This window comes from Cygnus olor, chromosome 2, assembly GCF_009769625.2.
Source record: "Cygnus olor isolate bCygOlo1 chromosome 2, bCygOlo1.pri.v2, whole genome shotgun sequence".
Lineage (NCBI taxonomy): Eukaryota > Metazoa > Chordata > Aves > Anseriformes > Anatidae > Cygnus > Cygnus olor.
Genome location: NC_049170.1, coordinates 39,216,533 through 39,359,305, shown reverse-complemented (window position 1 = coordinate 39,359,305; position 142,773 = coordinate 39,216,533). Strand labels below are relative to the sequence as shown.

The 142,773-nt window shown below is 38.0% G+C and overlaps 5 protein-coding genes across 11 annotated transcripts; 3 read left to right on the top strand and 2 right to left on the bottom strand.

The window, feature by feature from the left end:
* The first annotated feature begins 36,233 nt into the window (after window positions 1-36,233).
* SGO1 (shugoshin 1) lies at window positions 36,234-41,206 on the top strand. 2 transcript variants are annotated; one of them, XM_040548988.1, is made up of 9 exons: window positions 36,234-36,362; window positions 36,821-36,963; window positions 37,044-37,240; window positions 37,496-37,600; window positions 38,048-38,112; window positions 38,271-38,422; window positions 38,970-39,806; window positions 40,233-40,404; window positions 40,632-41,206. In XM_040548988.1, the coding sequence occupies exons 2-9, from the start codon at window positions 36,828-36,830 to the stop codon at window positions 40,768-40,770; spliced, it is 1,803 nt and encodes a 600-aa protein (XP_040404922.1). In that variant the 5' UTR covers window positions 36,234-36,362; window positions 36,821-36,827; the 3' UTR covers window positions 40,771-41,206. The 2 variants fall into 2 exon arrangements, with proteins under 2 accessions (XP_040404922.1, XP_040404923.1); XM_040548989.1 differs by lacking the exon at window positions 36,234-36,362 and adding an exon at window positions 36,549-36,695.
* Window positions 41,207-42,883: 1,677 nt separating this feature from the next.
* On the bottom strand, window positions 42,884-87,311 carry KAT2B (lysine acetyltransferase 2B; the record flags this gene model as incomplete). Its single annotated transcript, XM_040550431.1, is given in 21 exon segments — window positions 42,884-44,929; window positions 47,436-47,520; window positions 47,614-47,677; window positions 47,941-47,980; window positions 48,752-48,866; window positions 51,021-51,024; window positions 51,905-51,947; window positions 51,950-52,009; window positions 52,012-52,045; window positions 53,714-53,824; window positions 56,966-57,092; window positions 60,174-60,382; window positions 61,803-61,939; window positions 64,534-64,659; window positions 66,428-66,534; window positions 69,211-69,402; window positions 71,673-71,854; window positions 73,508-73,597; window positions 74,133-74,278; window positions 78,849-78,975; window positions 87,051-87,311. Coding segments are annotated over 21 exon segments (2,454 nt in total), but the record flags the coding sequence as incomplete, so codon positions are not given.
* Window positions 87,312-95,100: 7,789 nt separating this feature from the next.
* Window positions 95,101-100,968, top strand: PP2D1 (protein phosphatase 2C like domain containing 1). Its single transcript, XM_040546112.1, is given in 11 exon segments — window positions 95,101-95,343; window positions 95,345-95,503; window positions 95,505-95,704; window positions 95,706-96,095; window positions 96,097-96,176; window positions 98,944-99,050; window positions 99,052-99,138; window positions 99,140-99,606; window positions 99,608-99,735; window positions 99,791-99,980; window positions 99,982-100,968. Coding segments are annotated over 11 exon segments (2,163 nt in total). The 5' UTR covers window positions 95,101-95,187; the 3' UTR covers window positions 100,181-100,968.
* Window positions 100,969-100,970: 2 nt separating this feature from the next.
* On the bottom strand, window positions 100,971-120,262 carry RAB5A (RAB5A, member RAS oncogene family). Of its 6 annotated transcripts, none has more exons than XM_040546110.1 (7): window positions 120,220-120,262; window positions 119,920-120,131; window positions 109,956-110,205; window positions 106,600-106,751; window positions 105,626-105,748; window positions 103,333-103,426; window positions 100,971-101,835 (listed from the first exon to the last, which is right to left on the bottom strand). In XM_040546110.1, exons 3-7 carry the CDS (start codon window positions 110,116-110,118, stop codon window positions 101,720-101,722), a joined length of 648 nt encoding a protein of 215 aa, XP_040402044.1. In that variant the 5' UTR covers window positions 110,119-110,205; window positions 119,920-120,131; window positions 120,220-120,262; the 3' UTR covers window positions 100,971-101,719. The 6 variants fall into 6 exon arrangements, with proteins under 6 accessions (XP_040402044.1, XP_040402041.1, XP_040402043.1 ...); XM_040546107.1 differs by lacking the exons at window positions 119,920-120,131; window positions 120,220-120,262 and adding exons at window positions 111,635-111,709; window positions 116,045-116,066; XM_040546109.1 differs by lacking the exons at window positions 119,920-120,131; window positions 120,220-120,262 and adding exons at window positions 111,635-111,709; window positions 115,828-116,058.
* Window positions 120,263-120,559: 297 nt separating this feature from the next.
* EFHB (EF-hand domain family member B) lies at window positions 120,560-135,671 on the top strand. The gene is given in 14 exon segments (XM_040546104.1): window positions 120,560-120,649; window positions 120,930-120,992; window positions 121,896-122,039; window positions 123,102-123,282; window positions 123,772-123,882; window positions 125,903-126,032; window positions 126,413-126,496; window positions 128,235-128,302; window positions 129,659-129,810; window positions 130,178-130,385; window positions 130,765-130,965; window positions 132,501-132,655; window positions 132,657-132,683; window positions 134,839-135,671. Coding segments are annotated over 14 exon segments (1,746 nt in total). The 5' UTR covers window positions 120,560-120,583; the 3' UTR covers window positions 134,995-135,671.
* Window positions 135,672-142,773: the final 7,102 nt, after the last annotated feature.

Genomic DNA, 142,773 nt, shown 5'->3' with positions numbered 1-142,773 from the left:
TGAACAGTTATAGTTAGGTGATGAATCTGATTGCATGAGCGCTTTTTAATTTCTTGAACTGCTCTAGCTGACAAACAGCTGTTTGTAATGTAGGATTTAGAGACAAGCTTATTCTACAACAGAATGTAAATTATTCACTTTTTCCTCCCCTTTCCCTAAATAATCTTTTCACTGCCACCCCTTTCACCATCCCACAATCTCTTCTTGCAAAAGGCATTCATGTAAAATGAAGATCTTGCAGCCCAGAATGCTGGCTCTTTTTGCTCCAGCACTGAGCAGATTTATAATCTCTCTATAAAGTTATTAGCAACAGCATCCATTCACATGTTAAGAGAAAAATAATTTATTTTTCCTCCCTAAATACCGTATCTTACAAGTTACTCCATACATCAAGTTGTGTGAATGTTATGCTGTTTCCCTTAAAAGATTTATGTGTTTGTGGCAAGAAGTAAAAATTATGTATTTCTTCATTTTATTACTCTTGCCATGTAATCCTTGCTGAAACATGCTGGCTATTACCATGGTCTGTAATGTTATATATGACTGATACTCCCCAGCTTGGTAAAGATTGATTGCAGATATTCAACTAGATGACCTAAGCACTTGCCTTACATGTTTTATTTAGGCTATGTAACACATGGAGCCACAGCTGGGTTTGCTGAAGCACCACAATACATTATGTTGTTTGACCTACAAAAAAAAATCCCTGCTCAGAGGAAGTGGGGAAGAGCAAAAAAGGCAAGTGAAAGCTTACTGAAAATGATATCCAGGAGGTAAGAGGCACAAAAAAAAGAAGCTGCAAAGAAGAGAACCAAGCTTTGAAGTATAGTAGCATGAAATATTTAAGGATGTCCACATCAGTCAACATCTGCCAGCCCAAATGGAGAAGGTAGTGGTGTTTGCATTGCAAAAACCTCCTCCCTCCCCCAAGATTTGTTTTTATTTTGAGCCAGAAATAAACATTCCTTTTATAATGCACAACTTAAATTTCACCACTGAAACAGTTCTGCCTAATTTCAATCATAGTTGGCCAGATCCTCTCCCATTTTGTCCATTTTGCCTTTGAGTATGATAAGCCTGCCTATGCTGTACTAGTAATAAGCTATTAGATGACAGCCTGATTAATACATGCCCTTATTTACTGATTTTGAGAAAATCTGGCTTCCCATTATTTCCTGAGAAGTGTCTTAAGCAGGGAAGCATTAGAGGGAGAGTCAAGATCTGTAAGTCTTCTCTGTGGTTGACTGGTTATCAGCAGTACACCAGAACCATTCAAGTGCCACATAAAAGCCCTAGTATAACAGATCACCTTTCTTCCTCGTAAATTTTTGATATGATTCTATATAGCCATATCACAGCGCATAAAGACCTTATTATCTGGAAAGCATTCCAGAAACTATATTTAATTTTAAAGAAATATTTCTTTTCTATCAATTAGCTATAAAATTTCTCATTGCTTGTCTCTTTAAAAAACAAAAATAAAAAATAAAATAAAATAAAATAAAATAAAATAAAATAGCAATTCAACCCAATTCAACAAATCTGATTGTATCTGTGTTCATAAGCACTGGGGGAAAGCAGACATCTTTGTTGATTTTTTTTTTTTAACTAATCTAGCAAAGATATTCAAGGTTTATTTTTTATTTAATGCAGTATAAAAATTATTCACAAATTAAAATGGTAAAATGTACTTTTGTGTGAAGAGGAGTGCATGTGACCTAATATGTGGTAACCATTTCTGCTGCTGCTTTGGAACTCAACCATTGTGTCCATGAATCCATCAAAATGCAGGGTTTTGAAAGAAGAAGTATGTCTGGACTTGATCCCTAAGAGCAAAGTAGGACAGAACCACAGGATGCACTGAAGAATGCATCTTCGATGCAGAGCAGGAGCAGTCATGGAGAGCTCTTTTCCAGAGTATCTAAACAGAAAGTTCCCTATAGACGTACGTTGTGCCATGTTCCATCTTCCCCAAAGTCAACAATAAAACTCTGTTAAGGGATGTTGTTTAGCTAATACATATTTTCAAGATATTAAAACTTACTTGTTAATCACTTTAAATCTATTCTGCTATTAGTGTTTTGTAACTATAATTTTAACTTATTTTTGTCATCTATTTGTTATATATAAGAAGAAGTTATATATAAGAAGTCTAGGACACAGTTCTTCTACGGGGATAAAAACGTACCTCACAAGCGCACTTTCAGGGAAGAGGAATGGGATTTCAGGGCTACACAGAGCAAAAGTAAGTGAAGGTCCCCTTTCTAATTGCCATTCTGGGAAGACCACTTCTCATGACCACTAGAAAAACTTGTCAGTGTATGTTTTCAGAAATACCTTTTCAGAAAACCTTACCATTTAGAATTAAATATTCACATCCTACCTTTAAGAAAAAAAAAAAAAAAAAAGGCGGGGGGAGGGAGAGAAGGGCAGATGACACTTAAAGCCCAAGCCACCTGGTTTGTTTTTAAGCCACGGTTTCTTTTACTACATTTAAACAGAAAAAGTACCATTTTTGACAAGTGTCTTATTTGACATTTTATATCATTCATGTCAGTCACGCTGTATTTCCTAATGCAAAGTGACATGGGCAGCACTAAGCCAGAGTCACCTGTCATGCTGTTGTGTCTGCAAGAATAATCTCTATGAACTAGAATTTTTCTTAAATTCAGAGATAGAAGCAAGTGTTACTTACAATGAACTTTTCCTTTTCTCTCTGGAAAGCAGATGCTGCAGTGGAGCACATCTTTCTGCTTGCTTGAAGTTTTACTCCCTACCACAGGAAATTAATTATTCCCATATATAGTGAGGGGTCACTAACCCTCCCCTCTATTTAATAGTTTTGTTTTAGTGAACAACGCAATCTTTAATAATCTGCTGTATTTAGATTAAATTTTGTTAGATGTTTAAACATCATGTTAAAAAGCCAACAGCTGAAATGGGACTTGAGCAGTACCAGTATGAACTAGCTTTCCTCTACCTAAAAGGTAGTTATAGAGGAGACAGAGGTACTCTCTCTAGAAGGAAGCACAGTGATAGAGCAAGAAGCAACAGATGCAACCTGGGAAATTCCATAAAATTTCTTTACTATGAGATCAGTTAATCATACGAATAGGTTTCCCAGAGAAAAGGTGGAATCTCCCTTGCTGAAAACATTCAAGATTTGCCTTGACAGGGCCCTGGATAACCAAGTCCAATGCCCTACTTTTAACAGGAACTTGTACAGGTGATCTCCAGAAGGCCCTTCCAACCTAGACTTTTCCATCATTCCAAGATTCTTAATTGTGGAAAAAAATATATGAAAAAGTTACTGTATGTTACCATTATTTCTAATTTCTTTTTTACATATAGCATAGCAATGTACACTGGCATATTTCAGGCACAATTAAATATAAAGCTGGAACCTAAAAATGTAAATGTCACACTTCCATTATGACTTAAGACAAAGATTATCGCTCACTAAAGGTCTGTACAGAACCTCACACAACGCTGTTCAAATCTGCATAGCTATGGGCACAGTCAACAAATGTTTCATAAATCATCCATCATTTCACTCTGTTTTTGCACAAATGTCTTGCACACTATCCCAAAAGACTATTTTTTAAAATATAGAAAACAGCAAGAGATCAAAGCCTCTGGTTATGAGACTTTCGTTAAGAATTATGACCTTTCCTAATTCTTTCTGATCTGCTTACTGACACTTAACTAAAAGCCATAATATTTGATGTTTAGTTGTGGAGCCTTATCATGAGGTGCTTAAAAATACTTTCCTATAATAATGATAACCACACACATAAGATATAAAACAGGGAGATCAGTTGAGAGTGTGGGTATAAACTTGCTTAAGATTTTCTGAAAAGGCAACTTTATACATAGAACAAGACCAGTCTGGTTATAGTGCTGTCATCTAACTTGAAGTCTGTTTTGTGCACTGGAGCAACTTTTTTTTTTTTAGTAATTTTTTCCCAAAAGTGTTTATTCAGTTGATCTGACATTATTCATAGACCTGCATAGGTGATAGCAAATGCTTTCAGATAAGTTATATATTTACATGGTGAATATATTTATACATTTTCCTCCCCTTCCTCTTGCCCCTGTCCTCCCCACAAGATCCTATAACTTAGTTATTAAAATAGTTATTTGCTCAGAGATTAATTTAAATTCTCATATCTCCTCTGCCCAAATCACAGCAAGTATCTGATTCAAGACACCCATACGTACAAGTGGAGTGGCCTAATTACCAAACCATGAGAACAGTCTGACCCAGGGTGTCCATTCTCTCCTGTTGAAGGTGTTATACTTAACATTAGCTAATATCAAATGTCAATAGAACAGCAATATTCATATCTCCACTGAAAGAATATGCTACCCATCACCCTTACTGTTCCTGACACAGTGAGTGCTCAATAATTCATGCAGAGCAGAACAGCATTACATGGACATGGAGAAATCAAATTCAGGTGAACAATTGTCATACTTGGTTCAAATACTTAAACATGAAATTAGGAAAAGGGGAGAGCTGAAGCCAAAGCTCCTGAAAACGTGTCTTCATACCCAGCCCCAAAGAATGTTAACAATCTCCAGTGTCATATGTAAACAGTTCATTCTCTGTTTGGGGATTTATTTTTGTATGTCTTTCTAAAGTAAGACCATCCAAGTGCAAAGCAAAACAGAGTAAAAGATTTAGAAAAGTGGTCAGAGAGAGTATTAACCATAAACTGGGCAATTCAAAGTCCGCATATTTTTGTATTGATCAGACTTGTATCAAATGATCTGCTGTGATTTTAGCCCTGTTTCTGGTGGAAACTGACATTTGCTATCTCCTAACTTGTAAGGAAGTCCACCAGCCAAACGTGCATACGTGCCTAATTATATCTGCTCTAGACCAAAGTCCCACTTGGCTGTTTAGAAGTTTGAGGACCTTTCTTAAGGAAACACCAAATCAGACAACAATGTTTATTTGGTTTCTGGCTATGTTAGGAAAACGAAACTCTGGGTTTGCTAAAACAGCAGGCAAAGTTCAGCAAAGCCAAGGGGATTCCTTGCCAGAATGGCATATGCCTGCCTCAAACTAACAAGAAAGCCAGTATTATCTCAGGTATAAAGGAAGAGTTTTCTTGGAGGAAACAGTAGTTATAAGTATTTAGAGTAGTATATAGTATATATATAATAGTTATAAGTATCAGTATAAGGCATTAATCAGCCAACTTCTGTTTCATCAAGTTTCTCTCAAGAGATTTCTTTTGAGATGTCTCACTTCAAAGATACTGAAGATGCTATGAACATAAGATCCAGACCCACTAATGAAATCTAGCACGTTTTCCATAGATCCTCTGGGACATTTCACCACATCTGCCTTCCCAAGCAGTTGTTTGCCTAACTTTGAGGAGAAAAGAGAATATGTCCTTCATGCATGTTATAACTTTTTATAGATAAGAGGTATGTATCTTTCATTCCCTTAACATCCTTTTATGCCCTCCTCCCCAACTCATACCAATCTCTGCTCATCAGATCCTCATTACTCAGTCATTTCCCCTCTTTTTTGTGGTGCTTTGTCAAATATTTCTTGGTGATGTTAATATTCTGAGGACAGTTCTCAGAAAGCCTGAAAAAATAGCAAGATTTCTGTAAGCAAATATTACCAACCATTATTGGGGGAGGGGTGTCAGCCACAATTGTCAAGAAAAAACTGAGAATCCCATCCATGATACTGGATTAGTCCTTGGCTATTTCTCTGGCTATAACTCTTTCTTTGGATAACTGCACTACCAAATTAACAGGTTGAATAACCATGCTGTTGAATTAACATGTTTAAGTTATTAAACGTATTGTTATAAATATGTATAAATAGAACAGTTTAAGTGTTCAAGAAGGATTTAAAGGAAAGGAAATTGCAACTAGGTCTTGAAATTACAGGAGGAAAATTTGAGCAATTTAAGTATCAGAGTCACATTACCCTTTTCAATAAGATGAACAGCCGCATAACATACTTATTTTAAAGAACAGATAAGATTTAGGAAAGGCACAGTAAATGTCTTCAGTAGTCTTGCACTGAAGATCTTATTAACACTTCTGGCATTGGAATGCATGGGTAAAGTGTATACAGCTATATTTAGAGACACAAAAATTTTGGATAAGAAAGCAAGCACAGGACCGAATTACATGTCCAAATTAGAATAAGGCCAAGGCAATGTTTTATAGAATGGTGGAAAAGAGGGTTTACACAGAAGTCTTCTGTTCAGGGAGATTGACTGTACTGACACAGAAACCCAAAGATAATCCTGAGCCTGCAAACCAATCTGAAACCTCTATTTTGAAACAAAAAGTTCCTAAACTGTACCAGATGATATTCAGTCCTGACATTAACAATATTTTTATAGACTTTTCTTAAGGATTGTTTTGTAATGATAGATCAGGAAATCCATGAAAGTTGTAAACCAGTCTCACATGACTGCATCAAAAATTCCTCACCACAAAAACACTGTGGCTTCCTTTAACCATGTGCAATACAAACACCCTAACAGGTCTTCCCCCAGAGATTACTGCACGTGGTTGGCAAGTATAATGACCTTTAAGTTTTCCTCGGATGTGGTAAATGAGAATAGTGACTGGGCTCTCCAAAACTTTACAGCCCTCACTGGAATTACAGTCATACCTCCCTCAACAAAGGCATTTGTATCACTCAGTCCTAGGCACCGTACTTGATCAATGGATACCATATGCACTCTACAAGCCAAGGGGAAGGACAAGATCCTGTAAAAAGAGAAATCCACAACATCCAAGATGATCTCATAATTTGAATTACCATTTGGTGCAATCCTGCAGTAACTCTGTTTCTCAAAACCAGAGACTGCAGCAGAAGAGCAGCGATGTTCCTGACCTGCCCATCATCCTCCAAGCACTGGGCTCTAGAAACACAGCTTCCTGCCCCAGGCCCCTCATGAATCACCGGTCCAACAGATCTAGACATCCTTCCATTTATCGTACTGTCATTTAAAATTCTGCTGCACACCCTTAACTTCTTATCATCAACAGAAAGATGTAAAGAACTCTCTACAGCCCAAAAAGATATAAGAATGTCATTAAAGTGAACATAGCATTAGATGCTTTACTGGAATAGCAGAGGGAAAAATGAGTTCTTACTGCTTAATCACCCAACTTAATTGTTTGGATTTGTTTTATTATCCTAATTGTAATATTCTAACTTTATGGACATTTTCTCTAACCTTCAGTATGTTCAGATTCCTCCTCAAGTTCTAATTCATAACTGTTTGCCTAATACTTGAGGAATTAAGCCAACAAGACAAACAATTTACTGCAGCCCCTTAAAAGGTTACTTTTTAGTTTTACTAGGGCCTTACTCACTTGACACATTAGGAAGCACTTGCCTCGGCAACTTGCCCCAGGTCCTGATACATTACTGCAGCAGTCAAGTTAATTTATCCAAAAGAGGTCTTACTGAACTCAAATCACATACTGCAGCATTTGCAAGATCAAGGTTTAAGGTCCATTACAATTTCAGTGCAGTGACAGGTTTTCAAATATCTTCTGTCATAGAGGAGGAAAGTTGAACAGTTGGTCTGAAAGACACAAGAATGAGACTGTAAATTGAGGCTATGTAAACGGAAGACAAGTTCAGATATCCTTCTTTAGATATCTAAAGTTCCCCTGAGCCGGTGGGGAGTTTAAGCTGGAAAAAAAAGAGAGACTGAGTACTGTGTACAAGGCTGTGGCACAGAGCATGACACTTGGGCCCTGTTCTGTATTCAAGTCTCTAAAGCCATTAATACCCATGAGAGAAGAGTGTCAAATTATACTGATATGATGTAGCGTCTTCATGCACTCTATGTTTTGATATAGGTAGCAATGTGAGATACAACTTAGTCGAGAATCACAGCTTCTGCTTTTTTGTCTGCCTCCATGATCACGTATGATTCATTAACCAGAACTCAGGTAACTGAAAGAAATGAGAGTAAATCAGATCAACTCCTAGCCTGCATTCTCCTAACCTGCCAGTCATATAGATAGGCATAAATGCAAACTTGTTAAAATGACTTAAACTGAGATTAAAAAAATGTCAGAGATGACACGAATATTTTGAGCAAAACCTCAGGCTTGCATTTGTTCTGTTTTCTAATTTTCCTGCATTGAAAATTTATGTTTTGCTTCATGTATGGGAAATGTAATAAAAGCAGTTAACAACATGATGTTAAGCTTCATTTGAACTGTTTGAGAAAAATCAGAATCTGTCCAGGCCATTAGTAAAATGAAAATTGTACAGGCAGAATTCCAGCACTTTTGAATAATTGAATCTAGATTTGTTCATTACAGTAACCTTCAGGGAACTATAATGCAGATCCATGACACCAGCAGCTCTAATAGGGACAAGAATGTGAATTTGACAGATATTCTCAGAATTTTTCAACACTAAATTGCATTTTGCTTACAGACACTAAGTATATGCTCTTTTTATCTCTTTACACAGAAAGTTATTATCTTTTTGTCATGCTGGAGACTGTGACAAATATATATGTGTGTATATATATATATATATATATTAGCAGGCTGGGGTGGAAGACTCTTCTGTGCCCATCTCCAGGGACAGGATTCTGAAGAGGTGACTGTGACAACAGAAAAAATAATTCAGATGCTGACCTACACCTGGTAGTATAAATCACACTTTGCTACTGCAGGATAAATTTTTTCTCTTCCTGAGGCTACCTGCACCTCATGCCCAGTCTTATGGCCCATCTTCTCTACTAATAATGTTTGTGTCAAGAAAAAATGAGTATCTGTTTACTAGACTTGTATGCTTGCAACAGACTTTTAACATCTTGAAGTAAGAGTTGGAACTTGACAACATTTAAGCTGCTTCTAAAAATTTGGCATGAAATTGGATGGAAAAGGAGTTTCTACATGTAGAAATATTTGGATCTCATGCTGAATTATGCCTGAACCGAAGGACTACTTATCTTAATCCCTCTCTATCTTGACTCCTTTCATACTTTCCTTCCAGTATAGAAAGAGACCTCTTTGAAATGGATAGTGCCATTTCCTTTGATGTGGGAGGAGGGTGACAGGGGAAGAACACCACTGATATCACATCTCTTGCATCCTCTCTTACTTTTCCAGTTCATTATTAGTATAGAATGAGATCTGAGAAATGGCTGTGCCTATGCATTCAGTGGAAAAACTACAAAAACTGCAGAATACCATCCCACGTTTGTAAGCAAGTGACTTTACAGTTATGGATAAATTCTGTCTATTGATAGACTATACAATATTCCCCAATCAGAAAACTGCCTGAGTTCCAGCACTTTGAAACTATTACATAATAGAAATGACAGAGCAATCAAAATGCAAACAGTTTTTACTGGTTACAGCTTTCCATTATTTATAGCTTCATCTCCCGTTTGGGAAATGCCATCCCCAAATTAAACTTAATTTTAGTCTCCAAAATTAGGCAAGTCCTATGACTCAGTAGAGGAGAGAATGTTACACATGCAAACTTCTAAATGGGGCGGGCAGTTTAGTCTATTAGAATTCATTAGAGTCTGAGTCATGGTTGTGAAACTGAATTTACTTAGGACAATAACCTTCAAGTAAAAATAAGTATGACAGTGAGCCAGTTCTCATCTCAGTACAAAGTCAGGCAGCCTCCAAGCTTTAATAACTGTGGTAATTCCTTAAAGTTTCTGCCTGGCAGGATTTAGGCTGCCTCTTCTACTTTCATATATAAGAACTTTAGCACACATGATACCTGCAGAAATGTAATGTGAAATTGGTATTTGGCTGCCTGGCATGTTTAGTCTGTGTGATATCGGTACCAAGACACTAAGAATTAATTCCCAATCTAGTTAAGGAGTAAAATTAGAAAGAGACCACATGCAAAAACAACATGAATAAGTAGAAACAGCTGAAGTAATTCCCTTTGCACACAGCAAATAAAGTCTAATAATAATTTATTAAAACAAAATGTTAAATGTCAGTTGAAGATCTAAGGCTAAAGTACATCATGCTTGATCACAAGATTATTGACTGTTGCTGAAATAAATAATTCTGAAAGAATTAATGCTCTCTGTCAACAGCTTCTCAGTTTGGCAGGAGATAGCTATGCCCCACTATGCAAGGGTGTGATTTGAGTACTTGCTTCTCATGGGCTGAGCATGAGAGAGGCTGATTTTCTCAGTTCTGACTTTGGAAAGTACTGCAAGAAAAGAATAACTTTAATGGTAGAGGATTTTCTTCAATTTGTATTCTGTTATGGGGTCATAGAAGTAATAATGCTGGAGACAGTTTAGTGCAGTTTCAGACCTTGATACTGATTGGAGAATGGCAAGTTCTTGGTTTTATTCTTTCCTGGTTGAGCGGTGTGCAGTATTCATGTACACTCAAGTGGTTCCGAATTTAATTTTTTCCCTAATGTACATAATTAACAATTAATACTGATGCTTCACAATTCATTTAAGCATACAGCAGTCCTCTGTTTTTCACAGTGGCAGTTGTGTTCCAACTCAATCGGGACCCCCCCTAAATCTATCCTTTAATAGCTTGCTTAATTTTATTTTTGTATTCCACAGTCCTTGATAACAGCAAACTAATTTCTATAACTCTGTTTGATGAAAATGTGCTGATGGAACTCATATTTCACTTCATTGACTGTAATGAGCTATTTCATCAAACTGTCCATGTGACACTATTATAGAGAAAATGATAAATTTACTAATTTATTCACTAGAAATTCCATTGGAAGTTTAAAAAGAAAAAGAAAAGAGCCATGAAGTGAGTTACATTAGACTTCTACCAAATGATATGTCAGGGTCTACATGAAACGAAAGCACTGACTACTGCTACACTTAATGGAGTGTAAACATTAAGTATGTGTTGATTAATTACTAGGCTTGCTGAAAGTCGACAGAACAAAAACATGCTCCGTGATTCAGGTTTTCCCTTGTAAATATTTTCCCCACTCATCACATGTGGCACTGGTACCATAAGAAATCAGTTTCATTCATATACTTCCTCCCTGCCTGTGAGACCTCTTATCCACATTAAGGCAAATGGATTTGGATAAAATCAGCAGCTGGCAAACAAGCTTTGTGATGGTACTGAGTCTTCCTAATCAAGCTTTGCAGCATGCTAAGTGGCAAGGCAATGATTCCTCCAGAGATCATTTTTTCCAAAGATTATTTGTATTTACTCCTTTTAAAAAGGAGTTATCTGCAACTACACTCTTGTGTAGGATGGCACAGTATTTTTGGAGGACAGTAGGGAGCATGTAATTAGACTATTCATCTAGTGTTAATAGTAGCCCTGAAAAAAGAGACTATCACATGGCCTGCCTGGCTTATTTTAATTAGATGTCCTCCACCTGCTATTACAGTTATGATCCGTATATTTGATTGTTCTGCCAGAGACTATACTGAAACCCAGACATCAGCTTGGAGAGCATACCAAGTGGAAAACCACAAAACCAAGCAGGGACAATAGCTTACGTTCTTCTTTGCTTCCCATTTCATGCCTACTCAAACCTGTAAATGCACACCCCCTACAAACTTCCTGCACTTGTTTATTGTGGAAAGAGATTTTGCAAGAGGTTTACAAAACAAACAAAAACAAACAAACAAACAAAAAAAAAACACCAAATTTAATTACTTTCAAATAAGTCTAAAAGCAGCAAAGATGGAAATAACATAATATTTTCTGTCATAGAAGACAAATTTGAACTTTCTGTTCCGCAAGGTTTAGAGGAAGCCATATTACATAGGGAGTTTCTGTTTTGTTTTAAATCTACTTTGCTATGATTATTGCTTTCAAAAGCTACTTTATTTGCTCGTCTAGTCTCCTTGAAGGAGAAGATGATCTGGAAGACTAAAATCCCAAACAAGACAATTGTATAAAGAGCCCAAACAACAATTCGTATGGAATATCTTGTATTCTGCTCACATGTAAATAGAAAACTGCTTACAAGGAGACAGCAAAAGGGCTTGTCTTTTTTTTCAGAACATGAACATATTAAGATACTCCACTCCATGCTCTAAGCTGGCAACAGCCTGCTGAAGGCATTGAGTAAGGAGCACCTTTTTCCCAGCTGCACAGTAGATTTCTTCTTAGGGTGTGTTACATGGAGAAACTGATCAATTTGCATGGTTTAAATCAAACCAGGAAGAAAGCAGTCCGTTGATTTATTAATGACTTAACATCAGTCAACTAAACAGTCAAGATCAGCAATACAGCACGTAAACCACAATATTAGACACTTCCAGAATGTTAACAAATACGTACAATTTTCTAACCACATGTATTTATTAGTAATCTCAGATTTCCACCCCCCAACAACACCCTCACACACGCACACTCACAGTTGCATACACCATCCTCTTTCAGGGCGTGAGGGTTACAAGCCCTCACCACTCTCATCTGGGAGTACAGATTCTCCTCCTTGCACCCACATCTTGCTGGAAATGCAGGTGCTCTAGCTTTTTGTGAACCCAGGCTGCCATCTACAAATGTCCTTGTGGTTGAGAAACAATCCCAAGTGTTGACATTTACATGTCTTTAGTTTTGTACCCTGTCCTGTGAGTCCGATGCACAGACCACAGGCTGTTCATGGCCTCTGACAGAGAGGATGCTCTGTTAGGCCTGGACAATGGTCATGATGCCAATGAGTGACTTATGGCAGTATCAAACTAGGTTTTGTCTGCTGCTCTGCTGTCAGTTCACTCCTCTCACCCCTCTCATGCTTTCTTTTTTCATGCTTCTTTTACACTTCTTTTCAAGCTGATTCCTCCATTTATTTCAAGTTTCCCGGTTAGAGATGGGTCTGTGTGGGTACCCCCACAAGGGTATACCAATTGGTCCAGGTGGAGAAGGATGCTGAAGGCAGTGATGAAGCTCTTCTTGAGAAAGGATTTGACATGTTTCTACCTCATGCATTTAACAGCATCTAGTCAGAGAGGGCTCAAACTCCATCAGTGCAAAGTATGCAGCAAGCTCACCACTGATGGTACCTGCCTGAGGAGATGGTGGCTTGTATTGCTACCAAACTGTGCCTAATGGATTCCATTCTCCCTGCTTGGACTGGATGTCTGGGGAAGTGCCATTTATCCTTCTGCTCTGGCTCTAGCTTTAATTACTCCTCAAATTGCCTTAATATTTAGACATTCAAATTACAAGGATCTTGTTGTGCTAAGGCAGCTAGCCCTTAGGAATATAACCTCCATATATCCTCTAGAAGTACAAACTTTGCTTTAGAAGTAGGTAAACACTGAGGAATTGAAGCTGCTCTCTTTTTGTGAGAGCAAGTATGCCACTCTCTAATTAAGATATAATTATATAAGTCCTGAACACATCAAGTGCCATCAGAGCCCTCCTAAGAGATTTCTGTGTAATAGGCCAATTAGTAGTCCCTAGATCCTTATCCTAGAATTTGAAAAAAAAAGTGAGAGGATCCAAGAAAGATCGATTCTGATGCTATTAGTAAAACAGACCACATACTCATCTTCATGCATGATCATCAGTAACCACTATGCTGATGATACTTGTACAATATCTGTCTGAGAAATGCAATTTCAGCAGGCTTTTCATAAAGCATAATTAGATGAATTAAACTGTTCCTGGTAAGTCTGCAGGCTTCAGAATGCCACTGTATGGTTAATTTAAATGTCTTAGTTCTAGTCCCATTTTCATCTTTTTTCTATTTTCTAATTCAATCTGTATAATTGTCTATAAACATGAATATAGTCCTGGCATAATTGGGGGGGGAGGGGGGGGGGGGAAGCATCAAAAAAAGAGTTTCTTCTATCATATCAAGGAACACCTTCATCTCAGTACGATGTCTGACAGCGATTTGTCTGCAGAGTATGGAAACAGCTAGGAGAACCATGCAGCCTTAAGTGTTGCTTTTGTACTCCACACTATGGCCAGGGAGCAGAAGAGGCAAATTAACACTTCGGTCCTCTCCATCAAATATTTAAATCTGGAGACTGTTACTATGAAGTGCTACTGCAGGTTTTTTTATTTGGTTGGTTGTCCACCCACCCATCAGAGCCATGGTCCTCATAACAGTGAGACTGAGTGGGAACACAACAAAGATCATAAGCCTCACAGCTCAGTATAATTAATATTAAATATTTCATCAAGTCAATTAAAATGGATATTGTTGCAAGTTGTCAGGCATAAGAAGAGGAAAGATCATTTAACAGAAGAGAATTGTAAAATAATTTTCAGAATCTGATTTTGTAAGCAGAGTAACCAAGCATCAGAGACTAGCCAACCTTTTGTTTACCACCCCCACCCACCCCCGCCCCATTCCCTTTAGGTATGTTTCTACTCACATTCAAGATTAGCACAAACCCATCCATACCAATACAAAATCACCTATTTGTCACCTTCTCGGACAACATTCTGCCCACAATCCCTAGCAGGCATTAACACACTACCTCTAATTTACGTTCTGTTTCTTACAATAGCAAGGAGTGTGATCCCAGAATCACTTTGTGAAGTAATGGACTATACTAATACTGGTAAAAACTAATTGAAGAAAAGCTTGCATTAAAAAATAAACTACCTAGCTAGTCAATCAGCTATCTAAAACAAGTATTTACCATAACTAAAAGAGCATAAGAAGCTTGAAATTGAAGGACTATAAGTAGAAGCTTACAGAAGTGCAGAATTACTAACAAATCTCATGAAAAAAACTACATGCAGATTCTGAAATGCCAAGTTGTTGTCAGTGGAGCTTAAAGAGCCATTTCATGACCAAAGGCCCTAATAAAAAAGAAATAAATATACAGTGTACTTAAGAAAGAAGTGACCAGACAGAACAGACACAGCGCAGAAATTATTTTAAGTTACAAGTCATCATAAAACCCGTTCTTTCTGTGGGGTGATGAATTCTACAAACACTAAAATCTGCCTAGTTCTTCAAGCATGTGATTCAGCTGGAATTTCAAACTTAAGCTCCAGTTTCTAACATGTTGCCAAAAACTCCTGGCCAGCAACCTTGAAAATAAAACATGCTATGCACTGATCCAATTGCTCTCTTACTGTGAGTTGGCACAAACCACTCGTTGGTAGTTCAGGCAGAGTTTGTGAGCCTAACCCAACAGGCTATTTCATTGGCTCAGAAGAAAGTGTTGTTAACATAGCAGTCCATGTGGCAGCATAACTTGTTTTGATCCTGTTTGCATAGACAAGATCAAAACACTCAGCTTGTCGTGGTGTTTGGAAGCCAGCCAAAACTTGCATGTCTGGTTACTGTGTGCAAAACATGAACAAATCATGTTTTAAGAATGTTTCTGAAAATGCCAGATTTTCTTTCAGAGTAGACAGGGAAAATACGTAAACAATCTAATCTGAGTTATATTAACCACATAAGCAATTTATAGGGCTCAGAAGAATAAAAATTAATAGCATTTAATAAAAGCACAATTTCTATCTTACCAATATAATCTTAACAACATGTGAGTTTCTAACTGCATTCAGGTGACGCTTACTGAAAGAGAAGGCACTTTCTTGCACTCTGTCATTATTTAGTGATGGACACTTAACAACCTAGCTAATCTGAACTGCATTAATGAGGCACTAAAATGTTTTAAGGAATAAAGTAGATTTTAAGATTTTTTTGTTACATTGTATTCATTTAAAGGTAATTCATTTAAAGTTTGCTGGTCCTCTTGATAGGCATATAAAAAGGTTTGTTATACAGAGATATTACTCATTATTCATTTTCAGAGTTCATTTACCTTTGATTCATTTATTAATTCAAGGAGGCTTCACTGTTCTCAGAAAAGGAAAAAAAGGGTGTTTCATATAGCTTTGCACATTTATGGTGGATTAGCAAAGAAAAAGACAGGATATAGAAGAACAATTCATAACTCCAGAAGAACAATGTACTTTATATATATTGCTCATTTTTCAGTTTCCTCTAATTTTTCTATCCCATAACAATGATATATCTAAGGGCTGAATCCAGAATTCTTCAGAAAAGAGAGCTTCCACTCCATTCAGTGTCCAAGGTGATATCTTAAAACTGGCCATATCTTTAACAGTGATAATTTTGTTTCAGTGAATGGTGAACAGTTTTCAATGAATCAGTTCATTAATTGAAATTCAGGGAGATTTGCACAAAATAGCAAGAGGGTTGCTTTATTTCCTAAACAAACAAGCAGAAGTTATGAAATTGAATTAACTGCTCTTAAAGAAGATAAGAAAGGATTAAGCAAAACTCTGAACACTTATCAGCTGGAGAAAGAAAAAAAGCATTAAGAGTTGGCAAGCAACAACAACAAAGTCTGAGTTGCAACTGCTTGCTTTACCTGTATTTAGAGAAATATTACAAAGGGAGGTACAAAGTTAGGGAGGTTTTCTGGAAGGGATCCTTAAAGTCCAGATGCTTAGACTCATAGACAGTATCATACAGTTTCTTTTTGAGACCTCAAGAGTTCCACTTCAAGGCCCCTACAGAGTTGTGCTTGCCCCGCTGTCATAGGCATTCTGTTTTAAAACCCACTTGTAGCAAGTTAGAAGTCTTTATAAGCTTCATCCCTACTTTTCTTTCTGGGCAGATTTTATTCATTTGCCTTTATATTAATGTTAGAACTTATCATTCTTTTTCCTTTTATATATATATATATATTTATTTATTTATTTATTTCTCTATGATGTATCTAAACTCACAAGTTTTATCTCCACTCATTTTTTATTTATTGAGATGCAGAAATCACTATCTTGGCAACAGCTGACCACAAACAATATAACTGCATCAAGACTGTATTGCAGCTAAGGCAATTAGCCCTGCTGAGAAACACTGCTCGTTAGCCCAGGAATTCAGCTAACATACCCGTGCTGCCTCAAGACAAATTCTGATCCTTGGCAAAGTAGGCAGTTACTGAGAGTTACAGAACAGACCTAATACTATGCCTACTTTTTTTTTTTTTATGTCAGGCATCTGGAAAACCAAGCTAATAAATTTTTCTGAGGGAAATATTGGAATATGTAGACTACTGGTTGGGCTAGTAAGTTAGATGAGCCTGGCTGTTCCTCTGCCTTTCCCTCCCCTGGCTGGCCTTTCTGTAGTGACAGCAACGTAATCATTTCCTCTCAGCCTTCAGGTGACAGAATTAAATTTAACCTACAATGATGAGAACCCTTGAGCTAGCACTAACACTGCCTTTAAGATCAGTACTGTTCTGTCTACACACCGCTGTGATGGACCGTTGCGTTCTGGCTGTTTCTGGGATCTGCTGACATATCCCTAGTTTCTTTTTGTATAACAAACTTTCCACAGAACATGCCAAAATCTGACTTGGCTAACTTATCCAACAGGAAAACCATCACACCTCTGTCAGACTATATAAAGGACAGAACAAGAGCAGACATTAAACCTAGATAGGCCAAGAATATTTCTTTTCTTTAAATATGAGTTATTGATGTATTGGGTTGTGTACTGTTTCAGGGTAGAGTTGCCATAACTGTTTCAGGGTAGAGTTGCATGACTGAATTCTGTCCAGAAATGAATCTCCTAATGTCTTACTTGCTTGACTTTTATTGGTTGCAATTTTCTATTTGTAGCTTACTACACTGGAACAAAAAGCAGAAGAGGGCATAGGCAGTGGTTAGTTTTTCATCGTTGTTACCTTTATTTGGTAGGGATTGTCAGAGGCTTTTTTTCAAATAATAATTGTTGCTTTGAGAAGATAGTCAAATAATAATCCCCTGGTCATGTCATAAATCTTTTTTGTTAGGCTAAGTTCTACCATTAGCGTTTGGCCTTCTTATGCAATTACAGTTCATCAGGCATAAAAAAAAGTATTTGTCAGTCTATTAATTTTCCACTGGAATTCTCCATTATTGCTCACTTGAGTGTGGAGTGCGAGCTTCCTTGGGATCCAGCTGGTAGTGACCACTATCAGTAAAGAGGAATTCCAACCTCTGGTCAACCCTCCCCTACTTCAGTGGCTCCTAACTTTCTCAGAAAAATCTATCAAGCCAAAAATGTCTGTGATTGTTTCCAGCCCAGTGCTGAATTATTTTGGAAAGCATGAGTAATATCAATTCAGTCACTTGAGTTAAACTAGCATGAAAAATAAACTGCACTTTCACCATATGTCCTGATTGAAATTTTCAAGCATGGAAATCTTAAAAATGGCTAATTCTCCACACATTGGTCCAGGTTGTTTTATAAATCCTCTTAGAGGAAGGAAAAATTATTCATGGCTAATGAAAAATGGTTCAGTAATTGTAAACTTATGAGCATTTAAAGTTACACATTTGTTTAAATTTTCCCTGAAATAAGGAGTGAGTTAACACTGCTTGAGTTTAGAACTAATCAATTACCAGTAATGCTTCCTTGGTGAAGTCTGTTTCAGCATACAATTAAAGTGTGGTTGCATCACATTTTAAAAATATTTTTCGTTAAAAAAAAACACAATAAAAAACACCGACACAACATTAATGAGGCAAGGTTTCCCTCAAAATATGGCTCTTCCTCCAGTATCAACTCTGTTATTCAAAACATACAGTACTTACACTCATTTTCCTGCTTTTTCTACTTCCTCAAAGTACTACTTTTTTCTGTTGTTTAAATTGTTAACTTGCATACAATATACAGAAAAAATACAGTGACTGAAACAGCAAAATGATGTTACTTATCACATATCAGGGTTAGTTATAGCCTCCATCTTCACAGGGAGAGAGGAAGAAGAGCTGGACGTTCACACAAAAGGACTGTCTTACCTACAAGTCAGGGTACACCGAGCTCAAGAGTCACTGATTAGGGAGGAAGGAGGAAGAAGCTTTGGACACCCCTTCCCCTCACAGTAAGTTGACATTTGCTTATACAATGCTAGAGCCAAAGATTTCCTAGGACTCCATAGAAACAAATGGAAGAAGACAAATCTTGCTTTGAAACCTTTAATCTTTGAAGATAACTGCAAGCAAGGGAAAATGACTTATCACAAAAGTGGATCGTTAAATGCGTGACAGTGCCCATCCTGTCCTCCTGGATCTATTTTGTTTAAAGGCTGGGGAGGTAAAGTCAAGAGTTACAGCAGGTATTGTGTTAAAGCAGACAAAGAAGTATAAAAAGAAAACTATGTTAAAAAATAATTAGAGGAAACAAATGAAAATAGGTATGGTGGAGTATATAATAGGAGGTTAGAAGATCAACACTCTTTCAAGGAAATACAGCTACATAAAATACAAATCAGTGGAGAGTATTGAGCTAAAGGTCATTTTTCTCTCCCAATTTTCTAACCAATCTCTCTGTTGAAAGCTTGATCCATCTAGGATTAAGGAGCACAAGGAATCTAGAATCAAAAGGAGCAAAAAATTTATAAAAATTAAATATATATCTCTGGATTTGGCCTCTAGCATTTTCATTTGACCTATTTTTCATATTATTACCAGCAAGCTACAGCTTGATGTTAGAAAGGTAAAGCATCTGGGTAGTAGTAGTCAATAGTGTTCTCATTAAGTCTAATTAACGTTCTTAGAATTGCTTGAAACACTTTATTTGCCATACCAGCAAGGTCAAATACTTGCAGAAGTAAATTAATTGTAGCAGTGTTTGTCCTACTTGAAAACACCTGCAGCTACCCTTGAGACCAGGTGGTCAACGCCACTAACCTAATCCAGAAAGCAATGATATGAAAGTTAATGATCTTGATAGAGAAATGATCTTGTTGCTTTTAAAGTTGAAGATTAAGATATAAAAATAAAAGACTCACAACCTCTAGAAGAATATTTTAGCGTAAGTAATAACACAGATAAGTCTCTGTAGAATGACCATCATGGGATCTGTACGTCCAATGGTGCATTATCACCTACATTTATTCTTTTATGTTTCCTTTGTTTATTTGAGTTGCGTGTGCTCAACTGCATTAAATATTCAGGTGTTCGACAGCTCTATATTTACAGTACAGGCAACATTAGCTGTGCTTTCCATATAGGTCTGCTCACAGATCTATTGAATCTGACCACAGCATAGATTGTCTCCCCATAACAGCGTCCAAATGCTTTTGTAACCATTCACATTATAGCTGAACTTGGTCGTGATCTCAGTCTGTATGATATAGAGCTAATACCTTATTGTTAGTCAATCACGAAATGTTTCTCAGTATGTATATATACTTGCTTCCTCAGGCTATGTTTCAGACAATTTAAAATCAGATACAATATTAGTTTTTTTTATGACATTATAATACATTTTTTTTCCCTCGAATGTTCTTATAGCCAATAAAAATAAATGAGATTCATATTTTTAACATTTTTTATATTTTTGCCTAATTTTAAAGTCATCCTGACAAGTAACTACTTCCTGTGAAAGTCAACACACACACACACAAAATCATCTTGTTAATAGTGTGAACAGATACTAATAGTGGTGAATGCTTCTATCTTTAGCAGAGCAAACATTGCTGAGCAGATCAGTCTGTTACGTGAGAAACATGGGGTAGGAAACTTGGCATATACCTTCCCTGTGTGACCTGATTTAGCAGGGATTCACTGAGAGGTCTTACTGCACAGGATGTTGCATCAACACACAGCAGCTGCCTCTTTTCAGTTTAAGTGGTTTTGTTATGGCCCTATTCTTCTTTCAGTTGCTTAGAGGCTTGTACACTTAAACAGGGAGGAGGAGAGTGGGATGCAGTTTTCTTTTACCTCAGGGGATTAAGACTTGCATTGCTAGGAAATGTAGTCACTTGCCTACAGGTTACTTAAGGGGAAAGGAGATATTCTGCACTCTTGGTGTGGTTGTGCCACTGTGCAGCAGAGAACAAAGATTCCTTGTGGCAATGTTTCAGCAAAACTCTTTCTAAGGGTTAAAGTTTCTCACTTAGGGATTGCTTTGTCCATTTAATTAGCTAGATTGCCAGTTCTCCTACTGAGAATAGATTCACTTTTTTTAACTTACCTCATACTTTCCCAGTATGAGCTTTACAGGACGGCAACCAAAAAGCTTCCAGAACAGGCTGCACTCCGCTGTAGTGGTGCATCACCCAGCAGCATATGGCTCCCAACAGTGGTTTCTGAGATTCTTAAGGACATATTCATCATATGTCCAAGTAGCACCCATGCCTGATAAACCTATGGATCAAATTTCCTGTAACGTGACATGACTGGTTTAGCTGAAACGCAATTACTGAATCTAAATCTGGCTTTTAATTTGTGGAGCTATAAATATTGTGTGAATATCTAGATCCTCTGTATTGAGGACTTGGGAGTCTCACTCAACACAAGGATAGGGCATTCAAAATATCCTTGCTGAGGTGTCTTTTCACAACTGTAAAGATGAAAACAGAGGAACACACAGGGATACGAATACTTTCAATTACTCATACGTATTTACTTAAACGTAAACATTCATTCTGTCATCCTTTCTGTTAATTCAACCCTTCAACTCCAACACTGCAACTCAGTATCAGATCTAGAAATTATAAAGCACTGCTGCCATCTTACAAATACACGTGGATATCCTGAGAACAGACTATACACTGTGCAATCAGATACCTTATATTTAGTAAATAACTTGTATTTAACATTAAACCTACTTGTGCTTCTGATGTAGTTGCCTAGTAGCAAATGCAATGTCAGGTATTTTTATCTTGTGTAAGCTATGCTTCCATGAGCAATTATAATCTAATTAAAGTCATTAATGTTTATGCCCTAGAGAAACATTCAGTTATTTGTAGGCATCTGAGTTTTTCCTGTCTTCCAATCCTTGTTGTAATTTATGCTCTGTTGAGCACTTCTAAATATCCACAAGTTATTTCACTGCCACCCCAAAGCAATGCCACCCTGTAGCCTGTGGCATTGTTTTCAGTGCTTCTATTTAGAGTTAAATTTAATAAACATGAGTAATATAACTATTAAAGTTTCAGAACTGGAGCTATGGCTTTGGAAGGCAGATTTTATAAAGTTTTCCTGTACACCAAAGGATGCTCAAGCTTTTCAGATCATAAATCATGCCTTAATCAGTGTTAAGAACTCTCTCTTTCAAATGCAAGCAGATATCCAAGAGTGCCCAAAAGAATACACTGGTGATTTCAAAACCTAGAGCAAATATATGAGATGCTACAAGGCAATATAGGCATTATTTTGGAGCTAGGAGGAGCACATAGCAAAGTATCAGTAAGGTAAAGATTTTAAGATAATATTGGAAATTTTCCTGTAATTTACCAATTATATGCCCAATCTTTTCATCACCAAATGAATAATGTTTTATAAAGCAATAAGGTTTTCTTTCCAAAGTTCTACAAGGACTTGGTCTATAGACATTAAAGACAATATAAAGAATCCCACTGATAGAAGTAAGATGTGGAGCAAATTTCTGTGTCTATTAAAGCCAGTACACTCAGATTATGAGACAGAAGAAGGAAAGGTGCCACCACTACCAAATGGTAATGATAGCTTCCCAGGTTTGAACCTTTCCTACTTGGAACTGAGAATTTTTGGGTGCTAGGTGAAACAGCTGGCAAAACAGCACATGATTTCATTTCAAGCAATCTAATTCAATTACTGCAAAGGGTGAGGGAAGTGGTCTGTCCATATCATTGCTGTCAGCCAGAGGAAGGATTATTGCTGATAGCCTGTGACAAGCAGAACATTTTCTCGACTGTCTGTACTAGTCTACCATCAAAATGTTCCCCATCACTGCAAACAATCCATTTCAACTACAGCAATGAAAAAGTATTTTCTCATCCAGTGTAATTCTAGTTTTCAAACATTTTTCACTCCTTGTTGGTGTGAAGTCCCTTGAAGGTTTTCACAAAGAGAAAGCATGCTTTCCCTGGCATTCCCTGATCAGGTTCAGCATGTTCTACAACCTGGTCTAAACAAGGGATGTAAGGCTAGGCCTTTTTCTAATGTATCATGATCCATGTTAGCATGGATTTTATTCTTCAACACTAAAGCTGTTACACATGTATGCTATCTACAAACACTCAAGCATTTCACTCCAGGTAGGATTTCATACCAGTAGAGTTTATGAACTATAATTGTTCTGGTTTGGGACTAGAACTATTTGTCCATCTTTATGGTTCTTCTGTGTGGGGCCAAGATAATTGTTCCAAACTAAGCTCAATGTACTTCAGTTTGAAAACTAGTGATTACCAAACATTTTATGACTAAAGCAGTTTCAGTAATTCCCAATCAGTGGCAAAAATGCTTCTTTTGGAACAGTTTCTACACAGAATTCAGCATGGCCAATTTGACCTTGTTTGAAATCTGCTAGGAACAATTTTAATTAACACAATATTAGAAAGCCAGAAAACTACGAAATGTTCTCCCTCTTTTGACCAACTTTTGGCTAGCTCGACTTTATTCTAAATCTCAGATTTGAAAAAAATAAATGGGTATAATTTGCTATAAAAGTTCTATTTTTTCCCTTTCCCTACCTGCTTCCAGATTAACTTCATTTAGAATTACTCATTAAGAACAAAACAAAACAAAACAAAACAAAACAAAAAACACACAGATGTATGTAGTAAGAATTTAAACTATTCTGTGACAGGGTCAGTGGATGAAATACCTCTTGCCCCAGACTCTTTACCACTCCCATTGAGTTTGCTAGAATAAACTTCTTACATAATTTCAGTTACCTGTGCATAATCCAAAGTCATTCTGGAATCGCACACACACTCTGCTTTATTCAAATAGAGGAATTTTCAAGTCCCACACTTACAGACTGACATGGCCACAGAAATTTTTTTTAATCTGAAGTGCTTTATGTAGTATATGCTTTATGTAGTAGCTGAAGTGCTTTATGTAGTAGCTACATGTAGTAGCCCCATAATCAAGGCAGCACTTAATTGTGTCTTTAACAAGAAATGGGTGGAACTTAAGCACATATTGTTACATACCAGTTGTTCTAAGTACGGATAAAGACCTCAGTGTTCCTTGGGAGTTACTTTTAATATGTGTAGAACTAAGAAATGCAAATAGATGTTCCATGGGGCTTTAGTCCCAATAATATATATATATAAATTTATCTTCAATGTTTTAAAGCTGATTTAAGAATACGTACAGAAATTACATTCTTATTGCACGCTGGTCCATTTGCCATCCTGGAGGAAAATATCAAAAGCTAAAACTTTTTTTTTTTTTTTTTTCAAAATAGGAACACATCAAACAATTCTGAATAGCTGAATTGCTTATATTACTCAGCAAAAGTGCTTGTCAACACTGAAGTATGTAAAGAACACAGATTTTAGGTTCCTTCAGCCTACGTTGTTCAGTGTGCATGTCAGTAAGGACACCATAAGTTCAAGCGCTATGCTGAGAAGATTTAATTATCTGCTTTTTCCATTACATATCTCTAACCCACACTTTATTGTCCAAGCTATTAAATGAAAATTTGGAATACATCTACAGATGAAAATGGATTTATTTGATTAATGTGTGTATACAAGTGCAGGTTCTCTTGTGAACTATTCAAGTGTTGAGTTTAATTGAGCTACAGCTGGTGCTGCCTATGTTTTCAGAGAGTAGGGATTTGCTGACTGATTGACTGTCTCTCCCTTTTAACCTGGAAGAAGATGCATTCAGTAAGAAGTGAAATTTCCCGATGATACAAAACCACAGGGATAACAGTAAAAAAGAGAAGAATGCATTGAGCAGAAATAAGGGCACATAAAATCAAGTAGCTTATACAGAAAGAGAGAAACTAGGCATACCAGTTAGAAAATACATTAAATTAGGAATTTTATTTGTAAATCTCTAACTTGAAAAAAAAAAAAAGAACAAGTAAGAGCTGCTGTTTTAATTATGATGCAAGTGTCCTTTGCAGAGGCAGAATAAATTAAATTAATCAACTTTTAAAACCCTCCAGCTAAGAACACCTCTCCATTGTTGTCAGAGTTGGATACAGTTGTTCAAATGGCATCACAGAAAGAAAGCTAAGGAAAATCACAAAATCAGAAAAAGGAAGAGAGTAAATATTGGTGTGCCCTGTTCATGCAGGTCAAATATCCTATATGACCTGACATAATTAAAGTACTGCTTATCCTGAGAAAAAGGGATGTAACCCAATGCAAATTGCCAGAGTGCCAATGAAAATATAAAATAAAATAAAATAAAGCCATCTATATATATAAAATTAAATATATATATAAAAAAGAGCTCAGGCAGCCTTCACTGACTAGAATATAAATAATAATATAATAAAATAATCCCACACTTAACCCTTATAATCATTTTGGCTGAACAACAGTAGTTCAGGACAATCATCCAGAAGTAGACCAACGCAGGGCCTCTTCCCTGCTATTCAGGGTATATAGAACCAATGCTTTATTTTCACGCTGCCTCTACTGTATTTTCCAACAGCATTAAGAGATTCCATCATGTCTTTCTTCATGTGTGAAAATCATTTATTTATTTCAGGTGGTCTCATTTCTTCTGTTTGATCTTTGTTCTTCTTTATCAGTAATTTCTTTCATGTCTTTCCATAAACTGTGATCTGTTCTTTACGTGCAGGTTTCATACACTCCGCCCCTCCCCCCCCCTTTTTTTTTTCATCTCTTGCAGGGGAATAATACTGTAGTTTTTAATTCTACATAAGATATAAATCTTGTTGCTGTCCACTGTAATAAATCAAGATGTTCATTGTTTGCTTTCATGATTTATGTTTTTATTCATTTGGAAAGAATAGGTTCTACACAGAAATAATTGAGGAAATGTAATTGTTTAGGATATCTTAATAGTTTTTAGCAATGTCCTTAATATGCTTTTGTATACAGAGTCCAGGATGCACCAGAATTTCCTGTTCTTCCTCACTTTTTCATATAACAGAAGAGGAACAATTTCAAGTAGACTCTGTGCCAGGTTTGCCAGTACCTCAAGGCATGAAAGATGCACTTCTCAATGGACGTGAGAGAGTTGTGAATCAAGGCATTTGGAACTAGGATGCTATTATGCCGCCGAGCATTTTGTCTTCTAAGCTGTGTTTTCAAGCACAAACCTCTCTACCTGGCAAATCCTAAGCTACACTCTCCTGATTTTGTGGCTCCTCCCTATTCTATAACCCTTATTAATAGATATATCCGTCAACAGCTGTCTGATTGGGCCAACCAGCTTCTTCTGGTGCATGGGGTCACCAACCAGCAAAGAGCTTTCTCCACCATGTGTTCAATATATTATGAATAAAAATATAAGGGTGGAGCCCAACTGACTGAATCCATTCCCAATAAATTCTCAATTAGTCTAAAGAATATATGCAGAGTATAAGACTTCATTCATGTGCTAGTCCTTACACCTCTTCGAAAATATCTATCCTTACCGTTCTGTCTTGAAGCAATTCAATTAAAAGAAATACTAAGCAACAGGAAAAAAAAAAAGTCAGAAAATATATATTCTATTATTTGATCACTGAATATCAAGATGGCAGAGAGAGCCCTAAATTCCCTGACTCCTTTGTTGCAGTGTGCTCAACAAATACAATGCAGAATCAGTGGGAGCTTCTACTACTGACATTTCTCTAAATAGCATCTCTTATGTCTGGATAGAAAAGAAAAGAAACAAATTGTGAAGAATATACTCAGCAGAATATAGAGAAGGTGTTTATAGTTTTGTGTCCTCCCCTTTTTTTCCTCTTACGATGTTCTATACACTACACTAGAAATTAAATGTGTGTCCTTCTGGATTTTACACAGAACATTTAAAAGTTAGATACTAAAATGGCATGAATTAAAAATATTGGTAGTAAAAAAAAAAAAAAAAGAAAAAAAAGAAAAAAAAGAAATCATAAACTGTTAACAAGTTTAGCATTAACAATCTCAATTTCTTTAAACTGTACCAAGAAAAGAATGACAGCTATCACCTGATCCTCACACATTTGCACATACATTACCAAACGTATCTACAGTGCATTTCCATTTTATTCCAACAAAAGGAGATAGTCTTTGCTTCAGCCAGCAAGTCCTTTATTTCTCCTGTACTAGAGTAATTAACAGCAAAGCTGTAAAACTTCTGATTCCTCCAAGGATTTATTGAAATCCTGCAATTTTTGATTATCTTTCTCCAATGTACTATTTATAAATCCTGCCTTTGAGACCTTTTATTTAAGCTATTTGTAAAGCACGTTCAATTTGTAGAGTAATCTGGCTCCACCAAGTGACAACTGCTGTTATTGCTAGTCTACAACTGGACCTAAAATTACACAATTGGGTACTAAATATTAATCTGGTAATGTCAGGATTTTGTTGGAGAGCTTTCAACTCTAGTAATTTATGCATTTTAAACAGATTAGGTTGATGCACTGTAGATGATAAGTGAAAACACTGAAACATTGGAAAGAATTTATTTGCCCCACTTATACTGGATGATGTTGAAATCTGGTTTTACAAGTGTCCACACTATTAGCAACTGCAACACTAACACTTATGAGAATAATCGTAGTAGGGTAGAAACAAGGCAGAAGAGCAAATTATGTCCTTGAAATTCATTCATTCCACAGTCTTCTGGATGCTGGACAGGTAGATAAAAGAGAAAGGCTCCCGGAACATGAGGAATGTGTGTAAATGTGCTTACTATACAGACTTTAATATAAAGGTCTGAAAGAAGATGCTTTGGAAGGCTCAAAACAAAGTGCTGAAAATCACAGTTTTAAGGAAGGCTATTTTAACATGTATTCTGCATACTATTTTTGAATTACAGGATATTCTGAAAGGAAACATTTTTAAAGCACTCCAGAGGAGGCTGAAGGCCAGGAAAAAGCCACACACAGACAGTGAAACCAAGATTGCTTCAGATGCTGTCTGCATCAGTTCTGTGTACCCACACAGAGATCCTGGGCTTAGCTTTTGCAAGCTCACAGGAACATGAAAAAGTAGATCTGCTAAAACCTGAAACTACCATAAGGTATTTGCTACATTTCAGATTTCCTTTATTATCATTACTACTTGCAGGTTTGGGTGTGTGTGTGATTTTGTTTTGTTTTGTTTTGCTGAGGGAGACTACTGAAAGGCTGAACAAGTTTTCTTTTGCCTAGTTCAAAGTTCTACTTCAATCAATTATTACCAGAAACACCAATAAAATGAGTCAGCAGCTATTGGAAACTATCATAAGCCCATGCATACAGATAGGCACATACACAGAGGACATATAGACTATTAGAAATAAAATTAGTATCTTTGGCATTATAGTTCTCTCTGCCACTGTTTCTCTCTATAGTGTGCCACTGTTTCTCTCTATAGTGGAGTATACAGGATATAGGGTAACACAGATAGTATTTGTTTTACTTGTGTTCGTTTGAGAAGACCACAGGAGGAGGAAGAACCCAGAAGCACTGTCATGGGCGAGAACATTAGAGAGATCACAGGAAGGAATAGACAGGAGATTCACAACAAAGAACAAACAGCCTGGTGTCCAGAAAGGACGGAAAGAAATTCCAAGACAGGACTACACTGAGATTGTGGCTACACAACAGCAGAAATCCAGGAACAGCCTACAAAGTCATGGTAGATGAGAAGGAAACAGTGCACAGATCTTATTTCTGCCCTGTCATTTCAAATTGCCTTAAATTTTCTTAAGTAGAAATGCAACTTTTTATTTAAATTAAGCATGGCTTCTTTTTGGTTTAGATTCTTTTGGGAGAGCTCATTATAAGATTAAAGTCTGAGGCATTTCCACATCAAAGCTGTACTCGACTCTGTATCTTGTCACAGGAGGGAACAGACAAACTTGCAGACCAATAGAAGCTGTTAGTATCCTCAGTCCTAGTATTATTCTGAGGAAGGGCAGTGGGATGTGAATAAAATAACAGTGAAAATCACCTTTGGGTATGAACTGATTCCTTTTGAAGAACATATTGAAGTGCTTTTGTATATATTCTTTGTCATCTTGTGTTTTACCCAAAGTGGCCCAGTTTAGCTATCATTTCTCAGCTAGTATAAGTTGACAAAATGCGTGTGCATCTTGCTTCATATTTCCTTTTACGATTGGAGCAGCAGCAGCCAGCATATCTGATCGAAGAGAGACAGTATCCATAGGAATGAAACCAGAAAAGCCAGAAAGAAGCAGTTTTATCTAAATGAATATAATAAGAAACTAGACAGACTCTCCTGTGGCAGTTTGCACCTACTGTTTCCAAAACAGAAATGACAGGAAAGAAATGTAGGGAGGTGACAGAACATTGAGTGGACCCAGTCTCTGCATTTTCATTTTCTCTGCACCACAGATGCAAAAAACTGTCATCTTAGAAACTCAGTTTAAACAGTTTTGTGTTTGTTTCTCTGCAAACAATTACTCCATTCTAATTAATTTCACAAAATTTCTATAACATTGTTTTGTATTGCAGCATTTTGAAAGTTTTCTAATAGGTCTTCTTCCAGCCTGTTTATACCAGAAATTGATGGCTCACCTGCAGTAAAAAACTAGGAACATTGATTACATCCAAATTTGTGACAAAATAGGTTAAACACTCTTTGTATTAATATTTAAATATTTCACAATGATTTTGTGATGTCAAATGTTATGCTCTATTGCAGTTGAATATAAAGATCAAATCAAATTTGGTTAAAATATCTCATTTTTCAAATGTTCCTAAATTTTAAAATATTTCTCAAGTCACACAAAATAAACCAAAAGAACCATGAAACAAACTTTAAAACACACTCTCTTTTTCAGTATGCTGCTTCTATGCTTTTTCTTTCTTAATGTAATCTCTAGAACCTACTAGTGTATCTGCATATAAATATAAAATAACAATATTGACATTCATAGAATCATAGATGCATAGAATGGCTCGAGTTGGAAGGGACCTTAAAGATCATCCAGTTCCAACCCCTCTGCCATGGGCAGGGATGTCACCCAGTAGATCAGGTTGCCCAGGGCCTCACCCAACCTGGCCCTGAACACCTCCAGGGATGGGGCATCCACAGCGTCTCTGGGCACCCTGTTCCAGTGCCTCACCACCCTCTGAGTGAAGAATTTTCTCCTAACATCTCATCTAAATCTCCTCTCTTTTAGTTGAGTGGAGAGAATATACTGAAAGAACAACAACAGCAACAATAACAGAAGACATTGCAGGGAATGAAAATCTGTAACACTGGTCTCTATAATACAGTCCCAAAGTAAGAGAATGATAGAGAAGTAGAGAGGTTAAAATTGGCAGAAGTCGAAAGATGTGCAAAGATAACAGAGCTTGGAGAATTCTGCCACTGTTCAGCTTTTCTGTCAGTCAAAAATCATGTCACATTTGAAGTCCACATCAGTTGCAGTTCAGCTGCCTTTCCACATCTCTTTACCACTGCCATGCCACTTACAGCTTTCTCTGGTGACAGATTTGTTTTAACTTTTGAATAAAGATCAGAGTGTTACTGGCAGGCTAAGCTGCAGAACCAAAACAACCCCAACACTTATAAGCTATTTTAATGCAAAACTTTATAAAGTCCTTTTGGCCATGTAGTTATTAGTCATGTTTATCGTCATGAGTGCTAGTCTTTCAAGTCCCTCATTTTTACCAGAAAAAAAAAAAAAAAAACACAAGTCTTAGCATGGGCTGAGATACATTATCAACAGAAGCTCCAAATGAAGGTTAGGGTATATTGCTTTTTTATAGCACTGACCATTCATTTTTCACCTCTACTTTTGGTTTTATATTACCCACAGCATTTCCTAGAAATTTGCTTAAGTAATTTAAAATAAATAAATAAATAAATAATGATAAATAAAAACAAACAATCAAACAAACCTTCTTATGTTAATATGGGCAGAGTACCTAGAGCAGGCCTGAATGGACTACTACTGGGTAACAACATTTGCTTCCTTGTATGTCCTTAGTTATAAACTATGCCTACTCTTTTCCCCATTGTTCTCTGTGGTGGAGGGAAGTCATTAAAAAGTGCTTGTGTGGGACCTGCTGTGAGAGAACAAAGTGTCAATCTATATCTATGTCTTCTACCTATGAACAATGATTTGCTCTTTGAAAATCATTCACCCATGACCCAAACCTCTGAGAGCTGACTGCAGCAACACAACACCAGCTGGAAGGAAAATTGCTTTTCCACACTTCATAAAAATCTTCCTTAACTGAATATTCTGATCTAGAAACAGAGCTGATTGTCCACACATTTTTCCCTGCCTGATGACAGTGTGCTGTAGTCAATGTGCATGCAGTGATGTTTTTAATTATTTTTGTCCTTCATTTTGTTTTTCCAGTGGCTTTAGGAGCTAGGAAGGATTGTACAGTACCTATTGCTACAGGCCTCAAAAAAATACTTGTATTTGATGTCTAGTAGAGTAGTCATGTTTAAAGAGAGAGCTAGAAGAAAAGAGATCAATTTTAATCCGAGGTTTGCCCATATAAATGAAGATCCTTTCCACGTACATCACAATCCATGGAGGGGATAGAGGCATACAGCAGCAGGACGCTGGTGGTACTCTGCTTCAACAGCACCCAGGGGTTCTGCACACATTACTCACCTCTGATTATGACAGGTGTGTTAGCATTAAAAAAGCTATACCAAGATACTCTATTGTATCCATGAGTTTCTTTCCATTATGTTAGACAGCATCATCATAATCAAAAACCACTGTGCATATAAGAGAGCAAATTTTTGCCTTTGTCTCTTTGTGTCACCATTCTACTAGTGTATCTAAGCTATTTAATCATTCACCAGGAAAAGAAAAAAGGTCATAATTAGTGGAAAGCAACGTATTTATACAAACACTATAAAGAAAACCAGTCTTGTCAGTCAATATTCCATTCAACATATACCAAAAAACTTTAAAAACATTTTTTAAAAGTTTACTTCCTGAAAAATACCTAGCAACTCAGAACCAGTGCTAAGTCTTGCTTCATTCATGTCAGGCAGATATTGGTACAAGTTTTGGGGGTAGAGAAATTGTGGTGGGAAGGGTTGTTTCTGACTGCATGCTCTGCAACTGCTGCATGCTAGAGAAAGCCAGGGTTCTAGTCAACTGACAGGTGGCAAAATGAAATTAAGACATATATTCAATGGAAATATTGAGAAAATGTTAAATGTTGATGCACACCTTATTGCCTTGTGATTCCTCCTTTGCTCATTATACTTACATAGTTTCAAGATTTCAGACTGTTACTTACGTTGTTCTAACAGGATTAAGACATCCATCTGGGATTCTGGATCTTCCCTGGCACTGAAAGTAAAGATTTTGTGGCAAATCAGGCCAGTATATGTTACAGTATTTTTAACAAATTATGTCTGTAGTAAAAGGGACAGTTGTATCTGACCCATATAATAATCATTGCATATATTTTCATCTCTGGAATCTCTCTCATAAATGGATTGAGATCCTTATTAAGCTTTCACATCCTCATTTATATTAAACTGATGAGTAAATGAAAACATTTTAGAATATATATGTACATCAAAAAGACATTGACACAATTAATACAGCTATGATGATTTATAGCTTCTTAATTTTAGCTTAATGAAACACATGTTGTCTCACTCTTCAGTTAACTCATGCTTGTTTTCTTCTTACTGTATGTTGTTTTAAATGTAAGTAGGGCAAAGTATTTTAGAGAAAGAAAAAGATATAAGAATTCTTATTAGAAAATGGTTAGGGATAATTTGGACAGAATCAGGAATATGCTACTAATGACATATTCCAAAGTAGAACTGGTTTGAATTTTAGCAGTTTATGGGCCTAATTTTATAAATTGTTCTAAAATGTGAAAAGAATAGAACACTAGGACACACATTAAAAAAACAATGACACCTGGATGACACAATTCTTTTCATTCTTGCTGAAGGATAAATATCAAATGGCTGGCCGTCAAGATCGTTTTGGCTCATTATTTCTATGGGATTTCCATCCAAACTTGGTCAAGTTAGTACAACAACTTTTTGCTCAGATATGTCTGTGCCAGCTTCTTCAAAAAATGTTTGCTGCTTATTCTGATTTGGGAAGCAGCGGGTGCATGTAGCTCTCATATACCAAATAGAATTCTTACATGACACTTCCAAGCTGATGATATCTACACGTCCTATGCAAAACTGATTAGAACTGAACAGTGTGAAGGCATTTCACAAAGAAGTCATCTGACAATCAAGGAGAAAAGCGCTGTGAAGAAGAATGAGTGGAGTGTGCAAGTCACAAGACTTGAGGATACAGCTGAGTCAGCAAGCCAGTGGTGCTAAAATGATCCTCCACAACTCCACGGGTAATGGAAAGCCTGGCAGTGCTGTGTGCCTATGAACAGGTTCACCGGCCATCTAAAGGAGGGAAGTATTAGCACTGTGTGAGAGCCACTCCGAAGGTTGTCTTCAACAGAGAATACTCTGCAGTGTTAATCAATTTTATGTTACACATAAGAACATATCGTGCATATATTTTGTCTTCCCAGTCGGTACTGTGTTGCATACATTGTAGTTTCCACCCCAAAATCTTGCTATCAGTCAACAGCATGGCTGCTGTTCAGTTCCAATCATTCCCTACATGACCCATGGTCATTAACAAAAATGACTCAAAAAGGGGAGTCTAATCATCTGTCCTTATAGAGACATACATTTTATCCCGTTATTGAAATCAATAGGAATTTTAAAAACATTTTCCAGCAAGGGCTGGGTAATCTATACCTCTCATAAGCATCCACTAACAATGTTAAGATTCCCTTTATTTGAAGACTTTGATGTAGGTAGCAATAAAAGGAACTAATTAACATTGCATAAGGTATTTCATATCCGATTGCTTGCTCAGATGGTAAAAACAACAACTTTCTATGTATGAGCCCTTTACATAGATCACTAAAAAAATGTATTGTACAACAGGATGTAACACCACACTCAGACTAGAGCTCTGACAACATGCATCAAGAACATTGCCAGAATCACAGCTCTGATTCCTTTAATTTGCTGTAAATATATGAAATAACTCTTTCCTTTTAGTGTAAGTCAGTAAAGCTAAGATGAAAGAACATCTTTTAATGCTGCACCAACTTTAGTAACAGTAGCAGCTGTTTTGCCACATAAGTACATCCGCTAGTATTAAACAAATCTAGTGCATCGCTGACACCAATCATAGCATCAGTCCTCATAGAGGAAAATGTGAAATTGTTTAGAGCAAGAAGAATCAGTTGAGCAAGAAAAAAATCACTACCAGAGTGTCATAAATTCACTACTGATGCTATAAATATTATGAAATAACATGGAGGGTGCAACCTGCCAATAATCTCATAAAAATAAAAATTACTTGAGAATAATATAGAAATAAGCATACATTGGCAACAGTTAAAAGCAGATTATTGGGACATGTAATTTGGACATAAAAAAAAAAACGTGGAGAAACATCTCAAAGTGTTTCTGAAAGAAATGTAAAAAGATTGAGTAACATTAAATACAATAGAAAAAAAAGGTGATCAGAGGTTCTTTAATCTTGATATAGGCGTACTCAAGGAAAAAAAAAAAAAAGTAATCAAGAGTAACAAAGATAGCAATGAGGAAAGCATTCTTTTTCAATCAAAGCATGGTTCATTTAATCACAGTCAGTGTATTTGTGCCAAGCAGATGAATGACTAATGGTTAAAAGACCTTACCAGCATTGCTGGAAACCACTAATTGCTGGTTGGGCAAATGCAAAACAGGTTTTAGCTTTACATGAAGCAAAGCTTGTACGAAAAGGCATTACTTTTGGTTAGACTAGTTGGTGCTGAGATGAAAAACAAATAACAACAAAAAAATGGAAGCTGAGTTCAATTAGATAATTTCATCCAGCACTTGGAGAGAGCTGCTTGCAAGGGTCCAGATGAGGTTGTTAGCCACTGTTGAGCAGGTATGCCTAATTACTGCCCATAAAACTGTGATAGGCCTGTAGGAAATAGATGAGAGGTTAATTGCACGATATCATAAAACCAGTATTTCTATTACGTGATTTTCAATATTTGATACATTTTTCCCCCAAGCCTATTACAGTTTTTGTTTAATTTTGGGAGGTTTGCTTGGGGGCTGGAAGGACAGGTTGATAAGTATTTGGTAGACTAGGCAAGCAGAAAGAAAGGAGAAAAAAGATGTAAAGAGAAGCTAAAATTGTGTTGTTCTGGCCTTGTGTAACCTTATGAACTCAAAAAGAGGGCCTAAGGCATTTAACCTGCTAATAACTTCTCATGCTAACTCCTAAAGAAATTATGAGTCTTTTGTCTCAAAAGGGGGAACTTCTTTCCTGACAGGAAATGCAAACACAACTCTGTTGGTATCTGTTGATGAAATAAGAGAGGAAGGTGAGCAAAGTTTATTTACACTAATATAAAAACTACATAGATGAGGCTGGAGAAATAAAAAAAATATAGAATCTTCCAAGAAGTAGGAAAGGATATGTGTGTGCATCGTGGACTATGGTTTCTCAAAATCTATAAGAATTTTTCCAGTTTGAAATCAGCTTATCACACTACATCTAAGCTGTAATGAATAAAATCAAGTAGGCAAGAACAGCTGGTTTTAAAAAGTGCAGGAGCTATGAAATGCTCATTTCTCAGATACCAGAACACCAATTATTTCACTGTTAATAAGCTGCAGCTTAGCTGATTTATTTTTCTCCTATAATAGAGCGAGTTTAATCAAAGTTCAGCAGTCCATGCTCAATGAGCTTAAGTGTATAATGAGCCAGTACAGTCTATGCAAAATGACGCAACTGAGGAAAATGCTCCCCTGATCAGGTGGATCAGGAAAAGCGACATATCCCCATACCTGGCTTCAAGCCTGATGCTCCCCAGCGAAGGCTGCTATCCAGGTCAGGCTGCTAGCCTAGCACAGACTTTGTGCTATGTTTAATGGCCTTTCCCCACATAAATCTCATGTTATGGTGGTTTGCATCTTATCGACGGTGTTTTTGAACAGTTCTTTTCATAAAACAAGACTTTGAGGCGAGGTTTTCCTCAGCAACCTTTACGGTACTTTCATTTCTAGCTATGGTGTCAGGGATGAGGAGCATGACCCAAGAAGCCTGGGAAGGGCTCGCCTCACTCTTCTGTGAGAGCAAAATACTTTCAAGAGACAATTTCTTTAAGTAAAACGCACAGCTCTAACGCTAGCTTTCCCCCCTAGCTTTGCTGTTTAATAAACACCTCGCGTTCCGCCCCCGTTTCTCCCCGTGGAAGCCCAACCCCGCAGGGCAGGGCCGCCACCGGCCGCCTCAGCGCCGAGCCCCCCCCAGCGGCCACAGCGGGCGCGAGCCGCCACAGCGCCAACGGCCGCAACGGCTGCGCGAGCCGCGGGAGGAAGGGGGCGGAGCTTTGGCGGCCTCATCGGCCAATGGGAGAACGCGGCGCTGCAGTTTGAACGCCGGGACGCGGCACTAACGGCCGGGCCGCGCGCAGGGCTGCCCCTGTCACCTAGTGGGCAGGCGGCGGCGGCGGCGGCGGCGGCGGCTGGCGCCGGGCTCAGGCAAGCGGGGCGCGGGGCGGGCGGGGCCCGGCCCGGCCCGGCCTCCGCCGGCGGAATGGGGGGAGCGCGTGGGGTCCCTGCTCAGCGCCTCTTTGGGGGAGTAGGTGGCTGCTCGGCCCCAGTCCCGTCACCCTGGGGAGGGCTGGTGCGGGGGGTGTAAAGGGGCCGGGGGCCGGTTCCGAGTCGCTGGGGCTCCGCTGCTGTCCGCTGTGCCTCCCCACAGCCGGCCTCCGAGCGGGCATCGTGGCGGTGGGCACGCAGCCCGAATTGGATGGCAAAGGGTCACTTCTGGGTGCCTTCCGCGACTGTGGGACTCTCATGTGGCTCTTATGTGTGCGTGCTGATTAAAAACACCTCAAGTTTTAATTGTGCTTCTCTGTGCCTTTTCTGTTGTCATTGGGGAGCGCTGTGGAGCACTAGCCTAATGAGCGAGCTCTTTGCCCTTTATGTTTTTAAAGGTAGAAGATGGCTGAACGCTTGAAAAAGCCCTTCAAAGACAGCCTGAGTGACATAAAAGAACGAATGAAAGAGAAGAGAAATCAGAAATGGATAAGGTTGGGTAAAACTATCCAGAGCACAACTATGAAGTGCAAAAGACCAAGTAAGATGCTCGAATATCCTAATTCATAATTTTTCTAATTTATTTTTAACCAAGTTGAAATACACACTGTTCCTTTGTAGCCAACAGCTCTGTGCAAATGAAGAGCATCCAAGCAAACAACAAAGCTCTGGCTCAGGCTTTGCAAGAGGAAAAGCTCAAACTCAGGGATGCCCAAACTACCATTTTTCATTTAATGAAAGAGTATCAAGATCTGAAGTTTCAGATGTTTGCCTTGCAAAGAAATCTTTGCTTCAAGCAAGCACAAGGACTTGTTGAGGTATTTTTAATAATAACTTATAATTCTGTGAAGCTGACCATTAGAATTTGCACCAGATATTCCAATGATATCTTTATGAACTTAAATGTTTCATAAAAGTTAACTTTTTTTTTCAATCAAAGCTGAAGGTACCTGGTAGAAGTGTCTTCTGATACAGGTATCTTCAGGATTTAGTTACTCATAATATTGGTGAGAGGATATTACATTGGTAGTTAATACCTGAATGTAACAGTGTTGGGTTTTTTTGTTCATTAGACTAAACTGTCAGCCTTGGGTGAGATAATCTCAAAAGTTTCTAAGAACTTACTGGAGTCGGTTGATCTCCTTGGCCCAGCAAAGGACTTGTGTTCCATAGGTGTAGTAAGTACCTCTTGCTCTCTGTGGGGATTTCTTTCACTTTTTTTTCCCCTTATTCCTTCGAAGCAGCATAGGTGCAGTTTTTGAGATTTCAGCCTTAGTATGGAGGTCTGACTAGTACCTCTGGGGGGTGTGCAGCAGGACTGAGGCTCGGCTATGAGGTGGGAGGGTTACCCTGATTTCCTATGGCTTTGTGTCTTATTCCGTGTATCTTCCCTGCAGTTCCTTATCCTGCCCTCTATTTGTATGATTGGGGTAGTGATTACTGTTTTGATGGAGCTAAGCATGTGAGATTCCGCTGCATTTTGCATTAGCCAGCCAGTAAACAAATAAAAGCAGCAAAGGGTCTCTCTGGCCCTTCTGTGTGTAACTGGGCTATTGTCTAAAATGTGGGTATGGTACAAGCTTGTTTCAGCTGTTTAGTTACAGTAAGACTTATTTTCTCGACAGAATCAGAGAGTGCTTTCTTCAGTGCTTGAAAATAATTCCAGTGTCATAAGAAAAATAAGTTCTGTGTAAGTATCTTTTGCAGATACATATTTATATTTGAAAATCCTGTTACAGTAAACTTATTCTCCTGACTGGAAAAATGGAGGAAATACAGTGTAATAGAAGTAGTTCACATTGTTATATATTGTTATTCAGTAAATACTACCTCTGGTATTTTCTTTAGAGAGCTTCCACAGTGTGCTGATGGAGGTGATCATGTACTTCCAAGTAGACTGATGGCTGATAGTGAAACAAACGAGCCGTCTCATTCTGTGACAGATACTTGTCAGTTACCTGGCCATGCCATTTCTTCAATCGAAGTAATTCTAGACAAAGGTAATTAGATCAAAGCGTCTGACATTACTTTATTCAGAAGCAGGGAAAAAATGTGTGAGTGTAAGTTTAAAACAAAAGTACTGCTTTTGAAGTAATTGTGAAATCCTTTCCATATGTTGTAAAACTTAGGTATTAATATTGGCAACTGGCAAACTTTTTGAATGAAGATGCATAACAATGGGGGAGCAATGTGAAAATGGTTTTTCTTCTATACCTGCAATCTAGCTTCATTTATCTACCAAACTGTTAATCAGAGTAAATTAATCTTGAGTCATGCATTATTTAAGAAATCAACAACTGTTAACAAAGAAAAACACTTAAAATAAATGACCTGGGGATAACCTCTCCAAACAAAACAGTTTAAAGGAAAATCCTGATGTAGTGTAGTATAACTGCTTTCTGTTTGGAGGCTGTAGTAAACATCACTTATCAAATCTCTGGAGAAAATTCTAAGATGGTCTTAATTTTTGACACATTTAGAACTTGAAAAAAAGTTCTCCAAATTGTTATTACTTAGCATTAATATGATTTCCCTTTCAATTACAAGGGCAAACATCTGATTTTCATGTGGACAACATAGTGTCAGAGCTGGATTCTTCAAATGGAGATGGATTTAGTACCGTGTTACCAAAAAATGTGTCCACCAGGCGTCGCGGTTCAAAGATGAGAAATCAAGATGAACTTTGCATGGGTATCTTGGACTGGTTGGAAGCACCTGATTCAACAAGAATGCCTTCTAAACAGGATGAAATTGGACTTGAAAGTCTATATACCTGTACTATAAAAAACACAAATTCAGATATTTCTCATGTAAACGAGGTAGGTTCAGAGCTGGTGTTGAGGCAGTTGGATTCTGAAACTGCAAAAGTCAATTCAGACAACAGTGTTGATCTTAAGCAACATAAATATAAAAGCAGAGAAGGCTCTCAACTAATAAGAGAGAGGCATCAGAAGGTAAAAGTGGAAGGGACTAAAAATACTTCCAGACCAAGACAAAAGAAAAGACAGGGTAAAGAGAATTCCAAAGAAAAACTGGATTTCTTGGGTGGCTCCAGTGATGCTTATGACTTCAATTTTGAAGAGAGTGTCCACGTTACACCTTTTCGACAAAATAAGGTCAATGACACAGATACTGTTGTAGATGACAAAGAAAATTCATCTGTAACTAATACCATGGAGTCAAGTGATATTGAAGAAGATTCAGATGATAGCCTTTATGTACCTTATAAGAGTAAATCCAAAAAAAGGAAAAGTTCAGTGGACAAGGCAGATATGTCACCGGTCCATGTAAGGCCAAGGTCTAAAAGATGTTTGGTACAGCATGAGCAGAAACTCTTCAATGAAAAGGAGACTGAAAGCAATAAATCAAGTGACAAGTCTGTTAGTAAGTATGGAAAGTGTTCTGTAATTGTTTCATTTATATAAACCATTGTTGGGGAGGGTAGGCTTTCTTCGTTTTTATTTTTGCAATGTTATGCTGTTTCTATTTATTAAAAAAGTCATTTGGTTCATTCTGACCATCTCTTTTTCCTCACAACAGAAGCAGGAATTAAAGATAAGTTTTGTTTAAGAAATTGCTCAACAATTACTCAATATTGTATTTCAGATGTGTTTCAAGATGGATTGAAGCTGGGGGGGGAGGAGGGAGATCAAAAGTATAATTTGAGAGAAATGAAAAGATGGAGATGATAGTTATGAAGAAACTCTCAGCTATATCTAGTATGTTCATTGACATTCTCTTTTAGGATATTTGTCTGAGTTGTCTTAAGCAACTATTGATACAGTATGCCTCACTTTTTTTTTTTTTCAGAGCAATCTTCTGAGCCATCTCGTGGTCATCTCTGTGATGTTACCAATACTGCTTCATCACTCCCTAGCAGTGGGAGTGTACCTATTGTCCCTGAAGGCGAAAGACCACCATCTCCAAAACGCAAGCGTAGCTGTACTCTTATCGTGAGCTATAAAGAACCAAGTATTTCAGGGTAGGTGTCTTACTTTCCAGTTTGATATAAAGTTCATGATCAAATGAGGGATTTGAAAGGATTACTTAAATATTGGAAGTAAGTTCTTATTAAAACATTCAAAGAGGAGTCCTGATTAGTAGTAGTGAAGTAGTTTGTGTGACATTGAAACATTGAATTTACTAGTTAGAAGATAATGCTCCTAATAAAGGAGGGAACAGAACTCGTGTTTTTTTTTCTTTTTACAGGAAACTTAGAAGAGGAGATCCATTTACAGATGTGTATTTTCTGAATTCGCCAATTTTCAAGCAGAAAAAAGATTCTAAAAGCAGCACTATTAGGAAGAGATCTCTATCAAAATACAACGAGAAATTTGTTGGTTGTTGAGATTTTTTGTCATGCTCACAAACTATGAAGAAAGGAACACTTTCATCCAAGAAACTATTATACCATGCAACTATGTCTAGTTGTCTAATAGTAAGAATATAAAATGAAGCTTTTTGCCTTTAATCCAATAACTTTGTTTTTGGTGATGTAGGAGAGACAGATTACCTTTAATAATAACTAAGCTGATTCCATTTAAACTGTTTGGGGAGGAAACATTCCTACATCCTGAATCTGTGATTGTCAGAAATGTGATGGAAAAGATGGTGAATGAAATTTTATGACTTATATCCTGCTTCATCTGACTGGCTGGCACAGGTGTGAACCTCAGGCACTAAAGATCTAAATTTTTTTTAATAACCACGTTTGTACAGATCTTATTTATGTAATGGTTGTAGTTTCATACTGAAGCTCATAATAAATGCGTTTCTGTTGGAAAGTCAGAATTGGCTGTTCTTTTTGCAGGGTTTCCATAGTTGGTAGTAGAGTCAACTGTGGGCATACTGTGAGCTAAGGTACTCCTCATCTTACGCAGTATAAGCATGATTAGAAGCAAGATTGTCAGTTGTAATCTGATTACGTAGCTAGGATTCTCAAAAGTATCAATGAGGGTTGGCTGGTACTGCTATGAACATAAGCTAACTAGATAGGAACAAAGCAAAGTAAGTTAAGTTTATCTGTGAATGTTGTAAAGACTACTTCCTCACTCCCCACAACTGAGCAAACTGCAAACACTTCTTGACCTCTTTGCTGTTAGGAACTTCACTTGCACATGAAGTCCAGAATTATGCCTTTACAAGAGGAAAACCTGCCACATCTGATAACCACTTGGTACAACAGTTGGCAGGGAGCTAGAAAAACACTATTAGAAACCATCCGACAACATTTCAAGGTTGCATAGCACTTAAACTGGCACTTTCTTTCACTTCAGAAACAGGAGCGTTAATGGATGCGTCAATAGAAAGAGGAAAACTGCATTCAAAATAACTGGGGAAGTACGAAACTAGATGTTGCTCATTTGTTTTGCAAGACTGCCTGTCTCACCTGTCCTACTTCAATAGGTATAAGAGCTCTTTTCTATAATAAAAATATAATGATTTACTGGTTTACTGGTAACTTTTTAGATGACTGGCTCAGCAGCTCTAATAAAAGCTGCGTCTACTTGCAGCTTGAGAACATCCAGTAAAAAAAAAATCAAGTAATAAACAGCCTTTGGAGGTTGGTATTAAAATTTAACCTCCTACTGATATCCTAAAATTCTAGTTATTGTTGTTACTATCATCATTCTGAAACTGCCATTATCGAAACTTAAGCAGAATGATAATAACATCAGTTGTTTTTTTAACAAATGTCTGCAACAGCTGTTTACTAGGCATTAAAAAAAATGATAGGCTAAGCAGCCCAAAGCAAATGTATTTATTTTTGGATAAGTTTTGAAGAATCACAATTGTAGAAAGGATTCTGAGTCTAGCTCCCATCTGTTAACTAATATTCCTGGAAGTCTCTAAGAAAAAGACTGCCTTTTTTGAATGCTACTTTCTGCCCTCTGGACTGTATACTTTGTGACGTGGCACAAGACTCAATCTTACTGGAAAGAAAAAAATCTTTCATTTTCTAATTGTTTGTCAAGTAGTAGACAGATGCAGGTTTTAATTGCAATATGCAAAATTCTACCCTCTGAGTAAACTAATGGTCACAGTAGGTAAGTACATGTTCAAAACAGACTGTTTGCTTCTGTGTGTATCGTATGTTGGTAATAAAAGGCCCTACTGGACAAAAACTAAGCAAGGGCATTGAGACTTTTTGAACAGATAAATCCCCAAATTGCTTGAGTTGTTAAGGAGACTGGAATAACAGCACTGTAGTTCAATTAACGTGAAGGTGGGACTGCTTGCAATATTTGGAATCTTCACAGCTTTCCCTACTTTGCCAGCTCAGCGTGGTACACCATAGCCAGTTAAGTGCTCCCAATGAACTTATGGAATAATTTCAAGGGTGTGTGGAAAATGATTGATTGCAGTCTTACAGCTTCATGGTGCTCCACTGTGAAATTGTTTGAGTGTATATATTTATAATGGAAGAACTAATGGGAAAAAAAAGAGACCAAAATAAAGTAGGGTTTTGTACATATATAATTTAAAACTATTCTGTACCAATACAATATATTAATTTTACAAATGTAAAATTCATCAGCTGTTAAAAGCATTTGCAAAACCACATATCCTACTGTAACTTTATTGCACAGTATCTATGAAAATATTAACTCTTAAATTAGAAAACGTTTCAATATAGAAGAGACAATCTGATTGAAAGACAATAAGAAAATCTACTCTGAAAATAACAAAATTTCACAGGATACCAAGCGTAACAGGTGCATCTGTAGGCCCAATCTACAAAAAAAGGATCATAGCATCTGGTACTGGCTATTAAAAAAAACAACTCACTGTACCTTAGTTATAGATCCAAATGTAGGTCAGACTAATCTCATGTGAAACACTGTTGCAATTCTAGTGTTAACATTTTTGAATACCTTATATACTACATTTACTACTTTCAGGTAGTTTCTGACATCTACTTGCTGTATTGATTTATGACTTAACATTGCACAGGCCTTTTGCAGGAATAAATTCCTTGATGCAGCATAGATGTTTTGTTTTTCAGCCTTATAATTATTGAGTTTTACCAGTGTATCATCTGTAAATATAAAACACCAAGAATGAGAATTAATTTTGTTTTTCACAAAACAGTTATAGGTTATAGTTACAAACTCTAATTAGAAAACGTCAAGTGACAACTTTTTGGCCTATATTGACGATCTTCATTAGGAAGTTAGGGGTACCTCTTAAAATGTAGTGTAAGCAGCAAAATATATATATTTTATATATATATATATATATATATATATATAACGTGCCCAATTTGAAGAGATGCTAACATGAATTGTAAAATGTTAATATGCTCCTGGGTCTAAATAATCACAGTTAATAAGTATTTACAATAAAGCTTGGTAGAAATCCAGTTTACCACAGAAGCAAGTATATAGGATAGAAGCTGTCATACACTGACTTTTGTGTACAATAGTCTTATCTTTGTTGAATAACCTAAAGAATTTATCAGTGAAGAGTAGTAAATGGGGTGGATCATGAAGTGCATCATAATCTAAATCTTCTTAAACCAATTAAAATTAAATCTAGTATAATTACATTGGAGTCTCTGAAGTTATTTTGCGTACTTATGTCCTGCATAAGCCAAGTCATTATGACATTACGTATCTAGCCAGATATTTTTATTTATTTTTTAAATAGTGGTTATGAGATTACAATTTGCAGGTTATATATTTATCAAAAAAAGAAAAAGAAAGAAAGAAATAGAAAAACTTGCATCTATCAAAGGTTCTTTTTTTCAGAACTGGCTACTTTTATCTCACAGCTGCTCAACCAGCTGAGTATTTTATTTTAAAAAACAATATATTATAAAAAGACTCTATAATGAAAAGAGTGTTTCAGATGTTCCCTCCCCCTCCCCCCACTGCTGTTCTTTCTGACTGTTTTCTTTTTTACTGGAAAAAAAATAATAAAACTTTTCAAACAGGTACTGCATTAGGTAAGCTATAACATTCATTGCCCTGGAATTTTCTTCATATTCCCAAACATTTGCAATTTCCCATACTTTAAGGATTTTCTGAGGCTGTGGCTGGTAAACATATGAACATATGATAATGGACACACAAAAAATTTTCAAAAATTAAATATATTAAAAAGCATTTTAATAAAATAATTTTTGTAACTTCAGTATAATACATGTTTGCAAAACTGAAAGGGTTTTTAAAAGTGCTAATTATTAAACAGAAGTTTTTTGAAACTTTTTGAAAAAAAAGTAGTCCCAAAACTGATATATAATGGTTTCCTCTGCCCATGATGTAGGCACACTGATTAGTTGTAAAAAAAAAAATAAAAAAAAAAATACTGTCACTTGTCAATTAATCCAGCTTCTTTAATTTTTGTATAGAAGAATTTCTCCAGTATATTGGCACATTTGTAGTATTCACTCTCAGGGGGGTTGTACTCTCTGCAATTTGTAAAGACTCGCTGCAAGTCTGCCATGAATAATTTCTTAGACACGTAGTACCTATTCTTGAGTCGCTCACTCATTGTTTTGAGATCTGTACAGGAAAAAAATAGATTAACAATGTTTGATTCAAATATTCTTGTATGCAATATCCCTTTATATTGATTTGTCACTTGACATAAAATGGCAAAGCTATGGTTTAGAATTTCTAATTGCTTTAATGGTTTGGTCACTGTTTTAGCTTCAAAAACATCAGTTGAGCCCCTGGAACTAAGTAATATTTTACTATAAAATTATTTTGTGTAGAGCTTATTTTTCCTTCTTTAAAAGATTAAGGATTCATTCTTTTCTGTTCTCATATTTGTCTTGAGTTTCCTGTGGGTATCAGGTGTCCCTAACTCTCCTCTAACTGCTTTGTGAGGCAAAGCTGTTGTGAACTCTGTTGGAAGAGGCTGGAGGAATATGTAAGCAAAGAATTTAGACATCGCAAAACATGTGTTAACTGTTTCTGTGCGAACACAGGAGAGAACAGACATCTGTCTGTACTACAAGCAGTACAGAAACAGCTGAAACAGAGAATTTCTGCCAACAGATACTGGTAGGAAGCAGAGACTAAAGACCTCCAGTGCAAAGGAATTAAACCTTACAACTTAGTAAAGTTACAAAAGTGATCTATTGAGTTATTATGATGTCCTGACTATTTCCCATGAGGTGTGGTTTGTTTTTTTAAAAGGAGATTTCACTTTGGTAAAATAGAGAAAACCCTGTCATACTGACAAAGAGCTTGCTGGATGCTCTGCAATACCTCTGACAAAAGAGTTTTTATTAAAAGTTTGCTGAATGCTTTTCAGATACCTCTTTGAATGATATACAACTTGCCACTTACTAGTGACGCATGTTTTTTTTGCAAAAGCAAGGGTTTAATCAGCTGCCATTAAGTCCGAAATGTAGGTGCCTACATCTAAACTGTATGCCCATAGTCTTGAACCAAAAAGGCTGTTCAGCCCACCCTAAAGCAGACATTGCCTGGCTGATCAGTTACGCCACTCTCCTTTACAGTAAAAGTATGGCTCCTCCTCTCAAATACAACTTTCATATTGCAGATGGACAAGTAAAAAAAAAAAACAAACCCCACAGTACTTATTGAAAATAAGTAGCTAAAAGAACACTTAATACAGTGTGTTGTGGTTTTTTGTTTTTGTTTGTTTGTTTTCCTATTTGAAATTATGTCTGAGTGATTTTTGTACAATATCTGTATGCTGGCAGTGATAGCAGAAAGAAAGCAGAAGTTGATCATGAATCAAAATGCAGGTTGTGCTGGGTTCCTTAGCTGGAAAAGAAACAAAGGAAAACTAAACCCAAAGACCTCAACTTAATTCTAAAATGAGAGCTGCTTCCCCCACATCCAATGTAATAAATCTGAGCCAGAATAGGATAGATAGCATTCCTACTTCGAATTTGTCAATCCAGGCAGCAATTTCTTTGTATTTTTTCCAGTGGTTACTGAAAGATACATTCAGATTAAATTGCCATCTAGATCTAGTCTCTGCTCAGGAAAGCGGAGAAAGAAAACTCTGCCAAGGGATGGTAATCAACATTCTTTTTCTTCATTGCTAGAAAATATGTTTGTGTCAGGGATACAGGAAGCCAACTGCTATTTTATGAAGTACATAAATTGGTATATGCAGGGTAGGAGTCTATACAAAGCAACGTGAACACTCCTTCACAAATAGATTGATAGAAGTCTGCAATGAACTTGTGTTTCCTTCTCTAATAACATTAAAAGCAATCAGAAAGATGGAGGTATTTTATAAACAATGCAGGTACACCAAGATTCAGTTTAAACCTGCTGCAATAACAATCAAAACAAGTATCTGTTTAGAACAGCGCTGAATTGTTATAGAAATTACATGACAGACATCAAAAGCAAAGAAAAACGCTATCAGCATTTGTGTACTTCTCTTTGCAAGTAACTTTGCATAAAAAATAGCTGTATGAAAAAAAAAAAAGAATACAGACAACTTTGGCATATCTAAAATACAAAGATAAAAGTTACAAGAAATGATTCATATAATCTGTTGAACAAATATTCTCCTGAACTTAAATTGAAGCAAGACCTTTGTTAAGGGTTAAATAGAAAACCCTGGTACTTTTGAAAAGGCGTTCTTTATGTGATTTAGAAAGTTTTAATCTATTTTTCAAAGCAATTCAAACACTCAGATGTTCCTGAAAGTTTGCCAAGAGACTTTTAACATACCAGTAGTTAATGCAATCACCAGTTACCCCACATATTTGTACAACTCATAAACCAGCTAAATACCAGAGAGTTTGAGCTGACTACATCATTTAAGAGCTCGCTAGGGACTTTCTAGGGTATACTGAGATTTCACATGCATACACCAAGAATGCTTCACAAAGGTCACAAACTAGTCATAAATTTTCAAATGACAGCATTGTACTCTTGGCACTTCAGTGCTGCAAGCTACCCAGCTGCAAGTAATATATCTTTTAACATAAAACAATCAGACTACAATTTGACTGCTATGTCTCTAGTTATAAAGATTTTTAAACTCTATACTTAAAAATGTTAATGGAATTACCCATGGGAAACCTTATAACTTCATAATATCCAGGAGCTTCTGTTCTCTTCACAGGTTCCATGAAGGGCCAAGCGCTTTGATGGCTCTTTGGTAAAGAAAAAAGTAAGGTATCTAATATGGAAACTCTATATTAGAAATCATTTTAAAATCTTTACAGAAGATAAACCAGAACACTCACCTTCACCTGTTGCAGGATAGTTTTTAATGTGCTGTAAAGTTGATCTGGATCCTTGGGCTCTTTACTTGAAAGAAAATATTAATACAAAAAGATTAGCTTGAATCCCTCATCTTCATTCCTGGGATATACTCTTAACTAAAAGCAATTCCATAACTCAAGCATTTCATGGAAAAAAATATATAAAATAAACAAAACACTTAAGAACACATCCCTGGCAGATTGTATATCTATTTTCCAACAGATGGGAGGAAATTTCAAATGACTTTGTTTAACAACCTTTTCTAAAAGAATCTCAAGTCCGCTTCACTATTTTTCACTGTTCAGCACTTACCCTCTTCTTTTCCACTTGGTTTCCAGCCAGTCTCTCCTGTATACCAACAGCATGAGAGATTACATGAGAACTACAGTAGGCCAAAACATTAACTGAGTTATAGCAGCTCTAAAAATATAAGCCATTTCAGCATTGACAAAGTCAAATGGGTTTTGTTTTCATAAAAGGTAGTCCTAATAAAAAACACTACAATCTAGCTTACAGCCCCATTCAGTTTCCTGCATGGCCCTCCCTCCACACTGCAGAAAAGTTTCTAAAATATTCCTATATGAAACACCCATTTTTAAGTGGTGTTTTATTTAAAAGTAATTCAACATGTATTTTTACCACAACCTCTATAAAGAATAAAGATGGCAAAGTTATTCCATTTGATTCCCTATGGACCCAGAAAAAACTGCAGAAAAAACATAGCTGAGGAAACAAAAAAAAGAGATACTTAGATGTTCTATTTCTGTTTTGTCCTGTTCTACGTCCATGTTTAGCACAGAATTCATTCTTGTACAGGAGTGCAGCACATCAGTGGTGACAGAGGGAAATTGCTGACTATATTGTGATACAAATCAAAGAGGGATCTGATGTAAATAAAATTAAACACATGTACATAAAGAATCATCACCCTGGATGCCTACAGGAGTACTGAAGACAGCAAATGTGATGAAAATGCAACAACCTTCACAGTATCAAATTGACAGACTAAAAACAATTACTATTAATCAAAAAGAATATGTGACTATATTAGTATTTCTATTTTTAACCTTTCTTGGGTTGTTCTGCTTCTGTTCTACATTAAAAGAGGTTGATACATACTAATTCCAGGAATGCTTTCTATAGGAATCTGTCGTACTCCATCTTTGAAGCAAGAAAGGCCAGGATAAACTTTTCGAATCTGAGCTTGTTTCCTTTCTATGAGCTTTTTAATGATCTGTAAAAAGCAGCATAGAAAACACAAAGGAGTTGATTCGTTCAGACGCAACCAAGAGGATTAAAGCAAAACTGTAATGGAAAACATTCACATCCCGAACTTATGGTCCCTTATAATCCCAGCTGGTAACAGGGGCAAACTACCTGGCCAAACACTGATTCTGTAGTGAGGTTAGCAAGTCTCCCAGACGCCTACGTAGGCACAGATCAGGAAGAAAAGGAGTCATGGCTTGCTGTACTGATCACAAGCTGCAGGTGCCAGCACATGTAGGGAAGGAAATTTCCTGAAAGCGGTTTGGGGAACTGGCTTTACTTGCAACAGCTGATACTTTTGGACTGCTTCTGCACCTCCTGGTCCGAAGTTTCAAGGCAACATACTGAATGCACATATTTCAATAGCATATATGCTCATATTGTGAAGTTTTAGAAATAACTGTTGGTTTCAAAGCCTCTATATAATCGTAGGAGCTGCTTAGATATCAGTCAGAGATACTCTTACTGAAGATTTTATCTTTAGAAAGTCAAAATCAATGTCACTCTTTGTAACCAATATTCTACTTGTAAATGACAGAAAAGGCTTCCCCAGTCCTGAGGTAAACTCTGTTCGGCTCTGCAATCTCATTACCTCAATTTTAAGCACATTGAGATGGTGCTTTTGATATACACTTAGACATCTACCTAAGTTTTGTGTATCCTGAAAATGTCATTTTCAATATGGTTTACTTTAAAACTGAGTAAACAAATGCAAAATTGTCCAGACCACCACAGAGTCTGAGAGAATTCTTTCTTAGGAAATAGTAAAGATGGATGTATTGGTTAAGCACCTTTACTCACATACACATAGTATATTCTCTCAAAGAAGATGAAAAGAAAAAAATCACACCTTCAACAGAAGTAATAGAAGTAACAAATGTTAAGGGCCTACAGCATGCAGCAGGACCATGGCCACATTCTAGCATAACATAAAAATACCTTCAAACTAGTTGTAAAATGCAGCTTAAACTCATCTTATAATTTAAGAACTCCTGGCTCTTCCTGATTAAATGCACTGTTCAGTCAGTAACATTGATTACTTAAAAGTCAGCAGGTCACAAAGCTTTGTGTAAAGGGATTTTTCATATTTTCAGAATGAATGTAAATTAGCTACAAATCAGACAGGGCAAACTTACAATGGCAGCCATAGCAGCCATAGGCATATACTCTAATTCTTTAAATAAAAGCTTAGAACCCATCAAAAGTTTGATTTTTAAAAGAGACATGACTAATAAAGTCCAATGTCCAGTACTGGCCAATACCACCAACCAAACAAATCACTACATAATCCAGACTGGGAACATTCAAAACTTGTATGTCCACTAATCATCTTCATTGCTTTTGATTTGACTAGAAAGGTGAACATGATAAAATTGCACACTATGAGGGCTATTTCTAAATTTCCTTGGAACAGAAGAATAATAAAGCCTGATCTGTGTTTTGAGTATCAAACAAGCAATCCTAAAATACAGTTCAGAGGACTGTATAGTTATTCTCAGAGAAGATACAATAGCAGTCATAGACCACTGTATAACAGCTTGCTTTCTGATAATAGTAGACATGGGATGTCCAGAGGATCAAGGCACTTCATCTCCAAGGAGAATGTCTCCAACTGATTGGGACAACATGGAATGCACACCAAATAAGAGAGTGAAGAATGTGTTGTAACTTCAAAACTAACTTCAGTTTTTGGAAGCTACATGCTTCCACTGCCATTAGGTATGCCTCAGACAAGCCACTTTAAAAGACTACTAGTCCACTACGTGCCCACCCAACAACATCCCATCCCTGAAGGGAACGTGATAGGTCTGGAAGAAGACTGGGATCTGAAGAGTAACACAACCAAGCAGAATGAGAGGTAAAAATCATGATCTGTGCTATATGGACTTTAGTTATTAAAGCCAACTAATAAGTTAAAAAAAAAAAACACTTGTAAACTAAAATCATAGAATATCCTGAGTTGGAAGGGACCTATCAGGATCATCAAGTCCAACTCCTGGCTCAGCACAGGACCACCTTAAAATTAAACCGTATTTCTGAGAGCATTGTCCAAACACTTTGTGAACTCTGGCAAGCTCAGCGCCACAATCACTTCCCTAGAAAGCCTGTTCCAATGCCTGACCACCCTCTCAATGAAGGATCTTGTCCTAATATCCAGTGTGACCTTCCACAGATACAGCTTCATGCCATTCCATTGTGTCCTATCCTTGGTCACCAGAGAGAAGCAAACTAAACGCATAGCCCTCAGATACTTTCTTTCTGCTAACATGGGCTGAATAGTTCTACTGGACAATGATTGTTATATAAATAAACATTTTCACAGGAAAAAAAAAAAGAATTTTAATAACCTTTGAAAGAATAAAGTTAAACTTGTAATTTCAATTTCTTTAAATACCCAAGAAGGTATTTAAACAGGAAGGTATTTAAACACAACTGGAAATGTCATAATTATTTTGCTAGGAAAATTATGTGATTATATGAAAAATTATGATAGAATAAATAAAAGACACCCCACATTAGCTTCAAAGGGACAACCTGGAACTTTGTTTTTTTTTTTTTGGAGGGGGGGGGAAGGGACTTTCTTTCAAGTAATACAGGACATAGTACAAACACCTTGTTCAAAAGTTACCCTCGTGAACATTAGTGTGATTCAGAGGGTGGGGGGACAGGAAGAAGTCACATATCAGAAACTGCAGAACAATATAAGAAGTCTCAGAAAAAATCTGTTATCTATAATGAATAAAATTAGCTATTAATACTACTCAAATAGCATTACTTTCAACATTTCTTACCCCAAGCTAGTAAGGTAGAATGTAATTCTTAAACTGCAAAATTGTGGCATTGAGACTTGATTAAAGTATTACTAAAATTTAAAATATGCACTCCAATGTTTACAGCACCTAAGAGAAGAATAGAGAAAACCTGACACTAGCTACCACTGTTTCTAAATAGTATTTCTAAACATCTAAACGATGATTATGTTCAGTGATTCATTTCAGCCTTTACCTCTTTTGCTTTTTAATAATAACAGAGAATTCCGTGTAGGGATCCTTGGATTTAATTCACATCCCATTAATGTGGCACCTTCATAATCCTTGATGTAGCCAACGATTTTGCTTTTGGTACTTTAATATCTTTGGAGAAACCCTGAAGAAGAAATAAACTTAAGTTATTATTATGCCATTTTCTTTTAATTTTTTTTTAAATTAGAAAGCTATGATGATTTAGAACTAAATTCATCATAATGTTAAATAAAATACAGATAATATACTGGAAAGAGTTACAGATCAAGGCTCACAGTGCTGCAACACCCCTCCTTATGGAAGTTACTTTATACAAGAACAGGTTAATTGCTTATATATATATACACTATATATAGGAAGAAGAGGGAGGTATGGGAGATAAGAGATGAAGAAAAATATTTTTACTGCAGACACATTTCCAAAACTTTGGCATTTTAATATTAAAGTATGCCAGTCCTGTAAGTCATTAAGCAAGGAAAGTCAATGTTGAAGTCAATGAAACCTTGTCCAAAGATCACAGTAACTTCAAAGTGTCAGAAAAAATATATATATATATAATTTTCACTTTTGTATTCAAATGGAAAAAAATAACACATCCTATTAAAAGTTCCAAAGTTTTATTAGAGTCTCATACAATTCTAGAATAGAAAGAGAACAAAAGTGTTAATCAAGACACTAAAATACATAGTAAGACTCTCACTTGGGCTACATTTATTCTTCTGTTGCAGTGATATCTATGAAACCTCCGTTTTAAAAAAACAACAGCAACAAATAATAATAATAATAAGAGGAACCCAACCAGGATTTCTGCCTCACTGTTTATAATCAGAGGCTTCAGACTTACTCGGAGACTAAGCAACTTCAAATTTGTGAAGGGACATTTCACAGGTTAAAGGAGTCTGTCCTGCACATGTATGATAATAGAATCAAAAACCCATCCTTTAATTCATGTTGAATGCGTAAAGAATGAATTGTACCAGTTTGTGAACAGAATCATAGAATGGCTCAGACTGGAAGGGACTTGTGGAGTCATCTAGCCCCACTCCTGGTCAGAGCAGGTCTCATCAGATCTGCGTGCCTCAGGTCTGTGTTCAGTTTTGAAGACTTTCCAAGAATGAAGTTCCACAATCTCTCTAGGCAGCATTTTCCATTTCACCATCCTTATGGTATAAAAGGTAAGGATAAAAAAATCCTTATTTCTAGTTGCAATTTCCCACGATCTATCTTGTGTCTGTTGCCCCTAGTCCTACTGCTGTAAGATTTTCTCTCTCTGAGAAAAATCTTACTCCAACTTTGCTTTATCCTCTGACTAGACAGTTGATGCTTGTTTTATCTATCAAACCTATTTGACAGATTAGATATCACAATCTTTCTTGCACTTGAACGTCATGCTTCATACCAGCAGGAGCAGCTATGAGCATTGAGTTCGGGTAAATTCTAGTTTGTTGAGGGTATGTATGGTCCTTCTTATACTTCTAGAAGCAGTGAAGAAAGGAATGAAGTCCAGAAGCAGCTAACCTATATCTGACTGTTTTTAAGTTTTATTGACAAATGATAGGCTACATCATGTAGTGATACAATACTCTTATATTCAGATGATTCCTTCAAAATGAAGTGCATTATATGCCAATATGATTATAGAAAATGAACACGTACATTTTATAGACTTAAAATATACACTTAAAATCACACTATGCATTTTTAATCAACTACGTTACTGTATCTATTTGTTCAGTTCAGTCACTGCTAGATGTTGACTTCTTGTGCCAAGTAATTTCTTGGATTGACTTACTTGTTTTTTGAAGTAGCCAATAGCATATTCATCTGCATATGTGAGGAAGTTGAGGATGTTATGTTTGATGTGGTACTCCTTCAGATGGTTCATTAGGTGAGTTCCATAACCCTGTGTGAAACATTTGAGCAAAAATCCATCATGAAGCCTTTGAAGACTGCACATATTAGAAACTGTGGACTAAGAGTTATTACAGACTGGTTTTCAAAATGCAGCATTTCCTCTAGATCCTGTTGTAAAGATTTTGTCATAAGTAACTTGGTAAGCTATACTCAGGATCAAACTGTTTTCAGCCTTGTAAAGGTATCTTTGTGACCCAACAAGGAACAAAATATCACAGCTTCTACTGCCTGATTCACTTTTAATATAAGAGACCAAAACCTAGACTCTCTCTAGGGGTAAAGTGTGCATCTAAAGGGATGCATTGCCCTGGGAGGTGCAACTCAAGGTGCATAATTTTTTTCTTAAGTTATTTATCATCTACTAATAGACATATTTCACCAATAACAGGACTGTGTATGTTGTAATAACAAAGCATCCTTTCTTTGCCACATCACTTCAAATTTGCAAAGCAGTGGGACTGTCAGAATGAGTCCTTCTTAGGGAACCCATTCTGACATGAGGCCTCTATTTTTCTGAGTTATGTGCACCTGCAGAAAAAGCTTCTGCCTCAAAGATTTCATCATCTGAATGGATCATATAAAATGAAATTGTGAAACAGTTATTACCATAATAAGCAGCAGAAATTTATTGAGTCCCCAATCAAATAAATAGCTATACCTTCTGACTGTACACAAGAATAATTTCCATTTTCATTCAACCCAAAGTAAACAAAAGGTTCCTTTTATTCACAGTTCCAAGTAAGCTATAGTGTTGCCCTTCTGCTGTGTGTTAAGAAATGTAAGACAGACAGGAAAACGCATAATAATGTGTTGTTCCTGCATATATTCAAATTTTAACATCATGGAGAATGACTGGATATTTATACAAATATACATGGAATGTTTTGTATGAAATTTTTACTTCTGCATGTAAAACAGAAAAATAAATTAGAAAATACATGCTTCCAATTAACAATTTAATAGCCTCAAACATGGAAACAGCCAGATAAAAGCAAGTTAGGTAAGTGCTGAAGCTCAGTACAAAATTTCATAATTACATATTTTTGAAAAGCCTACCTCTCTAGGTACAAAATTGGTGTGTTAATCCAGGTAGTGTCTGGAACGTCTGGTGTTCAGACCTCATATTCAAAATGACCTCGTGTGTAAAAATAAGTTCTTCTGAATTTGAGGAAGTTCTTACAGTCATATGCTCATTTGTTAAAGTGGCAGAAGTTACGCATCAAATACAAAGAAGTGTTTTGATGACTGATGACATGTTAAATGGCACAGCATTTCTTAGAACTCAGAAGTGCTCAAGACAATGAACAGGCTTTCTAACTGCAAATTTGAGAACTCAAAGAGGACAAAGTCTGAATGAAAAATTTTAATGAAAAATGTTTTCCTTAACTGCAAGTACCTGAACCATTCAAGCATTCACTTCCCTTCTCATCAACAGGATGAAAGGAACAGTGTATGAGACTGACCTTTATTTACACCTGAACCATTGCAATTTATTTCAGTAATTCTAAGACAGCTAAGCTCTAACAGCAAATGTCATATTTTTACCTCTAAGAAATTCCAGCAATTACAATGACAATTAACTCAAATATTTTCAATTGATCTATTATTTCCACAACCTTCACAGGATTTATTCATTCTCACAAATGCTTGCCAAAATCTAACAATTTTAAAGGGAAACTAAGTCAGGTATGGTAAAATTTAAAACAATTTTAAACTGATACCAGACTTTCTCAAAACCAATTTGACTTTTAAAGATTACATATAAAGCAAAACTTGATCCATATTTCTTGCTCCAGACTCAAAGAAATTAAAGTATGAGTTTATTTTTCCCAAGAATTTGCAGTGACACCCATGGGTGAACATGTTTGTTTGTTTTGTTGTTCTTTTCAGTTTTCTGCTGGTGGGGGTCACCTTGCTCAGAAAGGAATGTGGGAAGGCCAATTTTCAGAAGTAATCAACTGAACTTCACAAACCATGAAGCACCCAAAAGGTAACAGAAGAAATCGTGAATTATGTGTGCATCTGCAACCTAGCCAGGCACTCTGAGGAACCAGATTTTTTGTTCCATTATATTCTGAAAAGTTAGCCCTTGAGAATCAAAATACAGCTTTGGCAGCTTAATTTGTATAGCGAGTTTCGTTGTTTTAATTTAATGAAAACACCTTTTACGAATTATTTAAGCATTGAATAGACATACCTAAAGCAAGATCTGTTATTGTTCATATTTGCTAAACACTTCAAATATGTTTATGACAGGTGATTGCTATGTACACGGGAATGTTCCTCTCTAACACTAGAGTTGTATAAAATCAAATATAACCCAAGAACTAAATGTTATCAGGCTTGCACACAGTTTCCACCTGTTCAAGTGCCACAAAATCTAAATTAATCCATATCTCAGCTGTAACGGTTTCAACCACCTGAACAAAATCTAAATTAATCCATATCTCAGCTGTAACGGTTTCAACTGAAAAACATGTAGCTACAGCACCATCTAAAGGCAAAATCCTCAATGAGATACTTACAGTAGATCTATCTGTAGCCCTAGGAAAGGGAGTTAATCTCCTATATATTTATAGTGCTCTACATCTTTCAACGTAACAGCTAACGCTCAGCTCTGAGATATTTTGTGAAATTGACCTCAAAAAAGAGCCAACAGAATAGCGGGATTTTATTTTGAGGTGCATAACTATACTAATTTCTTTGATATATCACATTTTCATCGAAGTTTGTTGTAACCCAATAAAGTGATTGAACATAAATTACATCGCATACAAACCGTACTTATTTCAGCCAACCATGAGGTGTTCTCTACCACTGAGAGACGATTGCTGTAAGACAAAGGAGTGAATAGTCCAAGAATGGGGAGAAAAAACTAACACTATTTCTGTTTTGAGGAAGATTTATTTGTGTTTTTTCTTAGCAAATATCCTACTATTATTGTCATGATTCTAAATCTGATCACATTTGTTTAGGTTTTCCATAGTACATTCAAAATCACTATATCTTTCAAATCCTATTTCTGTTTGGTAGCTCAGTATATCCAATGTGACTAGCAAAATTAGGAGAATACGCAGTGGTGAATGGAACTCAAATGTATTTAATAAACTGTAGGGAGGGTTATTATTACCTTAACTTGTTCATTGGAAGTCACAGCACAGAAAACAATCTCTGTAAATCCTTGGGAGGGGAACATTCGGAAGCAGATACCACCAATAACACGACCATCTTGTATTAATGCAAGGGTCTGGTGTTTCCTGAGGAGACAAAAATAACAGTCTCTTTAATTCATGTACATAGTACATCATGTGCCATTACCCTCCTTTTTTCAGAAACTTGATTCACTTTTTTCCAGATGATACTGTATTGTATATGTCACCTTTACATTAGCTGTTTGTATCTAAAAAAGAGTTTCTAATTTAATATCACGCTTTGAGTTACCATAAAATTCATCATTCATGTAGCAAGGTCCCCTAGCCTTGCCAAGTACTCCTAGGTACTAGGATAATGCCAATAAATATGAGTTGCATTGCTTTCATTGACTATTCCTGACAGTTGTGCCATTGAGCTGTTCTCAGGATGATTTTTAGCCTGACTGAATTAGAAATTAATGGAGTTACAGGACAGCAAGTCCTTTCTAAGGGATTCTTGTTTCCTTGCATGAAGTCTGTATAGCAAAGCTATCAGTTTCTAACACAGCTAATCAAGCAAGAAATTATATTTCATATTTCTAATCACCCATTCCTAGTGGAATCGAGACCAGAATAATATCCATTTCTGTTGCACTTACACTTACTGCCAGGAAAGATACTAGGTGCAATCTGAACTCTCATGTCAAGGGTCAAGAATTTTAGTGTCATCATCAAGGTCTGGAAAGATTTACATGGCACCTGTTCTCCAGCTTATTCAAGACACAGTACACAGTATCATATAAATTATATAATCAATACAGCAAATTTAGAGAAGACATCTTGGGGGGGGAGAGGGGTGTTGGCACCAAAAAACAGTAGTCTGAAAAGTAGTATATTTTCAACAGTAAGCCACTGTTGAAGCAGATTTTATACACTGTATACATTCTTCTTGTACTTATTTAGTGCTTTTTATTTGCGGAATGACAGCAGCAATATAGTAGCTTGTGCTTTTAATTTTGTTTCTTCCTGTTTGAATTTTTAAGCAGCAAGATTCAGTAAGGATGGCCACTTTGGAAATAAGAACAAAGGCAATAGTAAGTACACTAACAACTGATAATAAATACGTAATTATTATAATATAATAGTATGTAGTAAAATATGTAAGTAATAAATAATGAGATATAATAATAAATATAGTAATTAAGTAATTAATAGTAATTAATAAATAATAGGTAATAAATAATAAGTACATTAATGTGGGAAGAGAACTGTTGGACTCCAGTACCTCGTACCTGATGCAGGTTTGTGTGTACCCACTACTTAGTATAGCTCTCCAGCATGTGGTCCCTGACATCTTGGCAGCTAATGGGTTTCTAAGGTGTCCAGGCTATGTGCTTTGCTTCCTTTGGGTCAACTGTTTACCAAAGGCACATATGGCATTTTCTTGCTGTAGCAATATCCATAACTCTTTCTCAAGCACAGACTGCTCTCCAGACATATCTGTACTGAAGAGCACTTTAATTGCCAGCAGTTCCTCTCAGTCTAGGAGAAGAGTCTTTCCCAATAAAGGAGGAGCTAGAGAAATATGGGAGAAGGTCATGGCTCTACACCATTACTTCACAATTTGTCTTGATATTTAGTCATTGGGAAACCTGTATTCTTCAACCAGTAGCCTCTGCTTGAGATCACAGTGCTAACAAGATTCCTAAACTAAGATCCCAGTGCTGTCTCTGCCTCACAGCTGAGCAACACTTACCCCAACATAGGAGAGGGGAAAAGAATCTGGACTGGCGCTGGCCCTCACAAGGACAGTGCTGTTCCTGTCTCAGGAGCCCAGGAGAAGGCCCCAGGATTGGCCTCCTGTGCTTGGAGGCTGAAGTCCTGGCCAACAGTCCCCAGCACTGGGCTGCCTAGGCTTCAGGGACTGCATGGAGCCCGCAGCAGCGGTTTGTTGGCACTGAGAGAATAATGCAGAGGGAAATGCTATCAAGCCTAAAAGTAAAGGAAATAGTTCCAGAAATGTTTTCATAACTGCTGCAGCTACAATATTGGGCACAGAGACAGCAGCTGATATCACTGGTGGTGGAGGCAGGCTCTACCAACAACCAGGCTGGGCAGCTGGCTGAGATCAGCTCAGGCAGAGCTCCTCCTGAGGTGCCTGCTGACATACAACAATGAGCCTACAGCCATGCTCCACTGCAAAGTGCTGCAGTCAGCACAGCGGGCCCCTTGGCTATTGTTGGACATGGATCACTCACACTCAGAAATTCTGGGAAAACAAACTGACTGGGAGTAAATAGACATAGGCTCTGCAAGAAACACAATAGTGAAAAAGTGGACGCTTGTGAAGAGAAGGTGAAGTAAATGGCAGGGCAAGAAAGATCCTCAGTGTGTTGAGCAAAAAGAAGAGGATTGATATCTGACCGTCTTGAGACTGCAAAGGGTTAAAATCAATAGCAAAAGAATGTTGTAAACAGAAAAAAAAGAAAAAACACATAAGGCAAAAACTAAATGGAATATAAAAATCAGAAGGGGCAGAGCTTAAATAGCCAAGAACCTGGAAAAGATACTCCCTTTCCTCCTTGAGCACAATTCATCAGAACACTAGGGTAGGTGAAGGACCCCATGCAACCTGTGGATGCTGCTACAGCCAATGCATCTCTTTTCAAGTGCCTGTGGTGTAGAGCTGTACCCAAAGCAAGATGGGAAGCTTGCACTAATAAAGAGAAAAGCAAAGCACTCTTGTGAGAAGTGATTCTAATCTTTCTCCCATGTTGCCATAAATGCTGTTCTTCATAAATCCCTTATGTTCTTCTCATTGAAAAGCCTTCAATCTCTCTGCCATTTGGTTCACAATCTCCAAAGACAGAGGATGGAGCAGTCTGCAAATTAGTATGGACCCAGAAACCACTAATGAACACCACAACTATTTTCTGACTTTCAGTTCTAACGTTCATAAGTACAACATATGTAGGAGTCCACTTCCCACAATGACACACCACTTGTCATTAATACAGCCACCAAAATGGTATTTAGGGACCAACTAGACTAGCCAGGACTTACTGTGGCTTGAAGAGGTGGGAAAAGTGTAATGGGGAAAAGGTCCCCTCCACATCACCTGGACTGGCCTATTCCTACACTGCTGCCTTCAACAAGCACCGTGCTCTCTCCATCTCACCCACAAAACTCCTCTCCAGTGGTACTCACGGATCAAAGACCAAGCGCGTGATGTACTCCTTGGGCATTCGAGGCAGCTGATGAGAAAATACATTCTGCAAACCAACCAGCCACATCATGATCTTCTTGTTTGGCTTCTGGTTCAGGGAGTTCCCAACCACGTGGAACTCAATCACTCCCCTGCGCTCCTCCAGCCTCGCTGCCTCATCCCGGGCCGAATGTGCTGAGAGGAAGTTGGTCTATATGACATGAAAGAGGAACACAATCACATTTTGTAGATTTCACATCCTCTCATGGAAAAGCCTTAAGGAACAAACAAAACCCCTCTTTTCCCAAGCCGTCTTTTTACAAAAATAGAGCTACCAACGATTACTTTTTTTTTTTTTTTTAGCAGCAGAAGTGACACCACCAAATAAACCTGATATAAAGTCTTCACTACAGTATACAAAAGCTTATTTAAGCTTCTTTTCATGATTATTTAGCAAAAGTGATGGTTATATCTCAACAAGTTCCAAACCTTGATGGGGGAGAGAACTCATCCAGTTGAAGCCTACGCTACTACATCTTCACATTTTCTTTAGCCTAGCTAGCTTGGACAGAAGTAGTAATGGACTTGCCTACACATATTGCAAATCACAGATTTTAACAGCAGTGCAGGCATAGTATTTCCTTTTCCTTTCAGCAGAGCTTTCCACTACCTACACCACTGTCATAAGAACAACAACAACAAAAAGAAACATTTTAATTCCTACTGATCTTGTTGTTACATATCTGGCAATTGCATACATATATTTGCATGGAGATTAAATTCATACAGACAACTTATTTAACTTTTTTTCAAGATCATTTTAGAATGCCAAAACATCTCCGCATGCACATACTGTTTACTTTTTAGAGCAAAGTTTGGCTGCTGGGTTTCTAGTCACTGCCAGTCTCAACATCCAGACTGGCATAGCACTTGTAAATATGCAGAGCCATAAGTCACGTTATATAGTTTGAGCAAGAAATGTAGGTGGATCCAAATCTTCATCACACTCTAGCTAAACCTTGGCAAACAAGAGCTGCTGGCAAAACAGTCTGGCAAAGGGAACAGAAGGAGGAAAAGCCAGCCAAAAAAAAAAAAAAAAGCAAGCAATTCTGTACATGGCACAATTCTGCAATTCTGTTTTTCTCTTCCAGCAGAAAAAAAAAAAAAGAGCAACTGTGGAAGAAAGAGCAAATAACTGTTTAGCTTGGCTCTCCCGCACTAGACAGAAGATTTGAATTTGTGTCTTTCATTCTTCTGCAAGATTTGAACCTAACTTACCTTGTCTGATGAGCTACATCTATGATTAACAACAAAAAGCATACTCTAGAATTGTCCTGCAACAAAAGTACCTTACAGAATAAACTGGGATCAGCTTCCTCAGTATTACTAGTTTCCAAGTCTCTTTAAAAACAGTAACAAAGCATTTAAAAAAATGTAGAATTATTCTTCATGTTAATGATACATTTCATCAATACTTCTTGCTTACCTAAACATATCCTCTCAAAGTCTGTATTTCTCTTACTGACAGCATGGTAAGTTTTGTGGACTTTTAGCTTTTCATATTTTATTCACATGGAACATTTATTTTAAATAGACCATTTACAGACAGACCAGATCTCTGCATTCCTCACCTCTGGCCCAAGCATTGCCGCTGGATCTGTAATTGTTGACATGACTTCATTGATTAACTCAATAGGAATATCTCCTACAATTCTTGGTCTTTTTGAATCCTCCAGAGAATAAGGTTCATTATTTTTTCTTTTTTCCCCTATAAAACAAAACCAGGACAAATTAGAAATGACCAAACTGTCACAGACAGCTTAATCATTGTATTTGTGAAACCAGCAATGAGGAAGCAGAGCACAACTGTGGACCAGTTTAGATGTTCTCAGACATAAGCAGAAGGTTAATTGCTTTCCTAATTATTTGTTTTCTGATAAGGAGCTAGGATTTACAGTTCTTTTTTATGGGTAGGAGAGAAATTTGCATCTTAAATACTAATATGCCAGGAAGTCTGCTAGTACATATCTGCAGAACACCTGAACAGCATCAGCTGTTCAAAGTCTTAAACAAGGCAAACATCATGGGTGAAGAAGTACTGCGCTAAGCAATACATAAGTCATTTCAGACTCCATTTCTTTGTTATGATGAATGCTGGGGCAAGATCAATGTTATTGCTGCACACACAATACAGAAAACTTTTGCCTTTCCATCAAACTGCCCTATATTAATAAAGTGTCATCCTTCTACTGTTACCTTGAGCGGTTATAATACATAACTAGCTACTGATAACACTTTGAACTCAACACATGCATAACATGTATAGTCTATCAGGCAAAATTAGCACTGGAGGATCAGGGATCAATACATATTACAGCACGTACTTTCAGATAATATGAAATCCCATTTTTTGATTCACTGGAATTAGGTATCCATTATAGGGTTTTTTTCATCGTTTTTGTATACCAAGAAGCATATACAGTCTGACGTCATACATGTTTGACTTAGAAAATCCATATGAAGTTTCCAAATCAAAATATACCATGTTAATTATTAACTGCACTACAAACTGCAAACCAACATGCAATATAGCAAAAGCAACTAACTAAACAAATTTGTGAAAAAACATCCACCAAGGACTAATAGATACAATAATACTCAAAAATCCATCTGCCAGCTCAAGATTTATCGAAGCAGCAGACCGTCAAATATTAGGAAAGCATACAAACAGGAGTATCACTCTATGGTTACCTTTTTCCTCATTTTTTTCCCCTAAAGATCTGCTACTGGTCCTTGTCAGAGCCAGCACACCTAATTTTGACTTTGTGAACAGCACTTAGTGAGCTATTTTATTGTTTTCTCCTTAGCAAAATCCAAAATAATGTTGAGATCTCCTTTCTGAAACAGCCAGATAATTTAGGGTCCAGTATTTTTCAGATATTGTACAGACTGTTTTGCAACAGATACAGTGCTTTAAGTATACGAGGATCAAGTTGTTCACTCCCTTTTTTCACTTTCAAGCAGTATTTCCTTAGTGATATAATTTTATTGTTAACCTCCTTTCATTGTGGAAACTTTAATTCCTATTATTTCCTATTTTTTAAACAATTATTCATGTGAATGAACTTTTCTTAATTATCCTAACAGATTAATTTATTGTCTCAAATCAGATTATCAGATTTATTTATTTATTTAAGTAATTTATCAAAAGCTTTCTGGAAATCCAGGTACACAAGGTCATTCAAAACACTTTCCAAATGCTCACCAACTCCTTCATAGATATGTACAATTCATGAGTTCTACAAAATGCATACCAAATTTCCACATCATATTACTCACATATTATCATCTCTTCTAACTGTTTGAAATAGGAGTTTTACAATTTACAGTTTCCTGAATTCGCTTGCAAGGCCTTTAAAAAAACAATTTTGCATCTGTGGTGTTTCAGCTCTGTAGTGTTGAGGGCAAATCAAATGACAGCTCAGCTGCACAATTTAATTAGTTTGCTAATTGCATATTTCATTTCACAAAATGAAAATAATATATAGATAAATATATTATTCTTTTTCTGGTGACTACTTACTACTTATTTGACTGATCTGTAATAGAAAAATCTTCTCATTCCCACTTTTATGGCCATTTCCCAACTCGTCCTTCAGAAAGGAAGCTGCAGTTCAGGAGCCTCTTTAAGTTCCTCTGTAGCAAACACTGAGGCTAACGATTCATTTAGCTTCTTCAGCTTCCTTAAGGACTTACTTTACATGAGCTCCCGATCATCCCTCTGACCTACAAACTCTTGACAGGCTCATTAATCCTGAGGTGTTTGAAAAAGGAGAATTTATGCATCCTTCATCATTTTTTTTTCCCCAGAAAACTTTTTTTAATCTGACCTCATTCAGTTCTTATGTTTAACCTCGCATGTGTGTGTTCTTTACTTTATCACTCAGTTGCAATTTCAGTACCTTGAAAGACTAAAAATAAATAAATAAATAAATAAATAAATAAGAAGCAATGGCCCCTTCTACTCTGCCTTTTCTGTTTAAATAAAACCTTTATGGGTTGTAATACATGTACTCCAAGTAAAGCCAAGTATTTTCAACAACCTTTGTCACCTATAGAACTCTTCCCATTTTAAATAGAATTTAAACAGATTGTTGTTGTTGTTGCTTTTCCAAATACAGTTGCCATTTCTGCTAGTTAAACATTACCATAGTGGAGAAAAACCTTGTGTGTCTGCATGTATGTGTCTTTTAGCAAGAACACCTCAAGGTCACTATTGCAGGGTGAAGGCAATGGTCATCATATACTACAACTATTGATAACATCAACGAAAGAAAAAAAGCGAGTCTCCCTCTTCATTACCTAGGTTTGGGTCAAGGACAGAAGAAACTTTGCAAGCAGGACTCATGTTTCCACTGTTGGGTTGGTCCAGAGATGAAGGACTTGCACTGTATGAAACAGATCTTGCAACGGGAGGAGGATTAATAACTGCAATGGTATAAAAGACACAAACACACACACACAAATAAATAAATAAATAAAATCAGGACCTGAAATTCATTATGGTGCTGACCAAATGACTGTCATGATGACAGACCCAGCTTCACAGTGACCAACCTGCAAAATAACACTAACAACACGCAACAGACCAATGACACTGGTGGGCAAGCAGAGGTGTTAGAACTTTACCTCAACGTATTTTTCTGAACTTCTCCTTAATGAGGAACTGTATCAATGCTGGATGACAGCATTAGTTTTACTTCATTGCAAATATCAGGCTTTATTATTCCGCAGTGCTGAGCACAAGTTAAGAAAACAAGCTTCCTTCACATACCTGCCAAGGCTGCTGGCATTCAGCCTCATGAAAAGGCTTTTTGTAGGGGTCTATTGAAAAGTAAAAACTCATCATTCAACTTCAGCTGTCCACTCTAACAGCATTCAAAGGCTGGTGGGACAAATCAAACTCAGTGAAGGGAGAACTTGTGGCACCAGTTTAGAGAATGAAACTACTCTTTCAGAAAGCCACAGAATAACCTCTCTCTAAATGAAAAATAAAAAATACCACGGCCAACAACAACAATAAAAAAGCATCCGTGTCAAATCACTGAACATTCATCTGTGTCAGGATTTTTGGCAGAAAAGCCAACAGGGGAGGGGGAAGGGGGAATGAGGTGCCAGCTCATAATCTGGACACCTGCAGTCTTTCTCTCTGCATGCCTTTATCCTGGTGTCATCACCGGCAACAGCTCTTTTGTGCCATATTCATGCCAAGAATCCAGTGCTTAAGAGGTGCAAATTAAAACGAAGCACTGCAGAAATGTACATGACAGAATGAACTCTGAGAGCAAGACGATTTTAGGTTTGTAATGAACTTGTGCCTAAGGCATAATTCTCCAGTTCATGAAGCAAACTAGGAATTTCTGAACAAAAAAAAAAAAAAAAAAAAAAGTCTGCCTCTGTCACAGTGGAATTTTCCCTATTACTCTCAGAAATTCATTATCAGATCCTGACACGATGGTTTCATCAACTGATAATCAGCAATGGTTACAAAATACTGAATTAAATAATTCCAGTCTTCACTTCACTTCACAAGACTGAAAATTCAAATCAACCCCTAAACTGCATAAACAGATTTTAAATAGTGTTGAGCAGAGAAGAGAGGGAGAAGGGGAAAGCGAAAGAAAACTGTCAATGTCTTCCTGCAATTTTAAGGGACCTCTGAGGCACCCTAACAGAGAACGGGTGCATAAAGCCGCAGAATAGCTGATTGGCCACATGAAAAGGAAACAAAGCAAGGAAAGGCTATACAAAATGCTGAAAATCATGTGCATATGTGCAAAGGCAATGGGACATCTGATGCAGAAGGTAAGATATTGCTAAGGAGCCACAGGACCGGTGTGGGGTCCTCATGCAAGGAGACAGCTGTTCTGCAGCCATTTACCCACCGACCATTCATACTCGCTCATCATGAGAGCACTTCTGCCACTTGCATACCCAGGAGACATGCCTCAGCATCCAGCCTGCTCCACAGGCACCTTGGACTAGCCAGATTCCATCATCAGGATGGGATCTTTCTATGAAGAAGCACCAGAGAGTCAAACTTTACCTGTGCTTACTCGAGGCAGACTGATTTTGGTATAGCCTGCTATTGATAAAGTTGCATATCTAATTGTGACTCTTTAGAATTCATCAACTGCATGGGTGTATTGTACTTTATACCAAGTGCTGCCTAATCCCATCACTAAATGCGTCTTACCTGTCTGGATTCCCAGTTGGCCAGTTCGGGAAGTAGACACCATGAAATCCTGATCCCAAATAGGCGAATTTGGGCTGTATACTTCTTCTTCCAGCATTGACAGAAACCTAAGCACAAAAACAGACAAAATATTAACTTAATAGGAGCATTCAAAACAGGTTACTTTTCAGAATAAGCATTTGCAACTTTTTAAAATTAAAAATATTTAATGATTCTGTAAGAAAATGTTGGCCAACTCCTTTAAACCACACACACAGTCACAAACCAGAACAGACATTAGTATCTTAATTCAGTAGAGAGATTTTACCTATGAAAATTTATCTTTAATTATAAGCAATATGCATATAATTTGAAAATGCAGAAAGAAACAGGAGGAAAATATTTTTCCAGAACAAAATTAAGTACTAATAAAAAAACTATAAGTCGACAGATGCTAAGATACTGATGTTATACAGTGATGACAAACTATGTCTAGCTTGATAAACTGGTGTTTTGCAGAAGCACTTACCTCCTGCCTCATACAGATTTATAAAATCCCAGTGTTAATTACTAACAATGCTCTTAGGAAGACATTTCCATTTCTTTAAGTGTGTTACTGAAACATTGAATTGCATGTTTGTGCTTGCGTAACAGTATTTTTGATCTTACTTCAGTACGCTTATAGAAATTATGCGACTTTAAACCTCTCTCAGTACTATTGCAAGAGAGAAATTCCACAGAGCAGAGTACCCAGAAATCCTGCCTGTGGCTGATACATCAATTCCCTTTCTGAAGCAAGATAGCTGCTTATCCTATCTTGCACAAAAGGGGTTTTCAGACCAGAAGTTTACCTGATACTTTTTCACTCTCTGTATGTAAAGAAACTGTCCAGCTGAAAGCAACAGGACTGCTGAGTAAGACCTTCTTGAACAGGGTAAGGATTTTCAGGATCAAGTCCTGCTGATGTATTTTATATGTAGCACATTTATACCTAAGCACAGCAATATGTGGTGCTAGCTGCTATCTATACAGCTGATAATGGCTAAAAAGCTACTTGACCATCCGTGACAGAGCAGAAGCACAAATTACACTTCGGCAAAGGTTGCATTTACAGGCAGCACAGCAACTCTGCACTCAACCCCTGCGTTGACTGTTTCCTAGGCTCATACAGACAGTCTGCATGTGCTCACATCAGCATTGCTGTACCAAAGGAACTCAGAAAACTGCAGTCCTGGAAAGCCCCCTCAGTTAACATTTCTCATTCTTATTTGTTGGCTGCTGGTCACCTGCACACTCACAGTTGTATCATAACACAAGTTCCTAAAAATATTTATTTTAAACTGCAGCTGCTCGACTCTCCTGCAAGCAAGGAAGACCCTTTGAAGGTGCTCCATGCTGCATAACACCAGCCATGGGAGAGGCAAATGCTTCAGACAAGTACAGCCTGTAAAAGATTTAAAACACTATTCGTTTCATCCAGGCCATCAGTAGACAGTCCTTTTCTTCCTTCTTTTTCAGAGCTGAATATTAAGAGGAACTAAAGTGAATAATAATGCCGTCCAAATTACTTTTCTAGGCTGCAAAAAGCATTGGAAACTTAGGGCTGTAAGCACAGCATACTTCTCCACGTATCTGCTCCTTGTACCAATGTGGTGTTAAATCCTTTTTACACCTATTTCAGGGCCAGATTATGAGCCTATTCTCAGATATACCCAAGCACTCCTGTAACAGTTTAACCCAGAGACAATTTACACTCTCCGGAGCGGTAAAAGGCACTACTAAAAATAGTAGGGGCAAAAAAAAAAAAAAAAAAGGATCTACCCAGGTTTGGAAAGCTCATGTTGTTTTTCAATCCCCTGAGCACTAAACTTCTTAAGCCCCAGACAAGTAGCCTGCACAACATCAGTGCCACCAGCTTGCTGGTATATTCAGCTCCTTACTTGTAGGGAAGGACAGGATTTTTAAATATGGGATGCAGATCCAAGCCAACTTTGGCAGAATAAGGATGCTTTTAAGTGATGAATGATCCAGAAACCACCGCCCTTACCCACCAGTAAAACTTTTCAAATGGACTAAAAAGCTCATTTGAAATGGACCAAAAACGGACTAACAAAGTTGAGTGTGCTTCAAGAAAACTCATTCTCCCACATACACCCAAATCCAATTGTTGTTGTTTAATTATAAGAGATTGTCATCAATACTCCAGTACAGGAACAAGTGATCAATATTAAATTTATGAGTTTAAGATTCACTGATGCAGCTTTACATTGACTACCATCTGCTCTTTTCTTTTTTTATATTTCATCTTTTATGTTTTATCTTTTCTTTTCATCTCTTCTGAAGGTGAGGTGACTACTTTCTTCCCTGCTACTATCTTGCATTAAACTGAAATGCTTAACTGTAAATAAACTCCAGTGCCACACCCCAATGTTTTACTGCTCCATCACAAAAGTAGAAGCAAGCATGTGTTTTTGGAGAGCTGGACCTATGTTGCTTCCAAGGTCTACAAAAAAGAAGGTAAGTGACCAACAATAAATTCTAATAGTGAATTCAGTCCCCTGGCAAGATGAATAATCCTACTTAAAAAGAAAAGCTCTAGAACAAACTAAAGCAAATTGTTGTGTAAATAAAATACACTAGTTCGAGCTATGGCAGGAAAAAAGCTGCAGCATCTATTTGTTACTGAATAAAAGAATAAATGATTTTAAGCTGCAGATAAGAAACCTATTCACACTTTTCCATTTCCATGTCAAAGTTGCATGCTAGCAGTTAGCCTTGAACACAGTTAAATTATGACCCCTTACTTCGGGAAATGGGTGAGGATTAGTGTTCGTTTCTCTTGAGGAAGCTTGTCTTTTTCTTGCCTGGCCTGCTCCAGCAGCTGCCGTCTCATTACAGTAAAAACGGAGCGAAGCAACGTCCTACCGAAAACCTGTGTGGTTTCATACCGAGGTAGACTGTCACAGAACTGAGGGACATTGCAATAACAAAGCCACCTGTAAGGGGGAAAAAGCCAGATAATTACCACCATCTAACATATGAATTAATAACTTAATGCAATAAAACCACTACCTACATCATTTATAATGCATCCGAGAGCTATATGAAGGTATAAATCAGTTCCACATCAAGTCTGGACAGAGTTAATCAGCATTTATATTGCCTTTTCTTTTCCTTTTTTTTTTTCTCCTTTTTTTTTTATTTAAGAAAAATGACAGCCAAGTCCTCTTAAGTCTCCATATATTCTTTTTGTCTGTGCCCCAGTTTCCACAAAGTGCTTGTGCCAGACAATACCCATATATCACATAAAATTTGTGTTGATGTCAGGGATTCTTTCCACAAGTCATTAACGAAACCTCTTGCATCTCTTGCCTGTGACTCCAAAGATTTCACCGTTAGCCTGTCCCATTTTTCCTTCTTTAAACTTCTACATTTCCCTACATATACACAAAAGAGGTGACATTTCTAACCAGTTCCACCCCAAACCAACTGCACTCCCATCCTGGTCTCCCACCAGCTGGCTTCTTTGCACTAGCCCTGACTCAATACTCTCATTTACCAGTAACTCTCTCCATAAAGAGTTTTGCATTAAGAAGTACGTATTAAAATATAGCTTGTCATGTTACTGTTCTTGGAAAATGGGATTACAGTACTGAAAAGATAATTCAGGACCACACCTACTATGTAGATCATGATTTTATAATTTTAATTTTATAATCGAGGCTTCAATATCTGCGCGTAAGTGAACACAGCCAATTGTATCTGTACCTTTAACAGAATCAGACCACAACCATTATGAAAACTCCAACAACGAAAACAAAAAAGTCAAGAACTGGATATATGGCCATAAACAGATTGCGCTGGCTTCTACATTGCTTGTCTCATTCTCTAAAGTACAGCTTCTTGCAAAACCCTCTGCCAAGCTCTCGTATCTTAGTCAGACTGAGAACAACTTTGCAAACATAAGAGATGCATAAGGGTTGTTAGATATAGTTGTTCACACACCTCTGCTCTATGTTCATGGCTGATAAAGCACTCTTCTCAAAGCACAAGGACATGTGTGAAACTGATAACGGTACACTAAAATCATCCCGTTTTCAATTCAGTGCAAGAATTCACATGGTGTGCCTTTGGTGTACAGGTTCTGCTTGCTCAGCACCCATAGCAGTGTCTCTAGTGACAGGGCAGGGAGTGAGCCTAGAGGAAGGGAGAAAATTAATCTGAGAAGTTGGAACTAGATGGAAAGAGCCATCACTTTGGGTCTGAGAAAGCCTTAGGGACTGTGGACAGGAAGGTTTGAGAAATTGCCATTGACAAAACGATTAACAATATAAGTCACCAACTAGAGCCAATGCTAGCTATTGATTCCTGAAAATGTTGACTCCAGCCAACCATGGTTACTACATCTTTATCAGAAACAAACTGAGGGTGAAGATGTGCCAAATACAACCTTAAGAGCCCCATGGATCATCAGCACCTCTCCTTTATGTCAGGCAGTTGTTCAAGGAGACGAGACTGTAAACTGTCAAGTCTCCCAGTGGTACAGGTGTGATCTGGGCAAAATAATGTCTCAGTCAAACCAACTAGGACACTCTGCTACTAAATGGAAGGCAACTTCATGTTGCGGTGCATAGACAAATCTTGACGAGATAACTCTTCATGGACAGGCTTTATGGCAGGTCAGGGTCTACCAATTGTGGCATAACACATGCTAGTAAACAATTAAAACCCTTCCAATTTTGTGGGAGAGGTGTGAACTGGCAGAGGGACAGAATACAGATCAGTGCCCTGCCTCACACGATCTCAGGACTTGTCATCTGAAAGCATCACATCAGACACAGAGCAGCATCACCAGCCACAGTCTGGACTTACACGGGTTTTTGCTCTTCTCTTTTATGGAGCTGAGGTTTTTCAGGGAAAAAAAAAAAAAGCTGAATAACTTGCCTGAATTTTTAGTACACGAAATAAGGAACTTATAGAAGGCTCTTATCTTAATCAGACTGAGAGCAACTTTGCACATACAAGAGTTGTAAAAGGGTTGTTAGATACAGCTGCTCACAGGTCACTAATCCCTGTTCTTGGCTGATAAAGCACTCCTTCCAAAACACAATGATGTGTATGCAACTCTGATATAATTTCTCTAAGGTCATCATGTTTTCAATAAGCCTAGTGACTGCAGGAATTCACATGGTGAACCTATGATGTATGTGTGCTATGTGTACATGTTTTTGTAAGCAAGTCATTAAATAAGCAAAAGCACAATTACCTGGTGTAATTCACTTTATATCCCGCAATATCATCATTGGGTGATCTTAGTCTCCGCTGAGAAGGTGTCTCCAGGTGCCAGTAGTTAATGCGGTTCAGAAACATTTTAGCCAGTTCCACTATTGTCTGCCTTTCCTTTGAAGGTAAGTGGCTAAATTTGTACTGCACAAAATTATTCACACCCTTGAAACAGAAGAAGAATGTTTAATTATTTACCCTTTTTTTTTTTGTAGGATTGTCCTCAAACACTTTTCGCTTTAAGTTTATTAACCATGTACAAGAGAAAAGGTACAGGAAAGAAAACAAATACCAGAGACCATGAACCCCTTGCTGAGTCAGATTCCACAAACTGATTCTCCTGTGCAGAGAATCAGGTGCATCCACGTGTTTTTATTCTATTGCTCTCCAGCAGCTGACTTGCTGACTTAGAGGGAGACCTTGCTTTCCTTGCTTTTCAAAGTTAAAAAAAAAAAAAAAAAAGTAGTCAAGGAACAGAGAAAGATCAAGAGAGCTTTCTTCTGTTCCTTAATACATGCACAATTTTGCTGATAACCATGTTGCATGATTTACGTATTTCCTCTACAAAAAAGTATATATTTCTTCATCACCTAAAATAGTAAAATTGGGCCTGAGGACTTCTATTCAAGTTTTTGTCTACATGGCATATTATTTCTTCAAGAAGTGCCAGCATTTCACAAGTATGTCACTTCAGTGCACTTTGTATACCTGTCTACTTTTTAAAAATATATATTGAGAATAGTTAAAATGTGTGACTATAACTGCTGCAATACATATATAGTAAAAATCAATTATAATACTGCTGCTTAGCAAATAATTGTGTGATTGAGTTGCTGAACCGCTAAAAACAAAAAGGTGAAATTATTGCTCTATTTTAAGGGGAAGTTCTTTCAAAATAAGCTGTAAAAAGAGTTACTGTGCTTTACCTTCTTAAGCAAATTGAATAGTATGAAGAATGTGAAAAAAATACATTGTGCAAAACCTGTCTAGTAGTGTATCTGCCTTACATATGCTTATTCTTGTTTATACTCAAACTAAAGGAGAACCTAAGGTGAAATCTTCCAAGAAATTCAACAATAAAGAACTCTGACTTTACTAAACTGTAAAAAGCAAGAGTTGTAAGGAAATACTTACTACACATAATGCTCTTCACATTTAAAATGTCCTGTTTAACAATAGAGCAGCCATTCATCCACCAGTGGGAACACATTCAGCTCCTGATTGAGTGAGGTATGTAAGCCTCTGCATAGTCTCACTGGAGTTAATGGGCCCACTTTTGTGCCAAAAGTTCATTCTGAGGAGCTTGCTAAACCAAAATCTGAATTTGTCATATGTTCTTTATCCACTAGGAATTATAAAAGCCTCAGTTATTCTTTGTTTTGGGCTGTTTTTTGTTGTGTGCCCTTTGAAAGAGAAGACTATGATCTCACTGAATTGGACCGTAGCATTTTCATTGATTTACTGAAGACAAAAGTCATTTTAATATTGGATTTCAAAACTTTGACAGTATTTTTCATCACTCAAGACAGAGAAAGATTAGAACTGCCACACATAAAAGTAGTATTTTAAGTTTCATTCTCTAAACCCACAAAAAAACTGTCAGTTTCAGTAAAGCATAAGATGAATGATGAGGGAAGTTAAATGAAGTAGCTATTATACCAATGCTAAAGGAGAAGAAGCTGCAGAAGTCTCCTACAGATTCAGCCCTTCTCCTAAAGTAATACACAGAAGCATTTGTAAACTGCATGAAATGCCAGATTTTCAAAAAAGTGTCTGTGTTTATAAAAGAAATAAAATTTAAAAAAGTTGATTGTTTACCTGTTCAATGCTAGGTTTCTCAAATGGGGGACTTTCCAAAGATCCTTCTACTACAGGTTTTCCCATCTGTAATATGCACTTCCTCAAAAGCTGTTAAAACATAAATTTAAGAAAATTAATAAATTTGTAAATTTATATAGGGTCAATGGAACTCACTGGAACACAACACATTGCAAGCAGTGTTGAAAATCCCCTGGCTATGTATGTGCTTACTCAGTCATCTAAATTTATAGCTACTTAACTTCACTGTGAATTGCTTCATATCTTCTTTGAAATGCACATAAAAAGCTTCTCTGACTATGTGTAGGCTGCGTAGTTAGCATTTATGTCAACTGCTTTTTCCCAACGTGTAAGTGAAGATGGTAAGAATTGCACGTGGAAGCAGTTTATAGATGGGAGTTGGGGTCAGCTCCTGAATCATCTGGATGACTTTTGGAATAAGACATGATACACTGTAAGCACTGCAGATTCTAGCACAGTTGGCCTCTAATATATCATGCCAAAAAAACAGAAAACTTCTCACCAGAAAAGTCAATACATGTGTGAGCGGCATTTTGAACAGTGAAACTGGCTTATGTGTGAGTGTGAAAAAAAAATGACAAAATCCTGCATAAATTCAGCTTACTTTGAACAGGTAGAAATAAACTTGCTTGGTGTCTGCATCTTCTTCTTTGTGGACACAGGTGAACAGATACTCCACATCCAGTACAATCCCCAGTAGCCTATTCATTTCTTCTTCAGACACATTCTCCAGGTGAGAAACATGAGCAGCTAAATGAAATAAAAATCCAAATCTGTGAAAAGCCTATTGAGAGATAGCAAAAGTATTCCCCAAGACGTCTCAAACTAAGCTTTGCTTGTGAAGGCAAAGATCCTGCAATAACCTTATTTAAACAGAACTTCTTATCAGAGCCTACTGAAATATAGGCCACATCGGAGTCCCTCGCTGGTAATTCCCACAAGCAGAGGGAAGACAGCTGACTGGAATCACAGTCTGTGTTAGCACTTAAAACAGACCACACAAGTCCTGTCTGTCTGTATTAATATGTTGCAATATAGAAGTATTACATACATTTTTGTCCAAGAACTGTGCTTTTGAGAAAGTTTCATGAGAAAATACCCTTAAATTAGGTAACCAGGTGTTGATACAGGTAGCACCTTATTTTGTGAAGATAAAAACATATCGACTCCATAAACAGGCTTTTTGTTTTAAACTGAATAATACTGGCCAAATCTCATAATTTTGTATCATGTAAATTCAAGCTATGATTTTTGTGCACTATTTTAACAAAGATTTTGCAGATTGCACGTGCTCATTTGTTCAGAAGTGTGCAAAAAAACACCTTTCGACATCATAATCTTCAAGTGACAAAATTCCTTTATCATTTCCAAAGGTAAATATAGTTCCACATTTGTAATTTTCGAAAGCTTGAGGTTTCTATGTGTAACACTCATGTAAAGCTGGTTTAAACAACTGGCTCCAGGAAGAGCAATTTAAAACAAAAAGTCAATTCCCAAAAGAGAAGGTATTTGCATTACAAAAAGAAACAATCTTAGCTGACTCCAGGCCAATGTACCTGAAAGGTATGCATATCCTTTCCTCTGAAAGGACAAGATACCTTTCAAATGAAAAGGAAAACCATTTAAAATGTTGAGCATATTTTTTACGTCTTTTAGTAACTTTTGTCAATATTTACTTATTGGACTGGTAGGAAATTTTGAACATAAATCCAATACCTTAAGGAGAGAGGAAGTGGGCAGAAATAACACTTGACTCAAAAACTATCATATTTATTGGCCACCAAGCAAAGTTGTAGTTCAGTATGACAGCTGTCGAAACATTTAAATTCAACAAATTTGTGCAGCTTCAAGTAAAAAGGACACCTTGGCTCAGAACATTAAAAAGGTGCCAGCATTCATTTCCACTTAAATGAACATTTATAATAGAGCGTCTTAAGTCCTGAGCAAATTCTAACTAAAGGTGAGGTGACCACCACAGGCTTTCTTTAAGGAAAAACATTCAGCAATCTAGGTAGAATAAAGGGATTTCATTTCTGTCCTTGAGCCAGATTCAATAGTATAATATTCGCAGATATCTGTTCTGATCTTGTAAAAGTAACAAATTATCTCATAGATGAGCACTGCATTAGAAATTGATAATGGAGTAAAGAAACCTCAGACTCAACTAATAAATGGAATAAAGAAAATCAGCGTAAGAAGCCATTTCCACCTATTTTCAGTGACAGTACCTAAAGTCTTCTTGATTACTTAGGATTTGAAAATATTATATTACAGAACTATTACCCATACACTGAATTTAAAAAGGAACTTTAGATTGTATTTAATATAGTATATCATTTACTACAGAATCATCCAATGTTTGCACATCAATCCAGCCAACTGTCTTTGGATGTTCAACAGCCTGTTCACAAATTCTTGTGGTCAATAGTAAAAATACTTTTAAAATAGCTTAAAAATCAAAGCTTTAGTACACTGACATCAAATTCTGTGTTTCTCCTGACTAGAGTTTTACAGTCCCGTTCATTTGCATTACCCTACTGGTACCTCAGTTGCTATTATGCTTACAAAAAAAGAAAAAATATCATGACTGTATGTTGGTACAGCACATGAGAAGAAAGCAAACAGAAAGAACAAGGCCAATGTAATGATTTCAATGATTTGAAGACCTGAAAAATAACAAGTTAATTAAATTAGTTATGCAAGTTCATTATGAAAACACTCAAATGCATGAATTAGAAGCTCTTAGAAAACAGACTAAGGAGGAATATGTCTACAATCTATCTCAAAATCAATGTTTATCTAAAAACACAAGTGATGTATATAAGGCAGGCAAACCAAGAAATATCCAAATACATTACGTGACGGTACATAGAAGGAACTAAAGACAAGACTGGGAAAAAAGGGTTCCTGATTGTGTACATAGTGTACTAACACATTATTTAATCAGTTTTAAAAGTGCATTACTCTCAAGACACAAAATGTTTACCAACAGGAAAATACACTGTTATATGGGAGAAACCAATTAAATTTAAACGAGAAGAGAGCCTCTGACTATGTAACACCTGCTCTTGAGGCTGGTGGACAGTGAAGTCTCCTGGCACACAATTCAGTCACGAGTTCACAGTTTTACATCAGTGACTCAACACATTGCCCAAACAAAAGAAATATTCATTAAAAATCCAGGCATGAGCCAAGCTGAGTGTCTGAGCCAGTTCCAACCCTGAATAAAGGGAAATGAGAAGCAGAGTGACTGGTGGCAAACCGTGGCACACCAAAGCAAAAAGTGTAGATGAGGGTCATGGGGAGTCAGACAAGGTGAAGAACAACAGCAAAATGGCAAATCAGCAGCCAAAATATTTTGATGCCATGATAAATTTAAAGCCTTAAGTCAGAAGTAGGACTGGTACTCGTGGACAATGCAACAAGAGATGTGCATCTAAACCATTTTAGCTGCTTTGGTGAAAACAAAAAAATACATGCTGTAGGTAAATAGACAAAAATAACCATAAATTAAATCACTTACTGTCAAACAGACTTGTGCACCAATATCTGGACTGGTTTGAAGACTGAATACCCTCCTCCCCAACCCCACCCCTCCAAAAAAAATTAAAATGCCTGAAACAAGACTAATGCCTAGGATAATCTTCCGAAAAAAAAAAAAAGGAAAAAAAATATCAAACAACATCAAAAAATGCATCTTAGATCAGGTATGGCTTTAACCAACAGAGAAATTTATACACTTCTATTTCAACAGCTCCCTGAGGAAAAGAAAATGCAACGCAGATGATAATCTGAAGCCTGCACATCTTGTGGTCAGTCTGGTTTTAAAGGCATTCAGCAGGAACACGCTAATTTAGAGGAGATGAATAGGAAAATTATCTTGGAAAACACCACTGAAAGACAGATTTTGACTAGTGGTCTGAGGAAGCAGACGGCAACTCATTTCAGTTATTTCAAATGAAACATTGTCCTCATTAGCTCCAGCTGGCAGAAAGAAAAAAAAAAAGAGAAAAAAAACTTTACCTTTTCTAAAAGCAGTAATAAATAAAAATACACTTTATTTCATAAAGTATCTGTCACTGGTACTGGTTTTACAGTACTAGTTTTCCCTGGTTCCCTAGTTAATGAGCGATTTAAGATTTTTAAAAGAACAAAATCACGCTCAGCCTTTGGAAGAGCTGAGTTTTTCTACCAAATACATAGCATCCACAAGTTCCAGTGAAGAACAGGGAGCTGACAGGCACAACATCTCAAAAGATTAAAAAAATTAAAAAAAAATGAAAAGCCTCTTTCTTCAGGTGGAATGAAAGGGATGGGTAATATAAGCTACCCTGGCTGAATAACTAAAGTTGGCACAAATAAGCAGGATGATGAAAGGTTGAAACTAACTTGGCTAAAGAGACTAAAAGTTCTGTGATACCATGCTAATCTTCTCCTGCAAACAAAACCAGAGATTTGGGGTATTAGGAAAGGAATACATTGGAAAGCCCAGAAATAGATCAAAGTAATGAAGACATAAAAAAGGGAGCAAAAAAAACTATGTCCAAAAAAAAAAAAAGTGTACCATACAAACCACCAAATACATATTTCCAAAAATAAATAAATGATTAATTGTGAAGGTTTTAGGTTTCCTTTTTCGTATTACACTGTCCTATGTTATGGGTCACACCAAAAAAAAATTAAAAAAACAACTATTTTTTTTAATTAGTTCTGAACTTTATTATATTTCAATTTTTATTATCCAGATTTCAGTTTGGATAAGCACAATTTTTTAAATAAAAATTAGTGCTTCATGCCTTTTTTCAGGAGGTGTGTGTAAAAAATAATTAATTTGCAGAAAAAATATTTACCATTGGATCATATATATATACATGAGATATATATGAGATGTAAAGCTCCAGTATTATTTTGTGTGTCAGAGAGAAGGCAAGGTTATTTTTGTAGGTGAGAGTTTCTGCTTTATCTATGTTCAAGAATACGGTTTATTTAATTGTAAGAAAGAATCATTCATGTTGTAAATAAGGCTGCTGAAAGATAAAATAATGTGATATTAATTCACATGTTATACAAAGTATTAAAATTGTTATGGGTAGCTTTTGTATTTTAACAACTTAAAATGTCTGGATTATTAGAAGTTGTACCTCATTCAATTTCTTTGAAATTCATTTTGGGGAACTTCTAACATATTTTCATCTAAGTTAACTGACTTTTATGTCCCACTGTAACACCTTTTCTAGCATAGCATCCTGAATTTCATCTTGTAAGAATACAGACTTCTGGGTATAAGCACGTGGATACTAGGAGAAAGCCAAAATCTTACCTAGCGTATGGCTGCAGCTGCGGCATGGTTCAGTAAGGCTGACAACTGCCTGCTGCAGATCTGCCCGAGGGGGAGTGGGAGGTGGGTTGGGGTTCTTCCAGCCATTGCATTTACAAGATTCCTCAGCCTGAAACCAAAGTAAAGGAATAGCAATCAATAGCGTGAACAACAAACAAACAACAAAACCACAGAAATTTACTGAATCTGCCTTATTTCAAAAGCAATAACAAGTAGCATTATTAACAAGCTGTTGATTTTTATTTATTTATTTTTAAATCTACCACACTGCTAGAGCTTATTTTCTAGATATGATCAGAAATAGAATAGTACCGCAAATAGAGAGATTATCCTGGTTCTGGTATGCAAGCTGTGCTCAGAAAAAAAATAAATACACAAATTCTGGCTAATTCTTTTACAGTAAGCCCTCACTCTAGGTCCTGTATGAAAGAAGCATTCAAACATTTATATCAGCACATACAGATCCTATCAACACGTACAGATCCACCAAGACAGTTTTAATGATTTAAACACAAACAGGCCATCCAACAGGCAATGTGTTTATCACTACCTTATCAGCTACACTTACAACAAGAAATCGCGCAACTAAAAATAAGCACACATCCAGCCAAGCAAAGTTAACCAAACACTGAAATAAGCAAACAATAACTGCACTGGTCAAGAAAGTTGTCCAAAGCAAGGCTTGGCCACATCACCAACAGCAGTGAATGCCAACGACAGCAACCCTGCCAACAGAAATGTGTCACACAGCATGGAAAATGTAGTTATAGTCACTGACAGAGAAACAACACCAGTGGTTTACAGCTAACAAGGATGACCATGAAGGGGGAGGTGGTGATCCAGGTAATCCCATTTCAAACCATTTAGAAGTTCAAAGTACCAATTCCTGTTATCCAAAGAGCAGCTTTATAGGAGGGATATTTTTTTTCTGCACATCCAAAAGTTCTTACTTATTTTGATGGCAAAGTTCTGATTAGATCTTCAAATGAGAATATGAATTCTGTTAGAAGAAAAGCATACTTTTCTGCTATTCAGAGATATCTGTGCACTGGGCTGTAATGAGATACTCATGAATTTGCAGTGCCAAGACCTCTGTGAGGAAAGTATGCCAACTGCCGCATAATATTTATGACTGAAACAACCTTAGTAGGAAAAATGTGGTGTTAATATATCCAGCACTAATGTGTCATTTTTTCAAACTGATTCTGAATATATTTAATGCAATCTATTTCAGGAACCTATTTCATTTTCCTTTTATGTTTCCAAATCTCATCTCACCTATGGAAGAAGCACCCAAGAGAGGCAGAAAAGATCACAGCTCGACAGTGCCTATGACTGACAGCTTCGTAGATTGATGGTAAATTGTTCTTCCACTCTAATTTCAATATTCAGCAACCTGAGCACTGCGACAACTGCTGCCTGCATTTTGCTGAGCGCCACATGATGCTTTTACCATCTCTTCTGCTTAAGTGTTTATCCAGCTGGACTCCCGGCCATGGGGTCAGACGACATTCGGGGCGGTCTGGCATGCTGGAAGGGGCAAGTGGTGTTTTCAGCAGCCAAAACCACCAGGATGACTCAGAAACCCACCTGCAAGTGCCCAGCAAAACCACTTCCACGTATACTTCCCTTGGAAAGGGGGCCAGCTGCATCCCCTGGACCCACCAGCTCTCCAAGCACTGTGTGGGTGTAGGCCACTGTGCTGTGGCTGTCTACCACAACATGTGTCTGTAGGGTAGCACCAGGGAGATTTCTATATGAAACACAGGAAATCTGGGGAAGATTTATATACATACAGTCTCAGAAAATGCAACCTGGAAGGACTTAGAGTGAATTGCATGTTATTTTTCTATCATGTTTTCTATGAGTAATATGATTGGCAGAGAAGTCAAGCAGGCCTGATGTTATTCTGCAGTAGAAACTGTCTCTTACAATTTCACAGGCATTGAGCCAGTTTTATTTTTGTTTGCTATCCAAACCTACAGGACCTACTAAAGTTTGTTGACTAGAAAGAGAAGCCAGTGATTGAGTGGCACCTGCGAACCAAGGATTGCCCTGTTGTAGAGACTGTGGACATCTGCAGGATGATTTGACCTCAAGCTAGACAAAAACAACGCCAAATAAGCTATTCACAATTGCTTCACAGAAGAGAGAATGTTGCCATGAGAGCTTTTGCAGTTAAAACAAGAAGAGACTGTCAGAAAATGAGATTATTGCCAAAGAAAATTCAAGATAGAATCGTAAAGAAGTTCTCAAACAGCAACAGCAAGAAAATAACTGACTATTAGGTTAGGGAATTAGGGTCTGATTCTTCCCACTCAGTCGTCTGGACAAATGTTCAACTTTGTAAATTACAGACATAACATAATGCTTATTATTAATTGCCTTAAATCATACCACCGTGGAAGATGACAAAAAAAAATAAAATAAAATAGGCCAAAAGCATTTACAGAATATCTTTCTCTGAGTGGAACCAGCATTTCACAGAAGCTCACCACACAATGTTTACAATCAAGCCTAAAAAGCTATAAACAGTGAGTAACTACACAAACTTTCATGTCACACAATAATTAACAGCAAAGATGCAAACAAACAGATGTATGAATTGTGATAACAGCTCAGTTAAACTGCCAAAAATAAATATCAACCCACCCACAGCAGAATAAAAACAGTGTGTTCAGTGGCAGATTTTTGTCAGCCCTCTGTAGTACTTGCTTGCCAGATCTTTTTAAAGCAGATGTTAATTTGTATTGTTCAAAATATTCTAGAGACCTTTCTCAAGCAACTATTAAGGGTGGGTCTTTTTTCTTTTTCTTTTTGTTTTCTTTGTTTTTTTTTTTTTTTAATTCTTTCTATAGAACACCAGAATCAGCATAAAAGTTCTGTTAACCAAGGGGAAACACAGCCCGAAAAGGTCCTCTTAAAAACTAAGCTTTCATTGTCGATGTTGATAGTGCAAGTATTTTGTGCTGAATGTGCAATGTGCATTACTCAGTGGCTTAAATTGCCTACTTGTTACAAGTCTTCCATTGTCTTTGTTTTGTTCATTCAGTCCTTTCCTTGGCCATCTTCAGCTTTTCCCTTTCTTTCTTTTCTTTTTTCTTTTTTTTTTTTTTTTTAATGTCAGTCATCTGCTTTTCATTAGAAAATAAAATATGACTTCACCTCCACAAAAACTTAATTTAAGTTCAAAACAGTTTGGAGGGGAGGGAGGAAAAGAAGCATTTAAACTAGCACATCCAGTCCTTGGGGTCTTGTTTTCTGGGACATCTGTGGAGCTTTGATAAAGCCACTGCAGAAAGCTGGGGACTTCTGCTTTATTGAACCCTGCAAGGTCACAAATGCCATCTTTCCAGGCCCAAGGATCACAGACATTGTACCTTAAAGGATGTTTTTTTAATAAAACTGATGAGTGTAATGTAATCAAACACAACAATTACACACCAATGCCTAGTCTCCCCTCAAAACCAGTGCAGAAATTACATACATTCCGCACTGCGTGGTATATTTTCGATCAAATTTTTGACACCTTCCATGTACTACATGTATGGTACTACAGTGTAATAACAGCACATTTTAACATACATTTTTATTTATATTTATGCCCGTTAAGTGGGTTTCAGGTCTAAATTATAATGACTAAGTAAATACTGTTACAATGTCATACTGCCTAAACCATTCCTTCCCCTTTCCGGTGGTGAAATGGGCATAGGAACAGGTAAGTTTCAATGCAACTTGATTACAAAGCAAAAGACCTCAACAGACTTAAAGCTGACTTTCAAAACAGCTGCTGCACTGGGCTCTTTTCAACTCAAAGCCATACAGTCTGCCCTGTCTCATAACTGCAAAACCAAGCAGACTCAACAGATTATAGACACACAGCACCACAGGTCTTGTTTCTGACAAGTGTAATTACTCCAGAAAAATTACTTTCCCTCCCAACAGAAAAGCCAAGTAAAAAACCCTACTGTAAAGTTTTCTCCTGCAAGCAATAATCTCAAAATGATGCTTTTAACAAAGAACATCAAACAAGGCATAACAAAAACATTGATGAATTTAAAATGCATGTTTTTCCTACTCAAACACCCAGTACCCAGCAACCAGGCAGTCAGATACTGCTTGGAGATCTACTCATACGTACCAGGAAGGGATCTGACCCATTTGTCTTTAACAATATGAAATCAATTTAATGTTCAGCTCTAAGGACGTGTTCTTCCTTTATTAGTCAATCCAAGTATTGTATTCCCCCTACCCCACCCCACCCCCAGGTTTCTCTCAACTACAGAATAGATGTAGGCTACCATATAATATTTGTTATTAAAAGCAGGGATCCAATTCCCACCTTGTGAGGTTAATGGTAGATTTCTTATTTAATTTAAAGAAAGATGTCTTAATTAGGCCTGCAACACATAGCAAAACAGATTCACCCCACTATGAAAATGATTGTAAGAAAGGTTTAATGTCCTGTATGTCTCCTATATACCTCCTCAATTTCTCCAGAAAACATTCGTACATTTTCAGTGGAGCTTCAAGGAGCTGTACTCCTACAATACAGAGTTGAAACAAGTAAGGCAGTCAAGTCTGCCTCATCTTAATCTGCCTTATACAAGTCAGGGAAAAAAAAAAAAAGTAATTGTGGAAACCACAGTACATAATCATACCACGAACTATTTTTAATGTGTGGGAGCACGAAAACACTACAGAGTTCACTGCTGGATCACATGCGGGGGAAAATGCCCGTACCAAGGGTCAGCAGCTGCTCTGGAGCCTGGGAGACCCAGATTTTACTTCAGACTCTGCCACTCACCTGCCGTGGGGTCTCAGCCAAATCTTCTCATCTAGCCCTGCTCATGCTGTTTGTTTTGGTTATTTAAAGCACGGGGTCTTCAAGGAGGTGTTATTCTCCACTACTTGTGCAAATGCCTTAAGCTACAGGGCTCAAATTACATTTATCAGCCAGCATCCAGGCATTACTGTAACGCATACAGTTAGAAACAAGCAATTTTACAGAAAAATTAGTGTACTAAAATAGTACACATTTCAACATATTTTTTAAGAAAAACTCCCTATGGGCTGGAGAGAGAGTTGTATTTTTACATACTGTAAACCAGTAGGGAGAAAAAAAGAAAGCCTAGAAGACTTACACACATAAATATATTTAATGAAGATGGAGGATGAAGTCACACAGTGCTGCTTTTATATTAAAGTGCGGCACGCTCATGTGCCTAATACTCAGTTTCACACTGGACAAAACCAAAACGATGTATGCAGCCATTCATACATACACAGCTGTAAGTGCCAAATACAAAACACTCCACAAATACAGCACTACTGTGTACTTCTGAAAATCATGAAAACTGCGCCAGCTAATATATATCTTATTGTTCAGAATATGCATTCCCCACACACAAACCCAGGAGTTTAAAAAGCTGTTTTACACAGAAGAGCCTGCTCTTGCCCTTCCACCCCTTTTTATTTTACAGGAGAAAAAGTCAAGTGGTGCAGCTCCACGGTGGCAACTCTCCTGTCTCAATTCTTTACCAGAAAAACAAAACCAAACCATTAAAAACCACAAGTACATGTATTTCTTTAGTCCCAGGCCAGGGCAAGAGCTCCCTAAACTCAGCTCTCATTCTGTTTAGAATATGTGCACAATGAAGACATCTTTGCCCATATTTCCCAAGGGATGAAGCGGAGAGACAGCTAAAGAAGGACCAGAGTGTTCCCTCTTGGGGACTGGATGTCCTACCACAGAGCAGTGCCTCACACCCCTTTCCGCTCACAGTGCCCTCTCCAGCACAGCATATTTTTGCTGTCACCAGACGGACCTGCACTCTACACAGCCTCTGACTTCTGCTCTTCAGCTTTAGTAAACCTCTACTACTCCCAGCATCTCTGGGGTTAAGTTTCCAATAAGTTCTGTGTGCTGAAGCAGTAGGATTTTGCGGTGAATTTTATATGGGAAAAAGTTATCAGCACTTAAGGATGTCGTCACGTATTTTCTGCACTCCAACTCATACAGCTCTACGTGGATCTACACAAGATTAACATATGGCTGCCACTTGAATGAAAACAGAAGCCTCCTTCGGAGATGGTGCGAGTGTTTGAGCTCTCGCACTCACACACAGGAACACACAAAACAAGTGGCACAGAAGTTGCAATCCAGAGCAAGAAAAAGTTCAAAGTTCTCCGCACCGCTACAGCTCCTTGCAGACCGCTAATGTTCCGACCCAAGCAGTGTAGTTTTGGAGCTCCTGCCAGGTGCTCAGGAAGAAGTATAGCACATCCTTCCACCCAGCTGCATCCTTCCGCCGTACCCCACAGGAGACAGCGCCTGATTAGCTTACAAGGATGTCCACTTGCTGATGTTTTGAGACCTGAAAGAATGCTGCCTGCTGCTGAATTACTTCAGAAAAATCAGGTAGAAAAGGTTGGTTTTGCATTTTAATCTTCTTGTAGCGGCACTGAGTGCTGTGGCTGCATCTTGCTCCCGGCAGGGGAGGGGGATGAAGCCCCGCGGTGCCCCCAGCCATATGTCTGGCCCCATCACTGGAGTGCCAAGAGGGACACAGCCAGCTGGGACTCCCGCAGAAGAGCGGGACCTCGAGGGCCGACAAGGACACCCCAGCAGGGCACAGGCAGCGTGAGCTGTCGCCATGCTGCGCCCCACCACCGGAGCCCTGTGGGAGGGACAGAAGGGCTGGCAGCAGGCTGTCTCCCCTCCCTCACAGCTCTCACCTCCCTGCCACCAAGCACCCATGACAGTGCACATCTGGGGCTGACGAGTCCCCAGAAAAGCAGAGTGGTTTGGTAGAGACAAGGCTGCCTGCACTCCTTCATGGCGCAGCCACCTCTGCAGGACAAAGCACCTGAGGAAAAGGCTTCAACCCTCATGAAGATCAGCTGGAGGTACGTCAAGGGAAGGAAAAAGAACTAAACAGGGAAGAGAAAAAGTGATTCATACACACAGACACACCCATGAAGGCTTCACATGCCCCGCATCCAGCATCATTTAACAGCACGTCTTGGTAGCAATAAAGTATTGGGGATGCAAAGTGGAATCAGCACTAGGAAAGCTTCAAACCTCGTCTCCCAGCCTTCAACAAGGGCCACCAGCTTCATGTGCACTAGCTGCTCTTTTATCTTCCTGACACTTGTGTAATCTTGCACATCCCACAAGTGCAACAAAGCTGAAGCAGAGATGCCTGCACATTTGTAAACAGCAAAGAAACTGAAGTGTGCAGCTTGCTTAACTTGCCTTCACATGACGGCATTGCGACATGCCTTCAGCAGACGGTTCAAGCTCCTCAGATCACCAGAATGGGTTACGGACCCAAACTAAGATGCTTCCTCGTGTCTGTCAGCTTTTAGTCCCAACTTAGACCCAATGTGTGCCTTTTTGGGGGTTCCAAAGTAAGGGAACAGAGGGAGTAAAAACCACTTTTCTCACAAACAGCCCAATTATTTCCAACACAGAGAGCGTTACTAGAGGGTTTTACCTCAGCACTGCCAGCCTGAACCTGTCGGTCTCCCCATGCATCCAGAAGTCACCCATGCAGCAGCAGCAGCAGAGCGGCCAGCAGCCCGAGCTTTGACCACATGCATCCTGCACCGCACGTGTACACGCACGGACGACACCACCGGCTGTCACCAGCCTCCGAGGGCAGGAGCAGCCGCTCTGACCATGCTCCCTCCACCTCCAAAACCACCGGGGGCGAGCCCTGCTCATCCCACCCAGCAGCGAGCTGCAGGTGGAGGGCAGGAGCGTGGAAAGGGAGGGATGCCCGGGGCAGGAGCGTGCGGAGGGAGGGATGGATGCCCGGGGCAGGGGCAGGGCGAGGCAGGCAGTCACAGCTACGTGACCGGCGAGGCCAGGGCTTGCCGGAGCCCGGAGGCCGCGCCCCGCCGGGGCGGCTGGTGCCAGCCGGGGCTGCCGCCGTGCCGCGGGCACCGGAGGGGGCGACACCGGGGGTGGGGGCGTCCCGTCCATCGGCAGGCTCAGGGTTTATCCTCGCGACCCGCGGCTAGAGAGCCCCGGGGAGGGGTGAAGGAGCCGCCACTTCCGCGGGGAGCACCGGGCCGCCGTCCCCGCCCGGCCCGGCTCGGTTCGCCCCGGCACGGCCCTTCCCCTCCCCGCCGTCAATCCCCACCCTCCGTGGGCGGGTGGGCGCCGCGGCCGGGTACCTTGCAGGCGGAGTAGACACCCAGCTTCTCCAGCTTCTTGGCCCGCGGCGCGGCGCGCAGCTGCGCCTTCTTCCCGGCCGTGCGCGCCGAGCCGGGCCCCGCGGGGCTGTCGGCGGCGGTACGGGCCGGACCCGCGGCGGCCGCCACCCCCCCGGCGGCCGGGGAGCCCTGCTGCGGGCCGCCCCCCGCCGCCCCGGGCCCGGCTCCGGGTCCGGGTCCGGCGCCGCCGCCAGGCTCCGCCATGCCCGCGGCGCGGCGGCAGCCGCCCGTCCGGCCGGCCGGCGCCCTGCGCCCGGCCCTAGGCCCTCCCCTCCGCCGCGCCGCCGCCGCCGCCGCCGGCTGCTCCCCGGGGGGGGAGGCGGGAGGAGGGCCCCGGCGCTCCGCGGGCGGCTCCGGCCCCGCCGGCAGGGGGGAGTCGGCACCCGCCTCCCGCCCGCGCCGGGTGAGGGGGGCGAAAGGGTGCGGGCGGCGCCCTGAGCGCCCGCGGGAGACAGCCGGGCTGGGGGGGAGAACGGGGGATGCCAGAGCCGCCTCAGCACCCCTGTAGTGCCGCCGGTTTTGAGCGGCTCGGGGTTTTTTAGGTGGTTTCTGATTGAGGCAGCGTAAAAATGTCAGTTTTAAATACGGGATAATTCCTGGGGAGGCTGCTCGATGCCTCACCTCGTCCCAGAAGGAGTGTTGACAGCAGCCAGCCTATGTCTCGAAAGGATTGCCTTCTAACCGAGGGCAAAAATTAAGCAAATGGTCCCACCGCAGCAAGCGTGCTCGGTGCGTGGAGGTAGATGTGCAGCTCGGAGGAAGCTGCGCTCTGCCGCACACATGTAAAAATGCGGCTGAGCTGTGAGAAACCACAAATGGCAGTTCTATAGGAGGGCACCACGGTTTGAGAGGTTGGGCGTTTGTGTGGGATCTGCAGCTCTTTGATGTGTAAACCCGAGGCAGCAATATTAAGAGCAAGGGGAATCCCAGGGCATGAGGAGCTCCTGCAGCAGCAAGGCCTTGGTGCCTTGCACAGGGCAGGCAAAAATGACTCTGGACTTCTGCGAAGTTAGGGGAGATGTATAGGGGGCATATAGGGGGCAGGAGGAGTGAGAAAACACTTTCCCTGTGGTCTCCTCCTTCCCTTGCCCCCATTTTCCCTGCTACTGGTGATATTCTGAAGAATTAGGTTATATGGTGAGTTGACATTTTCATTAAATGAGGGAAAACAAAAAAAATGAAACAAACAACAAAACCTGGAGGACACACCAAGCTCCCTTTCAGAATGAAACACTGGGGTATTTTTGTGGGAAAGGGCGATTTTAAAATTATTATTATTGGCTGAGCTTTTAAAATCAACAAAAGATTGATGGGGACCACTCTGTTCCCTCATCCACTTTAGGAAAACTTGAGGGGGGGGTGGGCACAGCACCTGCCCACATCCCAGCCTCCCCATGGGGACCCCGGCTCTGGGGAGGCCGTGGCAGAGGCTGGGGCCGGTGCAGGGCTTCCGAGCAACTGTGACAGTGACCCGTAAGATGGCTGCTGCCATCCCCGGTGCCTTAAGACGGACTGTTAAGGTGGAGGAGCCGCTGCCCCGGGAGGCAGCGGGGAAGGCAACCCTGCCTCAGCTGCCGGCTTTGCGAGAATTAACAGCATGGGGATAATATAGTTTCCTTTACATTTGCTGGAGAACTCTTTGGTATTATTAGTGGAAGTGGCAGGATGACGTTTTGGAATAGCAAATAGCCGCCGTGTGGTAACAACCGTGTAAGAATAATTCTCTGCACCTCTGCGCTTGCATTGCTTTGTGCCGGGGAGGCTTCCACTTTCCTCCCGGACCTGAAAACGAAACTGTAACCACTTGGTTTCACTTTCAGCTTCCTCACCGCTCCGCTTCGGCAGCAAATGTTACCAGCGAATAGCCCGTCTGAAACAGTATAGTGTCCCATCTCAGACACAGGCTCCTGGCTTTGCTTGGAGCTCCTGTAGCCATTCCGTTCTCCTATTGTGTCATTTTCCTCTCTCTCTCTTTATATATATATATATATAATATTTTATTTAAAGGTAAATAATTACCTCTAAATGGTAAGCTAATGCTGTTTAACCCAGCATCAGTTACATACCTATATACAAACGAATTACAAGTTTCAATGCTGAAAAAACTGTTACTATTTTTACAGGCTGAGTAACCCCACTGAGGTTTATTAGGGCTACTCAGTGCTCTTTTATGTCTGCAACTGTACAGGAAGAGTTCACAGGATTGTGCTCTAGGCATAGCGTAAAGCAGCACACTGGTTACTGTAAAGGCAAAAAACACTTCTCCAACACTTCCCTCTAGAAGCCTCAGGATCATGGCTGTTTTACAACACTGCCTCTTCTCTTTCGTTTTTACCTTGCTGCTCACTAGGTAGCCAGAACAGTAAGTCTGCCAGCCTGTGGCTACGGGTACAGTTACTATAGTAACATTTATAAACACTAATTTCACTCCAAATGCAGTACTGCCTGCTATCACGGAGGAACAACTTAAAAAGAAATCACTCAAACTGAAAATAGGTAAGACTCTCCCTTATTTTTTATGCTTATATTTTTAGCAAGTTTAAAATCATTGTTCTCATTTTAACTTGTGCTACTATTATCATTTAAAACAAAACAAATTCCAAGGATTTACTTTGTCTGAAACTGCTCCAGTGACAGCTAAAATACTACATTTGCACTTTTGGCAAGAGTAAACAAGGAATAGTTCATTTGCTGGCCAGAAACTTACAACTATAACTTGGGTTATGTTGACTTGTGGTAGCTTCAGTGAATTTAATTTGGCCATTACAGGTTATACTAGATTCGGAAAGCAGAAAAATATGACTGTGTAGATGTCATTCACAGCTTCATATAGTTAAGCTGAGTTTTTCTGTTGGCTGAATTTACCAGCTAGCATATATTCATTTTCTAATTGTAATGCATGCATAACTCAGTTTGAGCACAACAGGATCACTCCAGTGCTTATTTTCTATCATTAAGTATGCATTATGAAGATACTAAATTAGAATCAAACTCAAAGCATTGTCTGAAAAGCCCTCACCACATCTTTCAGTTTCTGTCCTTCGGGGCACGTCACTGGGTTTGCACAAGAGGAACTGAGTCCAAAAGCAGTGCTTAGCAAGAACTGAGGGTGAACCCAGCTGCCTCCTGCCCCTGATGCCTGGCTCCCGAGCTCAGGTGAGCAGCCTCTGATCCCAGGAAGGCTGCTCATCTGCCCCACAGCCAGCCAGGCGCTGAATGAGACATCGTGCCAGCTCCTGTGCTTCTCAGGTCTCTCTCAGGCTGCTGGTGGCCCTGATGAGGCTGCTGCTCGCAGCTGGTGCTCCCAGAAGCCACCACATCCAGGTTTGCTGCCATTGCCTGAATTCACCCCAAACACCAGGCAAGCTTAAATGCAAAAACCTGCACAGTATTCCAGCAAAGGAGACAGTTGCACTTGATGTAACAAAAGAGGAAAATTAAAATGCAATTTAGGGTGTGTCTGGTGTCTGCTTATTACCCAGTTGTCATCAGGAGCTTTTGGGGCCTATCTTGGCCACACAAAGAGTGACTCAGCTAATAACAGCCTGACGCTGAACTATGCTGCCTCTCCGAGAGCAGCCTCCCTGCCTGCTGCCCAGCTCCACAAGCCCATCTGACCCCATCTCCCAGCCCAGGCAGGGCTCTGTGCCCGACCCCACACCTCTCTCCCTCTCCTTTTGTTCAAGATAGGACTCTTCCTGCTCTCCCACCTGTTTTTATTCATGCCATTCAATGCAAATGGAGAAAGCAGAGCTCTTCCCCCTCTGGGGAATTTCTCCAAGTATAAAATCCCATTGTGTTCTTTCATTAGCACATTCCTTGTGGGTTAAGTGGCCTCCCTCTTGGCCACCAGGCATTCAGGGCTGCTATCAATATTTTATGAACCACTGGAAGTATTAAGAGTACGAAAGTTTTGTTCCTTATGCCCTCTCTAACACCTTGTCAGCTTCCCATGCTGTTTACATGCAATATTAATAATGTAGATGGCAAACCTTACCAGCAAGCCTTTGTTACAGAGAATCTCACACCCCAGTCACCCCATTTTTAAAGAAAAAAAAAAGAGAAAAAAATGGAGAAAATGTCATTGCAACACTCAAGACTGTTGTAGCAACACAAACTTCTTGCAAGTGCCAAAGCAATTTGCCATTTTTTTTCACTTCTTACCCCGAGCATGCTACTTACAACTGCAGTCACAGTTTTGAGGGACCAAAACCAAGCGAGAAGCTGGTGGCTGGACTCAGGCAGCAGAGGCACTGCACTGCCTTCACCAATACAACACGAAGTACACACAAACCAAGTTTGGAAGCTGTTGATGTTGTTTACTCACCTGCAGTCACTGTGTAGCCTTACACTGTGTAGTTTCGAAGTGGTGAGAGCTCTCCATTGCTTCATGTAGACACAGGACATATCACCTATTTTTCGCTTACCTCCTCCTCCTTCTGACTCCCCAGTGTTTGTGTACTCCATCCTCTAACATCCTTTTTGTTCCTTCCTGCTACCAGATACATGGCAGAGATCTCCACAGTTCCCTGGGACCCCACTCGGAATATTTCAATCATACGGGGAGGGTTTTTCACAGCCCCAGTAGCAGCAGGTGGGTGCCAAGCAGCCTCACACCTCCTAGCTGTGCTCAAGCCATCGCCAACCTACACACTTGATACCACATTGATTTAGACAATAAAGCCACACAGAAAAAATCCCTTTTATTTTTGTAAGATGATCACCCTGCGCAGGTCCTTAGTGGGTTACAAACCAGTGCTTCTGCCCCACCACACAGACCCAGCAGCTAGCACCAGGTGCAAAATAGTTGTGGTGTACGAAGACCTACTTTGCCCTTTTTTTTTTTTGCTCCCATTTCCCAGTTCAAGTGCTTCTTCTTGGTTGAGGAGCTGTGCCTCTTTTCAGGTGGACAGCATCACAAATTACAGCTCTGACTAAGACGACCTAATGACAGAGACAATTTCAAGATGACATGAAACCAATAGGCCAGGAATCTCATGATTCCAGTTTTGGACAATGCTTAGGAAGATAAATGAGGAGTCTAATTATCTTAATTTATTCTGCAATTATTTTAATTATTAATCAGTTCCTCCTTCCTTGCCTATTATCAGGCCAGTGCTGGGAGTGTTCCCAAGTCCCGGAGGCAGGAGCTGCCCGTGGCACAGCTCATGACTCACTGGGTTCACCTGTATCTCTTCCCACACCTTTCGCAACAGGACTTCCTTGCAGCTGTGTTGTTGCTGCTGGGAATACAGTAAGTCAGGTGCTATGCTGACCTAGGCTGACTCACCTGGGAGATGTCGTCATGCTCCTTCTGCACCATCCTCTCTGCAGGTGGGTTGGGAGGCCCAGCACTCCTAACACTGGTGGAAGGCACTGGCCACCCCTGCCTCCTTGGCAGGGACCTGCAGCACGAGGCACATCATGCTCAGGAAAGGGCAGTCCCAGCAATGTTGAGTCCCTGTCACCATTTCTGTATACAGGTATGACATTTGCTTGTTCAGCAAGAATTTGCAGTAGTGCAGCCTGTTTATACATATTAGCTGGTAATATTGTGACAGTAAGCTCAGCAAGACTGTGACCTCCATTTTACATCGCTCAGCCCTTCCCTGTCTCCTCCTGTCACCTGCAGGCAGGCAGGCACCTTCCTGGTGCTGCTCTCAACATTTCAAATAGTGAGTTTTCTAAGACCACTAACATGTAGCAAATAATAATAATACAAAACTCAAGGAGGAAGGTGTTCTGGACTGGAGATTGTACAATTTAATTGCTGACTGCCAAAGGTAAGAGAGGAAGAAGCACGCTCTGGGTGGAGACAGGAATGGCATGTGTCAGAGGGAGACGAGGGCATGTGCGACTTCTGTTTGGCCACAAATCAAATCCTGGATTGTTAGAACTCCATGAGTGACATCTTCACTACTTAAAAAAAACATACTGTGGAGACAAGCTGCAGAAACAGAAAATAACCCCTCCTTGCTATATGAACAGCAAGCAGTACCAAGTGCCAGAGATACCCGATTTACTGAGATAATGGTATTCTCAGCCACACAAGCCCCTGGCCCACAGCTATGTGGTCTGCCTCTGTTCTGCTGCTCTCACAAGTAGGGCAGCGGATGGGCATGGCACAGCAGCCTCCCTTCCATAGGAGCAAGATTGAGAGCTGATCAAATGGCTCTTTGCTGGGATATAAACAGTAAATAAGATTTTTTTTGCCCTTGAAAACACATGTAATCTCAAACAGTGGTTCCTTCCCCATTCTCCATTTTTTTTTCCTGCACCTCTATTTTTAGCTCAGAACATTAAATGGTGCCAGGTTTAGGCTCCCTAAATAGGCACAGGAAAATTGCACTGAGCTAGAAAGCTGCATTTTCTTTTTCCCTTTCTGAGAGCTTTGGCTTCATATATTGTGATGGCAATATCTCACTGTTATCCTTTAACCCTACAGCGAAACACTTGCAAGTCTTTATCTGTTCCTGATGAGGGAGATGCAAGAAGAGAAGGAAATGCAAACTAATCTTTCAATTCATAAAAAGTTAAAGGGATTTTTTCCTTTTTTTTAAAAAAATTCATTTTTACCATGTTTTTAGCTTGTAAAATATATGAAGCATGCATAAATAATGCACGCATACTATAAACAGATCTAACATCAAGGCTGTCCTTTTAACAATTATGAGCAAAATGATTTCAACTGAAGAGTTGTAGTATATCTTGTTATTCTACATGAATTATTATATACATCGTCCTGGTTATTTACAAATTGTAATAAACTAGGACCATTTTTGTGCTCCAAAACAGTGATTTATTAACACTTACACCCACTTACAGAGATATATACATCTACACAGTGTGCAAGTGTTAAGAATTAAGTTTCCTGAGGCCAAATTAACATTTTGTTGAAAACTTTCAACTTCCTGGCTGTAATTCTAAGGGCTTTTATATACACCACATGTAAAATGGGTTCATATTTAAAAGGCTGACTGAAAACAGCTTGCCAGATTTTCTGTATATATTAGCCCTAACTCTTCTCAGACACGAATGCGTCATTACGAAGACAGCAGTGAAAAGGCTTGTGCTCAAATTCAGACTGCAAAGTAAAGGAAGAGAGATCTGTGCAAGCTTGTCTTCTGCTGATAGTTCAACCATGCACCTACTTATTTTGCCCCACTGAATGGTGCAGCACATCTGGAGGAGTTCTGATGCTCACCTCTAGTTGAGAGAAGGACTTTCCTCTAAACTGGTCCTACAGCAGATGAGAGCTGTAGCTGCTTGCAAGCCCACCTCGGTAAGGACAACATATACGATGGCGTCAAAAGTTTTTTTTGTTGTTGTTGTTTTTAAATAGCTCTACTAATACTTCAGCAGGTATCACTCTCTACAGAAGAGATTTTCCTCTTTACAATTTTATATTGCTCTACCACAGCTGCTCACAGGTACTTGGATTCTTTAAGATTCTTAAAGCCCAGAGGTGATGGACAGGAGTAAGAAAGAAGGAAGTGTCCTTCCCAGCTGAAGTCCTCGAAGAGGCAACAGTTGCACAGTAACTGCTTTAAGGTGTGTCTGTATCAAGTTTAAAGACAGAGCCCCAGAAAATCACAGAATCGTCTAGGTTGGAAGAGACCTCCAAGATCATCTAGTCCAACCTCTGTCCTAACACTAACAAAACCTCCACTAAACCATATCACCAAGGACTACATCTAAACGTCTTTTAAAGACCTCCAGGGATGGCGACTCAACCACTTCCCTGGGCAGCCCATTCCAATGCCTAACAACCCTTTCAGTAAAGAAGTTCTTCCTAATATCCAACCTAAACCTCCCCTGGCGCAACTTGAGCCCATTCCCCCTCGTCCTGTCACCAGGCACATGGGAGAATAGACCAACCCCCACCTCTCTACAGCCTCCTTTAAGGTACCTATAGAGAGCAATGAGGTCTCCCCTGAGCCTCCTCTTCTCCAGGAGAAACAACCCCAGCTCCCTCAGCCGCTCCTCATAAGACTTGTTCTCCAGACCCCACACCAGCCTTGTCACCCTTCTCTGGACTCTCTCGAGCACCTCCATGTCCTTCTTGTAGCGAGGAGCCCAAAACTGAACACAGTACTCGATGGACAAGGTCAAAGCAGGATGGTCTTGCCACACTACAATGTGGCTGTCAGGTATCACCACTGCTGGGGTCACAATTGTACCTGAGAATGAAGATGCCGAGTGCACTTCAATTTTTTGCTCAGCATGTCAACAAGCAGTATATCCACACCATCTTTTTTTACCATAATAAAAAACACAAAGCCCTAACTTTGCTGGGCTACAATAGCTCACAAACAGAGATGGACAATGAAACACTTTTAGCTCAGAGGCAGAAGCTAATTTCAAAATTGACCAAGCTTCCTAAATATTCTGAAAGACATAAGCAGAAGATTGATTATTCATTTTTCATTTGAGTTCCTTATGGACAATCACAGTCCTACATCATATTGTGATCTCAACACCAGTCCCGGTATTCTTAAAAAAATAAAAAATTTGTCAATAAAAGCATTATCAGTTTGCCAAGATAAAAATTCCACATGGCAGGGAGACATGGAAGACAGATTTTTTGTGGTGGACAACTATAGAAACAGGTCAGATGTGTTTTCTGGGGCTAGTTGATGGCTATCACGGTGTGACAGCCGCAGAAATGGTTGCAGCAGAGCTTCCACTTTCATTTCTTGATCAGCTTGCTCAAACAGATTCCTCCTACAAAAAGACTGAGCAAATTCTAAATTCTTTTGCCACAGTAATCGAGGCAGACTACAGGAAAAAGGAGATTTTTTCTGATAAACAGGACAATGGTGAGATCAACAAGACCAATAATTACGAATGGATTCACAAAGCATATGCCAAATCCTTCTGGAGAATGGATAAACTTTTACGACTGGGAAGGAATGAAGTTTCCAAAGTTCAATGGAGCGGATGCTCAGCTGTTACCTGTTTGATGGAAAGACTCCCCAGCAAAAATACAGACGGTAATGAAGAAAACACACTTTGAAAACAGCACACATAGTCCATTAACCAGGACAGCTGAGGATGTTGCTGGGTTACTGCACATTGCTAACATAGGTATGTACATCTCACATTGGATTTTTTTTTTTCTCCACCCAATAAAGAGAGAAAAACAAGCTAATTCAGAGGTTTACTGGCAGTAAAGATTTGGAAATACAAAGCTGCAATTGCTTTAAATTGACAGTGTGAAGGAGGCACAATAAATTCCCTTGTAATTGATACCAACATCAGGCAATAAGTATCAAGCTTATTGGATGAGAATCCTCAACATGATATTTGAGTTAAGGTAGTAAATTTACTAACATGAAAGACAATTAGGAAACACTGCATATTATGCAAGTGATCTGTGTAAAAGTAGAAATTTTTATTTAAAGTCATTAGGAGGCTTAAGATGTCATCATTTTAGGACAGGCAATCACAAACTTTATTCTAGATCTGGTAAGTTCCTTGTGTCACTGGAACATGCTTAAAATATTTTCTGTTCTTTTCAGTCAGACTTAAGTGCCACTATATTTTGCCACAAAGATCAACAGGAAAGGGACAATGCTTTGAGATGCTTCTTTATGAGGCAAAAAAAAAAATCCACATTTGGATAAAACTGACCCATATTTTAAAAATATAGCAAATATATGCTATTCTCCACAAATCTATGGAATGCTATAAAACAACTTGAACCTGCACTGACACTGAAATATTTAACTGCAGTCCCTTTCCTCTCCTCAGTTCTCCCAACACTTGTTGCTATATCCATACTTTCTCTACCTTCAACAGAGATTTTTTGCTGTCACCTGCACTTCGCTGTTACTTGTAATAGAACTGTAATCTAATGCCAGATCACATTCTTGCAGGAGATGCACTCTTACCTTTAACTGAGTATAGCAGCAACTCAGATAAAAGTTGTAATGTTTTCAGATTTAACAAATGCATGTTTTCACATCAGGGAAGACACCTCCCTCCCCCCCCCCCTTTTTTTTTTTTTTTTTTTACAATAAGCTTGAGACATAGGATGAACATAAGAAAAATTAGAGAATTTTTATTAGAGAATTTGCCCAACTTAAGTTTTCTAGCTGTAATTACCTGCCTGCATCCTGCCCTCCAAGATGAAATTTTATGCTGGCCTCATTTAAGGATACTGTAAGCTCAAGCCCTGTAAATGAGGTAATGCATGAAACTGATCAGAGATGCTTCAAGCCTTTTATGATTAAGCCCACATTTTTGAACCACTTCTAAATAAACATTCATTTGAACTAATACATTCATTTTCAACCCAATGCATTATATTGAAGAAAAAAGATTTGCACAAACTTCATTTTTTCCCCCAGGAATGTGTTCTTACAGCAGCATAAACATGTTCCTTCAGAAACAGATAAGGAACTAAGAGAACGATCAGATTTGCAGAGCAGGAGATGGCAGCATTGCTTTATTTAATACCATGTAAATAGGTCAGCTGGTTCTTGTTGACTTTTCTGCCCTGTCTCTGGTTTGCAGATGAACTTGCATCATTCAAAGCAAACTAGATTTTACTCTTCCTTGCAAAATGTTTCACATGGGTTATATTATGCCCTTTGTTAGGGTTTCAGCTGGGGGTCTTACTGAGGGATCAAAGGAAGTTTTAGACAATCAACTCGCTCTCCATGGAAATCAGAGTAAGGGGGAGGGAGCAAGAATACATTCACACTACAGATAACTTAAGATATTTACATTATATAATCAATAAAAAAAGATGCGTTCTTCAGTTTGATAGTCTGAATAACCTTCTAGAGAAATATGCCTTCACATGGACTATACTTGGAGCTGTCCCCTACACGAGATAATGCCAATACTTCCCAAGGAATACAACTATGTAAGCACTGCCTACTTAAACACTTTTCAAAGTAAATCTGTGCCCTGCTCTAGTCAGAAAATATTAATTATGCAATACAAATGAACACACTGTAGCCAACTTAGCATCTGCAATGCAGCCATCCCACCCAAGTTCTCTTTAACACAACACTTTTGCTAACATATGGGAACAGACCAACAGATTCCCCAATACAAAAATGGTCTCCTCCCAGTGAAGCCACAGGGGATCTCAAATACTGCCTTTCAGAGATGCTTTCCTTTATGGTCTGCATTCAAGACTGATGAGGCTAGTCACCTGCAGTGTTGTGATTTGCAACACTTTTTCCACTCATACCCTTTGGATTTCAGGAGTGTTGAGGGAAAGGTAAAGTACCTATTCCTACTAAAGGAAAGAAATTAGTCTAAAAAGACTGCAAGAACTCCTGCTCCCTTGGGTTCCCTATGCAAGGAATAGATTTAAGGCATGTTAGTAAACTGTAAATCCTAAATAACATCCAAATTATTTTTCAGAATACTAGAAACTATGTATTGCTAAACGTAGTCTGAACCTGAAGCTTTTTGATGGGTTAGTTCAGATGTAATATTTAGAGAGCACACACTCTCCTAGAAGAGTATTTGAGAAAGAACACTAGACATCATCCATATGCACCCTTGCTTAAACACCAGTCAAGGTACAACATTTCCATCAGACTGTACTTCAGGCAGAATGAAATGTCAGATTCCTCACAGAAGTTTAGCTGTAGTCAGAAGAACAAGAATCTGGTATAGTCTTCTGGATACTGGGAGAAAGACACCATAGAAAACCTTGCTGTAAAATGGAACTGGATTGATAGTCATATTGCTACCTGTGATAGTAAAAATAGAACAATCTCAGCTTCTATTTTTCCTCTCTCCCCCCAGTCCTTAGCAAAATACTAATCATTGATATAATAGCACCAAAAACCCAGTGCGCTATAACTCAAAGTATTTATTTCACTTTTAGGGAATGTGCATGCAGTTTTATGTAAAAATGGCAAGAGTTATTGCCTCTCAGAAGAGCACAGCACATCTAATGTATGTGAGAGAAAACGCATACTTCAGAATGGTGGAAAACATCAGCACTAATGAACCAGATGGATTAGTAGAGGGTCACCTCAGAACTACAAGGGGTCTTGGACATCATGGAGATCCAGTACTGAAAAAAATCTGTTATACCTGTACCTCATAGCATCTCTGTCACTATTGATAATTCTTGCCAATTTCTTGTTTTAGCTTCTAATGGGCTTTGGGAGGTTTTGGATTATAATTAAGTATGTGCATTAACACTAACAACATTCACTCATTATTTGAGAATGTATGAATATGTTCACCGAAACGGGGCCTCTCTGTATAAGTGTCAGTATTTGATGACCCTCTCTGAAGAGGACTTAAATGGTTCAGATGGTCTGCAAGATAGAACAGAGACGCTGTACTCCAATCAAGACATTTTTCTCAGCAGGTCAAAAGGCAACTTCACACAAAGCAAGCCAAAATGTTCTAGGAGTAGCTATTTGCAAAGTGAAGACAAAGTTCCTAAGGAAACTGATGACCACAAAAACCAAGCTGATCCAGAGCTGTCTCTCTTCAGTAATGATGAAATAGGTCCACAGAACAGAGGGACAAAACAGTCATATTAGCACACAAGGTGACTCTGAAGAACTGACACAGTCAGAGGACAGAAAAATTTGTCTATGTAACAGTTTTCAGCCACATTCACATACTGCAGCTCAAGAAGAAACAGACACTGACACTCTGTGCAACCAATCCAAGTCACATCCATAAACAGCTGCAAAAGAATGCACCAACAATAGGATCTACAAACATGAAACAGCCTCAGAAAGATACAGAAGCATACCTATCTAATTATGACTCAAACCCACACCTGACAGAAAAAATGGACTCCAAGATACTCTGTGACAAACCTGCAAGTTATACTAGCCAGCAACTGTTAAAGACCACATTGCCAGTGGATTGTAAAGCACCAACAGATTTTGAACAAGACAAAAATGTATCTGTCTGATTGTGAATCACAAGCTGCAGGAAGAGGCTGGGTCACCTCTGAGAGGCTCTATGAGAAAGCAGCAAGCTACATCAGTGAACAACTGGTAAAGACTGCATTAGCTGCAGGTTCAAGAAATATTACTATTCTGATTGTACTTCTAAATGGATGCGATAAGATACCTACCTACCTCAACATTTGAAGATTTATCATATGGTAAGTGGAGTTTCACAGTACATAAAGCACAAGCTTACATTTAGCTGAGCCATGAAGTTACACAAAATCATCTTAACTGCTGACCAGGGGAATTAATCATACATCTTCTCTCAAACCGTACAAATGCAATAAAAGCTTCTGAAATTCACAGTAAAAAAGAGTAATCAAATTTTTTTTTTAACCACTTTATTCAAACCTGAGCACCTCAATATAAAACTAAACACTGGTGAACTGTCATTTTCCTTGCTAAACCCAGATTACTGCAAATTTAAAATCTGCACAAGTTTCTGCTATCAGTTCAACATTTAAATAGACTAATTCATCTCTTCTGACACACTTGGTAGATTTCATATAATGAAAATAACTAAAAGAATTAGTGCAATATACTGGACAGATCAAAATAAAATGTACTTTGGAAAACAAAGTTGCAAAGTTCATTACTGACAGAGAGCAGTACTTATGTTACAGATACAGGAGCATCATTTATTACTGTTCTAGCCGTAAAGGAAGAACTTAGAACCCCCTTTGATTAGAGAGGAAAAAAGTTAGCTTTAAGTAACTGTACATTCTGTATACCTTTAAGCAACTCTTAAATATTACAGAAAGTATTAAACAAATGTAGACTACAATGCAGAGTACCTATTTACAGTACATTAATATCCTAATTCAAAATCAAGTTGGACGTCCATAATTGTTAGTGCACTATTTTTTTCCTTAGGGGAAAAACAAACTGTAATGGCCAGCAATGATCAAAAACAAGAAAGAAGTCACAGACACCAAGTTTGTTGTGGTTTTACTTGAAGAGCTCTTTACAGTTTGCAAAGGAAAAAAAATCCTATGTTGTAAAGTTGAATTTACTGGTTTGTACCTTCTGAACAGATTAGAAATGAAGTTAAACTTGATTTATCACTATCCTCTTTAGACAACTAACTGGGTTGATATAATTTACATACAGTGTACCAACTAAAACTCCACTTTCCTGCAAGCATAGGGTTCTTAAAATTGTTAATGCAAGTATTTGTAATTAAATTATTAAACTATGGAATGTATAACTAAACAGTAGATACCTGCAAAAACAACTGGTTGCATCAATACTGTGAATAAGTTTAATTTTTAGATCCTGTTTCTAAAACTGTTTTAAAGCACAATTGAGAATTATGAAAAGTTCAAATTCTATTCATTTTAACAGTAATCAGTATTGAAGCTACAGGAACTGGCCAATTAGGTCCATCGAAAGTAGTTCTTCTATATCCCTAATGGTGAGTGATTTTTAAAACCTTTCAACTGAAGGAAGTTTATTCCGCTTCCATCACTCCTCTACTGCTGAAACATTACAGACAGTGGCAGATACATGCATGTTAAAATTTTAGGTCAAAAGGAAATTCTGTATCATAAACTTGAGTATTATTGTAAGTCTCTTCACTGTTTGGAAGCTGTATTGGGCCAGGTTAAGCACTCCAATTCCATGGTTATTAACAGTTAGGAAGCAGAAGAATATTCAGAACAGTTTAAAGCAATTGATGTTTTAGTTACTACAACATTGACTCTTGGGTTGTTGTGTGGGTTCAGTAAGGTCTACTCCTCTTCCTCTGGCAGAGTTGGCTCCTGTACTCTGTGGTTCATTCTTTGGCAATTTTTTTGCTATAAAATCAACAAGAAATAATAGGTAAAGCTGAGATTGTTCTGATGTTAAATCATTTGAGTACATGAATAGTCAGCACTTTATTACTCTATAAGCATATCAATATAATCACTATAAAATCTGATTTGATTCAGCGTTTTGGTAATAAAAGAAGCTAAGACACTTAACTTCTTAATGATTAACTACCTTATCTGATATTTAGAAGTGAAATGCTTTAGTACCTTGAGCAGTAAAAAATATTTGCCCAGGTATGCTATGCCAGTAAACGATGGCTCTTGCTTTAAGATCAGGATGTTAGGGCTGAAAGATACAGAAAGACTGAAAAGGGATAAAACAGACAGAAATTGGTCAACCTACTGCCCAGCTAACTAGACAGAGTAAGTATTGCTTACAACATAAGTAGTCCTCAGCATTAAACCAAGTTGTGTTCCCCCTTCCCCTGACCCCACCCTCAAGCTGTGCCCTATCTTCTGTTCTTAGGAGTCAGTTGACTGTGCCAACTTCTTTTCTGTCCTTGTAGCTCAAGTGCACCTTCCCAGTCAGTCATGAAAAATATTGCTGACAAGCACTACCCTTATAAGCAGCAGGTCTTTCTAGCAATTTTCTGACAGAAAGGTAAGTTCTACTTAAGAGGACTTAAATGGGGCTGTTTTGCCCATGTTATCAGGACCCAATCACCATCCCTGTTCTACAATTTGGCTGCGGCCAGCTTTTTAAAGAACTTTTTCCTAAAAGGAATGAAATACAACTATAAGAACAGGCAGCAGTATGAAAATTAGCACATCAAATGAGATAAACTCAGTTAACGGAACCCAAGAGTTCATGTGACATTAAGCTGCAGAAACAGTATGCAGACACTGCATCAGTAGAAAAATGCCTTCACAACACTGCAGCATTAGATTCTAGTTTCCAGATTCAATTATCATTGTCACATAAGAGGTATGTTATTCTAAGTTCCACACCTTCCCAAGGCAGTATGCAACCCGCTGCAAAAAATGTAACATTAACAGGCACATTTGTATATTTGCTCTTACATTCTTATACTAATTTGATAAACAAACCCTAGGTACATTTTATGATTAAGACAAGGTATTTGAAACTTTCAGTGGTTAAGTATACCATGAGAAAGGCATATTTGGCTTTCTTTTTTGTCTGTAATAGCAACTACAACTTAATTTTGCTCAAACTTGAAGCAGTACCACCAATTGTGGAGTCAAGACAGTTATACGAAACTTGCTGACAGAATTAAAATTAATGTAACCTTGCGTAGCTATTACAAGTTAATCCAAATGTTGAGGTGCTTGACAGAAGACCTCTGCAAACACGCTTCAAGTAAATTTTTCTGACTTATCAGCATCATGAAGGAGCTGAAGGGGACTAAGGAAACTTCAGTAACACAAAGAAAAATGATTTACATGGAAGACTGAAGGAGCTTGTGATGATACAAATCTCAAGAAAACAATTCCCTTAAATTCTCAGTGTGTTCATAAACTCACCAATTGCCATAAATATTTCATTTACGTTCATAGATGTTTTGGCAGATGTCTCCATGAACAATAAACTGTTGTCATCTGCATAAGCCTGTGCTTCCTGAAAGATAAAATAAGAATCATAGAATAATTAAGTTTGGAATAGACCTCCAAGATCCTGATCCAACTGTCCCCCTGCCACCAATATTACCCACTAAACCACGTTCCCTTCTTTAAACACGCCAAGGGACGGTGACACCACCACCTCCCTGGGAAGCCTGTTCCAATGCCTAACCTCCCTAAGATAAATTTCTTCTCAATTTCCAGCCTGCACACCCCTCCCCCCCCAGTGCAGCTTAAGTACATTCCCTCTTGTCCTATCACTAGTTATTTTCGAGAAAAGGCTGACCCCCCAGCTCACCACAACTTCCTTATCGGTGGATGTAGAAAGAATGCATAAGAATGCATTAGTTAATTAAAAAAACGAAACTCAGTTACTACACACTGTACTTTTACTTCTAATAAGGGACAATTTCTATTCCATTTTGAAAGAAGGTTTGTTGAAACACTCATGATAATTTATTCGTTAGCTACGAAGAAGTTATGACTCCATCAAACAATTAAGCATTCAGAAATGCAATCTTAAAAAACCTTACTTGTCTTAAAAACATCCCAGACTAAACCTACCGCAAAACATAATAATAGAAGTATTTATTAAAAAGACAGCCCCGATTCAAGACACTAGCTGTGATAGCAAGAATGAATACGCTCTAGGAAGGGCCATCAAATGTCAAGAAGTCTATTATCACCCCTAGAAAGAACGCAGTTTCTGAAGCACCTTGAATCTTTCAGCCGAGGCAGATTGATCAGAACAGTTTCTTTAACCTGACAGAAATTCACTATAATAAAACAAGTTAGGAATGTCAAGAGTCTTGCCACGTTATCTCTTTCTCTAGTCTGATTTTCATCTACTCACTCTGTATTTCAGTTCCCTATTTTTGCCACTTCCTGTTAGCCAGTTCAACTATGAATCCCTAGTGTCTTATGATTATGTAATTGCCTTTGAATTCATCAGGAAATCTGTAAAAAGCCAAACTAGAATACCTACGATGAAAAAAGAGAAAAACATCTGCAGGCTTCTATATTCAATTAAGTAACATCTGCTAAGACCCATGTAGCTGTATCTGAAGTAACACATTGACCAACACCTAGAAATCTGCATTGTGTCGTGCAGTGAGAAAACATTATCAAGCCCATGAGAAGACTATGAATCCATGTTAACAAGAAAACCTAACATTCAAAAAACATTAAGAATGCAACTGTAAGAATAAAAAACAGTAAAGGTAGTTCTATGTTGATAACTAAATTTGATTACTTTTTTGGACTGTACACGTACATGATTTGTTACATACCACAATTTTTCACCAAATTTTTCCATGATTTAGTTTTATGGTACAATTGACATGGAAGTATAAAATTAGAAAACCCTAGATGTTAAACTCTGGCCAAAAAATACCTAAAATTGCTGCTAATCTTCATTAACAATAATTCTAAAGTTATGAAAGGATTCATTACTGTACACAGCAGTATCTCACACAATGACACCAAATAAGGATTAAAACAGTAAGAGAATTAATGACTAATAAATATGATCTTAAGAAAATTGATTCAAAAAAATTGATTCAAATTCAATCAGTCATGAATAAACCAGAACATCTCTGGTGAGTTTTTATTTGCTTTGCAAGCCGTTTCCTGATGACTTGGTTAAACTTTTTAGAAAACAATTATGGAAGAGAGCGCACAGGTGTATCAGCTGTAACAAAAAAGAATACCATGAAAAGCACAATTAGAAGTTGAAACACTGCTTCAACAATATGCCCTAAACAAGTTAAGGGTGTCAATCACCTTTGTATCATACAATAATCAAAATTCCCCTGCTGACAAGGCAGAGAGAATTGGTTTGCATATAGAGTTTGTTCCTAAACTATCTCATCCATTGACACTCTAGTTACTGGTAATTTTGGATAGAAGGCAGGAGAATAGAAATTCAATTAGCCTTTAAAGATACGCAGATGAATTAGTTATTCCTCAAAATCAAACTTTACTTATTCAAAAGAATAAGTCTATTGGTACATATCACTCATACAGAAATAGACTTTTCAATAGTATGTAGAATTCAATTAGTCTCAGCTGACGCTTATATTTAACAGCATGACCTCTGTAACAACTAGCTAGCCTATGCAAATAAGCTCCTCAGCAGGCTTATTTACTTTCCACTCCAACAAAATGCTATTTCTATAAACAGAAGTTACGTACATACCTGAAAATCCACAGCTCTTTTGTTAGCTAGATCAGCTTTGTTTCCTGCTAAAGCTATTACAATGTTAGGACTTGCTTGTCGCTGAAGTTCCTTGACCCAATTTTTCGCTCTGGCAAAGGACTCCTGTAAATGATTGCAAAATGATGTAGCTTGAGTATTATCATCCTTTTGTGCTCACCCATTATCCTAATCTGTTATCTCTACTTCCAGCGAAATGCCAACTGATGCAAGGCTGCTACCTTTGTCCAAATAGGACAACTCCAATTTGCCAACAGTCACATTTTTTTAAAAAATATACTCCTAGCTTAGTTCTAAAATATGCTTATATGGGACAATGCTGAAAAAGTAAGTAAAGATAGGAAGATTTATGTAGCCCAAGTAAGGAAAGAACTAGTTAAGCAAGAAAATAGGAATTTTAATTTCTCCTCTGAAAGATTCAGGTTTATGAATATATTTGAAGAGTCTCAAACATTTTCTAACTAATAAGAACTGGCTACTACAATAACAGGATGCCAGGTTTTTGAGGGTTTCGGTTTTTTAAGTCTCATTTTACCAAAAGCAAATGAAGCATATCTGATCTAAGTTCAGATACGAAGAAATCAAATAATGTGAGGTTATGGTCTCAATGGTTTGTGGTGCCTTTCCAACCCTTACATATTACTTGCCAGAATAATGTATTAAAACTTCTTTCACAAATAAATTGTCACTAGCAGTGTGGTAAGGGTAACAGTTCGAGTCAGATGAAATGATGTAAAAGTAGGTTTGAGAAACCTCTGCAAGGTTTTTTTTTTTCATGTAGAAATGCTAGAAATGGTCTTTTGGCAAGAAAAATTTCCAGACAATTTAACATTACATAGCCCAACATTACATGATCAATTGATACAGACAAGTCAGTTAAAAAAAACAAACAAGGAAAGAAACTCAAGAGCACTAAACTTCCAAATCCCTCTTGTACCTCTTTATATTGTACTTACCTCATTTGTAATGTCGTATACAACTATAGCTGCTTGTGCTCCTCTGTAGTACATGGGTGCTAAACTGTGATACCGCTCTTGCCCAGCTGTATCCCAAATTTCAAATTTTACCGTTGTATCATCAAGACACACAGTCTGTGTTAGAAAAGCAGCTACAAAAAAGATAGAGGTGCTGAAACCATAAATCTGCTTCTATCTACATATTCATATAAAATTATATTACTCACAGAGATGCATCAGGCATGATTTCCTTGACAGTTCAAGCCTATTATTAAAATATAACAGCTCTGAAGCTGGTAGATTGGAACTGATCAACAGAGAACAGTTCCTTAAACAACCAGCCTTTCTTCACATTAAAGACATAAGAAAGCAATAACTCGAAAGATTTTTTTTTTCTAATAGTGAATATGAGTAACCACGACTTCTCATATCTTCTAGATACATTTCATCTTGATACAACAGACAGCACTCCTTCATGATATACTCCAACAGCTCAGGTATTTACAGTTCTACACTCCATTTACATTATTTGAATAGCATGTTAAAACGTTGATTTGCAGCTCTGACAACTCCACCTTTGCTAATGATTGTGGAAACAAATCACTTCTGAGAAGTCCTTGTTCGTAAAGCAGCCATACAGGTGTATTTTTCACCAAGCAATCTCAAGAACTACTTTCAAAGCACAATTTTCACAGCCTTCAGTTTCAGGGAAACTTATATCCATTGCCACTACAGCTGAATATATTTGCATACCTAAAACCTGGATCTGTCATTGCCCCTAAATAATGGTCTTCTATTTACAGAAAACAGTGCGTAATGGATACCAAGTCTTCAAGCAGTTACTCCTAGCAGTATTTTCCATTCAGATTACAGTTACATATTACAAATACAAGGGTGAATACACACATGCTACAGAAACCACATTAACGAAATTAAGCTAGTACCTCAATGAAATGCTAAGGGAAGCCCCCTAGTTGGCAGAAATGGGGGACTCATCACTAACCATACTCACAGAGTGCAGCCAGTTTAAACCAAATGCCTGAAGTGGCATGGACCAACAGATGTTAGCCTGTCCCAAGCACTCCAAGCCATTGTAGCCTATGAATCACTCAGGAACTGCTGCAACTTTTGACTCAACTTGTTACAATAAAACAAAAAGCAAGTCAGTCTTGCTTCACAAAGGACACTAACTACCATAGAGAAGCTGACAAGTCAGTGGTCAGATGCTCCTGCTTCAGGGGCATTAGCATCCATTGGAGATGAGCAAGCAGGTTGGAGAAGGGAAAGGCTTTGATGTTCCGATGTTAAATCACTAAGTTTCTAAGGGCTAAATATCCAAGCACTGGTAAAACAGGCTCCTCTTGGTAGCTCCCCAAGCAGCCTAGAACCAGAAGACAGACCAAAAAACCACAACCAAAACACGCTGCACCATACTAAGGGTTTTCTCCTCAACCAGCTGAATGTTATATTTCTCCAAGGCAGAGACAGGAATGCTAAATGAGTGAAATTTGACGTTCTTAAAGGTATTCTCTTCAACATAAGAACGTACTTACACTCCACAAATGAAGGGATGTATTCAGGAAGAGAATTAAAACACCGGTTTTATTCTGGGCCACCCTCTTGCTTTTGTTGAAAGGAAGCTTTCAACCACCACAAAAATGTCAATTAATTTCAGCAAACAAGGTATCTTTCTTCTATATTGCAAGGCCATACTTAATTGATAATCAACTGTGTTAAGGATGATAAGACTTTCAAGATAATTAACATCAATACTTTCGTCTTAAGCAGCTAACAGGCACCGCTACACTAGTCTGAAGTGGAGAAGTCCAGTTATCAAACCCGACCACCGTCCAACATGTCTGCCTTGAACTGCACTCCTTCAGAAGTTCTTATTCAGACTCTCAATGCACATAAGCCTCCCTTTGTTAAAAGGCCTTTCTGTATACAAAGAAAACTATGCCTAAAGCAAATACAGGCTACAGTTGCACAGCTTTCTCTATAGAAAACTTTCTGAATCCCAACATGGCTGCACTTAGTATCTCTCAACTGTATTTCAGCATTTCCTTGCTTCTGTTTCGTGCAGAAGAGGAATAAGTTAATACAGAAATTACACTAACGTGCATATATTTGAGCTTGGAGTTCAGTCTTGTTTAACCTTTGTATAGCTTTTAAACAGTGAAATAGAATTTGAATTCTCTCTAATTCTACCAAGACACTAAAACAAGAGAAAACAAAAAGGAGGTTAAATGAATTAAACATTACTGAACTTTTCACTGAATATAGTGTGTTGGTTTTTTTTCATTTTAAAAAAGCTGATATAATGAATTAGCTTGTCAATATATCATTGGGAATGCTCTCTATACTACCACATAATATATGAAATAATACATAAGTCTTTCACACTAACACCCATCCCCAAACCATTATAAAAAGTACAAAGACAAAATTGAGCATTAGTAAGGCTGCTAAAGGAGAAAAAAGTGGTTCTCCATTTATGCTGACAGATATACAAAATAAATACATCTAACACCTAGAAACAGGGTAAAAAGGTGATGTAATGAAATTTAGCTTGTCTTCATTTTTCTAAGTTTTGTAGATTTTAACATTTTGACAACTGTTCATATGTAAAGACATGGATGACTGAAAGGGCTTGCCATAAATATTATAGTGAAACAACCTGATTCATGCAAGCAGCAACAGGAGCTACAGGACAATACTGACCAATCCATATTTTGTTTAATCTGTATGCCATTATGCCATTTTAAGAATATGTTTAAATTTATCAAAGGAAGCTCAGTAAGCACAAACAACTTCAATACACAAGTTAGCAGAAGAAAACGGGGAAAAAAATGAAAACAGCTCACAGTTACAAACAATCTTTTTTTTTTTGACTTCTTACAGTCAGCACAAGGTTTTTTTCATGTTGCAAAATGTAAAAATAGCACATTAAATCCTGTGATTGATGACAAAGAAAGGTATATGTAGACAGATAGCAAGTTCTCCCAATTCAAAAGCAAAGCCAGGCTGCATAAATACCACCAGAATCTTTTGAAAAAAATGCATACAGAACAATTAAAAGAGCCACACACAAACAAAATTCCACATAAAGTCCACTTCTCAGAACTATGCAGTTCAAGCACACGTTTACTTTCTCCACTTTGACATGCATGTTTCCTACAGCCTTGTGCCAACTACAGTTTTTATCTTGGTAAGTCACAGTTCTCAATAAAGAGGTGTAGGGCTCAGATTTGATCCTTGCTGTCAATGACCCATTCTCAAAGTGCCACTGCATTCAAGGTTGTCAATGCCAAGAATATAAATTCAATGTGAAAAAAATAAAAAGGGTAAATTCTCACCTCCAATTGTACTTTCTTGAAACTCATGAAACTGTCCTTTTACAAAACGAAGCACCAAACTTGATTTACCAACTGCAGACTCTCCTAGAAGTACTAATTTGAATTGGCAAATTTTATTTCCAGCATTTGGCCCATTGGGTCTTGTTGCTCCTCGATTAGCCATGTCCAAACTAGAAAGAAGTCCTTTGTTTCAAGTTCTTGAAAGCAAGTCCAGGATTCAGATCTCAGTGGTGCTTCTGCTGGTAACAGCCTGGTTATGAAAAGACAGTGAGTAGTATTAACAAGCAAGAAAAATCTAATTCACCAAATGCACCAAGGATTACATATAACATTTTACTAATGCTAAGCAATACTCAGAAGTCAGTAACAGTAAAGAATGCAAAAAAAAAGTGAGGAGACTATGGAAATCCCAATCACTGCACCAAGTTCTCTGCAAGTACACTTTATCAATTCATATTTATAATTTATAACAAATGCAATTTCCTTAGATAATGCTTTGAACATCAAGATCTGTACTTTTTAATACCTTTCCTAGTTAAAAATGTACTTTTAGAAGTAAAACCAGAACGCTTTGCACATGTGGAAAAATTTAGTCTTTTGACCACTAAGAAATCCAGATTACTTTGTGCATCAAATGGTAATAAACTGAAATTTCCAGAACTAATTTCTACATCCTAGCCAATTGATACGTATAAGAGATCTTTGTTAAGAACATGTGTTAACAGTGTATTCCTTAGTGTATCTGCTCTCCTTGTAAATTTCTTCAAAAAAAATCACAGTATTTATTCATATGGACAAAGAAGCCTTTAGTCTCTGCTGTTCTCGCTTCCAAGCCAAAGACATATGCTTTTACACACTTAATAGTGGAGATTAAATCTTTTCACATGTAGACACTAACGTATGAAAGACTGGAATAATATTTTCTATATTCCCTTTCTTCTCACTTCCCAAAACAAAATTCCAAGCAAGCCTGCAGGAAGAATACTCAAGTGATGGTGACTCAACTCTCAGGAGAAAAAAAAAAGCTTCTTCATTTATTGAAAACCCCTTGGCCTACAACTTTGTCCTACTGTAGATGGTTACATATTTGAATTAGATACACATGTTGAAGATACAGCTTTTCTAGCGTCTAGGATACAAGCAAGTTAGTTTGGAGCATATTCTCCCAGTGCGGAGAATGGTTTTAATATTGCAAAATGAAGCAAATTTACTACCTTCAAAAAAGTCTTGCTCTTTCTTTGTTATAGTAAAGCTACTACATTTTGAACCAAGTAGTAGCCTTAATCATTAGTTATCTTCCCATTTCAAAACATCAAGGACAGCTAAAACAATTCTGTATCAGGCAGCTGAGGATTCCAGTTTGCTATACACCTACCTCAGACAATAAGCCTTCATTCTCCTTCCTAACTCTCCTTCTGAAAACTCAGGACAAGTTCTGAGGAATAGACTTCTTCAGAGCTCTAGCAGAACCCCATCCTCCACTAAATATTCCCTTCTACCCAAGTTTCACAAGCATTATGTAAGAAATCAAAGCATAATTTCTTCACTAACATACATTTAAAATAAACTGATATTTTATTTATCATTGTAAACAGAACTTGAATATAGGTCCTAAAACAAAATATTTTTCAACGTCTTTAAGATGCTCCTGTTTGGTCATGTTGTTCCTTTTCCTATACCTCGAAATAATTTAACTTCTTCCAGGTAGGATATTCCAATCTTGTATTCATCCCTGTCTGCCTTGAGTTTGTGACCTGTTTGACAGTTATGATATCCTTAAATCAACAGGGTTTTATTTTGGTTGCACAACTTAACTATCTACTTTTAGATATACATTTTCTCAAACACACAGAAGAAAGTGTGCCACATTGAAAAATTTTATAGTAAGCAAAAAACCCCCTGCATATTCCACCATCATTACTATTAACCCCTATAATTACACATTAAAGTTTTGTCATTAAATTAGTATTGGTTTAATATTTTAGAATACAGGAATGGATCTAGTTATTTTCAAAACAATATCAGACCTTTCATCCTTATAACATCAAAAAAATCATGCACAGCTGGTGTGTTGGTTCTCAGGCAAGATTTTTTTTCCAAGTTGTGGAGCAACTTGGATAAAAGTGGACCAGTAACAAGGAGTTAATCTCTCCCAAATTATGTACAACAGGAAGCAGCAAGGCATGGCCAACAAATAGGTAGCCCAGAATCCTGTTAGTGATTTGCTTATCCTTTCCTTTGGAAAAGTAATGAAGACAATTAAGTTTTTTTCTGTTTTAAAATGAAACTGTTTGCACTGTAGCATTCTAGTATGTTTAGGTAGCCATCAAATAATTTTAAACCTTTAATCTTAATTCATGTTTTCTAGACTCTGGAGCATTGACTAGGACACAAGGGCTAAATCCAGTGACTGACTGAGTTACTCTTTGGAGCGAATGATTTCTAGATGACATATAGTGAGGAAATCAACCTACCACACTGGTTACTCTCTCTGATGACTTTTTTGCTCATTGCCTTGCACATTAGGAAGAAAAGGAGACATGACAAAACAGGCAAGACTGATTTAACTCACATTTGTTTCAACTGGTCACTTAAAGCCCTTCGTTACTCTGACTATGCATCTTACACTTATAAAGCAGTTTTTACTACCCCTTGCAAAACTCTTTCAGGACCTAGAGATGAAACAAGTTGTCGAGACAAATACTGAATTTTTATGGATGTTCAACCAGAAATCTTCAAAGTTCACACACCCCTCCCCCCTTTACCAGAAATCATTCTGGACACTCAGGTATTGTGCAAAAATATCCACCTGTCAAGCTGACAGACATCACACTACTTCCAAGGCCATTGAGTCCTGAAAACATACTGCAAACATTCTTCATTCAATAGGTGCATCAATACGTCTAGTAAATTAACAATAAAACGTACCTACCACAGTTGTACCACACAGTTTTTAACAGCTCAGGATAAAAAAAAGACTGAAAATCGGACAGAGCATACCCAACTGACTTCAGTATATAAAAGTCACTATCATCTTCCATAGGAGTGCATGAAGTCATCACCTTTTAAAGTTTCAAATTATATTGAAACTGTTCAGTAAATTCAAAATCATCATACAAACATGAAAAATGAGGAATACTTTCTTAATCTGAAGAGACGTGGCACAGGTATGACATAGCCATTACAGAATGATATTGACCTTTCTTTTTAGACTGGTGTGCTGAATGTAGTAGAAAATAGGATGTAAAAGCAGACTTCAATACTACAGACCCCACGTATGCTCCAAGCCTCAGGCCACACTTATTTTCCAGTTCTTTAAGTCATCTGTAAAATACTAGCTTTAGGAGGCATAAGAAAGCACCACGCAGAAGACAGGAATACTACTTTCAGTACCCTGCAAACACAAACTACAAATTTAATTCTTTTTTGACAAATTGCTTTCAAGGCAACTCTGAACACTTCCTTCAAGAGCTCAGCAGCTGTACCTATTTCTTACTCTTAGCTTCAGTCAAAGTCTCCAGGAAAAGATCCACCAAACTGCCCCCATCCAACCCTGCCCCTGCCAGTTTTGTATACTGAGTAAATTTCGTAATCTACTGATGTGTTTGGAATATCTGAAGAAAGAAAACCATAAGACATTTTCATTCATCTACACAAAAAGAAGTATACAACAGTTTGACTTCAACCGGTACATCTGGATGTAAGGAAGTTACTTTTACATAAGAATCTGCTGAGGAAAATACTATGAAAGTTTTTAAATGTATGTCCTCATATGAATAGAAATGGAACAGATTGTCTTACTTGTATGGAGTTTAATGTGAGAACTCCATCATATACTAGTAGGCAAGGACCATTTTGCAGTTGTGGGTACTACAAATATATAGCTCCTTCTGGTGAGTAGGAACTTTCACTCTTCTCCTGAATATCCCCCACTGGGATAGCATCTCCGTGATGAAATGCCAAAATAACAAAATTTACAGCATACGATTAGAAACATACTTCTGTTACCAAGTACTCCTACCAAGCAATTTACCAGATGCTGTGTACTCTCATCCCTTTAGAAGAGAAATTTCTATTCTGCTAGGTAATCCTTCCTTGTTAATGATTTTTATTTATTGTAGAGAGAGAAGGATCATAATTATATTCATAGAACATCCCATAAAATTTCTTACATTTGAGTCTGTGAGTAGAATTCCATCAGTCCTAGCCAATACCTACAAACTCACAACTTAATGGAATAATTCACAGCCATTTAAGCATTCAGATCAGTGCCTATTTTAAACAACAAGAAAGCTAATAGAGAAGTATCAAAACAACACTTGTGTCAAAAGCCAACCTACTAAAGGGATTAAGACAGCTAACACTGTTCCCACAATGAATGTGATTAAGTGCATAATTAAACACAAAGACCACAAGAAAAAAATCATGATAGATTTAAAACTGGAACATTCAACCACTTGAAAAGACTTCATATTTCAGAGCAAATAACAATGTTTCTTATCGTGAGCATAAGTAATATTGTAGTAATTTCTAATTCATGAACAGAGAAAGATCATGTAACAGGGAGGTGTCAACCACTGAATAATTTCTTTATACTAACTACCTTCACTGTTTTAAAAAAGAAGGTATCTAAATAAAATTATTTATTAAACACTCGCACTAATGAAGTTTTCTGTTATTCCCTTCCAGGGTTGACAAAATTAATGTGGCATCTTACTGCAACATTCAAGATGCTGTACATGTCACTATCTAAATATTTGTTGTATTTAAAACAGTTTATATTGAAACGTAATGAGATAGTAAATTACAGAACTGAATCAACACAGTCACTGCAAGAAATTCATAGCTTTCCAATTAAATGTAATAGCCATCTCATCAGCTCATATGAATGAAGTATAGTACTAATTGCTTTGTGATAAACTGGTTTATTATACAGGAAACATAAGCAATGATGACTGTCCTATCATTGTTTCTAGCCACCTTGCTTCAGCTAATATCTACTTTTTACTGACATTTCTTATTACAAGATAAAAATACCACCTAGGCAGGCCATCTATCCTGCCTGCAACACTGAGAAATCACCACCAAATTGGAAAAAAAAAGTAAAAAAAAGATGTCATGCTTTTTATTCGGTCTTAATAATATGTGGAGAGAGCTCTGTAATTTCAATTTAGTTAGCAGGTCAGTCTGTCTTCCATCCCCAGGCTATAAAAGAGACAAAGGTAGGAAAAAAAAATCCATGTAAGATGTTGAGAGAATAGTGGCCTTTTATGGGCCTATTGTTTGAAACAGCATTTTGATAGCCTTTAAACAATTCAGCTCTCCTTGAAAACGCATAAGGACAGAGGTGTGTTCCTGCAGGATACCTTTACCTCTAGTTCCAGCTAAGCCTTAGGCAGAGCACACACCGTACACCATGCCCGCCGGTGTCCCCTGGATGGCGACGTACTATCTTTTCCTTCCCATCTTACTCATCGCCCCCTTCTCCAGCCACAAGCGAAAGGGAAAGCGAAGGCCCCATCACCCCACCTCCCCCTGCACACCGCACAAGGGACTCACGGGACACGACCCTGCCTTGGCAGGCAGCCCGGCCGGCGACAACCCGCAGCCGAGGAGCCCCCTCCCCGCTCCTCGGGGCCCTGCCGCCGCCTCCCCTCCCCCGCGGCTCCCTTCCAGGCACAGGGATAAGGGGAAGTAGGAGAACCGGGGGCGCCATTTTGAGACGGCGAGAAGCGAGAGCGGCCTCCGCTGCCCGCAGGCCCACCTCAGCGGCCCAGCCACCCCGCGGCTCCTCACACCGGCAGGGGAGCGCCCTCCGAGCCCAGCCCAGCCCGGCCCCTCCTCAGCCGCCGCCGCCGCCCCCCCGCCTCACCCGGCCACGCACGGCGTCTGTCTGCCCGTCCCTCTGTCTGTCCGGCCGACTGGGCTGGAGGAGGAGGAGGGTGCGAGGAGGGCAGGGGCAGGCGGGGAGGCGGCCCCGCGGTGGGGGGTGAGGGGCGGGGGCGCAGCCGGGCCTCACCCAGAGCCCGCCGCCGACTGCCACCGCCTCCTGCGCCCCGACCCAAACACCCGCACGCACGCACACGCACACGTATTTCCGCCGCCGCCTTCACGTCACGGCCCGCACGCCGCGTGCGCTTCCGGCTCGCGGCGCGTCCCGTGGCCCCGCCCTCCCTGTCTGTCTCTTCCCCCCCCACACCCCCCCTCCATTTTCTCTCCCCCCTCCCCGCTGAGGAGGTGGGCACGCATCAGGCCCTGCCTCCTTTCCAGCGGCTACGCAGGGCATGCCTAATCCCAACGGGAATTTAGCTCCTCTAAATTGAGCCCTCACCAATAAAGCTTCACAGATAGGCTCAATATCGAGTGCTAAAGCTGAAGCGAGCACGGTGCCGATGCAGACAAGTCTCCCCTGCTAGTAATACACGCACACGTTGCGTGATGTTGGGTGACGCACCCTGCTCAACAGAGCGTTGGGCACGCATCATCCATGTTCTGCGCTACTGGGGCGTTGTGTGGCGCCTCGGCAGTCCTGCGTGCCTTTTCGGTGTCTAGCTCAGGAGGAATGTTGAAAGGTTAGAAGGTGATTCAGGGAAGGCCTGTAGGGATGGCGAAAATGGCTGGAAAACTTGCCTCACAGTGGAAGAGGCGAAGACCTGCTGACCTTGTCAGAGAGAAGGGTATGCATGGTGTGGTGCCACGCGTTGGACTTCTGTGTTAGAAGCAAAACAGCAGCAATAAATATTCTTCAATCAAGTACATTTAATAAAAGCCAACTGTGAGATCTTGAAGGAAACCCAAAGCAAAATTTATAAGAAATTTAATAAGTTTATCAAAGTTGTACCAATGATTAAGTATCATTAAATGAAAGTTGTCTAGATAATCCATCACTGGAATATTGAATCAAAATTTGATACTATTGCCCTCTTAAAATACACTTTAGTTCAACCACGTGAGAAAAAGTTCTTTCCATCCTAGGCAGACCCAGCATGCATATAAACAGTTTTGGATGAAAACAAAATATTACACAGTAAATCTTTAGAATGACATGAACTTAAATAGAATTTAGAGAGCAAATACTTATGTGGCTGCAGGTGCCTGCTGGATAACCCTATGACTGTAACACAGAGCTACAGTCTCTCTCCTGCTCTGTGAAACTCCAAATCATTCACAGCTGGTTGAAACTGACAGCAGGAATTGCTGTCAGCCAGCTGGTCAGAAAACAGCAGAGATTCACTGTGAATGTATGAAATAGAGGCAGGAGAGCATGCAGCAGTAATTAAATGAGTAAGTTTCATTTACCATATTTCAGGCTCAGTGAGTCCATGAACGTTAGCAGTGAAGACGAGTTTCTTCTGTTGTAGTCTGGATTAATAGCCATGTAAAAAAAGGCCTGAAATCACCAGGGCAGCCATTCCAGTGATCATGTTTTCATATTTTATGTCATCTGGGGTCATATGTCATTGTTAAACTACCAAAGTGAAACTTTGCATTGGATGATGTTAAAAAAAAAATATTATGTCAGTAGGTCATGATTTCACCAGATGGGGTTCTGTATTTTTCAGCATTTCTCAGAGAATTTCATAATATGTTCTGTTCAATCTCTTTGTATTTAAATCTAAATATAGATGTGTAATAATAAATGAAGTTGTCTTTAGATGTGCAGAATCTCTTTATTCTGTTTGAATTTTCTTATTGGTTTTACTTCTCCATTTTTTTTCCCCCTCATGCATCCATCTGTTCCAATATCCTCCCTTCTGTCTTTCCTCTATCACTATTTGTGTGCATTTTCTTTAATCGTATCATCCATTGGTTTGGTCATATCATAGCATATAGAATGTATGCAGCACACAAAAAGCCATAATTTTCTATCTGTAAATGAGTTGAATAAAAACAAACAAACTGAAAGTAACCACGCACTAACAACAGCGAAGGATATCAGCACAGATAGTGTCCATCAAGAGTTTCACAAAATTTAAAGCATTTTACATCAAGTTCTCTGATCTTAAGAGACTTCAAAGAATTTACGAACTTAGAGAGTACTGTGTTGGCCATCTACATCAGCACCACAGAATGAGAACTGTGTTGCAGAACGTTGGCTCTTTCTGCTTCATAAAGAAAAATACACATTTTATGTGGTTTCCATTGCTTAGTTTCAGCCGGTGCAAGATGGCACTGTAGTGTGGGTATTGGATGTCAGAAAATAGTGGTAACATTCAGATGACAAACACTATTTATCAAGAAGTACTTCTATAGAAAGGAATATTTTTCAACTTTCTTTCAAAACAGTTCTCTGGAGATCAGATTTTTTTTAACACAGGAGATGACAACTTCACACTGAAGCTAATTTGACTCAAGAAAGATTTAATTTTTTTTTTTTTTTCCTAAAATGGAGTATAATTTTTTGTTAATTTGTTAGCTTGTCTTTAAAAATTATTGATCTTTCCTACCCTGCAAATGTTCTTCCTACACACCAATTAACTTTCAATCTATGAAAGTATGAATATGACACTGATTCCTAAAATAAGCAGAATTATAGGCAGAAGGGGCACCCCTTTTATTGGATGCATATGCATAAATTTTTGAGTTCACAGTTTTTATCAGCATAACGAACTTAAGAAAATACAGGTTAAAAAAAAAAAACACACACTTTTAAAAACACCTTTCTCCTATTGTGTATCTACTCATAATTCTCAGCATATTATGCTGAGAATGCACTCAACCTGGCTTCTACCTGGATGAATCTTGACTTAATTTCATATGAAGGCAAACTGTCTCCATATTCATCTAGAACTATTTTGGTTTCATTTCTGTTACCTCAAGGTTCACATTTTAAGGAATATATATACGTGTTTCCTAACAGGGAATTAAAATATCTATGCACTTATTTCAACTTAATAGTGAAGATTTTTTTCTTTTAGTTGTAGGAGGTGAAAGGGATGTACTCATCTCTACCTTTTCAGAAGTGAGTTTTCTATAGCATAGACTCTGCAATAATAATTTATGATAGAAGCAGCTCCTGCAGATAAAAATGTTTTCCTGCTTTCTTTGGCAAATGGTTGTATCCCTATGGAAAACAGCCAGTGAGGCATCATCCTCTTCCGCAAATTGGCTAGCAAGTGAGCGCATTTTTAATATCAGGTAAGATAGCTCAGCGAAGCATGTATATTGCTAGTAGGTTTCAAATTGATTCATAGGAATCCTCATCTCTGTTGAAAAACACAGGGGAACAAAACAGAAAAAGCTTGACTTGTTACTGCAGTAAGTATTGCTTTCACATTGCCAGGTGCTGTTTTTCTGACTTTGATACAACCCACTCCAGCAGGGCTGGGTGGATTCTTTCAATTAGCAAGTGCGGCCACCTACTGGGGAAAAACACTAAAATAAAGTCACAAATAACAATGTACAAAGTGGTATACCTTGAGTACAGGCAAATAGCTAGGTAGAAATTCAACAAACAAGACAATAAAAGTTCAAGTTCTGGCTTCAGCTTTATCTTATTCCCTCCCCTTGCCGCCATATAATTTTTGTGATATTACACTGCTCTTCCTCAGAAGAAGTAGCTTCCTCTGCTGGCAGCTTTACCTGTGCCAAATTATTCCTTTCAGTCATATCAAATTTGTCCCTGATTTCTAACACCTGCAGTTTTGTTCAACTAACAATTTAGCCTTTACAAGACAGAATGGTACCTGACAGAATAACAGGTCACAAGCAAAGACATAACCAATCACTTTCTTTCACTTAATGAATTACAAATAATTACTATATTATTTGGCAGGAGCACTCTAAACTTAAAGGTAGCAACAAAAATGATTGAAGGAAATATAAATGAACCAAACATTTTAAGAATTTGCTGAAGCTTATTTCCCAAGTGATTGTGTATATTCTATGTTAGTAGTTTCTATTAATGAAAAAGGGCACCAGCAATGGTCAGAGCTAAATAAGAGCTGAAGATAACGTATGTTACCTGGAGAAGATAAAACAATTCTCACATGTGCAAGCTGATCACACCACAGGTACGTATTGCTGATGCCCCTGACCGTTGCAGCAGGTTGTCAAGTGTCCCTAACGTCTGGTAGGCAGCTCACCAGAAAGCAGTCATCACTGGCCTCCAATCTTGTGTTTGTAGGGCAGGTTCCAGGGAGTTCAGCAGTCATTGAGCCGCCTTCGTGTAAAATCCTGATCAAACAAATGTTAGAGCTGCGACTAAAATGGCAACAGCTGGTAATGTTTGTTAATTAATTACGGGTAAGATCTGTATGTTTACCTGAAATCAGCTTTGCCATCGTAGGAGGATGGAGAATGGAACAGGATGTGATTAAATTTAGACGTTTTGCTGGGAGGAAAGTGAGCATTTACTAAGCGTCACCTGAGAGCGAGCTAGGCTTTCTGAAAGCATCTGGGCTTCTAAGCGACAGTGAAAGTTGGTCGGGTTTACTAAAGCTGCTTTTCTGAGCTAATCCCTGTCCGTTTCCACAAGGCAAATTAACACTCGCATTAGCGTTCCTCCCGAGGGGCCGGGGCCAGGAGGCCGCCGGCGGGCGCTGTCCGTGAGGAAGGTTCGGTAGGAGCTGGCGGTACTGCCCAGGGCGCGGCCGTTACCAGGCCAGCGGTGAGGGCCCCGCGCCGTCATGGCGGGGCCGCTGGGGCCGGTCTACGAGGGGCGGTTCACAGACACGTTGCCACACATCTCGGCCGTGAGTGCCAGCGCCGGGCTGGGGGGGACCCTAGATGCTGCTGCCCCCCCCCGCCCGCTTTCTGCGGCTTGCTAGGACCACGGTCTGGCTGTGGGCTGAGGGAAAGGGCTGCAGCGGGGGCAGCCGGTGGGCTGCACTCACTGCGGTCCCGGCTTGCCCCCAAAATAAAGCCACGGGCTCCTTTCTGTCATCGTGCTCGCCAATACCTCGTGTGAGGTGTCACAACCCAGTTTGACCAGTTTGACTTGGTTACACCTTATTTTTCGGTTGTTTTGCTTAGGCTGGGAAGTTGCTTCCAACTGGCGATACGGCTGCGCATTGCCTCACTGAGATTGTACCCAGGGTGAGTTTGCTTTTCAGATGCTCCTTGTTAAGCTTCTGTAATGATTTCATATGACTAATTGTGCCTATATGACAGACAGGCCCTAAATCTGTTACTTCTGTTCGTGCTGTCTTTATAACTAATCAGTGAAATCTCGGCAATTTTTTCCCTTCTCTTTAGAAACTGCTAATTTCATTTTTTTTAGATGTTAATAGTTTTTGTTTAAAGGGAAGAAGCTACTAGTTAAAGAAGCTAGTAGGATTCTAAAATGTTTCTGATAGTTATTTTTCCATCTGCATGTTTTACAAAATTCAACATGCCTCCTTAGGCAGGATTAAAGAGAATTATTTTACTGTTTTTTTGCTGTTCATACAATTATAGTGATCATTATGACTTCTGATGGAGTACCTTCTGCTTTACAAAGGCTGCCCTGTTAGAGTTGTGATCCCCACTGGCCCTCCTGGTGTCCCTGAAGAGTTAGAGGCCTTTGAAACACAAATATCCCCTTGGTGTCAGCTCTCCCTTTAAACGTGCTTAATAAACAAACATTTCTAAAACATCTCTGAAATTGACTCGCTGATGAGGGACTTGTTGTGAATTATATTGAATGTTTCTGAAGTTTGTAACATAACACATGTAAAGAAGCTGTTATTGGTCTTAAAGCCTAAACCAGAAATGTGAAGCCTAGGCATTCTCTCATGACTTCTGTTGGTGGTGTGATTAAATTTAAGCTGGGCTGTGTAGACCTTGTGTTCAGAACATTAACATCTGCACGGATGCAGGCATGTTTTATTGTCTTAAAATGTCTTTCTATTTTGCTCTCACGTCTGTGGAATCACACTGAATTGGCTGTGGTATGTTTTCTTTTCATTAATATTTTATGGAAAACTGCTGTAAAACTGTTTTTTCTTGCCTTACATATAGCCCATTACTCCGACTATTGTGCGAAAGTTTTGAAATACGACAAATCCAGCTCCTGGTGTTGAAAGAATATTCTGTGGCAGAGCAGATGATCCTGACATTGCAGCTCACTTGACGTATGGCATACAGTCATGTTCTTCACTTGGTGTAAGAATGTGTCTTGTTTCCTTTTGTTTGAGAATGAACTGCTTAAGAATTTACTTAGTAAAAGCAACTGATTTCTTCGTGATCAGGGACAAAGGTTTGTAGCTGAGTGATCACTTTGTGGTATTTCACTGCTGCTGTGAGTTATCTGAAGTCTGAGGTCACTTCATAAGATTTAGTTAGTATAATTGAAAAAGGAAAGTAGTTGAAGTTCAATCACTTTTGTTGAATAAATTTTGCAATGACTACTGAATTATTCATTTCATTTCAGCATTTTAACTGTCTTCTACCCACAATTTTTCTGCTTCCCTCTTTCCTAACGAGGTAAAATCTGTTGAGCTATTAGCAAGAGAACTATGATCTGAGAATATACTTATAGTTCAGCATAATTTTTCTGTATTCTCTAACTTTTGGGTTGAAAATGATTTTGTTAGATAAAAAGTGCTATTTTGGATATGGCAGCCGATATGGCAGCCAATTTTGTGTGTAGTCCACGCAAATTATTTTTCTAAGATGTAATCAAACAACCAAAGAGCTCATTGATGATTTTTATCTCATAATTATTGTTCAAATAATTGATCTCTAAAAATAACAATTGTGTTAGTAAATACAGTTTGCTGATTCATTTTGGCAGGTTAATAATAAACCCTCTTTTGGATCCCCATTACTTTGATGGGTAGTCTGAAAAATAAAATGACTTGAGAAGATCAAAGTTCCCTGTTTTGACATTTTTTAAACGCTTTTTTTTCTGAGAGGCTGCAGTCTGAAATTTAGTTTATCAACAAGGGGAAAAAACTTGCACAAAATCAAAAAGTTCTGTTTTATAAGATGTACTTTATTTCTGGAGAGTTAACATAGCATTGATTATCAGTGACCTTACCTCACAATGTAGTTCTGTTTTGCAAATTGGTAGATAAAATTAGGTCAGTCTGATCATCTAAGATCTCATTGCAACTCTTAATATCAAACTGCTGTTCTTGTGTGTGTTTGAGGGGGTAGCCGTACTGATGTGTGAACAATTCAAATTTGTTTTTCTGCCTTTGGTGTTGTTTGTGACCTCTTTAGGCAGCTTCATTGATAAATCCACTTCCTAAAACTAATTTTCAACAAAAAATACAAGATAGAAAAGAAGCAATCTACTTTAGTAACCGTGAAGCACCCTTGGGCAAATCACATGATCAATCTCCTATGTTACCTAAGGGCTTAGATATAACTAATACCACATTTGGAACAAAAATCATCCAAGGTAGGAAAACTTAGTGTTAAAAATGGTTCTCCTAAGTATGAGATATATGCTAAATATTAAATTGCAGGTTATTGTATGCTTCCAACAGTTCTGGTTTAATAGAAAGCTTATTATAACAGGTAATGAAATGGCTAAAAATATACTAGTATCTTTCAGTAATGATGAACAAACAGGCTACTGAAAACATTTTGTAACTAGTAGGGCTTTTTTCTGAGTCTAATAAAAGATATTACCTTGACCTGTGAAACTTTCCTCCACAGATAGGAGCTAGTAACGGATGTGTTGACCATGTAGTCTCCTCGCAACAGTTAGGCTCTCAGTTTCTCTGATTCTACACCTAGTCCCATGTCATCATGCTGTGAGATTCATACTGCTTTTCTAGTTTGGTGGAAGCATCATACTTCCACATTATTAGCATCTTCTCTAACAGGGTATTGTTTAAAATTTAAAAACAAACAAACCCATATATATATGTTCCTTGCTTTTCAGATGCACCAGCTGGAGAGCTTATAAATCCACCAAAAACTTTTGAGGAAGTAGGTAAAGAAACCAGAAAAGGACATGATCTGTACATTGTGTCGCACAATGATTATTATGCAGGTATGGTCAAAGGCTAGTAGGAAATCCTATAAAAAGACCTAATATGAATAATGTTAATTGAACCTCTTTGTGTCTTCAAAACTTATTGGACATTACTTTTTTTTTTGAGATATAAGCTATTACTTTTTACTTCTTTGCTAATATAATATAAATTATTTTAAAAAGTAATGATGTGAAAAAAATCAGATATACAGCTGAAAGAATGCTACTTGTTTCTGTAATGGTAGGTCACTTCATTGTGGGTCTAGTAGGTAGTGTAAGAGATTAATAATGGAGTTGAAATACTGATTTCTTTTGGGTGCAATTTGAAAAGCAGACTATTTCCAAGAAAGAAGAAACTCTATGCTCTAGTTGGTTAGTGAGTTTGCCATTGTCTATGCCTTGGAGAGCAATCTGAGGTCTAGACCACAGACTGTAAGACCAACTCATCCCAGTACTTTATACCTTTGTGTTTTATTAGGTTCCAAACAAAATTTTAGGTCACCTAGACTTCTTGACAGGGAGCTCAGCATCAAGCTCTGTTTACAACAAGGAATTTCAGGCTGCTGCCTGTCTCTCTGGAATGCAAGTTCCTCAGCTTGCAGTATAGTGCCTGCACATCTGTCCTGCAGTCTTGGTCTCTGCCCTTCCAGCGGTCTTTACCTCCACTGCTTCAGACTTCGGAGGCTATACTTACTTGAAGTGGTCTGCTCACTATAGGTTACCCTTTATCTCATAGGTCTACACGGGAACACAGTAACAAATATGCAGGATGTGTTACTTTTGCTGCCACTTCTATTTTTCCCACTTCCATCTTTTCCACTTACACTGCTAGACTTATGATGCTGGTCTATAAAATTGGCATTACAATAAAATTGCCCATTGTTGCTAGTATCAACAATTTTGTAGGTGGTGGCCCAACCCGTAAGAAACTGTGATGCAAATATTTCAGTAGTAATAATGTAAACTTCATATGGAGGCTCTTATGGAGAAGTGAATTTATGGTACGTTGTTCTCTCACTGAGAAATTCTGCTCGTGCAGAATATGGTACTATTGCTCTAAATTGGTGAAACTTGTAATGTTATTTCCCCTCCTCCTCCCCAACTTTATTAGGTGTTCTAGTGGAATTATCTGTTTCTGACTCCTTCATAACTTCTATGCACAGGATCATGGAGAGGTCAAGCCAACTGAGCAGCTGAAAGACTGTTTATGTAGAAGGAAAAAATACCTCAACTATGTGTTCCAGTTTTGAACAATAACATAAAATCCCATGCTGAAATGCAGCCAGAAGAAGCCTTTATTAAAAAGTGTGCATGAATAATATTTTTTTGAAAGTTTTAATTGCAATTCTTTTCAAAAGTTGATTGAAAGAATAGGAAAAATAAGTACTTCGTGTAAGCAAGCTACAAGCACGTGACATTCTAGTACGCGAAACTTCATTTTACAGGCAAAGCTGTGTTAATAGATTCATAAACAAGTAGGGCAACGTCTTGTTTACTGTGAAGTCAGTGGAAATATTCCTATTGAAATCAATATAACAAGAGTATATCTAAAAGTGCAGCAGATCAAAAATATTTTTTCCTTTTAGTATTATTTTTTTAACAAATAATAAATTTGATGATATATGTATGTTTCTGCCTGAGTACAGACATGATAAGGTGCTTTTGTTTGCATGATTAGGCAACCTGGTATTTTTTTATTAATTCTGTTGGACTTGTCTTTAGCTTTTATTCAGACATAAAAGAAGGTGTAATGGATATCCAGCTATTTTATAACTTGGATAGTTTTTGAGGCTTTTTTGTTGCCTTTTGTCCTCTCTTTTGACAATGAAATTAATCTTAAATACTTAATAAGTATTGCATGTGTTACACAAATTTTATGTCTTTGAAAACAATTGTTAATTAGTTTTTTGCTTTTATTTATTGTTTTATGAATGAAGGTATCTATTTTAGTGTATTAGTATATTTTTATTGCTGAAGTATTTTAAACAAATCAAAATGTTTCCCTTCCCCTTCGCCCCCCCGCACCGCCTCACCACAGGGGAAGCAATAAATAGGAAGTATGACTCACCAAACTTCAGCAAGTCTTTTGTGTATGGAATAGAAACCCCTCACTTTAAAGATGGACGAAATGTGTCCAAATCCTTAAATTGGCTCTCTGATCTGCAATGGTAAGTCGCCATGAGTTAACTAGTTAGAGGTGTGAGTTTTAAAGAATAGTCTTCATATTTGAATATAATTTTACATCTTGCAATCCTGTCCTTTGGTTTGTTAGCCATATTGAGCTGAATAGAAAATGCAAGAAGTATTTTTCAGAATAATTTATCCAAATCAGTTCTACCATAGTATGGCAGCACAATAGTTGGCATTTCTTTAACATTACTTAAAGGCCTCTTTGATTTTTGAAATACCAAAACTTCTTAATTACTCAGTTTGCTTTTCATGTGAAAGAGTTGCTGTTTTCTTCTAGCATATAGTATTTTTGAATGTTATTGAGCAGTTATCGAGTACTATTAAACAACTGTTTGAGAATTATTTTCAAATTTCATAGGAAAAAAGCAGCAAAAATTGTATCCAAAAGAAGTGATGATTTCAAGGAAAAATTTCAACCTCAGGTTGGAAAAGTCCTTGATCCGTAAGTAAGCAAAGATACCTTCCAAGAACAAAATTTCACTCCCATATGCGAGGTCTCCAATGTCTTTTTTTGATCTTAGATAAACAATATAACTGTGTTCAGAGCTTCCAGTGCAGCACTCAGTTACAGGAAGGGACTCTTCTTGCCCAAAGTAGACCAGTAAGTGTGGAAGTTACTAACAAAGGCTGTATCGTGTTAAAGTTGTTTTAGTGTTTAAATGGTCTATGTCTGAATTTTTCAGATTTGCACCAGTGCAAACCTTCTGTAACACTTTTGTCTTTTGCAGTTAGGAAGGTTTGAAAGAACTGAAATGTCTCATGTATTGCTTGGAGACTTGACCATTTTCCTTACTCTGACAGAAGATTTGGTGATCTATGTTAGATCACCTGTATTCATATGGAACAGGACATGACGCTAAATTGTAACTTTAGCAGCATGTCTTAATCTCAGTTGAGTCATTACAATGCTTCATGAACCTCAGGTGGTCTGTAACAGTTTTTTAAGCTCACAAAACAGTGTTTATGGAGCATTGCAGTTGTCTTAAGGCAAATGGTGGTCAGGATCCAGCAGTGCTGTAAGTCTGGGGTTCCCGAATGTATACCATCTGTCTGTATCTGTACTGCTGAATGTATACTGAATGTATACAAAGGCTGTCTTTGCAGTTGCTTGGTATTTCTGTATAGTTGGGACCCACAAAAAACATTATTGACTTTGGTAGCCAAATTTAATTTTAAGCTCAAGATCACAGGCTTAAGTGACTCTGGAGACTATGCCCTTGGTACCTATAGAAAGTGAATGTTTCCCCTTTCTGTAGGGAGAGTCACTTTCTCCCGTGTCCTTCATGGTGTGCTTAATGTGAAGGAGATCTGGATTGTGAGCAACATGAGGCAGTGTAATCAGTCAGGGAATCTAGGTTGCAGTGCAAGCTCCAATCCAGCACTAATATTACCAGTTAGATACAAAGCTCAGTTTGTTTTGTGAGTTTTACATCATGATATAATGTATAATGATAAGAGAAAATTGTACCTAGTAGTATTTAGATTACTGTGCTTCCATCTCTCAGTAGGGTTTTTTTTTGTAAGCAAGAACACTTTTCAAATTTGGTGGTGGTTTCTGATTCATGTAACAAAGCTTTAATTATTAAACATGCAGAAAAAAATGAATATCGAATCTTTTTCAAATTAAGGAATAAGTTTTTAATGTTAACAGCAGCATTTTAATTTTCTGTTTAAAAAAGATGGGGCCAAATTTTCTAGAGGAAATTGGCTTGGTTGCTATTCTTTGTAGATACAACCTTGCATATGAAAAAGCAGAGATGTGATTAAACATTCCCACTGGAGCCAAAAGTAGTTTATTTGGAGGCATTGCTTCAGTTGGAGATCTGGTTTGTCCTAAACATTATTAATATGTGACAGGTGTGCTGTAAGGGTTTTTCCTCATTTCTGCCATTTTCATAGAAAAATTATTTTAGCAGTAGAATATTTTTTTTTGCTTTTTTAAACATTTCTAATTAATAATGTTTACATTTGGTTGTGTTTAGCAGCAAATGTTCTAAGTAGGTTTATAAAGGGATGCTTTTCTGCAGTTGCAACTTCAAGTAGTGATGAAAAAATTTCAGGTGAACTATATGTATCATTCCTAATTATATAACAGATAATCACATTACTAATAGCTTAAGGTTTATTTTTACTGTTAATAAATTACTTTACAATTAACAAAGAAATGTGCATATTGACAGTATAGCAGAAACTATGAATGTTCCCCCAGGCAATACATTTGGAATGTTACTCCGTCCAGATGAATGTGGTAAGTCTTGTAGTGGCAGAATAAAATCTTATCTTGTTGATGAAATGATGTTGAAGTAATTACTGTTAATTGTGTAGTGAATAATTTTCCTAAAATCTTAGAGGTAACACTAAATTTTTGGAGGGGCAATTTGAGAAGGAATAAAGAAAATTTGGTTTTTTTTTTTTTTTTTTTAAGCCCCTGTATCTGAATGGAAATGAAACAGGAAGCAAAGAAGAAGGCAGGAAGCTCATATTGACATTTAAGTGACAAAGTTAAATTGTGTCTTTCCTCATAATGATTTTTCTAGTACTTCTACAAAAAGAGTAAAAATAACAAGCAATGAATGAGAAAAATAAGAGTTTATTGAAGGTGGTAGAGAGACAAAACAATAAAAAAGATTCATTTTCATTATGGTGAAATTTTGAAAGCTACTCAACTCAAATAGCAATTGTTGGAATTGATGATATTTTAATGTAACTACTAATGACTTGGAAATTGCAGTGAATACTTAAGAAGCAAAAAATGTAAGTGGCTCAAAATTATTTAATTAGTCAAGTCCAAAGAACTTTGTTTAAATTCTACATAAGCCTGTGTACATGCTTTACTATGCAGGGTAATAAAGTTAAATACATTGAATGTGTACATATGCTTGCCCTATAAGGACCTTCAGAAGAACTGATCAAACAAAGTTAAAAGAAGGCAAAATGACAGCTAAAATTCATTCTTAACAAGTAGAAAATAATGCATGCATATTCCTGTTTGCATGGGATTAGATGAACTACTACTATATAATAACTGGACTCTGAATTAACTTATTGTGCTCCAGAAAGTGACTTCAATGTAATGGTGAGGACTTGGATAAAAACTGTAGGTCAGTGTATCAAAGTGTTTGAAAGTACCTAACAGTATTAGGATACATACGAAATGGGAAGAATAACACAAAAATAGTACCTTGTCTTTTTAGAAATCACTGATATATAAGTACTTGAAATATTACATTGAATTTTCCATTGGTTCATGCAAGTATCTTGTAACATGACAGGTTTGAAATGGTAGATTAATAATCCATATTCTTTTGCTCTCAGCTACCTGGACGTAGAATAACTCTTACTTCTCTCAGAAACTTTTGGAAGCAATGAATGGATTTGTGAAGCTATATTAAGATGTTTCAAAATGTTCAAAGTTAACTGCATGTGAGTAGTGAAATCATCATGTGGACCATTTGATCTTTGGATGGCCATATCAAATGTTCAGCAGTGTTGAAAATCAGCATCTTGAAACTGAAGTTCTTCTCCTCAAGACTCCAAGCCCTTTTAAAAAATGTCCATTTTCTGTATGTGTGCAACTAATTGAGGAAGTATTTATTTTTTATAGGAGTTGGCGATCTTCACTGTCGGGCTCCAAGTGAGTTCCTCCATGGTAAAGACAGAGAGAGAGCTGTGCTAGCTGCAGTTCGGCAAAGTTTGAAGAAAGCTAACTATGAAAATTTTGATATGTTGCTAGAAGCATTTAGGCATTATGATAAGGTTAGTGCTTTTTTTAAAAAAAAAAAAGTTTGACATTAGCTCTTCTGTGTGGTGGAGATACAGACATGAAGAAACATAGTAATAATGGAATGGTTGATGCCTGACTTTCAAAAGGAATCTTGGTTTTGCCTCAAGATGTACGATTAGATTGCTGAGCACAAAAAGAAACCATGAGTAAATTTAAATTCAAAATCAACACAAGAATAATTAATAATTTTCAATGCAAATAGTGATTTGAGATTAAAAAAAAGTCAGTGTGACTGTAAAAAAAAAAAAGCAATGTTACTCGTCTAAAATAATGTAGCTGGATATGTATGTTGGAACATTTTTATAATAGCTGTTGTAACAACTGTTTTATTTATAATAGAATGGTGATGGAATGATAGACAAAGATGACCTGCGGAAGTCCTGTTTTCAGCTTAATCTGAACCTAGATGATGAGCTCTTGGATTCCTTACTTGACTATTGTGATTTGGATAAAGATGGTCTGATCAGTTATCTGGAGTTTGCAAACTTTCTTAACTGGAAAGACAAAATGGCTGTTAAAGAATTTGAAGAAAAAATAATTACAAAAGGTAGGTGAGTTAATACTGGAAATGTGTGTGGATGATCTTGTTCCTACAACAGCTATTGAAAGGACCCTGCTGAAGTAGAGTAGGTGCTCCTTTAGAAGAATAGGGTTTTGAGAGTCCTTTCCTGCCAGCCAGTGGTAGCAGGAGATAGGAGAACCTTAGATATAAATGTATTTCAGAACCCAGGAGTTTTATTGCATTTGGAAAAAGTAAAGATTTCCAAGAATCATTATAAAATATGCAGATTAATTATTTTATGTCATCTACTTTATAGTTTCTCAAGGATTCAAGCAAAGTTGTTTTTTTTATTTGTTTGTTTTTATCTGTTCCTTTATAATGTGCTGATAATAAATCCTGGCTGTTCCATAATTTTTGCTTACAGGGAAAAAAATAAATGTTCCTGCTCTGTCTGGCACAAATGCAGATGATGAACCACTGCTGAAGCAGGAAGATCTTGTATTAAAAGAACCAGGAAGCTCAGAGAAGACACCAAAAACACTTACAAGACCAACAGACAGTGTATTTGCAGATTATCAAACAACTTCTCAGTATAATGCTGTAGTAGGTGGTCTCCCAACAACCTGTAAGTACAGTGGACTGTACCTCTCACTTCTAAGTGTTATTTAAGGCAAAATCAGGAACAGGTTTGACGAGTATGCTGGTGCTGGTACTACTAATGCACAATAATGAAATAATTTATCTAATCTAGGTTTGTTTAGGATTGTGGCTTGGAAGTTGCCATGGCATGTATGTTTGGCATGGATAATCCATTCAAAATTTGAAATTTAGTCTAGATGTGCAAAACCTCTGACACGGTCCCACACGACATCTTTGCCTCTATGTTGGAGAGACATGGGTTTGATGGATAGAACGCTCAGTGGATAAGAAATTGGTCACATTCAGAGAGATGCAGTCGATGACTCTGACCAGGTGGAGACCAGAGACAAGAGGTGTTCCTAGAGGATCAGTACTGGGACCAGTATTATTTAACATCTTTGTTGGTGACAAGGACAGTAGGATTTAGAGCTTTGACAGGCTTGAGAAGTGGGCCCATATGAACTTTATGCAGGACATTTTACTTGGCCTTCTTGAAGTTGACCTGGGTCAGGGCAATCCCAAGCACGAGAACACGCTTGGCAATGAGTGGGTTGAGAGCAGCCTGGCAGAAAAGGACTTTGGGGTGTTGACTGATTGAAAAACTGAATGTGAGCTGGTAATGTATGCTTGCAGCCCAGAAAGCCAACTGTATATTAGGCTGCATCAGAAGAAGTGTAGCCAGTAGGTCAAGGGAAGTGATTCTTCCCCTCTACTCTGCTCTTATAAGACCTCACCTGTAGTATTGTATTCAATTCTGGGACCCCCAATGTAAGAAAGATGTAGACCTGTTCGAGCAAGTCCAGAGGAAGGCCACAAAGATAGGAGAGGTGCTCTAGCCCTCTGATCATGAAGACAGGCTGAAGGAGCTGGGGGTGTTCAGCCTAGAGAAGAGAAGGCTCTGGGGGGATCTTACAGCAGCCTTCCACTACCTAAAGGTGGCCTATAGGAAAGATGGGGAGAGTAGTGACAGGACAAAGGGCTTTAAACTAAAAGAGGGTAGATTTAGATCAGACATTAGGAAGAAATTCTCTACTATGAGGGTGGTGAGGTACTGGAACAGGCTGCCCAGAGACGTTGTGGATGCCCCATCCCTGGAGGTGTTCAAGGCCAGGTTGGATGAAGTTTTGAGCAGCGTGACTTAGGAGAAGGTGCCTCTGCCCGTTGTGTGTATGTGCGGAATTAGATGATCTTTAAACTCCTTTCCAACTCAAACCATTCCATGATTCTATGCTTTTGAGAAATTAAGGTGGTAATTTTAGGATAAGATCATCTTGGAATCATCTAAAAATGTTTCTCACTGAAGTACTCCAATATTATTCCAGTATTTCCTGTTCTCAAGCTACATGATGTAGTTTGAGATAGGAATTCTAAAAATAAGAAAAAAGAGAAGAGGAGGAAACTCTTGAAGCTATGTAGACAAAGCATCAAATTTGCTCTCATCTAATGCAAAATGTTATATCCTCCCTGGCAGTGTTTTTACATATAGGCTTTTCCATATTATCTATTGATTGATTTCCATAGATTATCCAGTGTGTGGCATTCCAATTATTCGTTCAGATATTCCTGCTCCTCGAATTTGCCGCATCAGTGACAGAACTAATCATGGTGATGAGGCAAATGCTTATGCATTATTGTTCCCTTCTGTCTTCAGTCAAAAGGGAGTGTATGAAAAAGACTCTTTTTAAAACAAGACCAAAGGTAGAGGTATGGTACTTTTCTTCAGAACGTTCTTCCAAGACAAACGTAATACTAGCCATGTGGGAGTGGAAAGCTGTATTATTAAATAAGTTGTAAAACTTGTTGTTCCAACATTGCCATCTTTCTTTATACCCATTCAGACACTTGAAAAATATATACTCTTCACATTCGAAGTTATTCATAAAGATGGTTGATCTTCATTTTATTGAGATCAGACTTCCTTAAGTAATAGAAGGAAGTATGTTGAGTTGTTACTCACATGCTCAAATGCTGTGTTGAATGAGGGTTGGTAATTAATCTAGGGCTTCACAGCCTGTCTTCCATTATTTTTGCAATGTGAAAAGAACAGAGCAGCTGTGAAATTTCCATCCTTGGACATATTCAAATTTCTGAGCAATGACCTAAGTAATATAGTTTAATGGTGAAGTTAGTCCTGTTTTGATTATACGGTTGGACAGATTAACTCCAGAGATCTCTTTCAACAGACATTATTGTATGATTCTATAAGTAGATAGAATACATAGTCTTAAAAAAAAAAAAAAAAAAAGCCCCAAAGGAAGAATTTTACACCTGTATAAAACTAGTTTCTATCACACAGGAATGTTCAGTGGAAAATTTTACCCAGGCTGTCTTCCCTCAAACTCCCAAGTTTTGTTAATGGCGAATTACTAAATTTTTTCCATCTGATATCTCTGTGGGCTGCTACCACTCTTATCTCACAGCCCAGAGTTCTTCAATCATAAGTGGAAGGAACTTTGCTCCTTATTCAGTATTGTTTACTGCTTGACTTCTTTATTTCTATGCTTTTTAATGAAAAAAAATACTAAGAGATTTCATTATTTGAAGATATATAAGATTTATAAGATTCATCATTTGAAATATGATTTATGAGACAACGCTAAAAAAAAATAAAAAATTCCAACCTAAAATGAAAAAAGAAGCCGTGACAACCTCTCCATCTCTACTAGTCATTTTATTAGATAAACATTCAGTCATAAGGAAATGGGTCTGAAACTTGTGTATATGTTTTACAGAAGAGTGTTGCTAATTAGTGGCTGAAGAAGTAAAAGTTGTATTGTCATGTTCTATAAATATCTGTAAAATGGCTTGTCAGAATGTCGTGAACGTGAGCACTTACCATTTTATAACCCAGCTCTGAAGCAGGAAATCCATGCATGCAGAAAATAGCTAACAGTAAATAGAATTCATGCTTCATTGAGAAGCCCATTATACCTGTGAAGCATTAGATAGAGCTCTTCTCTGAAGTTATAATGTGGCCTGAGATGTCATACTCTATTGTAGACTATATAGGCTATACAGCGTGCAGTACTGAACCATCTTTGAGTGTGTTAAATCACCCAATACTCATGAAATAGATTAAATCAAAAGACTATCGCTGACACTGAAGTATTTTGATATGGAACATTAATATTTTCAAATGTGTAGTAGCTAACTAAATGTTTTCAAATGTGTAATAGCTAACTAAATTATTTGAAAATCCAACATCATGTCATACTATCAGTTTTTGAAATGACCTGTAGAAATGAATGAGAACTCTTTTCTTTTGTATTATGAAGAGATGCTTTATAGAGTGCTTAAAGAAACTGCTTTATAGTCAGGGTGTCTGAAGGGCCTTCTGTTTTCTTCAGTGGAATTCATCGTACTCTATTGAAGAGAATAGAAGTTATTTAACTTAGTAGTAGCGTGTAATTTATATTCAACATGATCATGTTGATAATAGGTAAGGGTCAGATTAAGCTGACTGTGCACTCAATCGTCAGTTGTTTAGTCAGTGATTATTTTATGGCTGTTGATGAGCTGGGACAGAGTTGTATTTTAATATAGTAGTAATGAGTTACAAGAACATGTAGTTCTTTATGGTCCCTACAGTGTTATCTATATTTGATTTTTCAATGTTGAAGTTGTTTCAACATTATTAAGTGAACTCAGTTTTGTATACTACAGCTTTCATCCCAATAAGATTGTTTCACTTAAATGGGGGGAACTTCTTTTGTTAAGGATGCAGGATGTGGTCTGTACTTTTTAATTAAGAGAGGAAGAATATTTTTTGGCAAATAGATTGCCAATATATGTAAAAAGCTGGACTCTATAGTTTAAAGAAAATGCCAACCGGAATTACTTGAGTTGTATTATTTTGTAGGTTGCACAAATTCTCTGCAACATTGGTATGAATGTTTCAGATGAAAGATTTGAAGAGATATGGAAGCAAGCCTGTATGAAACAACAGAACGAAGAGGTTTGCATACAAAATGTCAGGAATATACTAGATAAGATAAATGCAACGCCCAAAGACTAGAATTAGCAATTGTTTTGTGTACGTGTGAGGCATATATTTAAATTGACTTCAGTCATAATTCTGGTGCTGAATACAATAAACATTTTAAATAAGATGTTTTTATATAACTAGAGTTCACTGTTTATTGTCTTTCTGAATACTGCATTCACCGCAAATTTATATAAATGTTTCTGCCCTAGTTGCAGTTACTAGGAACCGATATCCATGTGAAGAAAAGAGGATACATGTACAACATGTTTGTGAAAGGAATTCAAATTTTTGTCTTACATTCTTTATCATTTTTTTTAAACATTGTTTCTAAGTCTAAATCATAATACTTTAGAAATGGACACTTCTGCATTTAGGATTTTTCTCTCTCTGGAAGACCTCTTAAAGATAATTATCATAGAAAAACATCTACCCTTGTTTCTAATGTTCTATAACTCCTCGTCAGTAAAATGGTAGCAAACAGAGAACTGTCTAGGGTGTTATTTGATGTGTTTAAAAATCCGTGTGACAAAGTGCTTTACAGTAAGATACTTGGTCGTGGGTGTGGGGTCTAAAGCATTTTCATGAAGTAGACACCATAAGAATCAATCTGTTAAGTGCAAAAATAAATGACCAATTGTGCGGCAGAGGGTTCTTATTCTATATCCCAGCTTATGGCTATTAGGTACTAGTATTGAATTTTCACAATAGAAGAATGGATATTTAGAAGAATATGTGCATATTACATAAAAATACAGACTAAGTAGTCAGAGAAGTTTGGGAGGTCTTTCAGAGTGCTAACTGTTCACCTTTGGCTAGTGCAATTTCTTGGGAATAATGATCATAGACAAAGCCTTGTGAATCACTATGGAAATCCCAATGAATATATTATGAAGTAAAGTAAGAATAAACAATGGAAAGTAAATAATACTAAAATCTGCAACTGTGAATTGAAGTGTTCATTCTTTACCTACTTTACTGAGTTTGGTATGAAACCAATGGAAAGTGTTTGGTATTGGTAGTGAGAATAATTGCTTTTAGATTTTTTTTTTCTTTTCAATTGAAAAAAAATCTAAAAGAAAAATCCTTGCCCAATGTGATAATAGAATACAGGATTTCAGGAACGATATTGCTTTCTCACCTATCAGTGCTTCCAATATGTTACAACAGCAAGATTTAAAGAATTATTGAATGTTGGTGTCCAAAATTGTTACCAAGTTCTAAAATGTAAGTGAAGGTTGTATTTATTTTAAATACTAAGAATGATTGTGTAATGTCAGTTTAAAATTTAGTTGTGTTGCTTTTTTTCACTTAGCACTTGTGATTGTTGAGCTTACTCTTTCACTGATTTTCTAGGAGTTTGTAATTTACTGGTTTGTACAAAAACATCTCCCTTCTGGATCAAGTAACAACAGAAAATGCTGAGTCAAGTAATTCTGAAGTTTTAGCAACAAAGGGTTCAGTGACTCATCTTTATAATTATTATTGCAGAATTTTAATAGTAGCTGTCTTGCATCAAGTAGAAAAAATGTGCTTTCTGGTATCTCCAGGGAGCAGCAGGTAGTGGAAATCTTTCCTGCTGTGAATGAAAGTTGTTCTGTACTTTTGTTGCCTTGCCTTCCCATCCTTCTGGATCTCTCTGCATGCACTGGGAAGTGTGCAGAAAGCAGACTGACAATCTGAAGTGAAATCATGACAGAAAGATGAATGTACTGCTAATTTAAAATCGCATTTATTGCGTCAGGATTTAACCACCTCGGTGCAGTTCCCTAGAGCTCCTCTGCTCATACAAGGTAGGAGGGAAGAAACCTTTACCTTCCTGTGGTCCAATTCCAAAAGTATCAGACAGAATTACTGTTAAAGAACATGTTGCTGTTCTTGTTCAACAGAAAATTTTGGGTGAAAAGTTTAAGCTTACTTCAGAGAAAAATGGGGAAAAAAATCAGATGTGAATATTCATAGAAGACATTTTTGTTTGTTCAGCAGCTAAAAACTATATATTATATACCATATACTATATATAATATACTATATTTTTGAATCTACTGTAGAGATGCCCCCTTTCATTCCTTTACTTTCAGTAGAATATTTTCCTTTGTCAGTGAAACAGATTTAATTGTTCTTGGGCAGTCGGCTAAATAAGTCTATAATAATCATAATAATTAAAAAAAAGACCAGTTTTGGCTTTTTTTGCAACTGTGTTTCTGACCTTATACTAAAGGTTTCCTTCTGAGTTTGTACTTCACATGTACTGGAAGTGCTGCTCACCTAAACTTACCTCTTTTATAGAAGTAAAGAGAATAATGGCTTAATCACTGCACAGAGCTGTAAATTCTACTTGTAGATTGTTGTTTTCCATTATATGCTTATGAGACCTCTGAAAGATTTAATTTCTGTGACACAGCCAGTTAATTCTGTGGAGTTTCTGAATCCTTTTGTTTGTTTCCTTTTGTTAAATGCTTTATGCACAGAGTCTTCGTGAAGATCTTTATATTTCATTTTTGTCTTTACAACATGTATGAATTCAAAGATACGTTTATAAACTTTTAAAGCTCCAAGTTGTGTTCGTGATTTTGTGGTTCCTCTGGGCCATATCCAAGGCAAGGTTTTCTGGAAATGGTTAGCAAAACAACCTTCACTATGACTTAAACATGCATTCTAAAAACAAACACACAAATTTAGCACTTAGGTAGATTTATTTTGTTAACAGCTACATTACGAAACAACAGGGATTGTAAGCATGTTGACTTTGTAGACAAAGCAAGTAAACAGAAAATTCTGATAAAGGTAAGTGTCTGGGCAAAAAAAAAAACCTGGCCAAATTTTCTTCTTTTAAGAAAATTATATGTAGGCACTGGCTAAAATACACAGCACATTCAGATGTTAATATGCTCTCTCTCCATTCATTTTATCTGTGTGTCACCACAAATAGTAGTCCAAAGAATAGCAGAGTTATTAAATAATGCATTTAATTGGTTTTGTGAAGAGAATTCTTAAGTTTATCTTAGAGCAAATGTGTTGTTTTCCAGTGACAGAGTTGGAATTTTTTCCTTCTATGGAGCATTTTCTTCCCCCAAAAAGCCATGCCAGAATTACTGACTTTCAATAGTGGAAAACACTAACCTGTAAAAGATAAGGCTGAAGATTTGAATGTGCAAAATTATTTGTTATTTTTATATTTCTGACTTTTAATCTCTAAATGTGAATATTAGCATAGATAAGCCTACAGTTAATGTGGCATTTGGCAGTGACTTCTGCTATGTAAAGCAGCTGCTGGACTCAATTATTCTCTTTACTGTTGTCTAGTGGAAAAAATCCTGCTGTGCAATGACTCATGTTTGGGATGCTAGAAAATCCAATCCACTGTTTCACAGAAATCTGCAAGTAAGTGTACAAGTAAGTTTAGATCTTGCCTCAATACTATTACTATGTAACATCAATATATGTCTTACAAGGATTAAAATGTTAAACTTTTTTTTCCTCCCAGTAAGTAAAATTACTGAGAATTGCCGATTTCAGTGATTTACCTGACTTAAGTAAATTTCCTAGTCCTGGAGCTCATTTTCATGAGTGAAAGGCCTTTTTTTTTTTTTTGTTAGTTTTAAAACAACTGTGTTTAATTATTTAGGTAGTAAACGAAATGCTAATAATACTTTTTTTGCTGTGAATACTTCAAATGGTTGTCTAAGCAGAAAATTGGTTACCGGGGCAAAGTGCTCAGAAATACAATTTAAGTCTTTGTCTTGCTAACAAATATGAATAGGTAGGATGTTTTTGGAATGACTTGTATGGCTTAATTAGTTGGTATTTTGCATTAGGAGGTATTTCTTTAGAAAGCGGTTATTTATGTTTGATAGTGTATTCTTGGGTACCATCTGCCTGTGTGGTTTTACCTTGCTGAATGGCCAGAATGCTTCTCTAACAGATGGGTAGGATTTTGAGCATGCCAAAGAACCACTAAATGCAATGTGGTAGGGATAGGATCTGTATTTCCTTATTACAGTTCAAAACTCTATTAATTTTTGAAAATGCCAACATAGATTATGCAAACCTGTAGGAAAGATTTTGGCTTCTTTGACCAGTATTAATCTGCACAGGGAAAGGTTAAAACAGTCTTCTTTGTCTTCCAGTTTTCTAAGTGATGTTCTTGTTGATTTCTGCCAAATGCATGTGGTCTCTCTGAGCAGCTTGGAGTAGCTAGAAAACTTGTATATCCTAGGTCCACGTTCCTGTGATTTCCAAATAGCTTGTCACATGCACAGAAAATACATATTCCTCAGATTTTAAGTATATGCAGGTGTGAATTGAAATTATACTGTAGATTAGGTGGCAAGTTCTACGGTACCTAAATAGTAAATCTTGGAGGTATTCCACATGTTTTCAAAGCTCACTCCTCGTTCCAGTAGCTAAATGGAAATTAAAATAAGACCTGATCTGAAAGAAGTGGAAGGCTTGGGTATCACTGAGAGATTATATTCATGTAGCTTTTGCAAGTCAAGTATTTCTTCCTTTATTAAGAGGGATTGTACATTCTGCATCTTAAAATAAGTCTTGCTTGAGGTATGTACTTACTAGGAAAGGTTTTACAACACAACCAGAACAAGAGCAGGCAGTGGAGTATCTTAGGAACACTTCTAGAAATGACTTTTCTATAAGCCTTCAAATTTTCTGTAGATTCTAGACAATGTCAGATTTTGATTTGACTTTGAGGTGAAGCAAAGGACTGAAATAAGTGCAGAAGGGTTTTCAAAAGATAACAGTAAATCACAAGTGATTTTTTTTTTCTCAGCAGTCTTCAAGAGATTGTAGAAAGAGGCATGTGCAATCCCCTGTAATACTTGACTAGAAGTGTGTTTCCGTGCCTTTCCCCCCATCCCCAGGAGAGTGACAAGGCTGAATGCATAACAAAATTTAGGGCTAACTTTTGCTAGTAAGTAATGAATATTACAGAATATAAAGGATAGCTGTACCATGCAGCCCAAAAGTTCTGTCTAGCTCAGTGATCAAAGACACAGTATGGGGAAGTAGCAGTTCAGGGCAAAAATGCTATTTCTAGTAATCTCCCGTTGCTTCAACCACTTGAACTTCCAGATCCTTTTTGAAAAGGATGTATTTTCTTCATATTCAGTGATCTTCAACAGACTTGTCGTAATGAACTTAACAGTCTGCTGTTGGAACTGTGATACTCCAGCCTCTACAACATGTTTTGGTAAGGAATTTGATAGCTTTAGCAATACACTGAACAGAAAATCTAGCTCCTTTGTGTGTTTTAAAATGAGGATTTACTATGATGTAAAATATTTATTCTATTTGAAGAAACAATAAACAGCTTGTAAGCACTGTCAGTGGCACTCTTGATTTTATAGGGTATCATATATTTTTCCTCAGTTGAGGGACTGCTTGCTTAATGATTTCTTGTATACAGAGTATTTCAAAATCTTCATTTGGCACATTACTTTTCTCTGAAGCTTTCATGATTCTGCAGTACCTTTTCTGAAGCCCAGTGAACAGGGATTTAAAAGTGGCAGGTGGGAGCTTTCTCCTGTCTTGTCAGCTTATTTTCCCTGATAATTCTGAGTAATGACTACTACATTTTGAGCATGGAGGCAAGGGTAGTTGCAGGGATGTTTTGTACAGTTATAGGGTGGTTTGTATGGACTGAGTAAGGTACTGCTTAGTGCAGCACCCTTGTGAAACAGAGTTGTCTGCTTAATGCAGACATAGTCCCCTGTGACCTGCTTTTCTGCTGCAAATACACGGAGTCAGGTGGATTTGATTCCAGTTTGTGAGTTGTGAAAACAGGATTTGGTTCAGTTAATACACCTGGACAGTCAGTCCATTTTCTTTCAAAAAGTGCTTTCGGGCTGTTGGATGGAAGATGAAGCTGATCATCAAACTGTTTTTGTTTTAATAAATGCTCTGTTCAAATGTCACTATGGTACACAAAGCAAGGCAAAGTTTAAAACTGCTAGTGAGAGGTGTTTATTATATTGAGATGTAATTCTTTCTCTGCGTAAATTCAGCAAGAAGATCTAGCTACCTCTTACAGCAACAATAGGACCAGATTAGTGCACAAACTTGTGCTGACCCTGTGAAAATAAAGATCAGGTTCAGTCTGTTAGCTTTTTTTAAATGGCAGGTCTCTTGATCTGGGGCCAAAGCTGATGCTATCTGCCAGCATTTCTTTTGTTGTTGAATCACAGTGGGAGTGTAGAATGATGCTCTCTCTGTATTTTTTTGGTCGTCTTACTCCAATGGATTTATATGGGTAACAAAACACAGCATTTGTAGGATGACTTGCTCAAAGCACAGTACCAGTAAAAGCCAAATGTGAATGGATGCCAGACTTCTGAAATAAGCATCTCTTTTGTGTCTTTAGAACAGAAAGCAGTATAAAAATTTTCTAAGAAAAGAACAAGCTAATGGTTGTCATCTCATTTGAACTGGACTTAAATTACAGTGAAACAGTAATATGACTCATACCTTTTTTTTAAGTCTGCTTTTGTCCTCATTCTACAGACAGGGAGACAAAGACTCACATTTCCATTTTTTTTAGGACAGGTTTTAAATGCATTTGTAGCAGTGCAGCCCTCAACTTAAAACAGTAGGCAACTGTCCCTGCATGCATGCAGGCATGTAATTACCTGTCACAGATCCATCTTTTTTTTTCTGAAGTTTATCACACAGGTGGTAAGTAAACCAGTTAACCCTTGTTAAACTATCATCAATGTTTAATTCATCATTGCTTAAGTACACAGTTCATCTCTAATGCTGCTTTAATATGAAACCTAATACCAGTAACAGAGGGAGAAGATCAGAAGCAAAAGCTCAGGTATCATAACAAGTATTTCCCATGTGAATAATACTTTTTTTTTTTAATTGCTGGAAACAATAGCATTAGCCGGAGCATGTTGTCACAAAAAGTACTTTTACTTCGTTACTGACTCAATTTTGCTTCATTTCCCACCATTTATTGTGTTTATCAGCTTTTCCAGTTCAGATAATTTACTTAGTGATAATATTGAGGACAGTAGGAACACAGAGCCTATAATAGCGTTTACAGTGGTCAGAGATGTGCTAACAGTACTCCAATGCCATGGTTATCAGTCTTATTTGAGAACAAAAAGAAATGAGATGATATTGAATAAAACGCAGCATAGCAAACATTTGTTCATAAAACTGGGCATGGCTCGGGTGAGTGCTGATTACCTCTCTTTTTACTGCTTCTTCATTCACAAGCAGAGTGCTATTCAGAGCAGAGCTTTGCATGAATTGAAGAACTCTGAGCCCAGGGGCTTGAAAGACCTCAGAAGTCATTTCAAATTCTCCTTCTGGTTAACTAGTTACTAGAATTGATGGAGGGGAAAGCAACTGTTTGGAATGAAAAGAAAAGCAACAAAAATTTTGTGTGCTGTTTCTGTGGGTTATTCCTTCAGTGAAAAAAATGTAGGTAGGGAAATGCTCTCTACTGTTTGTCTTTGCTCCACTTAAAAAAAAAAAAAAATGGGGAGAAAAATAATAAGAAAATAAGGGTGTGAATATTAGAACTAAGTGATACATGAAAAGGAATACTTTTTCTTTTCCAATAGAAGAAAAAACTTGCATCAAAATGACTTTGAAGGAATATGCTGCACTTTTTTCAAAAGACATTTATACAGGATGGTTATATATCATAGTTGTTTAATGTCTAGCTATGCTTCTAATAACCATAAGTACAATTATAAATTGGTGTAGTGAAACAAAATAATCAGAGTTTAGAAGTATCTAGAAGTAATGGATGTGTTATATATTGCACATATTTGTTAAAATTAT

Coding starts and splice junctions, on each gene's coding strand:
- SGO1 (XM_040548988.1), top strand. CDS start 36,828: ATGGCTGAACGCTTGAAAAAGCCCTTCAAAGACAGCCTGAGTGACATA. Junction 37,601..38,047: donor ACTTGTGTTCCATAGGTGTA/GTAAGTACCTCT, acceptor TTTTCTCGACAG/AATCAGAGAGTGCTTTCTTC. Junction 40,405..40,631: donor AAAGAACCAAGTATTTCAGG/GTAGGTGTCTTA, acceptor TTCTTTTTACAG/GAAACTTAGAAGAGGAGATC.
- RAB5A (XM_040546110.1), bottom strand. CDS start 110,118: ATGGCTAATCGAGGAGCAACAAGACCCAATGGGCCAAATGCTGGAAAT. Junction 106,752..109,955: donor TCAAGAAAGTACAATTGGAG/GTGAGAATTTAC, acceptor TCTTTTTTGTAG/CTGCTTTTCTAACACAGACT. Junction 101,836..103,332: donor TGAAATATTTATGGCAATTG/GTGAGTTTATGA, acceptor TTGATTTTATAG/CAAAAAAATTGCCAAAGAAT.